The sequence below is a fragment of the Gorilla gorilla genome, chromosome 11, assembly GCF_029281585.2.
Source record: "Gorilla gorilla gorilla isolate KB3781 chromosome 11, NHGRI_mGorGor1-v2.1_pri, whole genome shotgun sequence".
NCBI lineage: Eukaryota > Metazoa > Chordata > Mammalia > Primates > Hominidae > Gorilla > Gorilla gorilla.
The window spans coordinates 125,525,146-125,669,324 of NC_073235.2; the positions used below are offsets into that span (position 1 = coordinate 125,525,146).

Consider the following 144,179-nt stretch of genomic DNA (forward strand, 5'->3'; position numbering starts at 1 on the left):
GATTACAAGTTGAAATGATAATATTTTGGACATCTTGAGTTGCACAAAATATATTACTAAAATTAATATCACTTGTTTTCTTTTCTTTCTTTCTTTTTCTTTTTTTTTTTTTTGGAGGCAGGGGTCTCCCTATGTTTCCGAGGCTGGTCTTGAACTCCTGGGCTCAAGCAATCCACCCACTTTGGCTTCCCAAAGTGCTCAGATTGCAGCATCATGCCCAACCCTTTTTACTTGTTAATGTGCTATCAGAACATTTTAAATTACATACTTATCTCCTATTCCGTCTCCAGGGAATGGTGCAGGTCTACAGCAATTGGCTAGCAATTCTCAAACTTTCTTGTGTCTATAAATCAACCCAAAAATCTTGTGAAAATGCAGATCTGGATCACATAGGCCTGGGTGGGGCCTGAGATTCTGCAGTTTTAATATGCTTCCAGATGATGCTAATGCTGCTGTTCCATGCAGCACACTTTGACTACCAAGGAACTAGAAGATTTATGAAGATTAAACGTGGATTGAAATATGTGATTAAGGGCTAGGCATGGTGGCTCACACCTGTAATCCCACCACTTTGGGAGGTTGAGGCACGCAGATCACTTGAGGCCAGGAGTTTGAGACCAGCCTGGCCAACATGGCAAAACCCCATCTCTACTAAAAATGCAAAAATTAGCTGCCCGTGGTGGTGCATGCCTGTAATCCCAGCTACTTGGGAGGCTGAGGCACAAGGAGAATTGCTCGAACCTGGGAGGCAGAGGTTGCAGTGAGCCGAGATGGTACCACTGTACTCTAGCTTGGGTGATAGAGTGAGACCCCGTATCAAAACAAACAAACAAACAAACAGAAAACTATCCCTCTGAAATATTAATAAGAAAAAACATATAAGAATAAACTCGTTGTAGAAAGAATAACAAACTGAAAATATTGCGAAGAAATCACTGAAGTATATGTAGCATGAGGATAGTTTTTCAGTTAAACTTTTAAGAAACAGTTTGATGTCTTGTGAGATATTTAAATGTTTAGCCAACATTGGTGTATGTACCCCTCTGAACATGTGCGTGTATGCACAGTTTTCATAGTTGAATTCAACAACTGTGTATTGGGAGAGACATTGTACCAATCACCACATTGGATGGATCTCAGGGATAAAGAAATGAAAGCGATGTGCTCCTTGTTCTCAAACAGCTTATCATTGTGTTACAGAAGGAAATAAACACAACGGACAGTAATACAGCACAAGAAGTACTAAGCTCAGGGTGGTGCCATCTGATATTTTGTTCCACTTCACCTTTCTACTGATAACTGTATTTTTCCTGTGGCGAATTCACACCTGCCTCCCCAGCTACATTCCCTCTCTGTTTTGGGGTGTGGATGGCTGAACTCCACCCTCCCTAGAATCCAGTGGTGGAGCAAGTGAGTTAGGCTGAGACAGACAGAAAGATTGAGTGAGGGCCGGGCGTGGTGGCTTATGCCTGTAATCCCAGCACTTTGGGAGGCCAAGGCAGGTGGATCACGAGGTCAGGAGATCGAGACCATCTTGGCCAACATGGTGAAATCCTGTCTCTACTAAAATAAAAAAAAAAAAATAGCTGGCCATGGTGGTGCGTGTCTATAGTCCCAGCTACTTGGGAGGCTGAGGTAGGGGAATCGCTTGAACCTGGGAAGGGGAGGTTGCAGTGAGCTGAGATTGTGCCACTGCACTCCAGCCTGGTGACAAAGTGAGACTCCATCTCAAAGAGAAAAAAAAAAAAAAAGATTGAGTGAGGAGGGACACATAATCTCTCAAAAGAAATAAGATTTCTGGGAAGAGACTCTGAATTTCCAGTGAGATAGGAGTCTGAAGGGGCTTCTAGCCATCTTTCTGACATGGGGACCTCAGGCAGGAGCAAACACCAACACCAAGGAAACCGATCTGTGGAACAGACAGACAAATCTGTTCTTTCTGATTTTTTTTTTTTGAGACAGAGTTTTGCCCTTGTTGCCCAAGCTGGAATACAATGGCACGATCTTGGCTCACTGCAACCTCTGCCTCCTGGGTTCAAGTGATTCTCCTGCCTCAGCCTCCTGAGTAGCTGGTTTCATGCGCGTCCGTGTGAAAAGACCACCCAACAGGCTTTGTGTGAGCAACACGGCTGTTTATTTCACCTGTGTGCAGGTGGGCTGAGTCCGAAAAGAGAGTCAGCAAAGGGTGGTGGATTATCATCAGTTCTTACAGGTTTTGGGATAGGCGGTGAAGTTAAGAGCAATGTTTTGCGGGCAGGGCTGGATCTCACAAAGTACATGCTCAAGGGTGGGTAGAATTACCAAGAACCTTCTTAAGGGTGAATGAGATTACAAAGTACCTTCTTAAGGGTGGGGGAGATTACAAAATACATCGATCAGTTAGGGTGGGGCAGGAACAAATCACAATTGTGGAATGTCATCAGGTAAGGCTGTTTTTACTTCTTTTGTGGATCTTCAGTTACTTCAGGCCATCTGGATGTATATGTGCAAGTCACAGGGGATGCGATGGCTTGGCTTGGGCTCAGAGGCCTGACAACTGGGATTACAGGAATGCGCCACCACGCCCGGCTAATTTTTTGTATTCTTATTAGAAACGGGGTTTCACCATGTTAGCCATGGCTGGTCTCGAACTCCTGACCTCAAGTGATCCACCCACCTCAGCCTCCCAAAGTGCTGGGATTACAGGCATGAGCCACCGTGCCCGGTCTCTCTTTCTGATATTTTTGATCCCAGTCTCGAGTGTTCCCTGAAGGCAGATATACTCCAGGGCTGTTTAATTTTGTAAGCCAATAAATTCCATTTGCTTAAGCAAGTCTAATTTACATTTTCTGTTCCTTGTAACCTAAGGAGACCTAACTGATAACGTTACCTAAACAACAGATAACTGATAACATAGCTAATAACTGAGAACATGATATCTAACCAATAGATAACTGATAACATAGCTAATAACTGAGAACACAATACCTAACCAATAGCATAAACAAAACAGAGAGAATGGGAGGAGTAATTTTGCATGGGAGCCTCACAGACCACTTGATATTTGAGTTCAATGCCTAATGGACCTGTAGATGATGAGACTGTATTCCTTGTTACATTTATGGATTCTGAAATAGGGCAGGATTCCTAAAAATGTCAGGCCCGGTCCACAGGATACAACAATATGTTCCTAATCTCTGGCAGAGGCTCTCGAAACCTGGAGGAATCTTGTTCGCACTATAAATATCAGCCACTTCCTCATTGGAGCTTAAATGTCACCTCTCCGATTTGTCTTCACTGACCTCCCCACCCAAAATTGTCTCTATTTCTTTTTCCCGAGTCATCTGTTTAAATGTCTGAAGAGCACTTTGATTCTGTAATTGTCTTTCAAAATAATATTGTTTGCCGGGCGCGGTGGCTCACGCCTGTAATCCCAGCACTTTGGGAGGCCGAGGTGGGCGGATCACGAGGTCAGGAGATAGAGACCATCTTGGCTAACACGGTGAAACCCCATCTCTACTAAAAATAAAAAAATCAGCCGGGAGTGGTGGCGGGAGCTTGCAGTCCCAGCTACTCAGCAGGCTGAGGCAGGAGAATGGCGTGAACCCGGGAGGCGGAGCTTGCAGTGAGCCGAGATCACGCCACTGCACTCCAGGCTCCGCGACAGTGCGAGACTCTGTCTCAAAAAATAATAATAATGTTTACTATTTTTATTTATTTATCATAATGATTTTATCTTAGAATATAAAATCCTTAAGGGTCAGAATCTCTTCAGTTTCCGTAAGTGCTATATCTGCAGTGTCTAGCATTCTTGTCTGGTGGCACTTACATTTTGTTGAATTGATGTTCAATTAATTAGAGCATTGAATCCAGGCTTGACTTCCAAATATTTTCATTGATATAGAGAAGCCACAGCAGTTCTAGAGAAAAGAGAAGTAAGTTCACTAAGGAACTTCAAAAGAAATTAATATGAATGATTTTGGAGACCACTCAGGAACCATTTATGTATTTCACAATTATGTAAAGGCTCTTTATTAGAAAAATGTAAAAAAAAAAAAAAAAAAGCAACTGCTCTGTATTGTCACAAACTTCTAAATCAAAGGGAGAAACAAAGAAGAGGACTTTCACTGGCCCTAAAGAAGAACTTGAACTATCTTCAGGTTCTGGGAAGTAGTATTTTCAGCCCCCAACATATTGTGCCTTTCTTCAGCTACCCTACCTTTATCAAGAGGGCAGAGACTGTTGGTTGCTTACCCGGTAACTCTTCTCCCCTTCATGGTTAGTAACAGAACCCTGATTTTATTTCAGATGCCATCGTGTGCTTCTAAGAGATTGTATGTTCCGGCTTCGTTAGTATGTGGTGATATTCTGATCAATGTGATATAAGATGAGGTGTTGTGTTGAAAAAAAAAAAACTCTTTAAAGGAATTACTAGGAATTGCATCTCTTTTGTATTGTCCTCTTCTTTCTTTCTGATGCCTGGAACACAGATGTGATGGCTAAAGCTCCAGCAGCCATTTTATGACTTTGGATATAGACATCAGATGCTAGTAAGTCACATACAGAGACTGGAAGAACAAAAAGAGAGAAGCATCTTGGGTTGGGTGCCTGCTGATTTCATGGAGTTTCCATACTGGCCCTAAATTACCAAGTTCCAGATTCCTTTTATGTAAAATAAAAATCCTTATGTGTTTTAGCTACTATTATTTTGCATTCTTAGTTACATACAACCAAACTTAATTCTAATGATCTTGCTTTTCTCTTTTTAATCAAATATATAAAATCTATATTATAAAAGATCTTAAGAAATAATAGAGAAACAGCTATTTTGGAGAGAAAATATTATTTCAGAAACTGCCTGAATTCAGGGTTCTTTACATATATACTTATAAAATAGAGAGGCCCAAATAAATGGATAAATTGCAGGGAAGCTTTAGTAAGTATAATATGAAAGATTTTATATGCAGAGTCTCATACATAGAACGGCAAACAAACAAGTCCAACAAAAGATTCAAGGCGACTTAGACCCTTTTAATATATTTTACAATTGTCAGGTCCTTGGTTAAAATCTGGGTATGCTATTTTATTCTCCAAATGATGAAAAGGGGAAAAGTGCACTAAAAATAATCAAAGGGATAGAAAATAGGTCATTTCGGAAAGACTTTTTTTCTAAAAAAAGATTTGTCTACAAACAAATGGAAAAACATTCTGTGCTCATGTGTTGGAAGAATCAATATTGTTAAAATGGCCATACTGCCCAAAGCAATCTACAGATTCAGTGCTATCACTATCAAACTACCAATGTCATTTTTCACAGAACTATAAAAAACTAGTCTAAAATTCATGTGGAACCAAAAAAGAGCCCAAATAACTAAAAGAATCCTAAACAAAACCAACAAAACCAACAAGGCTGAAAGCATCACTTTACCCAACTTCAAACTACACTACAAGGCTACAGTAATGAAACCATCATGATGCTGGTACAAAAAAAGACACACAGACCTATGGAACAGAATAGAGAACCCAAACATAAAGCCACACATCTATAATCATCTGATCTTTGACAAAGTTGGCAAAAATAAGCAATGGGGAAAGGACTCTCTAGTCACTAAATGGTGCTGGGACAGCTGGCCATCTATATGCAGAAAAATGAAGCTGGACCCCTACTTATCACCATAGGCAAAAATTAAGATAAATTAACAACTTAAATGTAAGACCTCAAACTATAAAAATCCTAGAAGAAAATCTAGGAAATAGCATTTTGAACATCAGTCTTGACAAACGATTTATGGCTAAGTCCTCTAATCAATTGCAACAAAAACAAAAATTAACAAGTGGGATCTAATTAAACCAAAAAGCATCTGCACAGTAAAAGAAACTATCAACAGAGTAAACAGACAACCTACAGAATGGGAGTACTTGCAAACTATGCATCCAACAAAGGTCTAACATTCAGAGTCTGTAAGGAACTTAAAAAAAATTACAAGCAAAAGACAAATAATCCCATTAAAAAGTGGGCAAAGTCTGTGAACAGACACTTCTCAAGAAAAGGCACACAAGTGGCCAACAAGCATATGAAAAAATGTTCATCATCACCAATCATTAGAGAAATGCAAATCAAAACCACAATGAAATACCATCTTATATCAGTCAGAATGACTACTAAAAAGTCAAAAAATAACAGATGCTGGCAGAGCTGCAGAATAAAGGGAAAGCTTTCATGCTGTTGGTGGGAAAGTAAATTAGTTCAGCCACTGTGGAAAGCAGTTTGGAGATTTCTCAAAGAACTAAAAATGGACATAAAGAAGAGAACAACAGACACTGAGGATTATAGGAGGTGTGAGGGAGAGGACAAGGGTTGAAAAACTACCTGTTGGTTGCTGTGCTGATTACCTGGGTGACAGGTGCAATTATACCCCAAACCTCAGCATTACGCAATATACCCTTGTAACAAACCTGAACGTGAATCTAAAATAAAAGTTAGAAAAAAAAGTTTTGTCTGGCTTGGAAAATAAAAGGGAGACAAAGTATTTCACGCATGTGAAGAGTTATTAAAGAACGCTAGTCAGTTTTTAATCACTAAAGTAGAACAGAATCAAACGACCTTAGGTTGAAGAAATTGCTTATTGATGGTGTTGACAAAATCTGGTGTGATTGAAGGTGGCAGAAGAATCTCAGTCCCTAGAGATCTTTATAAATCCTGGAGAAGATGTAGGAGACATCCCATTGTCATGTGTCTCCCCATGATCAACCATGAGCCTCACTCCTGAAGCTGAGAGCCTGTGTCTTCCTAGAAAGACAGAGTGATGTTTGGCCACAGAAACTCTTAGAATTCTTCTCCTGATTCTTTCTTTGAAATTCAGTCACTGGAAAATTCCTTGAAATATATTCCTGGCTGGGCGCGGTGGCTCACACCTGTAATCCCAGCACTTTAGGAGGCCGAGGCAGGCAGATCACCTGAGGTCTGGAGTTCGAGACCAGCCTGACCAACACGAAGAAACCCCGTCTCTACTAAAAATGCAAAATTATCAGGGCCTGGTGGCACATGCCTGCAATCCTAGCTACTTGGGAGGCTGAGGCAGGAGAATTGCTTGAACCCAGGAGGCGGAGGTTGCGGTGAGCCAAGATCGCGCCATTGCACTCCAGCCTGGGCAACAAGAGCAAAATTCCATCTCAAAAATATATATATATATATTCCAGTTTTTTAACATAAGGGGAAAAGGCAGCCACTGTTTTTTCATTTTTATTTTTTATTATTTTTGAGACAGAGTCTTGCTCTGTTGTGCAGGCTGGAGTGCAATGGCTTGATCTTGGCTCACTGCAACCTCTGCCTCCTGGGTTCAAGCAATTCTCCTGCCTCAGCCTCCCAAGTAGCTGGGATTACAGGCATGTGCCCCCAAGCCAGGATAATTTTTGTATTTTTAGTAGAGACAGGGTTTCACCATGTTGGACAGGCTGGTCTCAAACTCCTGATCTCAAATGTTACACCTGCCTCGACCTCCCAAAGTGCTGGCATTACAGGCATGAGCCACCGCATCCAGCCTAGCAGCCACTGTTGATTGTCTACTTGTAGCAGAGGTTTTGAGTGCCCTGCATACATCCCCTTAGTGTTCCCATGTCTAGGATGTGCTGTTGACACCTGTGACACCTCAGTGCCTCTACCAGTGCCTAAGCCAGTGATTTGTCCTTTCTGAGATAGATCTGTAACCTCGGTGTGAGTTTGCTTTTCCTGCCCACTGATCCTTGCCAGTACCACAATCCGAGGGCTCACAAAATGTCTGATTTGCCATCACAGAATCCTGCATAGCATCGTTCTGGGAGTGAGGGCCCACTTTATGGCAGAGGAGCAGCAATGAGCATGTGACAGTGGGACCTATGGGTCCTACCAAGTGCCTCATCACTGAGAAGTGTCACCAGATGGAACCCTTAGAGTCCCGTTAAAAACCCAGCAAAGGAGCCAGCTTGAGGATGATATTCTACTGGAGTGGGGTCTTGTCTTTCAAAATGTGGCATATATAGTACTTTGAACCAAAGGTCAAATGTTACTGTGTCCCCAGTAGCTAGAATACCCTCCCCAAACCCTAGTAGATAATCTATGATTGAGATAGATTTATCAGGGTAATTTCATTTGCCAGCGATTGATTTAGGGGAAATTAGTTGAGTGCATCCTGGAAAGATGTAGCTGTTCAATAAACCCATACTGACGTGTAAGGAGAAACTGCTTTTCTCTTCTGGCTTTAGATGTGTTGTGTAAGATAACATTTGGAGCAGTGGCAGCCATCTTATCACCATGAAGAGAGAGACAACATAGAGACTGAGAATGGTAGAGTGAGCAAAGAGACAGGAGGAGCTGGGTCTTTGATGACACCATTGAGCCTTTAAAGCAGCCCTGGGGCTGGGCACAGTGGCTCACACCTGTAATCGCAGCACTTTGGGAGGCTGAAGCGAGCTGATCACCTGAGGTCAACAGTTCAAGACCATCCTGGCCAACATGGCAAAACCTCATCTCTACGAAAAATACAAAAATCAGCTGGGCATGGTGGTGCATGCCTGCAGTCCCAGCTACTTGGGAGGCTGAGGCAGGAGAATTGCTTGAGCCCAGGTGGCGAAGGTTGCATTGAGCCAAGACTGTGCCACTGCATTCCAGCCTGGGAGATGGGAATAAACCCTGTCTCAAAACAAATAAACAAACAAACAAACAAACCCCCTCCCCTCCCCCCCAAAAAAACCAAAAAGCAGCCATGGAACTGTTTCCTCTGGACATTTTGTTAAGTGAAATAACAGATGGTTTTATTAAGCCACTTTTAGTCCAAAATGGGTAATTTCAGGTGATATTCATGGCAGATGTTGCTAGTTAGGCTTTCCCACATTTATCCCTTCCCATGGCTTCCTTTGTGCTGATAGTGCCTCATTTCCATTCCAGAAGCCCAAAATGCCTCTCTAACACTTTCCCAGCCTCCTTTACAGATAAGATATGGATGTGTGACTCAGTTCCCGTCAATGAGATTTGTGGAGGGGTCTGTTGTGAGCCTTCTGAGAAAGGATTTCCTCCTTAAAAAAAAGTGACATTTAGGGAACATGCCCTTATTCTTTGGCCAGATGCTGTTGTGTGTTCATGTGATACTTGAAACTGTGGCTGCCATCTGTGACTATGAGTGGACAGTCTAAGGATGAAACCAATATGCTGAGAATGACACAGTGAATGATAGGGAAAACCCAGGTCCTCAATGATATGCAGAGTCTTGAACTCACCTTGGACTTGCCCTGCCTCTTTAGTTCTTTTAATATGACACAATAAATGTCTTTTTTTTTTTTTTTTTTTTTTTTTGAGACAGGGTCTTGCTCTATCGCCCAGGCTGGAGTGCACTGGCACGATCATAGCTCGCTGTAGCATCGAACTCCTGGGCTCAAGCAACCCTCCTGCCTCAGCCTCCTAAGTGATTGGTACTACAGGCATGAGCCACCATGCCTGACTAATTTTTGTATTTTAAAATATTTATTTATTTATTTATTTATTTTGAGATGGAGTCTTGCTCTGTCACCAGGCTGGAGTGCAATGGCGCGATCTCGGCTCACTGCAACCTCCGCCTCCTACGTTCAAGCAATTCTCCTGCCTCAGCCTCCCAAGTAGCTGGGGACTATAGGCGTGCACCACCACGCCCAGCTAACTTTTGTATTTTTAGTAGAGACAGGGTTTCACCATGTTGGCCAGGATGGTCTCCATCTCTTGACCTTGTGATCCGCCCGCCTCGGCCTCCCAAAGTGCTAGGATTACAAGTGGGAGCCACTGTGCCTGGCCTATTTTTTTTTTAAAGATGGGGCTTCTCTGCATTGCCCAGGCTGGTCTTGAACTCCTAGCCTCAAGCAAACCTCCCACCTCAGCTTCCCAGAGTGTTGGGATTACAAGCATGCACCACTGCACCCAGACAATAAATGTCATTTTAAAAACTGTTTTTTGTTGAATGTTCTGCTTCTCAAAGCCAGAGTCATCTGAACTCAAACATGCAGTATCATATGCCACCTTAACTCCTGCCTTCTACCCCCAAAATTCACCAGAAGTGAAAGAACTGAAAGATTTCTGTTAAAATTTTAAACATCAGCTGGTCTTGGTATTGTACTGTAATGACTATGGAAAGTGCTCATAGTATTTTATTATATAGTCACAGACTATTTCTGCCACCCTTCACATGAAACAGATCATTAGGTATTCATGAGAATTATGAAGACATCTCTTCTCAATGTCCCTGTTATTTGGACAAATAACAAAACTATAAAAGGAACTGCTGTACTCCTATAGATGTTTTCATTCATTTGGACATAATAGTTTCTGAATTTAATTTTTATAAAAAGAAGGAAAATATAGCCAAATTCTATAATTCTCAAAAGCTGTCAATAAAAATATATTGAAAACTTTTCAAGAGAAAATCAATTATACACATGATTTTTTTAATTAAAAAATAAAAAATGTAGAAAGTAGAAATACTACAGGCGTACCTGGTTTTGTTGCACTTTGCTTTATTGTGTTTTTTACAAATTGGAGGTGTATTAGTTTGTTCTCACACTGCTAATAAAGATATACCCAAGACTGGGTAATTTATGAAGAAAAAGAGTTGGCCGGGCACGGTGGCTCACACCTGTAATCCCAGTACTTTGGGAGACTGAGGCAGGTGGATCACGAGGTCAGGAGTTCGAGACCAGTCTGACCAACATGATGAAACCCTGTCTCTACTAAAAATACAAAAATTACCTGGGTGTGGTGGCGTGCACCTGTAATCTCAGCTACTCAGAGGCTGAGGCAGGAAAATCGCTTGAGTCCTGGAGGCAGAGATTGCAGTGAGCCGAGATCACGTCCCAACCCCAGTCCCCAGCCTCTCCCTCTCCTTTGGCCTCCCTATCCCCTGAGACACAGGGATATTGAAATTAGGCCAGTTAATAACCCTACAATGGCCTCTAGGTGTTCAAATGAAAGGAAGAGTCACACGTCTCTCACTTTAAATCAAAAGCTAGAAATGATTATGCCTAGTGAGGAAAGCATGTTCAAAAGCCCAGACAGTCTGAAAGCTAGGCTTCTTGTGCCAGGCCGTTAGCCAAGGTGTGAATGCAAAGGAAAAGTTCTTGAGGAAAATTAAAATTGCTACTCTAGTGAATGCATAAGAAAGCTAATTAGCCTTCATGATGAGATGGAGACACTTTTAGTGGTCTGGGTATAAGATCTAACCAGCTATAACATTCTCTTAAACTGAAGTTTATTCCAGAGCAAGGCAGAGCTCTCTTGGATTCTGTGAAGGCTGAGAGAGATGAAGAAGTTGCAGAAGAAAAGTTTGATGCTAGCAGAGTTTGGTTAATGAGGTTTAAGAAAAGAAGCCATCTCTATAACATAAAAGAAGTGCGAGATGAAGCAGCGAGTGCTGATGCAGAAGCTGCAGCAAGTTATCTGGAAGATCCAGCTGGGATTGTTGATGAAGGTGGCTACGCTGAACAACGGATTTTCCAGGTAGACAAAACAATCTTATATTGCAAGAAGATGCCATCTAAGACTTTCATAGGTAGAGAGGAGAAGTCAATGCATGGCTTCAAAGCTTCAAAGGACAGGCTGACTTTCTTGTAAGTGGCTATTGCTGCTGGTGATTTTAAGTTGAAGCCAATGCTTATTTACTATTCTGAAAATCCTAGGGTCCTTAAGAATTACGCTAAATTTACTCTGCTTGTGCTCTATAAATGAAATAACAAAGCCTAGATGACAGCTCGTCTGTTTTCAGCATGGTTTATTGAACAGTTTCAGCACATTTTTGGGAGTATTGTTCAGAAGACGTGATTACTTTCAAAATATTATTACTATTGACAATGCACCTGGTCACTCAAGAAGTCTGATGAAGCTGTACAAGGAGATTAATGTTATTTTCACGCCTGCTAACACAACATTCATTCTGCAGCCCATGGATCAAGGAGTAGTTTTGATTTTCAAGTCATTTAAGAAATTTCATGGGGCTGTGGCTGCCATAGTGATTCCTCTGATAGACCTGGGCAAAGTAAATTGAAAACTTTATGGAAAGGATTCACCATTCTAGATCCCACTAAGGACATTCACAATTCATGGGAGGAGGTCAAAATATTGACATAACAGGAGTTTGGAAGAAGCTGATTCCAACCCTCATGTTTTACTTTGAAGGGTTTGAGACTTCAGTGGAGGAAATACCTGCAGATATGTTAGAAATAGCAAGAGAACTAGAATTAGAAGTGGAGACTGAAGATATGTCTGAATTGCTGTCTCGTGATAAAACTTGAACGGATGAAGAGTTGCTTCATATGGATAATCAAAGTGGTCTTTCGAGATGGAATCTCTTCCTGGTGTAGATGCTGTGAACATTGTTTAAATATCAAGAAAGGATGTAGAATATTACATAAACTTAGTGGATAAAGCACTGGCAAGGTTTGAGAGGATTTTTTTTATTTTTTATTTTTTTGAGATGGAGTCTCGCTTTGTTGCCCAGGCTGGAGGGCAGTGGCGCGATCTCAGCTCACTACAACCTCTGCCTCCCACATTCAAGCGATTCTGCCTCAGCCTCCTGAGTAGCTGGGACTCCAGGTGCGTGCCACCATGCCCAACTAATTTTTGTAGTTTTAGTAGAGACGGGGTTTCACTATGTTGGCGAGGCTGGTCTCGAACTCCTGACCTCGTGATCTGCCTGCCTTGGCCTCCCAAAGTGCTGGGATTACAGGCTTGAGCCATCGCACTCGGCGATTTGAGATAATTGACTCCAATTCTGAAAGAAGTTTAACAGTGGGTAAAATACTATGAAGCAGCATTGCATGCTACAGAGAAATTGTGAAAGGAAGAGTCAACCTATGGTGCAAACTTCATTGTTGTCTATTTTAAGGAATTGTTACAGCCATCCCCACCTTCAGCAACCATCACCTTGATCAGTTAGCAGCCATCAACCCTGAGGTGAGACCCTCCTCCAGCAAAAAAGATTACAACTTGCTGAAGACTCAGGTGATCGCCAGAATTTTTTTTGCAATAAAGTATTTTTAAATTAAGATATGTACATTGTTTTGTTAAATATAATGCTATTGCACGCTTTATAGTATGAACATAACTTTTTTTTTTTTTTTTTGAGATGCAGTTCACTCTTGTTGCCCAGGCTGGAGTGCAATGGCACGATCTCGGCTCACTGCAACCTTCGCCTCCCAGGTTCAAGCGATCTCCTGTCTCAGCCTCCGGAGTAGTTGGGATTACAGGCGCATGCCACCATGCCTGGCTAATTTTTGTATTTTTAGTAGAGACAGGGTTTCATCATATTGGTCAGGCTGGTCTCGAACTCCTGACCTCAGGTGATCCGCCTGCCTTGGCTTCCTAAAGTGCTGGGATTACAGGCGTGAGCCACCGCGCCCGGCGAACATAACTTTTATATTTACTGGGAAACCAAACAATTCATGTGACTCACTTAATTTTGATATTCCCTTTAAGTGTCAGTGGTCTGGAACCAAACCCGCAATATCTCTGAAGTATCTCTATGTATTTCTACTTAGCTTAAGCGTTAAACAGCAAACAAGATGAGAATTTAGAATTTTAATTCCCAGGACTATTTTCTTTTAAATATAAGTCCATATCCATAATATATATTCCATAATATAAAGATAATGAAGAAAGATATTGTTGGAATTTTTCTAGTCTGTTTTAGGCTTATGGATAGATAAAAAGGTGCAATATTAGTTTTCTTCTCTCGGAAGAAAACCAGTATTTTCCAGAGGATTTCATGGTTCTAGAAGTACTACTTCTAAAGCCTGCTTCTCTCTGCAGAGCTGCGAATGTCTTTTCAGATAAGAAATTCTGCATTCCATTTATCTTCAGGATGTATCCTTTGACAAGATTTCAACAGATTAATGAGCAACTGAACTGCCATATTTTGAAGTGGGAGAACAGTTTGCCTGAGTCAGGTATCCATCCCTTTAGGTTCTCAATTGGCCCTGGGCCCACGGTGAGTGAGCTCTCTTTGCTTGGTGCATCATCGCTCCACCTAGTTCAAGTTCTGGCGGCTTCCTGATTTTGATTCTCTTGGGAAATGAGGCCTGCTTTAGCCTGAGGCTGGCTCAGGAAGGCAACCTTTCACCTACTTAAGGAAAAGTTCACAGGCAAACTAAACAATATGTTGGGTTAAAAAAAAGAGACCAATCCTACTGGTACTGGATGAGTGAAAATCTTCTCTCTTATAGTACATGTAGTTGTACTACCTGCACTGGATGCTTGCTTTCTTATCCTTGTTTAGTGTCTAAAACGAGAAACAATGGCAAACTCCTTAAAATACAGAACCACTGTGGATTCCTAAGAACGTTCAAAAACAATAATTTGGAGTAAACTTTATTTTTTGAAAAGAAATAGCAAATTTGCATGGTGAGTGCATTTAGAGGAAAACGGGTTATATGCTAGGTCAAGTGAGGCCAAAACAAGAGAAATGATAATGGATAAGCTTTGAGTTTTTGAGGCTCTTCTTGCCCCAGGCAGTTCCAAAAGCCATTTTATTTGGCAGGATTTGACAGCAATTTCTGCAAGAACGGGATAACTAATCCAGTTAAAAACGAAAAAGGATATGCATACTATTTCATAATTTATATTGAAATTTATACATTACAGCAATAATTGTGCGTCTGTAATTTTTTTTTTTTTGGTGGGGGGGTGTTTTTTCCTGGAGGGACGGAGCTCCTGCAGACCCTATTGGGCTAGCCTCTCCTCCCACGTCGCTGCCGCAGATCCCCGCTCCCCTCCCCCACCCGCGGTCCGTCCCTCCTGGTCGACCCCGTTCCCGCCCCCGCCCCGCGCAGACGGCAGCCAGGTCCGGTCCGCGGCGGCTCCGCGGAATGACCCGTAGTAACCTCGCCCCGCCCCGGGCCGCCAGCGCCGCGCTCCCCGGCCCGAATTCGATAGGCCCAGCCCCGCACGCGCCACCGCTCGCGGGCCAATGGGCGGCAGCCTCTCTGCATATGCAACGAGTGCCGGCCGGGGGTGAGCGTCCCAGGCGGTTCCGCTCAACAGACGCTGCTGTGGCGGCGCCGGGCTGCGACACTGCAGTTGTCGACGCGGCCGGGGCCGGGACGAGGAGGCGTTGGACGGGGTCGCAGACGTTTGTCCCCTCGCATTGCGGCCCCGACAGCTGCGCCAGGATCCCCGGGCGGCGGCGCGAGGCGTGAACGCTCTGGGGCTCAGCCAGGCCTGCGCGGGCCCGAGGCCGGAGGAACCCGGACTCCGGCGTAGCGGTGAGTGCGGCGCGAGTTGTGGGAGCGGCGGGAGCCGGTTGGCGGCGCGGCCTCCGCGTGCGGTTCGGCTGGGCCCGAGGGGCGCCCCAGCCTCGGGGCCCGGGACCCTGTCGTCGGCGCCGCACCTGACCGCTGGGTGTGCGCGCGGGCGGCCCGCGGCACCAGGAGCAGCGGCGCGCAGGGTGGGAGGCGGCCCGCTGGGGTCCGGGAAGCGGCTGACGTGGGGCCTCGGCCCTGAGCCCACGCGAGCCGGGAGCTGCAGCGCGAACGGCGTGGGGCGGCGCTGACCAGGCAGGGAGGATGCACTGCGTGCCTCCCGGCGCTGTGGGGCGGGGTGGGGAGGCCAGCCCCTTGAATTAAGGGGGCTCTGCCGCGGCCCCAGCAGTGCGGTGTCGGTGGAAGGAGACTCAGCCCTGCGATTTCGGAAAACCCTTTTTGGCGGGGCGGGAGGGGCTGTTGCTGCGTGGGGTGAGAAGAAACTGGGTGCGTGAGGTGGGTCGACCTTGGTGATTGGTTCTGGGCACTATCGTGGTGGTGGGACTGGGATTAAGACTGACGTTTGGGGTTTGAGAGTTGCAGCTTTGCTTTTCCCCAAGTGCGTTTTAATCATATACGGTTGATAGGTTGGGTAACTCGGGGACTGCTTACTACCAGCAGTCCTGTGGGGTAGGTGTTATCAGGCTCGTTTCACAGATGAGGAGCCCGAGGCACAGGTTTTCAAATGGTTTTCGCAGGAAGTCTGATACTAGAAAGTGTGCTCTAAGCTGTTGTATAAAAGACCCCTCGAAAATGAAAAGGCTGGAGGAATGTCTTTAAAATTATATGGAAGCTAGAAAGGCAGTAGGCTTTGTGAACGAAATTATAGCTGAAAAGAATGACAAATAGCTGACATTTATTGAGCTTTTATTACATGCCACGCACTGTTCGGAGAGCTTTATGTACAGTGTCTTCACATTGTTAACAGTCCTCTGGGGTGGGGGTTATTCCCATTTTACAGCGGGAGAAACTGCAGATTGGACGAATTAGCTTGCCTCAGATCTCAGCTAGTAAGAAGCTGGGATTCAGACAGGCCTGTGTAAATCCAGAGCTCTGAAATCTAAGCACTATATTTTGCTGCCTCTCCTTGGTGGCTGGCTGAATAGTTTCCACAGTGGATTTTAGTCTGGGTGGCCAGGAGAGTTGTAGTTTGATGATACCTTCTTTCATGATCGTCAACCTATTTTGTTTCCCCAAATTAGTTCTGAGAGTTAAGGGTGCTGATGAGTTGCTCCTGAAAGTGTATTAGAAAGGTATTATAGGGGACAGGTGGTGTGACATGGGAATCTTTTGCACAGACTTGATTTTGTTTTCTGGCATTTTTCTGGGCAGTTCCTCACACTTGGGGATGAGTAAGCCTTCTCTTATAATTGTCGCATGCGTTTTCTCTCTAGACTTTTCCTGGTTTCTCTTTTGTATAAAAAGTATTGGTTTTGTAGGATGACATTGGGTGTGGGGCAGAGTGGTCCATTGGACCTAAGGGTCAAGGTGACAAGTCACCTCGTATCTTTGGATCTCAGTTACTGAATTTGTAAGGCTTTAGACTCAGTGACTTAAAGCTTACATATTCTGATGGTCTAAAATGTTCTCCTTGAAGGAAGAAAGGAAGAATGGGAGAAATGAAGGACGCACAAATTATAAGGGGAAAATCATCCTCTGTCTGGTTTGGGGTGAGAGTCAGATCTTAAAGTCTCGAGGTCTGTTTCATTTGCTTATGTGTTTCCCTGCTGTTTGGTTCCAGTTTCATTCCTCATTTGATTAATTGACTCACCTAGAGCCATTTAATTTTTGTGATATGTCAGGCACCTTATTAGGTGCTGGGAATACAGCAGTGAATACGGGGAAAAATAGACAAGAAGCAAATGGTCATACAAACGGATAGGTGGTTGCAAGTTTGATAGGTACGATGAAGGAAAAGTATTGTGTGAATGAGGATTATGAGCAAGATTGTGATGTAGATGGAAATCTAGTCTAGGGAGCTGTTTTTTGAGTTGATGTGGTGAGATTTTGCTAGAGGACAGTCTTGAAATCTGAGCCTGCAATTATGTACATAATGCAAGAGTTTGGGAAGTTGTCAGCAACAATAATTCTTTTCATTGCACAGTGTCTTTCATACTCAGAATGTCATCCCGGCTCTCATTGCAAGATACGAAAATGAGATAGGCAACTTTACAAGTTGTCATTCTGTCTGCCTTCAGGGTACTTAAAGCTTAAATAGTCCTCTAATACTTTCTCCCACTCAAGATGAACTGTAAGGGGGAGTAAGACTCTTTTATGTGAGATTTGGGCTTGAATATTGGATTTAGATTTTTTTTAGGAAAGCTAGGCCAAGGGTGATAGGCTTTTAAAACAAGGAGCATCATAATTACTCAAAAGTATCCATTGTAGCATACGCTTCACAGGGTCATTTAACTTAAAAATCTCATCATCTTAGGAGATCATTTTTTGATGGCTGGAGTGGGAAATATAGATTGTTAAAAATATATAAATGTCTCAGTTGAACATGTATGAAGCCAATACAAATAATACATTGCAGTATACTTACTTAATGGCCATCTGCATGCAAAACACCGTCCTATGGGTACCATGTGGAATAAATAAAAAAGATGAACTTGCCAAAGTTCCTGCTTTCAAAGAGATTTCAGTTAATGTATACTAATACTCAAATTTAAGGTTGTTTTTTTTTCAAAGTGCTAGCATATGTTGGCTCATTTGATCCTTTTAAGAGCCATATATGATAAACAGAAATACTGAGAAAATGGAGATAAAAAATTGTCAGGATATGGTGATAAATAGTAAATGGAGTGGGAGAAAGAGGTGCTAAGTGATACTAGGTTTCAGACCTATGCAACTAAAGAGGTATGTGTGCTATTCACTGAGCTGGGGCTTACTGGTAGAGAACTAGGTTCTGGATATGGGAAGAGCATGACTTTAGTTTTGGAAGTGTTCAGTTGGAGCTGCCTTTGAGGCCTTTATTGAGGTACTGTTCTGTGCTCAGAATTGGGGTGGCCATTTACCGTTTTGAAGCCCTCCATGTAGAGGCAAGAGCTCAAACCATGGGTATGGGTGAGATTGCCTGTGGGGAGGCTATAGAATAAGAAGAGGAGGCGGCCTGGGATGGAGCTGGGCAGAGGAGGTTGAGCTTGCCAATGAGACAAGAGTGGCCAGGAAGGTCAGAGGACAGCCAGAAACAGATGTTCCTGCAAGGCGATGAGTCAGTACTGTGGAATGCTCCTATGAGAGAAGAATTGAGAACCATCATTGGATTTAGCAACATGGAGGTCACTGGTGACCTTTAAAAGAGATGCTGATCTGCAGGTAGGGGTGGGATGGGGAGCAATGGGAGGTGAGGAAAACAGAGACAGAAACTGTTTCCAATAGGTTTGATTTCAGCATGTTTAAATGCTGATGGGAAGGCTCAGTGGAGAGGGAGTGGTTGAATATAGACTAGAAAAGGGTTTGTGCAGAGTTCCTAAAAGGATGGCGTTGGGATGGGACCCAAAGTACAACTGAGGCCTGTGTCTTTGCTGGGAGGAGGGGACACCTTCCACAGTAACAGAATACAGGCCTGTAACTTATGGAGTCCTAAGCAAATGCCAAAAATGTCAAGAACTGTTAAATTTCTAAAAATTAGCCCAATTTTAGTTGACTCATGACAGTCTTTTAGAAAACTTTGTCGCAAGAGCATTGTGTGATTGATTTAAAATGTGGCTCAGTCTTAATTTCATCCCTCAATAGAGTATATATTTTCATCTGACTTTTGATTGTAATTTATTTATTTTCTGAAAAAGGAGACATTGTAAATGTTAAATCCTGTGATGCCTTCCTTACATGTTTATTTTTGGTTTCATTAGAAAAAAGCTTTCAGACAGTTTCTGTTTTCCTAACATCATAGGTGCCTTAATTCTTTTAATTTAAAGTTTAGCTTCTGTTATTATTGGAATATGTTTACTTAACGTATTTTTGATGTTTCCCATTTTGAAGGATAAAGAATTGGATGATTCAGTAGTTTCAACTGATCTGCTAATTTTTGTTTAGAATTGAAGATACTTAAATAACCAACCTTTTGGATAAGTGGCCTCCAAATACAGCTTTCTGCTTGTTTGTGAAGGTATTTGTTATTAAGGATTCATTCATTCATGTATTTACTTAGTGTCTGTTTTGCAAGGTACTCGGAATTTGGAAATGATTGGGCGAGTTCCTGCTCTTAAGGAGCTCACAGTTCACCACAGGAAAGAGGTGTATGAACAAATTACAGCATGGTGCAAGAGAAGAAGATATATGAGCAAATATATTACAGGATGGTATAATCAGTGCAGCAGTGGAATCTGCTAGGAAATAGAGAAAAAGTGCAGAGCAGGCACAGAGTAGGGAAGGAAAAGGGGAGACTTCTCAGTGGAGATGATAGCTGAACTAGGTTTTCCAAGATGAACTGGAGTTTTCCCAGGTCAACAGGGAGCCAGGAAATAGAATGTTTTACCTTGATTTTGGATCCTCTGTGTGTGTGTGTGTGTGTGTATATATATACACAGATGTGTACGCATTGGAGATGTTATAACGCTACCAAAGAATATTGTTAGAAAAATTAAAAATTGCTTATCTTACTATCCTCACGTTGATTGCTGTAGCTGTGAAAAGCTGCACATTTTCCCCTGTCCTGTCATGGTCAACTTTTCTGCTCCTATTTGATGCAGAAAGTAACTGAACTTAATTATATTATTTGGATACAAAGCCTAGTTTTTGTTTTTCTAAATGAATGGTCTTTGGAATAAGGATAATAGCCAACACCTTTATAGTATACTGTGGCCAAATGCTGTTCTAATTTTTATCTCAGCCTTGCAAAATAGGTACTTTTTTTTTTTTTTTTTTGAGACGGAGTCTCGCTCTGTCCCCCTGGCTGGAGTGCAGTGGCACGATCTCGGCTCACTGTAAGCTCCGCTTCCTGGGTTCACGCCATTCTCCTGCCTCAGCCTCCTGAGTAGCTGGGACTACAGATGCCCGCCACCATGCCTGGCTAATTTTTTGTATTTTTAGTAGAGATGGGGTTTCACCATGTTAGCCAGGATGGTCTCGATCTTCTGACCTTGTGATCCGCCCGCCTCGCCCTCCCAAAGTGCTGGGATTACTGGTGTGAGCCACTGCGCCCCGACTGCAAAATAGGTTCTTTTATCATTCTAATTTTTACAGCTGAGGAAACTGAAGCACAGAGCAATTTAAGTGACTTGCACGATTGTGTGCTAAATGTGTGCTGGATTTCATCCCAGGCACTTTGGTTCCAGAGTCCCTGTTCTTAACCTGGGCGCTGCATCTCCTCTCTGGAGTGACAGTTTGAAGTTCTTATTAACCTTTGAAGGCATGATTGTATAGGGAAAGGAGCTGTGATGACATTTAGGGGCAGTTTTATGTCTGTTTTAATTACACAAAGTTGCTGCCCCAAATAAAACTGAAATCATAAGGAAATTGAGAGAATTTAACTAGAATTTTCTTTTTTTTTCTTTTTTTGAGACAGAATCTTGCTCTGTCACCTATGCTGGAGTGCAGTGGCGTGATCTCTGCTCACTGCAACCTCCGCCTCCCGGGTTCAAGCAATTCTCCTGCCGCAGCCTCCCGAGTAGCTGGAATTACAGGTACCTGCCACCACACTCGGCTAATTTTTGTATTTTTGGTAGAGATGGGGTTTCACCATGTTGGCCAGGCTGGTCTCTAACTCCTGACCTCGTGATCTGCCCATCTCAGCCTCCCAAAGTACTGGGATTGCAGATGTGAACCACCATGCCCGGCCTAGAATTTTCTTTTTGGACTTGAACATAATTCCTCAGGATGCTTTCCCCTTTAACCTTCCTTCACAGGAATTGTTATTGACTTTTTAGATTGGAATATAAAGGAATTTGGGATCCCATAGTCTGCTAATTCCATTTTCTTTTCCTGTCTTTTAACTAAAATATTGACACACTTTCTGTATGTTTGAAAAATATTTGATAAAATTTAATCCACTTAAAGAAACCCACTCCTTTCCCCCAAATCTTACAGCTAACCACTGCTCTGAATTTGGTGTTTATTATTCCTATGTATTTCTGTACAGCTTTATTACACGTGTGTTTCCTTAGACAGTGTATAGTAGTGTTTTGTGTATTCCTAAACTTTATATGGATGGTACTGCATATATTCTTGTTCAGCATACTGTTTATTTTACCCCCACTCAAAATCACTTATCAGTGTGGTTTCATGAATTGAGTTTCAACTCAGTTCATCAGTGTGGGTTCATGTAGATTTAGGTCATTTATTTTTACTGTGACAAGTTAGTACATTTTAGGTCTATACCATATTTATTTCCCCTTTGCTCTCTTGATAGACTTTTAGGCTGTTTCCATTTTTTTTGTTATTACCAACATTATTACCGTTAAGTATTATTGAACACAAGTCTTTGTTTTAATTTTTGACACTGTAGTTAACCTGTGCTCCTTTTTCTCTGTTCTTCACATTTTTGTCTTGGCCTTCCTCTAATCGTTTCATTATTTGAGCTAAGGTACCATTCTTTGTCCATTATACTTAACAGTACAAAACTGTAATGGGCACTTTTCCTCTAAGGCTCTTTTTAGTAATCTTTACTTTAGTTAACTTTCTTTGCTTTTTTTTTAAAATAAAAATATCTTAAAATATAGAAATATCTTGAACATATTTTACAGATATATATTATTTTACTTGTAATTCTGTGCATGACTGTAGGGATAATTCACGTGTACCCTTTCTCTTGGGAAACGCTTCTGTGCTGATGTACGTTTGATTTAGCTAATTCTGTATTTTAGTGTTTGTTTCCTTTAAATATTTTCCTCTAAATGTAGTGCACTTTTTTCATTGCAGTTTGGTGGGTAGGAACATGAGCTCAGAGTTAAGATTGCTTGGATTGGAATCCGGGCTCTACTTTTTAGCTGTGTGTCTTTGGGCAGCGTATTTAATTTCTATGTCTCAATTTCTTCATCTGTAAAATGGAGATAATAGAAATCTACCCATAGATTGTTGTGAGATTCAAATGAGGTGAGTGTCTGGCATAGTCATTACTCAATACATATTAGCTATTTTTATTAGTTTTATTTCTTATTAGAGTATGCAGTATTTTCTAAGCCTACTCAGTTTGTGGTGTTGCCTTCTTTTTTGAAGCAGCATTTTAACAGACATCTATGCCTCAAGGAAATGTGTGATGTTTTATAACTGTTAGTGGAGATTGGGAAGAGATACTGTAAACTGTAGCAAACCATAAGTTGAGGTACATTAACTAGATTGTTATATTTTAATATCAATAATTTAGGATTTGGTTGGGCATGGTGGTTTATGCCTTTAATCCCAGCACTCTGGGAGGCCGAGGAGGGCGGATCACCTGAGGTCAGGAGTTTGAGTCCAGCCTGGCCAATGTGGCAAAATCCTGTCTCTACTAAAAATACAAATTAGCTGGGTGTGGTAGCGGGTGCCTGTAATCCCAGCTACTTGGGAGGCTGAGACAGGAGAATTGCTTGAACCTGGGAAGTGGAGGTTGCAGTGAGCCAAGATCATGCCATTGCACTCCAGCCTGGGCAAGAGAGGGAGACGCTGTCTCAAAAAAAAGAAAAATAGGATTTATCGTGTTTCAATTTTTTTGAAATACGTATAAAGCACATTGAAAGTGAGTTGACATGGTGAAATTCTTAGATAATTACCAAGGGTCTACTCTTGTTAGTTTTAAATACCTTTTGTAATATGACCCTGATAATGATTCAGATGGTGTTTCTAAGTATATTATCCTATGTCATCAACCTTGTGTTGTTCAGTGGAGAAGGAACCATTGCCATCCGTGTATGTAAAGCTTGATAGGTAAATTTGAGCGAGTGACTTAACCTTTCTCAGCCTTCCATTTCAATTTCTGTAACATAAAGATTTCAATTCTTACCTCACAAGGTTATCATGACTTATGTTAGTTGCTTCCTTCATCTCTCTGGCTCCCCGTCTTCTCTTGTAACTTCCTTTTTTTCTGTTTTCCCTATGTATATTCTTTCTTCCTCTTTGTCCCTTCTCTGCCCTTCACAAGTAGTTTTTTGGTAAATGGTAACAAGACATTCTGAACCAGTGTGTGAGTGAACCCATTATATTAATAAAGATACACATTATTTAAAGGAGAATAGGAAATGTTAATTCTGTAAGGACAAGAGGTTTTAGGCCATACGAAGTTACAGAGGAGATGTTGTAAATGTTAAATGAGCAGTATAAAGGACAGAGAGGTCATGTTTTGCCAGAGTAGCCAGGGAGTGGTCAGCTGAGCAAAATGAGACTAATGTTAGATTTGAAGAAAGATTTGTGAGGAAGGTATTCACATAGGATGTCCAGGGGGCAGTGGGGTTTGGAAGATTGGCAAATAAAACTGAGCCATCAACTGCTTGGGAGGACTCAGGAAGCTGTGAGGATAAATCACATCCCATGGGGAAGAAAGGAACATGGACTTGGAGGACAAAAACAATTAAGACCTAGCATAACCTCTTTATTTATTGATTAAACTCTGAAAGTAGTTGTTGAATGAATTAAACCTTCTAGGAATAGAAAGGGAGAACTAGCAGCTAGCAAATGAAGAGAATTGAGTGGCTCTGAGTTGTTGCAGGAGGAGCTTTGAAGGTCTGGCCCGAGTTGTTTGTAACCCTGCCGTTGAGACTGGTGGTGTGGCATTGTCTGTGCCATTTAGTCTGACTGGACTTCTGGGTTTTTTTTTTTTTGGTCTGTAATCCTTTCTTGCTTTTGGGGGGTGGAGAGGGATCTGCTTCATCACTGTTCTTTTTACCTCCTTTTCCCCCTCCTTTACTTGACTTAGGATTTTTGTTACCTGTGCCATATTTATTTCTTAGGTGTCTTTGACTTTATCAGTTAGCTTTGTGCATTTCCCCATGTATTCATTGATGTGTTTACTACCTGGAATTTAATGGGGTGTTTGCATGAGTGTCTTCCTCTTTTGACATCTCAATAAGCAAGATTCTCATGGAAACCATCTCAGAGGCAGTGGACAGTAAATAGATGGAGTGAAAGATGAGGCAGAACTGTTTCTCTGCATTCTATATTGAGATGTACAATTGTTTAACAAATAATTGCAAAAGAAAATGAGTGCCATAAGAGAGTGCCCTAAGGGGTCAGCGGATGGGTAGAGAAGTTCAGGCTGGGGCTAGGGCCAGTGGAGGTTTGGGTATCAGAGAATGCCTAATCAATTTAGATGCTAAGAGATAACCAGGCTTTGAATGTATGCAGAAGAATAAAGGACATTCCAGGTAGAGCTAACAGGGCAAAATGAGCAAAGGCAGAGAAGACAGGTAAGGGAGACAAAGAAGTGGATGGAATTGATTTGTTTGTAGTGTGTGAAGTGGAGAGTTGGAAGGTGAGAGTTGAAGAGTAAGCTGACTTCAAGTTGTGGAGAGTCTTAAGTACTTGGCAAACGAGTTTGGAATTGTTTTTTTATTCCTTCTTTTTTTTCCTGTTTTGGACAATGAGGAGGGAATTGAGATTCTTGAAGAGAGGATTGATGTGAAATACGGGTTATAAGGGAGTGGCAATGTCACACTGGCAACATGGATGAAGGATGCATTGATGGAGGAGGGGGAGAGGGGACTAGAGACAGAGGAATAGTTAAGGATACAGTTGAATTCTGCCAGGCGACAGGAGTAAGGACCTGAACTGATAAAGTAACACATGAGAGAGGGCAGGAGGCAGGGGATGACAGAGGAAGCAGAACCATCAGGACTTGGCAACTGACTGGATCTTTGCAGGGCAAGGGAAGGGAATATTACCAAATGCTTTTTAAGTTTTGAGTAAGTTCTAGAAATGGGAAGATTCAGCTTTCCATTTGAGTTGGGAAAGGTGAAAAGCAGAGTGACAGTAGAAGATGTGGAAAGGAGAATTCAGTTAAAAAAATTTATTTTTAAAAATGCGAAGTGGGATAGCTGGGATCTACTCAAAGAAAGCCAGATGAGGGGTCATCTGGGTAGGCGATGGTGAGTGGCGGAGAGTGAACAAAGTTCTGGGCTTAGATGTTTATAGAACGAGGTGAGAAGTCAGTGAAAGATGTGTAAAGTGCTTATCACTGGGGGCCCAGTAGGCATTGTCTAGGGAGGCCTCAGCTAAGGCTGGGTCTCACAAACATGTGGCATTGGTCCTGGCTGTGTAACTCTCCAGCTGGCAGCCTTGGGAGTAGGAGTGAAGAAAATGCAGTGAATCTGCAGGGAGCTGTTGTGTTTTAGAGCTCTAGGATAGCAAGTGCTCGGGAGTCCTCCAGGAAGGACATGGTTGTCACAGAAACATTGGTTCCTGGGACTAGGCTTTCAGGGGACAAGAGAAGCCACAAGGGAGTTGGTGGCCAAGATGGAGTGGGAGAGCAGGTCTAGTGGGTGAGGGGTTGTGGGGTTACTAACAGCCTATTCTCATTCTGTTAATTTTTAAGGCTTGAATTAGTTTTCTAATGATAGGAGCCTTGTTGCTTTGGGACAACAGATGTGAATGTTATTATTATTATTTTTGCTTCTCTGCTTTATCTGTGGCATTACTGCTCTTGTGGCATTCCCCCCAACCCCCGACTCCCTTGTTTTTGGTGAACATAATAGTCACCATAAAAAAGATGTATAATTCTAGGGAGAAACTTAAGTAGGGCAAATGCTCAACAGGGAAAAGTTCACAATTTAGAATACAGGTGTGCCTAAGGTTATAAAATAGATAATAGTACTAAGACAATTAATTTTTTGTTTTTTTTTGAGATGGAGTTTCACTCTTGTTGCTCAGGCTGGAGTGCAGTGGCACGATCTTGGCTCACTGCAATCTCCGTCTCCTGGGTTCAAGTGATTCTCCTGCCTCAGCCTCTCGAGTAGCTGGGATTACAGGTGCCCACCACCACGCCTGGCTAATTTTTTGTATTTTTAGTAGAGACAGGGTTTTACCATGTTGGCCAGGCTGGTCTTGAACTCCTGACCTCAGGTGATCCTCCTGCCTCGGTCTTCCAAACTGCTGGGATTACAGGTGCGCCCGGCCGACAGTTACATATTTTTTATAGAAAGAAAGTAAAAGTATCTTAGGAAAATTTAAATAAATTATTATTATTAACATCTGTCATCCATCCATCTGTTCGTCTATCCATGTGATGGATGCTCCCACCAGGTACTTCGCTAGTGGACACCAAGGATAGAATGATGGATAAGACAAATATGGCCCTTCCCTGGTGCATAGAGTGGGAAGATGAACATTAAGCAGTTCCACAGTAATTATTTAATTACAGTTGCAGTAGGTCCTGTGAAGGCAAAGTTGTGGGATGCCAAGGGTGGGGAACCAGAGTAGGCTGTCTTGAGAGGCCTCTCTGAGGAAGTGGCATCCAACTGATCTAGGAGAAGGGGGATGGTGGTGGGGCAGTGGGGCGGTGTGGTGGTGGGGCAACTGGGCCGCCTTCTAGGCAGAGGCTTGAAGCAATGTGGGGTGGGGTGGGATGGTGACTTGGCTTTGGGGAAAATCCACAAGAAGGGCAGGAGTTTGTGCAGAGGTCCTCTGAGATGAAGCTGGATGCAAAAAATAAATGGGCCACAGCATGCATGAGACAGGAGTAAAAATAAAGCCGTCTCTTACAAGCCATCCATTGAGAGTAGACTGGGAAGATTAGGGAACTTGGAGGCTTGACTGTGCCAACTAGTTAGCAATATCTGTATCAAGTCAGTATGCTTCTTTGGTCCTCAGTTACTACAAAAAGTTTAAATTTTATTATTACAAAATTTGCAAAGTTACATCCATTGAGAGTAGACTGGGAAGATTAGGGAACTTGGAGGCTTGACTGTGCCAACTAGTTAGCAATATCTGTATCAAGTCAGTATGCTTCTTTGGTCCTCAGTTACTACAAAAAGTTTAAATTTTATTATTACAAAATTTGCAAACAGTTAACTTTTTATGATTTGAATTTTATGATTAGCAATGTTACAGTTTACCAAAATTATCTTCAGCAGTATTAAAACATCTATAAATATATATAGCAATATACCTGATCATATATTATGTTGATTTTGGTATTGTTCGCCTGTTAAGGCCAATGGGAAACTTTTCAGCTAGATTGGATATTATTTCATAATTCCATAGAGTTGTATGTTTTGAACAGAAATATTTTTAGTGTCTTCTCTAAGTTTACTATTCAATTTCTTGTTTAAAAGATCATAAATTGACCTAGTGTTTCAGGCATGTCAATACTGTTGCTATATAAATTTGTAGAAATTATAATGAATTTATATATTTGCTTTAAGTTTTTCTTCTAAGAATGTGTGTTTGATGAGAAAGTTTGGAAAATACGTAAAAGCATAAATTCTACATTCTAGATATAGCCAGTGCTGAGGTGCTTTCGGTCCTGATACCTGTTTGTGTGTATGTTAACAAAAGTGGAAATATATTGTGTGTAAATATTTAACCTACTTCTCATTTATCATATGAGCAATTCCCATGTTATTGAATGTTTTTGAAAATATTTTTAGTGGTTGTATAATAATCTACTATATGTACATAATGTACTTTACCATTTCCCAATTATTAGATTTGCATATTTTCATTACCCATTATTATAAATAGCAAATGGAAATTCTCAAGTAAATTTGTTTTTCTTCATTAAATATTCACAGAAGTGGAATTGTTTGGTCAAAAGGTATGAAAAATTTAAAGGCTCTTAATAAAAATTACAATTGCTTCCCAGAGAGGTTGTACTTATATCTGTGCCCTTTAGTTTGAGTGTGTCTTTCCATTGCACCTGTACTTGGATTTATTTTTTTATTTTTATTTTTTTTTGAGACGGAGTCTCTCTGTCACCCAGGCTGGAGTGCAGTGATGTGATCTTGGCTCACTGCAACCTCATCTCGCGGATTCAAGTGATTCTCAATGCCTCAGCCTCCCGAGTAGCTGGGATTACAGGTGCGTGCCACCACACCCGGCTCATTTTTTTGTATTTTTAGTAGAGACCAGGCTTCACTATGTTGGCCAGACTGGTCTTGAATTTCTGACCTCAGGTGATCCGTCTGCCTCGGTCTCCCAAGGTGCTGGGATTACAGGCATGAGCCACAAAGTGCTGGGATTACAGGCGTGAGCCACTGCGCCTGGCCTTGTACTTGCATTTATATATTGAAAACCAGAAGAGAGATGTTGTTTCATATGAATAATATTTTGTATAATTAAAAAAAATTTCTTGGCTGGGCGCAGTGGCTAACGTCTATAATCCCAGGACTTCGGGAGGCTGAGGAGGAAGGATCGCTTGCACCCAGGAGTTTGAGACCAGCCTGGGCAGTATAGGGAGACTTGGTCTCTTTAAAAATAATAAAAAATACTAACTGAGTTGGGTGCTGTGGTTCCAGCTGCTTGGGAGGATTATTTGAGCCTGGGAGTTCAAGGCCGCAGTGAAAACTGTGATCAAGCCGCTGCACTCCAACCTGCGACAGAGCAAGAGACCCTGTCTGGAAAAAAAAAAAAAATTAGCAACCCGAGTATTTATTTTAGTTAAACCAGTCTTAATCTAGACCTGATTTAAATAAAAAGCAATAATTTTGCTTGTTGGATATATCCTGCTGAAGGATTTGGAGAATAGAAATTTTATAGATTTACAGTTTTTAAATTACATTGGCTCACTATTGTAATCCCAGTACTCAGGAGGCAGAGATGGGAGGATTGCTTGAGGCCAGGAGTTTTGAGACAGCCTGGGCAACATAGTGATAACCTGTCTCTACCAACAAAAAAAGAGATCTAAAAGTAAAAATAGAATTGAAGAATTAAAAATCTTCATTTATGTGAAAATTTGAATGGAGAGGTGAAGTTAGGAATAATTGTAAAAATTTAGCTTTTGATTTACTTTTTTTTGCATTATGTATAACCTGCTAATGTTAAAGATAATATATACAAAGTGATCAGAACAGTGCCTGGCACGTATTAAATGCTCAGTAAATGTACCTATTTTTATTGTTACTTTAAAAATGTCTCCTTCCAGCTCTCTGAGGATTAGCTCATATAATACAGTGTCTCTCAAAGTTTTTATCACTGATGAAACTTTATCACTGATCTTATCACTGATAAAATCAAGAAGATTGGGGACGGAAGGAATGGGATTTTTGTTTTTGAGTAAAAACCTTTGGAGTGGTGGGTTGGAGGGAGGAACCTCATATCTATTCGTCATGATTCAGATCAGGATAATAATGAGTTGATCTGTATAGTGCCAGTTGAAATCTTGATTTTTATTCAATGAAATAAAAAAATTCATTGGTTTGGCTTTTCACTGATTGATTTATATCCCATTCTGTATTCCTTTTGGTTCCTGGAAAAGAATAGGAATAATTTCTGTAAATTTGACCTTATTGGTATTAACTTTCATATGGCAATTTTAGAAAGAAGTGCATATGGAAGATGACTTATTGGTGAGGCTTCTTTCCTCTTTAATTGCATTACGTTATAGCGCAGAAATGATCACATCTGTGAACCTAGATGGCCTTAGTGATTGCTGCTTGACTGGTTGTTGAATGAGCTGATATTGACCAGAGTTTCTACCCCTCCTCCCCTCCCCTTTTGGGTTGTCCAGTTCAGTGTCATAAGCACAGACATAATTCCTTAGCTTATTGCTGGGGTTTTTTTTTGATGATGTTTCTTTTTGTTTTTCCCTGTTTTAAAATTTTATTCATAAAATCAAAATTTATTGAACATATACTTGGTAATACTTTGTAGGTTTCTTGGGATTCATATTTCAAAGATGCATCATTAGAGTGTTTACCTCATTGAAGTAGATAGTAAAACAGTAAACATACAATCCATAGTTAAAAGTGCCAATGTAGATGTATGTTCAAAGTGTTTTGGGTTCTTAGAGGACTGCAAGTAGATATTAGAAGACTTCATAAAAGAGGTGACATTTGAGCTAGAGTTTGGACTGTTTCACCAGTATAAAAGTATTGGGATTAATAAGCAGGGGAAGGAGCAATAGTGTGTGATTTGTAAATCATAGGAGCAGCTTTGATTCTGGTACCCATTCCCTACCCTCATGTGGGATAGCTTTTCTCAACAGATGTTTGAGCAAGAGCTAGTTATTGCTTTATGGTTTTGTTTGTTTGTTTGTTTTTTTGTTTTTTTTGAGACAGAATCTCAGTCCTAGGCTGAAGTGCCATGGCACAATCATGACTCACTGCAGCCTCAACTTCCCCAGCTCAAGTGATCCTCCCACCTCAGCCTCCCAAGTAGCTGGGACTACAGGCGTGTGCCACCATGGCCAGCCAATTAAAAACTTTTTTTTTGTAGACACTAGATCTATTTTGTCCAGGCTGGTCTTGAACGCCTGGACTCAGGCATTCCTCCTGCCTCAGCCACGCAAACTGTTGGGATTACAGGCATGAGCAACCATACCTGGCCCTACTTAACGACTTTAAAATATTTTCTTTATGCTTATTTAAATTATAGAATATAAAATAGTATTTATAAAAGTATACATTTATTCATACCCGCTATGTATCACATACTCTGCTAGATTCTAGGAAAGCAGAGAAAAAAAAAAGTCCTTGCTTCAAGAAGCTCACAGTCTGTTGTGGGGAGACAGAAAAGCAAAGTTAAAATACAGTTGTAATAAGTTACGTTAATGGTATGCCTGAAGTGTTTTGGAAGCTCATCGGAAGGACATCTAACCCAGCCTTGATGGAGGAGGGGAGATAAACGATGGAGGTAAAAATAGACGGAGAGAGTTCATTCAAAATCTATATTCCTTTACTTCTGGATAGAGCATAGTTTTTCTGAGTTAGGAGGGGATTGGAGATGGGACCCAGGGGACATACCAAGCATAAAGGCATGGGACAAGAACACACATGGGGAATGCTTGGGGAACTGAAAGGGTGTGTTACAGGATAAGTCAATTAACAGTACAGATCAGGCGGGGGAGGCCTGATAGATTGAGAAAGATGGTGGAGAGCTCAAGAGGATTGGAGTTCTGGATGAGGTCAAAGGATTGAAGTGAAAGAGTTGGTGGAATAGGACTGGTTATGGTAAGAGTAGTTTTGGAGTTTTGTACTTGAGAGATGGTTTTGTACTTAGATTGTTTAGAGGGTGTTTTTTAAAAGTTAGTTTTGTGATTTTCCTTGTAATGAAGAGGTAGAGCAGATGATAGCCCAGATGGAAAGTTCCATGAGGGCAGGATCGGTTGAATACTCAGGGCCTGTTTATGTAAATCTGAACTTCGGTATTGAGAATGAAAAGCATAGCACATTCGTAGATTTACTTTTTTGGTGAGAAACATCTATATTGGCATTTGTTGTTTTTATTAGATACTAACTACAGTGACAGCTACATATACACTTATACCTTTATAAATACCTAGTTCGGAAATGATTTTGTAAGCATGTAACAGTTTCTGTTCTTTGCATTGATGTTTCTGGGGAGAATGGTGGACATAGTGTAAAACTGGCATATGTAATGCCTATATATTATATACTACATCATGTGTTAGATTACGTGCTAGAAATTTGGATGGAACACTACCCAGAATCGTGAGTCACTATTTGGGAATTGCCCTTGATGCATAGATAATTTACCCGTAGATAATTGGGAGCTGTGTATTTAAGTTAATAAAATTTCTTTGTATTATATGATGGCAGAGTACAGGCATGTTAACTATAGGTGATCACAGTTTTTGTTTCTTGTTATTAATTTCAAATAGCTTTATGAAATAATTATATTTGCTGTCTTTCTTAGATAAGTCAAGAACATAATGTGTTTCTTTTGAGCTCCTTCAGGGAGAGTAAGTTTAATTTATTCTTCCACTAGAAAGAAAGATACTGTGCTTTATTCACTGCTGCACACCCAGTGCCCAGCGTATAGGAGATACTCAACATTTGTTGAATGAATGAATCAGTCTCTGCATCCGTGCCACCTAGCACAGTAATGGACGTGAGATATTGAGTAAGCATTTATTAAATTGAGTTGAAAGATTTGAATATATTACCAGAAAATTTTTGGAAGGCCAAAAATCTCACATCAGAATGACCAGTATATACTTATTACTGGAAGCTCAGGAATTCCTGAAGAATAGCTTTTCTGTTGATAAATATGTACTAACTGGTTGAGTAATATATGCTAATGTAATTTAAAAAATTATGTGATTATGAAGGCAGGAAAGTGATGGATTGTTTCAGGCCAGGCCCACTGCTTGCTGTACTTTAATGTCATTGCTGCTTGTCGCCTTCTCTGCAGCCTTGTTGACACTCCTGACAACAAGTGTTTGTCTTTGGCTTCTAGGGCACTGTTTCCTGTTCCTTTACCTTTCTTGTTGGTTCTTCTGGCATCTGCCCTTAATCCTTTATCCTACAATTGAATATACTGTTTCTGAGGAATTCTGTGTTCTATGAATAGAGTTAGTGGTGACTGTGACCTCTGCATCTTCAGCTGTTTGGAGCCCCAGCCCTGTATTTCTCACAATATACTGAATCTCTCTTCTGGTCTTTCCCACAAACTTAACATCCAGCCCTATATTCATGCGCTCATATTTGTGTCTGTTCTTCTTGTATTCCTCATTACATGCCACCATTCTTTCATTCTGGAAATGTAGACTTTAATTTTCAGAGCCCTTACTCTATACATCCTACCTGACAGGTCCTACTAATTTTACCTCAGAGAAGCCTCTACAGTTGGTCCTGTTTCTTCTGTGTCTACTGCCTTAAATTCTGCACTTCATCACTTGGGCTGTGGTAATAATCACATACCTGGAATCCCTTTCAGTTTATTTTCTGTGTTGACCCAAATAATCATTCTTAAAAAAAAAACAAAAAAAACAAAACACACATTTAGGACTGGGAACGGTGACTCACACCTGTAATTTCGGCACTTTGGGAGGCCAAGGCGGGTGGATCACCTGAGGTCAGGAGTTCAAGACCATCCTGGTCAACATGGGTGAAACCCTGTCTCTACAAAAAATACCAAAATTAGCCGGGCGTGGTGGCGGGCGCTTGTAATCCCAGCTACGTGGGAGGCTGAGGCAGGAGAATTGCTGGAACCCAGGAGGTGGAGATTGCAGTGAGCCTAGATGGTGCCACTATACTCCAGCCTGGGGGACAGAGCGAGACTGTCTCAAAAAAATAAAATAAAATAAAAAACAAATTTAGTTAAATGCTTTACTTGAAAACCGATCTCATCCTATCTACGACATTTTCATTGCTAACTCCCCCCATATATTTCCTGTGTTCCAGCGATCTCAGGCTATTTGTGATTACTCACTGTATGCTCACCCATGCCTCCCTGTTAGGCAGGAGTGAAGGAGGAATAAGAGCCTGGAGGGATTTATTCAGCTTTGTCTGTGGGTAATTATACTCATCCTGCATCTTGGAAGATGAGTTCATTTTGACAGTCCTCTTAGCTGCTTCTGTCTCTCTCCAATTCCATACCCCATTCCAAGTTTTGGACAGAAGAGTATGATTGGACCAACACATTCATGTTTTTGATACAGGTTTCACTGGTCACAGGTCTGCTGGATACCTGTGGATGCACACATTTGCCGTAGTCTGCGGTGTTGGAGATGGGGACAGAACAGTATCACATATGTGAAACAGAGCCAGTGCTTCCCTTCCCAGCAGTCGTAGGCCAGGCAGTGTGGACTGTGGGTTGACATCACTGGAGACTGTTTCAGAATCAGAATAAAGACCAATAATAAACCTTTTTTTTTTCTATTTATGGAATATGGGAGCTGTGGAAGAGAGGTATTACTAGGCTGGTTGTTTGCTTCAGGGATCTGCTTCTCATCTTTCCAGGACTTAATTCACCTACTACCTCAGTTAAAATTTTTCTTTGATGCTGTGCAACTTACTGAATAAGTTTTTACCTGCTGATTTGCGATGTCGCTATTGCCATATACAAAAGTCCCATGACTATTTCTGGTTTTAAAATTCTGTATTAAAACAATTCATGTTTTGATATGGAATAGGGCAAATATGCATTAAATATGCTGTTTCTCAAAGTTTTTTCTTCTAGATAAATGTTAGAATTAATATATCACATAAGCATACAAAACAAACACATAAGAAAAATCCTAGTAGGATTTTCATTGGGATTGCATTTGGTTTATGGGTTAATTTTGGCAGAATTACATTTATCCTTTCTACTCAGGAGCAAGTCTGTCTTTTCATATATTCAGGGTTTTTTTGTGTGTGTCTTATCAGTAGCATTTTACATACACAGACACCCATATGTAAATATGAATGTTATATTACATGAAGTATTTTAAACTTGCGTTTGCTATTGTGACTGTATTTCCGTTTCAATTTCTAACTGGTGATTAATAGTATATAAAAAAACTGTCAATTTTTGGCCGGGCGTGGTGGCTCATGCCTGTAATCCCAGCACTTTGGGAGGCCGAGGTGGGCGGATCACGAGGTCAGGAGATCAAGACCATCCTGGCTAACACGGTGAAACCCTGTCTCTACTAAAAATAAAAAAAAAATTAGCCAGGCGTGGTGGTGGGCGCCTGGAGTCCCAGCTACTCAGGAGGCTGAGACAGGAGAATGGCGTGAACCCGGGAGGCGGAGCTTGCAGTGAGCAGAGTTCACGCCACTGCACTCCAGCCTGGGTGACAGAGCGAGACTCTTGTCTCCAAAAAAAAAAAAAAAAAAACTGTCTATTTTTGTTGTTTACTTGGTATCGAAGTATTTTTGTGAATTCTCCCTCTGGTTGGATATTTTTCAAATGATTCCTTCAGATTTTCTTGTCAGACAGGCACTTATCTGCACACAATAATGACTCTGTCTTTTTCAGTATTCATAACTGTCGTTTATTTTTTCATTGCATTGGCTAAAGTGCAGTGCTGTTCAGAAGACATGCATTGAGAGCCGTAAATGTAAGCCATATATGTAGTTTTACATTTCTAGTAGGCAATTGATTTCAATACATTTTGTTTAATGTAATATATCCAAAATCTTATTTCAGTGTATATGTTCAATATAAAATTTATTAATTAACTATTTTACGTTCTTTTTTTACTACTAGGTCTTTGGAATCCCATGTGTATTTTACACTTAGATCACATCTCAGTTTGGACTAGCCATGTTTCAGGTGTGCAGTGGCACTTGTGGTTACCGCATTGGACAGCATAGAGTTAGAGCCTTCTTGATGTATAATAATTATGATCATAGTTGACCTTGTTGTCCCTTACTTGGATGGAAGTTGCTTTTCAGTATGATGTTTAATGTTGATTTCTAATAAATATACTGTTTTTAAGTTTAAGCAATTTTGTTTCTGAATAAGATGTTCCTTTAAAACTTAGTAATTGATATTCACTCCCCGCCCCACCCCTGAGATGGAGTTTCACTCTTGTCGCCCAGGCTGGAGTGCAATGGTGCGATCTTGGTTTACTGCAACCTCCGCTTCCCGGGTTCAAGCGATTCTCTTGCCTCACTCTCCTAAGTAGCTGGGATTACAGGCATGCGCCACCACCCCTAGCTAATTTTGTATTTTCAGTAGAGATGGGGTTTCACCATGTTGGCTAGGCTGGTCATGAACTCCTGACCTCAGGTGGTCCACCTGCCCAAAGTGCTGGGATTATAGGTGTGAGCCATTGCACCGTGCCGGCCTCACTTTTCTTAAATACTTAAGAAAATATATGGTGATGCTCACACCTTTCCCCTCCTACTTAGCCTGTTAAATATAGAGAATGGTAGTAATAAAGAATTCTCATGGTGAAGCATCTTTGCACTCAGAGTAAACAAACCATGCTTGGTTATGGTGTATCATTCTTTTAACTCAACTGGATTAGATGTGCTGACATTTTAGGATTTTTTCCCTCATATTCTTTAAAGAGATTGTCCTATGTGGTATGTCAGGTTTTGGAATCAGCATTATATTAGCTCTTGTAAACTAGGTAACAAAACTTCAGATCATTCTGGCTTAACAAAATTGTTTTAAAACTTAAAGGAATATATGCACATAATTGAGGACTTTTTAAAGTAATTTCTTAGCAAAATGTATTTGTGGAATGTAAATTTTCTAAGTCCTTGCAAGTCTGAAAATTTCTTTATTCTACTTGCAATTGATTGGGAAATTAGCTGAGAGTAGAATTCTAGGTTAAAACTTTCCCTTAAAACTTTTAAGGCCTTCTTCATAGTTGCCTGCCTTCCTGTGTTTCTGAGACATCTGATGCCATTATGATTCTTACTCCTTTATAACAGCGGTCTCCAAGCTTTTTGGCAGCGGGGACCCAGTTTTGTGGAAGACAGTTTTTCCATGGACGGGGGTCGAGGAGGCAGCGGGGTGGGGGATAGTTTTGGGATGAAACTGCTCCACCTCAGGTCATCAGGCATTAGATTCTCATAAGGAGCGGACAATCTAGAACGCTTGCATGCGCAATTCCTGCTCCTGTGAGAATCTGATGCAGCTGCTGTTCTGACAGGAGGCAGAGCTCAGGCGGTAATACTTGCTCACCTGCTGTTGCGTACCTGCTGTCAGGTCTGTGGCCTGGGGGTTGAGAATTCCTGCCTTACAGGAAGGGTGACCATATATCCTGATTTGTCTGGAATACCTCCAGATCACTGTTTTTTTTTTTTTTTTTTTTTTTTTTTTTGAAGACAGAGTCTCGCTCTGTCGCCCAGGCTGGCTGGAGTGCAGTGGCATGATCTTGGCTTACTGCAAGCTCTGCCTCCTGGCTTCAAGTGATTCTGCTGCCTCAGCCTCCTGAGTAGCTGGGATTACAGGCAGGTGCCACCATGCCTGCCTAATTTTTGGTATTTTTAGTAGCAATGGGGTTTCACTGTGTTAGCCAGGATGGGCTCGATCTCCTGACCTTGTGATCTGCCTGCCTTGGCTTTCCAAAGTGCTGGGATTACAGGCATGAGCCACCACACCCGGCCCAAATCACACTTTTTAATAGTACCTCCTTTTATTCTGATATGTATCCTTTGTTGATCAGTTATAGAATCACCTTATTTGTAGGTGGTTTGCTTTCTGTTTTTTTTTTTTTTTTCCTTTTTTTGAGACGGAAGTTTTGCTCTTTTTGCCCAGGCTGGAGTATAGTGGCAGGATCTTGGCTCACTGCAACCTCCCCCTCCCGGGTTCAAGTGATTCTACTGTGTCAGTCAGCCTCTCTAGTAGCTGGGATTACAGACGTGCACCACTATGCCTGGCTAATTTTGTATTTTTACTAGAGATGGGTTTCTCCTTATTGGTCATGCTGGTCTCGAACTCCCGACCTCAGGTGATCTGCCTGCCTCGGCCTCCCAAAGTGCTGGCGTGAGCCAGCACGCCCAGCCAGCCTTTTGTTTTTTTAGGAAGATTTGAGGATATTCTTATACTCTGCGCTTTGAGAATTTACGTGGCTCTGTCTAGAAGTCAGTTATTTTTTCCCTCATTCATCTGCCCAGTCCTTTCAAACCGAAGACTAGTATTTATCAGCTCTGGGATATTATATTGCAGAGTGCTTTAGGAATTTCTGCTTGCAAAATGCTTCAGGAATTTTTGCCTCTTTGTTCTTTTTTTCTTTTTATTTCTGGAACTCCTTGTAATGGAACTTGAATCTCTTGGATTAATTTAACACCTTATTTTTTAAAATGAGAATTAAATTTTCTATATTCTACCCCTTGCTTTTGCTCTTCTTTATCTGGAAAAGAGTCTCCACCTCATTTTCTGACACTTGTATTGACTCCTTAATTTCAGCTGCTATTAATTTCAAAGAGCTTTTTCTTATTTTTATTCATTCTGTTAATGTATAGCATCGCATTCTTGTTTCATAGATGGCAATAGCCTCTCTCATGCCTTTGAGAATATTACATAGACATATTCTAAAATTTCCCACATTTCCTACATTGTCTGTTTCCACTGAGGCACCTTTTGTCTGCTGTTTGTCTCTTTCTTTGATAGTGATGGTTTTTCACAAATATCTGGTGATTAAGAACTTTATCTTCTGTCTGGATTTTGAATTTTTAAATGGTTTTCCTGTTTCTAGTTTCTTTTTCCACAAATAAATTCTCAACATTTGGCACCAGGTTTAATATTATGAAACAGATCCGAGTATGTCATCCCCCTGCTAATAAAAGTTAGAAGACTTTTAAGAGATCTGGGTAATGTTTCAACCACTTAGGGCAGCAAACATTCACAGTGGCAGTGAGGCATTTGTCTTCTAGGGCCACTGCAACAAATCACCACAGACTGGGAGGCTTAAAACAACAGAAATTTATTCTATTAATGTTAATAGAGACCAGAAGTTCAAATCAGTGTTACTGGGTTGAAATCAAAGTATCAGCAGAGCTTTGAAGGCCCCAGGGAAGAACCTGTTCCTTGCCTCTTTCAGCTTCTAGTGGCTGCTGGCATTCCCTATTATCAGTCCAATCTTTCAGGCCAGCATCTTCAAATCTCTCTGCTCCATCTTCACGTCACCATCTCCTTCATGTGTGTCCAATCTCCTTCTGCCTCTCTATAAGGACATTTGTGAGGGCATTTAGGGACCACTGGGTAATCTAGGGTCTTTTTCCAAATAAGGTAACATTTGTAGAACCTAGGGATTAGGGCCTGATACCCTTGAGGTCCTTTATTCAGCTTACTACAACTACTTAGAGTCTTCTGAAATTTCTTTTCTTGTATAGTTTCCTTCGCGTTTACAAATAATTGTTATTACTGCCTGCAGTTATTGTCTGCATGAACAAAAATACATGGATCAACTCAGTTTATAGTGATTTCCTTGACCTTGTCTTCTCCATCCTAGACAAAAGGCTGCAATTGCCTGTTTTCCTAATGCAGCTGATGCACTTCTCATAGTTTTTGCCATGTTAAAGTGATTTGTCAGGCTCTACCACTGACTAGGAATTTTCTTTTTTTTCAGTACTATCGTGTCATTCTTAGAATGCAAAGTGTCAGGTCTGGAGCTGAGTAAGGCATTTAATAAATATTTGTTGAAGAGATTTTTAACATTTATTGAGGACCAATTACATACCTAGTAGGACCTGTCACCTTGGGCCATTTAATAAAGCAGGGTAAAGTAAGCATGGCACATAAGTTTCCCCAGGGCATATTTCTCAAAAGGGATTGCTGGGTCATAGGAGTCTACATTTTCAGCTTTTGCTAGATGCTGCCAAATTGCTCTCTTAACTGGCTGTACTTCCGTAAGAGTGCCAAGATCTATCTTGTTTGCCATATCCTTGCCAACACTTGTGAATTTTTTTCATTAAAAAAATTTTAATGTAGGAAATGATACTGTTTTAATTTGTATTTCCTTGATAATTAATGAGGTTAACCATTTTTAATAGGTAATAAACAATGTGGAATTTTCTGTTAATATACATAGCCTGCTTTCTCCTGTTGCTCTTTTTTATTTATAGAAATTCTACAAATATGGATATGAATTATATATAGCACTGTTCTCTTTTACATGTGAGGAAACTGGCACAAGAAATTATTAATAACAAGATTTCTAAGTTATTTCCCCCCTGGATGAATAGATGCATGACCTTGTCTGGAGTCATAGCTAATAAGAAACAGCAGGGATTTTGAACCCAGTAGTATCTGAGTTTAAGGTCTGTCCTTTTTTTTTTGAGACAGAGTCTTGCTCTGTCACCCAGGCTGGAGTGCAGTGGCATGATCTCGGCTCAACGCAACCTCTGCCTCCTGGGTTCAAGTGATTCTCCTGCCTCAGCCTCCAGAGTAGCTGGGACTATATGTGCACGCCACCACACCTGGCTAATTTTTGTAATTTTAGTGGAGATGGGGTTTCATCTTGTTGGTCAGGCTGGTCTTGAACTCCTGACCTCAGGTGATCCACCCGTGTCAGCCTCCCAAAGTGTTGGGATTACAGGTGTGAGCCACCATGCCTGACTTTAAAAAAAAAAAAAGTTTATTTATTATTTTACTTTAAGTTCTGGGATACATGTGCAGAACGTGCAGGTTTACATGTATACATAGGTACACACGTGGCATGTTGGTTTGCTGCACCTTTCAACCCATCATCTAAGTTTTAAGCCCCACATGCATTAGGTATTTGTCCTAATGTTCTCCCTCCCCTTACCCCACCCACCTACAGGCCCAAGTGTATGATGTTCCCCTCCCTATATTCATGTGTTCTCATTCTTCAACTCCCACTTATGAGTGAGAGAACGTGTGGTGTTTCTTTTCTGTTCCTGTGTTAGTTTGCTGAGAATGGTGGCTTCCAGCTTCATCCATGTCCCTGCAAAGGACATGAACTCATTCTTTTTTATGGCTGCAAGGTCTGTCCGTTTTTACAAAAATTAATAATGAATTAAAAGTTAATGAAGCAGTGGTATGTTGAATTAAGTGATTCAAAAAAACTTAGCTTTTAGCTCTACTTGTTAATATATTCTTAAAAATAACTATATAATGACTGCTAACCTATTTGCTTCGCAGGTGATAGAGAAAATCATTGAAAAAATTTGAAAGGGTTTTTTAAAAACAATGTATTAATATCACCACATATACATCTTAATACTTATTCTTTATCATCATCGTGAGTAAATGAACACAGCCTTTATAGTATACTTTTTGAGTTTTGGAAATACCTTATTTTTTATAATAGAGTTTATTTTTTAGAGCAGTTTTAGGTGTACAGCAAAATTGAGAGGAAGGTGCAGAGATTTCTCATATACCCCTTCCCCTACACAGGCATAGCCTCCCTCTTTATCAACATCCCCCTACCTCCCTGGAGTGCTACATTGGTTATAACTGATGAACCTACATTGACACATCATTATCACCCAGAGTCCATAGTTTACATTAGGGTTCACTCTTAGTATTGTACCCTCCGCAGGTTTTAACAAATATATGATGACGTGTATCTACCGTTATAATACATACAGAATAGCTTTACTGCCCTAAAAGTCCTTTTGTGCTCTGCCTATTCATCCCCCTCTGTGCTCTAACCTCTGGCAACCATGGATCCTTTTACCATCTCCATAGCTTTGCCTTTTCCAGAATGTCATATAGTTGGAATCATACAGTACATAGCATTTTCAGACTATCTTCTTTCACTTCGTAATATGCATTTAAGTTTCCTTCATGTCTTGTCATGGCTTTGATGGCTCATTTCTTTTCAACACTGACTCATTTTCCATTGTCTGGATGTACCACAGTTTATATATCCATTACTTTGTTGAAGGATATGTTGATTGCTTCCAGCTTTTGGCAATTATGAATCAAACTGCTATGGACATGCATATACAGGTGTTTTTGTAGACATGTTTTCAACTCTTTTGGGTAAATACCAAGCACTGTGGTTGCTGGATCATATATTTGGAGTATGTTTAGTTTTATATGACACTGTCAAACTTCCATAGTGGCTGTACCATTTTTCATTCCCGCCAGCAATGAATGAGAGTTGCTCCACATCCTTGCAAGCATTGGGTGGTGTTAGTGTTTTGGGTTTTGGGCATTCTTACTGGTGTGTAGTGTGTGTACTATATGTTTTTGAAGAAAGGTTACATGATAAAAATTTTGTTTGCTAGTGTGATAGGTTGGTGTTTCCAGAAAAACTCACCAGAAACTTTTCATGTGAGGTTTAGAAGTAAAATACTTCCAGGAAAAAGTTGGCATTCGGCTCTGATTAACTAGACTATGAGTAGTAATGCTTGTCTTTTTTGTGTTTGTTTTGACAGGTTTTGACACAAGGGCGCCTATCTTCAAAGCACCTAGTACCTCCTACCATTGTCAACTGGTAAAATATTTAATTTTTTATTACAATGGATTTATTTGTTATAAAATAAATATTAAGTTAAAACCAATTATGGCTAAACTGACCAAAAAATTGTAATTCTCATTTTATGATTATATATAGAAGATAGTTTTATACTTACTTTAATTCTGTATAAATCAATTGGGACATTAAACCATGTCATTGAGCAATATTGTCTATCTTCCTTTCCTTAACTTGAATTTCACTAAGTATCTGCAAGGGATTTGAACTCAGTGGCCTCTTTATTTTGGATAGTTTAGCATGAATTAGACCATTTTAATATGTGATGGTCATTTAAAATTTGTATGAATGTTACTGTAAATTTCTAACTGGCCATTTTAGTAGAGATTGTAGTTTCAAGGGCTTTTTGTCAACCCATAGAAGGTTCTGCATGGTTATTACAGTTGTCATGGGGCATAAGAAATATAGCACAATTTTATTCTTTCTGTGTCATCTGAAGTGAATTAGAGTTTATGAAATTTTAGGGCAAAAATTTAAGGACGAAGGTTTTTAGCATTCTGTGAAATGAAAAAATTGAGTAGGACTGCTATAGGGAATAGTCTATGTTGGTAAAGTGCTTTGATGATGACGTAAAGGCAGTAAGCATTTTATCCATTAGAATCATGATAGTTGACATCCTCCTTTTCAGAATCTCATTTCGAAGTCTTTTTTCATATCAGTTGAATTTATTAATCTTAACATTTTTAACTGATTTTAAAAGGAAATCACACAAGTAATATGTTTATTATTAAAAACCGTAAGCAATGTAGGAGCATCTAAGTAAACAGGAAACTCCTATGTTACCCTGGTTCTTTTGCTAGGGATTATCCCTTATTTTCATAGAGTGTATCTTTCCAGACGCTTTGTTTGCGACGCTTTGTTTGCGTATCCAAGATTGCCATCTTTTAATGAAGTAGATGTGATGGAAAAAGGAATATACTTTGTCCACTTTAATAGTACGCCTCACTTTGTTTTAGACATGTGTGTGCCTACGTCTCTTTGAGGGATATACGTGATCAAATTAAGAGTGCTTTTGAAGTGACTAGGTAAACCCATTGTAACACAGTACTCCTCTACAAATTTCTTTTAGTAGTTAATGGGTTATGGGAACTCCAAACTTTGAGTTCTTAGCTAAGAATGCATCAAGAGAGTTTAGCAGATTTACAATAAAATTGAAATTGCAGAGATAATTATGGCATATTAAATGATAGATTTTAAATAGGAAGACATTTATAGAAATGACTGTAATTACTGTTGAGGATCAGCTAGGTTTGCGTAGGTGAAGAAGTGGTTTTGGAGCTTCAGTGCATTTACGTGTGCTCAGTAGGGTACTTAGGATATTTGAGGAGGGAAAAGGCCGTCAGAAACTGATGTGGGAGGGTGGTGCACAGGAAGAAGTACTATGGTACAGTGACAAAGATAACTTTGTCATAATTTTGCCTAAAAAGAGAAATAAGACTCGTAATCATGTTATATAGGTTAACTGTGCGATGAAGTAAAGGGAATGTCATGAACTACTTGGAAAACCCAGTGTCTTGAATCCCAAAACTTAGAACTCAACCTTTTCACGTTTGGGAATTGCTTATGTTCAGAAGTCCCATGATTTAAGAGATAATGTAAATTCACATTTGTACATGTCCTTTGTGCGATTGTCGGATTGAAACATTTTAAACTTCTTAAGAAATGTGGCGAAGCAAATTTGGATTTGTATGTGAAAGTGACCTAGATGAGAAGTATGGAAGGAGACGGAGACAGCAGCAAGTTTGCTCCTCCCTTGGTTTCAGAGGAAAATGTTTTTTAAGAGCTGGGCTAGATATTTCTCATAGCTACTTAAGGTGGATTCCTTTTTTCTGTGTGTTCTGTTTTTAAGTGTAATCTGGTTTTTGAGCACTTGCAGAAAAGCTGCAGACGCCAGGGAATGACATAGCAGAGAATGGAGGTGAGAGGGAGGACAACTGGTGATCTTAGTTGCTTTGATTTTGAAATGTGTTGTTCAGGAATAGCTTTTCTTAGTGGTAAAATAATTGGGAATTTGTAGGAAGAAGAAAATATGTTGTAAAGAATTTAAAGATAAAAAAGCAAGTAATATTTGAATACAACACAAGACTATTGACTAAAGGAAGTAATTGGATGTTTAAACCTTATTTTTAGCTACTTAACCTTTACATAGTACAAATGAAGGCAATATGTTAATTGTGATGCAGGTTATTTATTCTGTATACTTCCACAACATACTTATAAGTTCTAATTATATGTTATTTGCCTTTTCTTAACTTTGTTTTTTTAGCTGGTCCATGCAAACTACGGATAAGAAACTGGGCTTTTGGGGGTGGGAAGGGGAATGGAGGAAGAGAAAAGGAAACATCTAAGTAATCTTACTGAATGATATATAAATCGTTGAAATTAAAGAAAATATATTCTGGGTAGACTTAGCTTGCAAAATTATTTTAAGCTATTGTAGCTCTTATAAATGGAATAAGCATTTTAAAATCATCTTGAAAATCTTCAGAACCTTTAATTCTTTTACATTCTCAAAGGTTAAACATAACCGGAAGAGCTGTCTTCTCTCAAATATGCATACTTTGTTCATTATATGTACTTTTGCTAACTTTTTTTTTTGTATGTTTGTAACTGTTGTATTTTTCCTCTGGCCTTTGAATTTTCTTTAATGTAATTTTTTATTTCACCCTGGGGGAAAGAGAGGTAGGTAGATTTGTTTGTTTGTTTGTTTATTTTTGAGACAGAGTCTTGGTCTGTGGCCCAGGCTGAGGTGCAGTGGCGCAATCTTGGCTCACTGCAACCTCTGCCTCCCGGACTCCGGTGATTCTTGTGCCTCAGCCTCCCGAGTAGCTGGGATTACAGGTGCGTACCACCACACCTGGCTAATTTTTATATTTTTTAATAGAGATGGGGTTTCTCCATGTTGGCCAGGCTGACCTTGAACTCCTGGCCTCAAGTGATCTGCCCACTTCAGCCTCCCAAAGTGTTGGGATTACAGGTGTGAGCCATTGTACCTGGCCGAAAAGAGGTATATTTAAAAGTGAATTTGTTACTTCAACTAACACAACCTTCACTTAAAAATTAGGCTGTCTGTTCACTCTCCTTAGTACAGGTTCATGTAATGCCAAATGTAGTACGTAGCTGGATTGAGTTGGAATTATGAAGATCCTCAAATATTCATGAGCCAGGTTGATGTCATTAAGTAATCCAGTAGTTCATGTTCTCCTGAAATACTTATATAGCTGGCTTTCTCATTAATCATTTTGTAGGAAATGATTGGAATAAATAAAGAGTAGTACTGAAAAGAGTAAAGAATCCTATTCAGTATTGTCTTAATCAATTTTGGGAACCCTAGGCATCAGTAGAATATAGTCTTAAAATCGATCTAGTTGAACTGCATCAATATTAATGGTGAACAAATTAAGATTTAGTGACCTGCTCAAGATCTCTTAGTAATTGGCAGCAGAGCTCAGTCTAGTCTAGTGTATGTGTTTATGCACATATGCATGTGTGTATATGTATTTAAAATCCCTGTTGTGTATCTAACTGAAAAAGATATATATTCCCTTGCCTGATTTCTGTTTCCTGTTGATTTTTATCTAGAAGAGGGATAAAAGCTGTTTTTTAAAGAAATAGTGGGTCTTGATCAGTTTTGGGGAAATTGAGGGGACTGTATTTATAGTTTAGGGAGAGTACTCAAGAGTCCTACTGGTATTTCCACTATCATACTAATAGGACTGAAACAGTTTTAAAATTACACTGGATAACTGAAACTTAAAAAGTTGGCTTTGTTAAACTGCTTTTTCATGTAGATATATTCATGGGAAAGACTTGCTATAATAAATGTTCCTCCCTCCCTCCTTTCCAATGTATATCTTTAATGCCAACATTTCATTTTCTGAGGTTAAAATAAATTAGGCTTAATAGTTTTCTTAAAAATAAAATACCAAATTATTATTTCCTCATAAAACTTCCTAGTTGTAAAGTGGAACTTTATCTAATCCAGATAGTAATATGACTAAACCTTCTAATAATGTTTTTAATTGATTTCCTGTCCAGAATCTTTTCGACAATTTTATTTTTGTATTAAGGAGGTTCTTGCATGGATTAATGATCTCGATTTCAGCCCTGTAGTCATTGCGATGTCATACATTGCAACTGTGTGGGCATAGTTGAAATCTTTGAAGTTGTTGAAAGATTGTGTTAGTATTTGAGGATTTGGAGAGGAAAAATTCTTTGTCTTTACTGAATACATAAGAACCACTGTATTACACATAATAAGTAAGTCTGTGTGTTGTTGATATTTGTAAGAATTTAAAATAACTTTCCTACCTTTAGGTCTGCTTTTTTCGGGAGGGAGGCAGCAGGATATATAGTAAGTAAATGTTTTAAACCCATTCTCTTGAACTAGGTATCTAGGTATGTATTTTTATTATGTGTTTAGCTTTGGATGCCTGAGAAGCAAACATGTTTGTGAGAACCAGGGTGCCCCTCTAAAAAGAAACTCTTTCCTGATAGTAAATAATAGTCTCTGGTTGCACTTTCCATTATAACTCTGAGAGATTAATTCTGGGTAGGAAATAGTTCTTTCTGCCCTTCTTGACCCTGGTTTCCTATTTCATAATACATGATTTGCGTCATTCATCTGGGACTCTTAAGTCTCTGTAGAGTGTGTATGACTGTCACCTAACTTTTGTGGAAAGGAGACTCTCAAAAGTAGTGTATTAAAGGATACTTTTTTCTCCCCAACAATAAGGTATTAACCATAGAATTTATTAAGAGAGTGTGGGGTCATTAAAAAGTTTGGACATGACTTGGAGAGACATGTAGGTTAATATCCTACCTTACCTGCTAGCTGTAAGTGCCTTTTGGGCACAATCTATTTGAAATTGGGTTTTGTGAGAATTAAATGAGGTAATATAAAAAGTTCCCTTCACTGTGCTTGTTTGCCTGCACTCAGAATTGTTTCCCATTTATTGCAAGCTTGGTGAAAAATTCCAGCCACATTTCATACTAGCAAATACGGATTCCTTGATATCCAGCATTGTGCAAGCCACTCATTTATATACTTCATTAGAGATAAAATGCTAAGCCATATTATTATTATTGTTATTTGCAGATATGAACCGTTGTATAGTATTGGTGCCTGAGTGTGGTAGGCTGAAAGAAAAATACAGAGGAGGAAATCAGATTGAGTGGTGGGCAGGATTAACCGAGAAGTAAATTGTGGCATATCAAGATGCACCGTCTGCAGTATTTTCTCCTTTTCTGTCCTCTCTTCCCCCTGTCCTCATCCTCTGCTGCCTTTGACTTTGTGGGAGCATTTCTAAGTGTTGGGCCTCTCTGCCTGCTCTGCAAGTTGAGTTTTCAGATTCCTTTTCATGATGGTGGTGGATGTGAGGGGCGTAAAATGTCTGCTTGCTCTATTAGTAGGGTGTGAATATAATACCATTGTTGACTTCTTCCCTCCTGTAGACATTGTACATGTCTTAGATTCTGAGAGTGACTCCTGTTTTCTTTGTTCAGTCCATGAGTTTTGTGGAGGTTAATTTCACAGGTCTGCCAATTTTGGGTTGAGTTACCATGTTGTATCTCTCTTGTGCCTAAGAGATTCTTGAAACCCCAGATCTAAACAGGTAGAACCATTTGATACATTAGTCTGAAAGTGATCCCTGTGGCAACCTACTTTTTCCCTGTTTTTCTCTTAGGAAAACACGTCATCTCTGATAGAAGATTTTCTTCCTTCTCTCTTTTCTTTTCTCTTTTTCTTCCTTCTCTCTTCTATTCTTTTCTCTCCTTCCCCTTCCCCCGCTTTCCGCCTCCTTTCCCTATCCTTCCCTTCCCTCCTCTCCCCATCCCTCCTCTGTCTCTTCTCACCTCACAGGGTTGTTTTTTCTCACAGGGTTTCTTTCTTTCTGACTTTGTCTTTTCACAAAGTCTTGCTCTGTTGCTCAGGCTGGAGTGCTTTGGTGTGATCACAGCACACCACAACCTCAACCTCTGGGCTGGAGAGATCCTCCCACCTCAGCCCTCCATTGTAGCTGGGACTACAGTCATGAGCCACCGCTCCTGGCAAGAAGCTTTCATATGAGCATTTGTAGCAATTTTTGTTTTGAAAAATTGGGAGTTATTACAGGGCATTTGACTATGATATTAATACTATTCTTTAATAGCAATTTTTAACATAAAATTTTATTTTAACATCCACTTCATACCTTTTGGAAGTATATCATTTGAAAGTGATTTCCTGGCTGATGGTTAAGCTCCATTACTTTACTTACATTTGTTTCATAACACAAGATCTGAATAACACAAAATCCTGTCTGGTCTCCTTTTCCTCCCATCTTTCCAAGTGACCTGTGTTCTTCCTCTCAAATAACAGAGGTCATACAGAGAAGAGATCTTCCTTGTGCTTGGTCATTCTGATTTAAAACAATTGCTAATTAAAATATAAGATGTAAATAACTCTTTGATCTAATGCAACTGACCATTGGCATAGAACATTTTAAAAACACATTTCAAGTGTTTGAACCTAGCTATTTATCACACAATTTTATATTTCAAGATTTTGTTGCTCATCTTTATTGTATAAGTAGTAATAGGTCATTTTCTTTTAATGCTGTTAAACTTAATTCATCTTGTTATTGTAATTAGCAGTTTTGAGAGTTTAGTGAAGTTGGGAGTTGTTAAATTCTTCATGGTGAAAGATTAATGGACTTAGACCTGCATTTAAGTATTCAGGGATAATTTCTTAAAAACCTTGACTTGCCTATATCTTTTTCTATAGTCAGGCATGAAGCCAGGCATGCCCGTGTATACATTCTTCTCAGTTGGCAAGGTATCATAGAAGTTCTTCTAGGTCAATACATGTACATGTAGCTTACTTTTAATGGCTGCATAATAGTCTGTTCAATGGGTATATATGTTTTTCAGGCATTCTTTGATTAATGAATCTTTAGATCGTTTTCTATTTTTGGTTTTTTGCCACTGAAACAGTACTGCCATGTCTCCCAGGTGTGTGTGTGTGTGTCCAAGTTTTATCTTCAGACTATATTACTACTAGTTGCAGTTAACTACTCATCCCCAAATCTGTAAATATGTCTTCCCGTGACCCTGACACTACTCTGTCGTGATTCTTAGTGATTTCAATATCCTTCTAACACTGTGGTCTTATTATTTCATACTCCAGCCTGCCTTTGCTATTCCTTTTCCATGACCATTCATTCTGCCACTCTCCTAGATGACTATTTTATACTTTCTCCTTAATTTTCTAATACCTTCCTTTCTGCTTCCCTCATATCCAATGATTTTGCTTCTTATTACTCTGAGAAAATAGAAGCACCCAGAAGAAAATCTTCTGCAAGCTCCTATTCCTGCACATCTGTGTCCCTGTTTCTTCCACCCTCTCTCCTCCTCCAGGGTGTGGCTCTCTTCTGCATAATACTTTCCTCTGCTGGTTCATAGCCATCAGTCTGCAGACAAGCTCTACTATTTATGTTAAAAACAAAAGAACCCCTTTTGTCCTGGCCTGTTACCATTACTTTGTTCTTTAGAGCTCTTTCTACTTACTGTCTTTCTGCCCTTTCTTGAACCCTCTTCATTTGAGCTTTGGTCCTTAACACTTAAGCTCTTTTCAAGTTTAAGGTCAGTGGAGACCTTCACATTATCAAATCCAGTGTTTAACTCCCAGGCTTCCTCTTTTATTTCCTCTTTTTTGGCTTCCCTGTTCATACTCTGTGCTCATTTTCCTTGTGTTGCTTGACTTTTATTTTAATTTATAGGCGCTCTTTGTATATTTTGTCAGCATTTTTTCCTGGACACTTGTTTTCCTTTTGATTCTTTTAGAGTTGTGTTTCGTCATACAGAAATGTTAACTCCTCTGGATTTTGTAGGAAAATAACTCTATAAGAATCAACGAGAATTTTGAAAAACGTGGGTAGTGAAGGTCTTACCAGATATTTAAAGCAGTAGTTCTCAAGCATTCGTGTACAAAAACCTGCATGGTTGCATTTTAAAAATGAATCTGTCACAGGAGTTTTCAATTTTTAGGTATTGGGGCAGTAAGGAACATAGGGAGGCATATCTGAGGAATCTTCATTTTAAATGACCTCTAAGGTAATTCTGATATGATTGGTCCATGGGCCACATTTAAGAAACATTGCACTTTGGGAGGCCGAGGCGGGCGGATCACGAGGTAGGAGATCGAGACCATCCTGGCTAACACAGTGAAACCCTGTCTCTACTAAAGATACAAAAACAAAATTAGCCGGGCGCAGTGGCGGGCGCCTGTAGTCCCAGCTACTCAGGAGGCTGAGGCAGGAGAATGGCGTGAACCCGGGAGGCGGAGCTTGCAGTGAGCCGAGATTGCGCCACTGCACTCCAGCCTGGGCAAAAGAGTGAGACTCTGTCTCAAAAAACAAAAACAAACAAACGAAAACAAAACAAAAAAACATTGCTGTAAATTTATATTTGGTATAAAGGGGTATTAGCAAAGTAGTAGGCAAATACATGGCAGGAACAGAATGGTGTTTAGAAACACATCCAAGTGTGAATGAGAAATTATTAATGAAGAGGACATTTTGTCTATTTGAGAAAAGAGTGGTTTATTTAAAAATGATTTAGGCAGTTTATCTGAGAGGTAAGAATTTAGCTTTCACCGTCATACAATATAGAAAAATAAACTCTGTTGAATTAAAGATCTAGATGTAAAAATTAGGTAAACACTGGAAAAAATACAGGAGACCAATAGTTTAACCTTTGGATAGCTGAGGCCTTTTAAAATTAGATTGGAAACCTAGAAGCTATGAAAGAAAAATTGACAGATTTAGCTGTTCAAGTTTACTTTTACTTTTGAAAGATAATGTTCTGTCTAACACGGTGAAATCCCATCTCTACTAAAAAATACAAAAATTAGCTGGGCGTGGTGGCGGGCGACTGTTGTCCCAGCTACTCAGGAGGCTGAGGCAGGAGAATCGTTTGAACCTGGGAGGCGGAGCTTGCAGTGAGCCGAGATCGCATCACTGCTCTCCAGCCAGGCAACGGACGGGACTCTCTCTCAAAAAAGAATAAAAAAATAAATAAATAAAAAGAGAAAGATAATGCTACAGGACAGGGGTCCTGATCTAGACCTGAAGGGAAGGTTCTCGGATCTTGCGCAAGAAAGAATTCAGGGCGAGTCCATAGTGTAAAATAGAGGCAAGTTTATTAAGAACATAAAGTGGCGCAAGAACAGCTACTCCGTAGACAGAGTAGGATACTCCTGAAAGTAAGAGGAGGAACGCGCCATCCTGGGTACAGTGCTGGTATACATGGGAAGATGTGCTCTGCTACAGGGTTTGTGATAAAGGAATAATTTTCTTAATTACTATATTAAGATAACATTGCAAAAATCAATGTTATCTTTAAAGCAAAATTAGGAATGCCTTTGTTCTCCAGATATCGGGATATCTGGACACTTCCAAGTCTGGATCTGTTTTTTAAACATTATTAATTTGTTCCCTTAACTGGAAACACCCAGAGGCTCGGAATGCCTAATTTTCTGGGAATGCAGCCCGGCAAGTCCCAGCCTCATTTTCCTAGCCCTCACCAAAGACGGAGTCGCTCTGGTTCAAACGCCTCTGACAGTAATATTCTAAGGTGTAGCAACGTAAAGTATCTATGACTAGTTCTAAAGATTTTTTAGAGCCACCTAGCAAATAAGATGCGGTTGTCCAAATTTGTTACTTTACTTAATTTATCTAGAACATTTTAGAAAAATTAAATGGCTTAACTGAATGTGGCTGGTATCACTAGGCTGCATTTGACGCCCTTGAATACTTGCTCTGTGGCTCTCCCCTCCCTTGGCTTTTGCAACACTGTCGTCTCCAGTTTCTCCTTTATTGGTTTCCTCAGTGGTACTTTCTCCTTCTCGGCCCCGTGGATTGGTTTCTTTTCAAAGTTTTCTGTCCTTGAGCTTGATCTTGTAGATTTCCTATGTGTTCTGTTTGGGCATTCTCATCCTTCTCTTTATGGCTCCAAAATGTGTGCCTCTAGCTCTGGCCTCTCTTAAGTTTCACAGTTTATGTATATTTGGATGACTTACAGGAATCTTAAACCCGTATTTTCAAGACTGTATTTATTTTCCTTCTACCAACCATCCAACCACTGACCACCTATTTTACTTCTTGTATTTCTGTCTTGGTGGAAGGCACCAAGATCATTTTCTCTCCTTGTATTGTTACAGCTCTAATTCATGACTTAATTCTATATTGTATTCAGATACAGAATTCATTGTTGGGAAGGACTGGGGGAACAGCTGTAACATTTGCCACCCTCAGAAGCTGCTGGTCCTGTGTCACACCACCTTAGCCTCTTGATCGAGGAAGGTAAAGAATTACTTTCACTGATTTTTATCTAATTTCTTTGCCTTTTGTTTCTGCTGCCTTCACATTGTCTTCTACATATAGTTATTTTCTAAACCTGCATTTGTGTACATTAGAATGCAAACTAAGTTCTTTTCAAAGGGCACAACAGTTCAACTTCATTTCCTCCCGGCCCTGCTCTTCTGGTTTATTTTTTGTTGCTTGAACAAAAGACAAACTTTTTGGTGCTTGGTCAATCTGTGTGGTGCCATAACTTCTAAAGCTCCATCCCTACTCCCACTCCCCTACACCATCTTCACTTGTCCTCAGCCTTTTAAGTTCACAAAAAATTGCCATTTGATCCAAGAAGATTTCTCAGAAAATGCCAGAACTAGTCTCTACCTTTTACTGTATTCTTCCTGAAGCACCATTAATACTTGATTAATACTTACCTTTAGGTTGTATGATCCATTTGAGTTAACTTTTTGTATGGTGTAAGGAAGGGTTACAACTTTTGCTTGTTAGTTATTTCAGTACCATTTGTTGAAAAGACTGTTCTTTCCCCATTAAATTTTCTCACCACCCCGTTGAAATTCAGTTGTCCATAATATAAGGATTTATTTCTGGATTCTTAAATTGACTCCATTGATCTATTTGTCTGTCCTTTTGCCAGTACCACACCGTCTTAATTACTTTTCCTTTGTAGTAAATTTTAAAATTAAGACATATAAGTCATCCAAGTTTGTTCTTCTTTTTCAAGATTGTTCGGCTGTTCTGGGTGCTTTTAATATCCATGTGAATTTTAAAATCAGCTTACTTATTTCTGTCTAAAAGCCAGCTTTTATACAGCTGAGATCTTTTTTAAGCTAACCTTAGATTTAAGGAACTAGTTATTTAGGTCCAAAAGAAAATGCCAGGCATGGTGGCTCACGCCTGTAATCCCAGCACTTTGGGAGGCCGAGGTGGGCGGATCACAAGGTCAAGAGATCGAGACCATCCTGGCCAACATGGTGAAACTCCATCTTTACTAAAAATACAAAAATTAGCTGGGCGTGATGGAGCATGCCTGTAGTCTCAGCTACTCGGGAGGCTGAGGCAGGAGAATCACTTGAACCCGGAGGCGAAGGTTGTAGTGAGCCGAGATCGCGCCACTGCACTCCAGCCTGGGTGACCGAGACTCGGTCTCAAAAAAAAAAAAAAAAAAAAAATTGAACTCAAATATTGTTGAGGTAGCAAATATTCTGTCATCTGAAACCTCAGTGGTAAACACAATACCCAAATTTAACATATTTTTGCTACTTGTTAAATACATGCGTGTAAATATATTCACTTAAGTAAACTAAGTGGACAAAATTAGATAAGTCTTTTTTCATATCCAACTTATTTAACTTGATACACTTTCCAGCTTTCAACATAATTGCAAATTTTTATAATCTTGTAAGATAATGTTACGTAATTCAACTTGTCAGTATTATTCTAGTGCTATTAGCTATATTAATTACATAAGGACATTGGTGTAAGGGGACTCAAAAATTCACAGGTTTTGGTAGAAAATGAGAACTAGACAGTGATTTCATCACTATAAAGTTAGTTGTTACTTAGCGTCCCCTAAGGCTAATGTATGGCAGATCCCTGTAGCCATAAATTGCATTCTGGGCTTTAAGGGATTAAAATATAATTCAAATCCTTCAATAAAATCATACCATTCACACCATTACCTTTGAAAATAAATACTTGGAATTCTAGTACATACCTTAGATCTTGTTTGTACATGCCATTCAATTTATTATAATGCTTTTAAAAAGATATTGATGCAGGATTCTTGCTCCTTAGTTCAGCTAAATCCAGGTTCTTGTCTCATGACCAGAAGAAAATTAGGCATGTGGACACATTGAAGGATGAGGAGGGCGGAATTTATTAAGCAAAAGGAAAGCTCAGCAAAGAGAGGGGTCCTGCAGGCAGGTTTCTACCTCACAAATTGAATACCAGGGCCACCACACAGGAGCTGAAGAGTGCAGACTTCTCCTCTGCATAAGGCACAAATTCCTGGCGGCTCCACCCTAGGGCATTATTCAGAAAGAATCAGTCAGGAAACGGTGGGCAAACTGAGATGGACTTTCTCCCTCTGGGTCACGGGTTTCAACCTGGACCAGCAGTGTAGTCTTTCAGCCTTCAGGTTGCTTTAGGCTTGAAGGTGAGGTTTCACCGGGGACTCTACCCTATCTGCCTAGGTATTTGTCTGCCTCCAGCCCTATCAATATGGTACTACAAATAGAAGGAAGAAAAAAAAGTCAAATCACACCTTAGGAAATTACAGCCTAGTAGCATCAGTAAAAATGGTACTGTTAGTCATGGCATGAAATACACGTAAAATCGAAGGTTGATTTTCTTTCTTTATTTTTTTTTTTGAGATGAGGTCTGGCTTCGTGGCCCAGGCTGGAGTGCAGTGGCATGATCTCAACTTATCGCACTTTTCATCTCCTGGTCTCAAGTCATCCTCCCACTTCATTCTGCCTCTTGAGTAGCTGGTACTACAAGTGTGTGCCACCATACCTGGCTAACTTTTGTAGTTTTTGTAGAGACAGGGCTTCGTCATGTTTCCCAGGCTGGTCTCAAACTTCTGAGCTCAAGTGATCTATTTGTCCTGGCCTCCCAAAGTCCTGGGATTACAGTTGTGAGCCACCATGCTGGCCTGTTTTTCAATTATTGATGCTTTCAAGTTGGAAAGTGCATTGTGAAACACTCAAAGATGTTGCTGGGATTATTGAGTTCTTTTGATACTATATAAATAAATGACAGAGTAACACCATAGTTATATGACTGGAACTCAAGAAATATTAAATGATAGGATTGAAAAGCGTTATATGAGTCATTTGTCCAGAATTTGTAAAATTTTTTTCTGTATTCCAATGGAATAAATTTAAACTATGTATATTCTCTGAAATAGTCTTCCAATTTGCCCAACATGCTTGCTCTCCTGGCTAGATATTAGCAAAAAATTAACAAAACAGTCTTTTCCCCTGTTACTGTGTGGTAAAGATGTAAAACGCTTTTTGCCAGCAGGGCTGCCCTCTACTGGACTATTTAAGGTATTCAGTGAGCAGGTCAATATGACTATTTTACAAGAAGGTAACACGGTGGGTATAAATGTAAACATCCCATATCCCAAACAAACTGAAGTTCCCTGAATAGGTTAAAAAAAAAAAGCCCTTTAATAAACTTCTACTATTAAAACAATTATAGTCGGCTGGGCGCGGTGGCTCACGCCTGTAATCCCAGCACTTTGGGAGGCCGAGGCGGGCGGATCACCTGAGGTCAGGAGTTCGAGACCAGCCTCAACATGGAGAAACCCCGTATCTACTAAAAATACAAAATTAGCCGGGCATGGTGGTGCATGCCTGTAATCCCAGCTACTCGGGAGTCTGAGGCAGGAGAATTGCTTGAACCTGGGAGGCGGAAGTTGCAGTGAGCCGAGATCGTGCCATTGCACTCAAGCCTGGGCAACAAGAGCGAAACTCCATCTCAAAAACAAAACAAAACAAAACAAAACAAAAACAATTATGGTCATTTTGAGAACTGGTAGTGAAGTTTATACGGTCTTAGTCTCCATTTCAACCTTGGAGGCAGATCTGTGGCAATGAGAATAGTAATGTATAGGAACGGTGGGTCTGCTCTGATGTCAGTCTTTTATGATGATTTGTATGTTAATACAAATCACGTTTTTGTGAGTCCATTCATGCTGTGGATGTTTTCTTAGGCATTAACATAGGTCATAGTGGACACATACTGAATAGGTCATATCTGTTAAGGCTCTTGCTACAAAGCATCAAAACTTTTCAGAGCTATTTCCTCTGTGAAAATTCATTTTAAGTAGCAAGTTGTTTTTTTCTGTGGTTCATTCCCATGCCTGAGATTTGCAGTAATGTAGAACTAGTTTACCATCACTGCTGAAACACTCATAGAAGGTTCCAAATTCCTGGTCCAGGGAAAGAGCAAAAGCCTGACTCACATAAATAAACAACTGAGGTTGCAAGTTTAAGGAACTTTTTTGATGAAGTCAAGGAGTCTTTGGATGGTTCGAGTTCACTTTACTGCCTGCTTCTTTGTTTGCATAATAGGAACATGTCCCACAGCCTTTAGTAGGATGTCAGATTTTTCTTGATGTTGCCAGCAGGATCCTGTGTCCCAGGAAACTACAGTGGAATAAGGGGGGTCTGAAGTGCCTGTTTTGGGGAGACCTCTAGAGTAAGTCCTTTGCTGCCAGCAGCAGTTAAGGGAGGTAGCTGTGACATGGTCTTCAGCTTCTGCCATCTTGTTAGGTCCCAGGTGAGATTTTGAAAAGGATTGTTCAGGGGTGCTAAGAGCTCAAACAGGCCTGCCTCAGCCTCACGATGAGCCACTGCATCTGGCTAATTTTTTTATATATATTTTTTGAGACAGGGTCTTGCTTTGTTGCCCAAGCTGGAGTGCAGTGGCAGGATCACAGCTCATTGCAGCCTCTATCTCCCTAGGCTGAAGTGATCCTCCCATCTCAGTCTCCCGAGTAGGAGGGACTACAAGTGTGCACCACCACACCCTGCTAATTTTTCTCTTTTTTGTAGAGATGAGGTTTTACTGTATTGCCCAGGCTGGTCTTGAACTGCTGGGCTCAAGCAATCCGCCTGCCTTGGCCTCCCAAAGTGCTGGGATTACAGGCATGAGCCACCATGTCTGGCCATGATATTATTTTTAATTCAAAAACAAATATGCAAAATTAAATTTTAGTGAGAACTTAGTTGGATAACATCTTCTGGGTTATTAGGGTATGTTTATTCTTTGCAACTCTGATGTTCTAGGTGTAGCAAGACTGTTTGTTTTCATTTGGCCATTTTCCTGTACAGAAAGCTTTAATGTCTCCCCAAGACCTTTATGGCAAAAACCAAATTCCCTCGACCAGTCTTTGGATTACTACACAATACATTGTCAAAGAAAATAGCCTGGAATAGTGAACAGAGCCTGGGGCTCAGTTGGGAGTCCTGACTTCTCACCAGCTGTGCATGAGCAAATTTGGAGGTGTTCCTTAACTTGTAAAATCGATTTGGATTTTTAGTATTTTAAGCATGATTTCCTTTAGTTCTTTTTTTTTTTTTTTCCAGAGTGCTAGAATTCAGTCTTTTAGTTCATTGAACATATTTATAATAGCTGCTTTGATGTCTTGTCTACTAAGTCTGACATCTGGGCCTTCAAGGACAATTTCTGCTGCCTGCTTTTCCCTTCTTTCTATGTGTCATACTTTCCTGTTTATTTGCATGCCTCATGATTTTGTGTTGTAAACTGGGCATTTTAGATAGTATTTTGTAGCAACTCGGAATACTGATTTTCCCTCCCCTCTTCCAGGGCTGCTGCTTGTTGTGTTGTTTCCTTATTTGTTAACTGACTTGGCTGAGCTATTACACTGAGGTTTGTTTATTCTGCACAGTGTACCCTCTGATGTTTCTCAAGAGGGCACACTTGGGCACGCACATAGTCACCCTGGACTGCCCTTCTTGAGAGATGATAGCCGATTTTCGGCAGGGCTTTCTTTAACTCTCAGATCTCCTTGTTAAGCTTCTGCTTTCATTGGTATCACCACTCAGCAACTATTCTTCACTAATTGCTAACTGATTGCTTTATTGTTTTGGACAAAGCTCTGGGCCATAAATTTCCCCGCTTGTGATCCAGTTAAATTAAGATGCCCTTTGTATAGGGGTTGTGTTTGATGGCAGTCTTTGAGGCTTGTCATGTCAAGAAGGAGGATTCTTAGGTATCTCTTTCCCTGGTTCTCTGTGAAACTTCTACAGTAGTTGGTTAGTCTTTCACTTGCTGCTGTCACAGAACTACCAGCCTCATTTTTTTTTTTTTTTTTAGGTGGAATCTTGCTCTGTTGCCGGGCTGGAGTGCCGTGGCGCGATCTCTGCTCACTGCAATCTCCGCCTCCCAGGTTCAAGCCATTCTCCTGCCTCAGCCTCCCGAGTAGCTGGGACTACAGGCGTGTACCATCACGCCCAGCTAATTTTTGTATTTTTAGTAGAGACGGGGTTTCACCGTGTTGGCCAGGATGGTCTCGATCTCCTGATTTTGTGTTCTGTCCTCCTTGGCCTCCCAAAGTACTGGGCAGCCTCATCATAATTGCTTACCACCAATGTCTGTGTTGTTTTTGACAGTGCCATTAGGCATGAACTTTTCCATTCTTTGTTGTGAATATAGTCGGTCTTAGAAATTTCTAAGGGGCTCTGTGTTCTTACAGCCTGCTTCTCCAGCCTGTGCAGAACCTTTGTGCCGTTGTTCTGGAGCTGGGGCTGGGGACAGCAGCTTGATTTTCTTATAGTTACATCTGTTCTGTGAGTGGTCTACTAGGCCATCAATGTACCCATCAGTCTTCTCTGTTTGGAGCTTCTTGGCCTGCATGGAACCTCTGCTTTACAAGAGGTGAGGCAAAGATGATCTGTGCTTGGTGTCCTTGGCCTGATGCACCTGGGGTAGAGCTTCTGCACTAAGAATGGGGACTGGATGAAAGAGAAAGGATTCTTCAGTTCTCTCATCTCTCTACACTTGCCTGGAATAGAATTTCTGCAACACAGAGCTAGAGGTAGGAGGTGAAAAATGCTGGCTGCTTGCGTCACTTGGGAATAAATCGTAGTCCTGGATTTGGAGCTGGGTAGGGTTAACTAGTTACTAGTTCGCTTCAATTTTGTTTCTTCAAGAATGATGGCCGGATGTGGTGGCTAACACCTGTAATCCCGTCACTTTGGGAGGCTCAGGTGGGAGAATTGCTTGAAGCCAGGAGTTTGAGACCAGCTGGGGCAGCATCATGAGAGCCTGTCTCTACAAAAAAGATTTTGAAAAATTAGCTGAATGTGGTCACACATGCCTGTAGTCCCAACTGTTTGGGAGGCTGAGGAGAGAGAATCGCTTGAGTCCAAGAGTTTGAGGCTGCAGTGAGCTATAATCTTGTACTGTACTCTATCCTGGGTGAGATCCTGTCTTTAAAAAAAAAGGTATTATTACCCACCTGCCACACAATGGCTGTTCCCCTCTGCCCGGAGTGCTCTTTCTTACCCAAATAGGCACATGATACGCTCTCTCTTCCTTATGAGTCTCTGTTCAGATATCACTTAGCTCTCGCACCTCTCCAACGTTGCCCCAGTCACTTTCTGTTTTCCTTACCTGGGTTTATTTTCCTCATAACATTTATCACCACCTGGCACGTACACATGCATGCACGCATACATACATATTTGCTTGTCTACCTCTCCCAGTGAACGTGTAGGTTGCACGAGAGCGGGAACGTAGGCCGTTTTGTTTACTGTTACTTTCGCAGTGCTTAGAACGATATCTAACATAGTGGATTTTCAGTAAATCTGATGAATGCAAAGTACAGAATGACCAAAGTATACTGCTTTCTTGCGTCATAGTTTAACCTAACTTGAAAACTATCTGTAGAGCCATTGTGGAAAATGAATTTTTTGTGTTTGCAAACTCCAGTTGCTTGTTGCTGACTAGAGTGAGAATGGGGCTCACAGGGAAGGAATGTGGTGATTATTTGGCAGTGCCTGCTGGGGCTGTGAGAGAGGATGGATGTGTCGTATTTGTAAAGTACTTGCCATCCCTAATGCAGTGAGATGCTAAAGCACAGGAAATGGGTAAATTTTTGGTTTTCCCCCAACCCTCTTTCTCACTTGCTCCCTTTTTACTACTGGGAAATGTTTGTGGATACTTAAGGTTTTGGTTGGAACAGCCGCCTGTTTACAGTATGATGTGGAAACTTTTCTTGTAGTTCCGTTGTTAATAGATATTGTACAAATGAGTCTCTTAGAAATATCAAGACATTGTAGGGGACCGGTATGGTAACTCCTGCCTGATAGAAAAAAAAAAAGTCTTCATTTGCCGATGTAACTTTTCTTTGAATTATTTTAAAATGGTTTTGAACTAACGCCTTTCTTTTTCTTCTTTCTAGATTCTGGCTGAAGTCTGTTAATTCTACTTTTTGAGTACTTATGAATAACCACGTGTCTTCAAAACCATCTACCATGAAGCTAAAACATACCATCAACCCTATTCTTTTATATTTTATACATTTTCTAATATCACTTTATACTATTTTAACATACATTCCATTTTATTTTTTCTCCGAGTCAAGACAAGAAAAATCAAACCGAATTAAAGCAAAGCCTGTAAATTCAAAACCTGATTCTGCATACAGATCTGTTAATAGTTTGGATGGTTTGGCTTCAGTATTATACCCTGGATGTGATACTTTAGATAAAGTTTTTACATATGCAAAAAACAAATTTAAGAACAAAAGACTCTTGGGAACACGTGAAGTTTTAAATGAGGAAGATGAAGTACAACCAAATGGAAAAATTTTTAAAAAGGTAAGATGATCTTTCATTGCCTTTGAATTCTTTCTGAATAAAATATCCTGTTAGAAATGAAGTAAAGGGCAAGCACAGCCTGCCTCCATTAGAATTCGCTGTTGAAGGAGAAGCAGTGTAGGAAGGGGGCTAGACTGCCTTCTAATTTCTTCCTGTACTTACCAGCACTGATATGTTCTGAGTTTTCTGAAGGACATCGCGACCCAGTGGTGTGGAGCTCTTCCCCAGTGTCTACTAGGGTTTGGAATGTCTAGGGCAGTTTTGAGTATGAAACCATACTCCCTGTCTCTAGAGCAGCTGGGTGCTGGAAATGGCTCCAGGTTTTGGGGTGGGACCTGCTGTGTTAAATGTGGCTTAGATGTGGGTTGCAGTGAGCTTCATGTCTTTGTACTTTGGCTGTGGCAGTTGCATGGTTCTTAAAACATTTCTTTTCGGAAATATGGAGAAACCTGCCATTGTTGATTTGAAACAACGGGCAAGATGTTCTTAGAGGCAGTGTAACAGCGATTAAGAGCCTGGACTCCAGACCCAGACTATAGGTCTGAATCTTGGCTTTGCCACTTACTGGCTTTCTGACCCTGGAAAAGTAGGTTAACTAATTTGCCTCAGTTTCTTTTTCTGTAATATGAAGATAATGATCATTACTGACACTCAAGAGCCAAGCTGTTCTAAGAGCTTTACATATATCGTCTTAAGACTCACAGTTACCCTATGAGTTAGTTGTTATTATTTTCACTTTACAGATGACAGCACTGAGGCACAGATAGTTGAGGTAACCTACCCCAGGGACACTGCAGCTAGGGAAGCTGGGACTGGAATCCAGGCCTTCTGGCTCCGGAACTCATACCCTCCATTCTTCACTGATCACAGCTTTCATGCTTGTGAGGATTGAGTGTGTGTGTATATATCTGCAATGTGCTTAGAACAGTTTGTGGCACTTAATGTAAATGCTCTAGCTTTTATTATTACATTACTATTATCTTGAGATTTCAATGAGGAAAATTATAGTAGAAAATTCAATGAGGAAAATTAGATCATGGAATAGTGTGCTTCACTGGTAGTATAGAAATGGCGTGAGAATGCTGTTTATGAACTTGGATATGTGACTTCCTTATGAGCAGTTCTTGAAACTCTGGTGAGTTAAAAATTGAAGATAAAGTATTTTTTAGAGGGGGTACAGTGAAGTGATGTGTAGTTGGTTGATAATTTGGTTAGGTAATAGGTTTAATATCTTTTAACCATTTCCAGCTACCTTGATCCCCAACTGGCTTTTTTTCCTGTCACAAGGAAACCATCAGCTCTTGAAGGAGGGTCCAAATAACTGCAACTATGGAATGAAAAACTCAGAGCTCCTCTTTTACTGGAGGGCCAGAGGGATGTTGCTTAACCTCCTCTATATATGGCCCATTAATTTTGCCACTTAAACAAATTTCATACATCATTTTCCTCAAAACATGAAGGAGATGCCAAGCAAGTTGATGTCAGTAATTCCTAGAAACTAAAAACATTTTAACTCGACAACAGAATCTGTAAATTTCCTCACGTTTAAATAGAGTAGTTGTGTATCTTGTTTTATCTGAAACCATCCTGATTTATACTTGTTGCTGTGACATTAATAGTGCCCCCTTACAGTCTCAAAAGTGCCCTAGTTTGGATGGTTAGGTGGTCACCTTATTTTTAAGGCATATTCCCTATTTCTTTTGCAGACTTAGAAAAAACTGAATTTTTTTCTATTTAAGATCTTGCTGAAGTTAATAGCACATTTCTAGAAATTGAAATCATGAGTTAAGCATGTTTGATTTTTCTTTTCTAGCCTATGGATTGTAATTTCCAAAACGTTTTATCATAATGAAGTTTGCTTTTGTCATATTTACATATTTAGCACTGCCTTTTTTTTTTTTTTTTTTTTTTTGAGATGGGGTTTCACTCTTGTTGCCCAGGCTGGAGTGCAATGGTGCCATCTCAGCTCACCGCAACGTCCGCCTCCTGGGCTCAAGTGATTCTCCTGGCTCAGCCTCCCGAGTAGTTGGGATTACAGGCATGTGCCACCACGTCCGGCTAATTTTGTATTTTTAGTAGAGACAGGGTTTCTCCATGTTGGTCAGGCTGGTCTCGAACTCCCAGCCTCAGGTGATCCGCCCACCTTGGCCTCCCAAAGTGCTGGGATTACAGGCATGAGCCACAGCACCCAACCAGCACAGCTTTTTATGGCACTCTGTTCTTGAGTCTGTTTTTGAGAAATCGGGTAGTTATGAGAAGGTACTGAAAGCAGTACATTTTTATGTGCAAAAGTTTCCTACTTTTCTATCTGCTTATAGATTCATTTTTTTGTCTTTGATATGCTATTTGAATTCAAAGGTTGGATTCTCTTTTAGTCTAAGCATATATACAGAAGTCTTATTTTTCAGGAAGCTTAGTTTTTCTCCGGTATCCCACACGTATTTTATTCATTTTAATGTGGCTAGTATTGTCTTTCAGTCGTCATTCGGTATGTCCAGCTGCAAACTAGTTCTCAATTGTGTAAAAAGAAGAAAAGCTTATGTGGTGAATATGAAATTTCTTCCTAATTCGTGTATCAGTATAACTGGACAAAATAAAATCCTAGAGCTATGATAGTTGTTTCCTAAATGTGCGTGTGTAACTGTATGTGGTGCTTTCCTGCTTGTCTTAACCATAGTGCCTTTGTATTCAATGATTATTCAACAAAGTATGAAGTATTTGAACTCATAAAAGTTAGGAGGTGAGACAGACTGTTTTTTTAGCAACTTTTTCTGTCTATAGTTCATTACTGTGAAGTTTTATTTAGTTAGTAAAGGAGGTTTTGAATTTCTATATGTCAGAAGATCTGCCTACTAGCATTTGCTATGAAATTGGCATTTGTGGTTCATCAAACTTTGTTCAGAAGGCTGTGTCTAGACTGTGTCTTGGCAACATGTTATAGTTTTCTTTAGGTTCATTGGGAAAGTAGAATTAATTTTTGGATTTCGCATATAGCAAATGAAACAAGTACTTTCTCTTGGCCATACTCAAGAAGAAAGTGTGCAGTGCCGCTGGTTAGCTGAGGCTTTAGTTTCTGTTCATTCTGTGTTGCAGCTGTGGCAGTGATCTGCAGACTGCAGAGTGGGTATCTCAGCTGCATGTTAAACATGCTAGGCCTTTTTTGTTTTCCCCTCTCTTGGTTTCTTGTTACACCCATTGCATTGCATCAGTAGCAGCATCTGCCTAGGATGTTGAAAAGGGGAACTTTCACAACTGGTGGGTTAAGCTGTACTTTCTGCCATTAGTGCCTGCTAGCTGATCAAGCTCAGTGAAGTGTGTCTTCATTAAACAGTTTCCATATTTGAAGATAATCTTCAACTGGAAAAGAAAACGAATGTTGTAGCAATATTTAAAATATTTTTTGAGGAAGACTTTTGGGGATTAACCCCAGAATGTTGTATCTGATATGGTTGAAGGAAAGATGCACAAGCCTTATTTCAAATTAATGAACTTTGAAGCTTTGTTTCCATCTTATCCCAACAGTCTATTTTGAGGTCCTGAGGGGAGGATGAGTGGACGAAAAAAGGCAGTGGCGATGACCCTGCTCTCGTTGTGTCCAAGGTAGAGTAGCCACCAGCTTCACTACGATCAGATTCTTCCTGGGAGGACAGAAAAACAAAAGGCACTTGGTTGCTTGGCAGGCCTTTTCAGGATCCTTTTAAGTTTCATATGGTTTTATAAAACTGTAGCAGAGTTAAGAGCTGGAACCTGTGTCAGCATCACCTGATTCCAGTGTTCCCAGCAGTAAATGCATTGCACTAACGTCGTCTTGAAATGAACAGTGAAATGATTTCAGGACAACTTTAAAATACATGTATACCTGAAATAGAACAAAGCTGCAAAGACTAAAAATAGAAACAGCAAAGAGTACAAGCTGGCTCATATACTTTGTGAGCTATCAGAAACACTTGATTTTTTCTTAGGTATTTTACAAAAATAAGAAGAGAATGAGGGATTATGTAATAATGGTGCTTAGAGAAGACTTCACTATGACATTCCTTCTAAATTGATCCAAAAAGATAATAGAAACACTCATTTATGTCCTTGTAAGTTGACTTAGCTTTCTTTTCCTCTTTCTTAATGCTGTCTTTTGTGTTATTTCTTAGTCACTTTTTTTACCCTGTTTGTGTATGTGTATAAAACTTATTTTCTGATTTATTAGGACATTTGCATCATGCTATATGTAACAAATTATGGTCAGTCTCTTGGCTGGGATTTGTGGGTTGGTTATTATATTACTCTTCTCTTAGTTTCCCCTTCCAAACTGTCCCTCTCCTTCCATCCTATTTATTAAAGGCACTGCTGCATACCAAATTGTTGAAGCCAGAAAATCAGGGGTGTCTGATTTACATTTCTTACAGCCTCCCCCGCCTTTTTTTTTAGCAGGCCTCCTTGCTTCCACACTTGCCCCCAACTGTAATTCACTCACACACAGCATAAAAATGATTTTTCACAATTGTTAATCAGGCCACCTTACTCACCTGTTTAATAAGACCCGGACTTCTTTCTACAGTGCAGTTGAAGCATTGTGATTTTATGCTTAATCTCTGGAATGAGTTTGCCTGGGTTCATATTCTAGTCCCATTACTTATTAGTTACATGATTTTGAACAAGTTATATTTACTCTACATCTCCATATTCTCATTGTAAAATAGGGATAATAATAGTAACAGTTTTTTACAGGTTTGGTAAGAGTTTAATAAGTTAACACTTGCCGTGTCCTTAGCATGTAGTAAGCACTAATAAAGGTTAGTTACCCTCATTATCATTATCATGATTATTACAACTATCCAGATCTCTTGAATATTTTTACTCTGTGGCTCCCCTCAGAATAATTTTTTCATAGTGATCTTCAGTTGCAGAGAGAATGGTTAAATGAAGCCAGGTGTACTTTACTGAAGAAGACAGGAACATGTGTAATTTTGAAATATTTCTAAATAGTGAAAGTAAAACAAGTCCTAGTGCTTAAAGAGGTTTTCAGTAGGAGACAAGATTACCACCTGTAAGTAGAGAGAAGGAAGGGTGGAAGGTGTGTGTGTGTGTGTGTGTGTGTGTGTGTGTATTTTGAGACAGGGTCTCACTCTTGCCCAGGCTGGAGTGTAGTGGTATGATCATAGCTCTCTGCAGCCTTGAGTTCCTGGGGTCGGGTGATCCTTTTGCCTCAGCCTCTTAGGTAGCTGGGACAACAGGCATGTACTGCACATCTGGCTAATTTTTACACTTTTTTAGACATGGGGTCTTGCTGTGTTGCCCAGGCTGGTCTCGAATTCCTGGCCTCAAATGAGTTGCCTGTCTCAGCCTTCCAAAGTGTTGAGATTACAGGCATGAGCCAGTGCACCTGCCCAGAGGAGGCTATTTGAATAGAGAGAAGGTTTCAGAGGTATTTCAGAGGGTGAGAAAACGAATAGACCAGGGATATATGATAGGATTGCTTCAGGGTGTTGAGGTCCTGGATTTAATAAGATTGGCTGTTCTGCATGCAGCAGTGTTCAATGATATTGGCAAGGAATAAATAGTTTAATCTTGTCTTGGGCTAGCCATAGGGACAAAGTTAGGATTAGAAACTTTTCCAGCGCAAATCAGATAAAATATAGAGTGGGTAGTGTCCTCTAAATGAAATATTTATGAAAAACGTAATTACTAGATGATTCAGTGGTTTAAAGAATTAAAATCATGAGATTCAGATTTCGTTTTATATTTTATTTTTTACATATGTGGAAATCTTACGCTCATTTGATTCCTTTGCCACATGGTGGCATCATTGCATGAGTTTACATATTTAGATTATATATCAAACACCTCTTCAGAACACACATAGTCTTTGAAATTTATAAATCCTGTCACTTACATATTAGAATCTGGAAGGTAGTGCATTCTTAACCTTTAGAGTGTAAAATTCTTAATAATTATAATCCAGTTCCTGCACATTTTGGCCAAGTCGTCATCTGTCTTCTCACCCTCACAGAGCTCCTTTTGAAGTCATTGGAGCTCCCTGTGCTGAGCATTTCATGGGGGTAAAGAGCAAGGTGAGAGTTTGGGACCAGTAAAGTAAATAAGTACCATCTTAAATGCAGTTGCTTTATCCATCAAAATAAAAATTTATTTCTTAAATGCGTAATTGCATGGGACACTAGATGGCAGCGTTTATCCTTTTCCGTTTTTATCTTTATCCAACCTCTTCTAGAAATTTCTTAAATGTTTACATTTATAAAATGAACATGGTCAGATGATTTTAAGGTGTTTGAGATGTATATTACTGACACAGCCATGTTTGGGAATTAATTACCTATATATTTTTGCAGAGAGAGGAGCTTTTTATACAGTCTGTATGTAATTAGGGATTTATGGTTTTGTCTAACTTGAGGAAAATTTCTAAAGACAATATGTTAAAAAACTTTAAAAGGGAGTTTTTACTAATGCATATTTGGTATTACCAGCACTTACGATAAACGGATAAAATATTGAAAGCCTGGCGGTGCCAGTAAGCATTTAAGGCTTGAACAGAGGGACTTTGAATAGTATAACTAGTCCACCTGGTTGTGTAAACAGAAACTTGTTTACTTTGCTTTTGCTTATCCAGAGTTTGATATGGCAATTCAAGTTCAGCAATCATAAAGATTTCTGTTAGCTTGGATAGAGAAAGTTTCTGTGAATCATATTATACCGTCTGATACTGACATTTAGGAATTCCTAAATAGAGAGAAATTAAAATTTTGGCATCTGCGGTACTTGGTACTAGGCTAAATATTAACACCTACATCATTTAAATAGATGAAATTTATAAGTAGATTATTAGTATATGACCATTTGGCCAGGCAGTTGACCTTTACGAGCCTATCAAACTCTCAATATTTTTGAAAACCAAAAATAAAGCCAAAACCCCCCCAGTTACAATATAAGATTTGAGTTGTTATAGAAGACGTCACAAAATAGCTAATTTTTAAAATAGATTTTTCACTCAAACTCAGTTTCTAGCTTTTTATTAAAAAAATAATTCTATGCAAACGTAACTTTCTGGTTCATCATAACATTTGGACGATATTCTGGTTTCTTTCTGTAAATTATAATTTTGATTACATTAAAATATTTTTTTTTGTTTTATCAGGTTATTCTTGGACAGTATAATTGGCTCTCCTATGAAGATGTCTTTGTTCGAGCCTTTAATTTTGGAAATGGATTACAGATGTTGGGTCAGAAACCAAAGACCAACATCGCCATCTTCTGTGAGACCAGGGCCGAGTGGATGATAGCTGCACAGGCGTGTTTTATGTATAATTTTCAGCGTATGTAGACTTTCTTATCTTCTGGAAGAATGAACTTACAGATATTTATTGAAATACTTTACTCTGAAGAGGTTAAAATTCTGATGTTAATTTTCACCCAGTGTCCAGTTAGTGGAGAACTCTGTTATGACTTGGAATTTTTGGTTTATTTTGGAAAATAAATCAATTATATGAAAAATTGTACCAATCAATGTTGCAGTGAGGCTTGAACCTCTTCATGGGAGACTTTCAGGTCTTGAGAGCTAGACCTTCACTTAGGGGCCATTGTTCCAATACCATTTCTCAGGAATCCTCTTTAGAAGTTACTGTCATTTTGTTTTGTCACCTCTATCAGTAACAACAGTTGACCTCCGAAACACTTCCATACTGAAACCTGGTGAACTTCAAGGTGCAGGTTAAACAATAGAGTTTTCATATTGTAATTATTTGAGTGGTAATTGTGGTGGCTCAGTCTGTGAGATAGTTCTGGAAGCATAAGTTCAGAGGTCTCGGTGCCAAAATGTGACAGTAATTTGTGGATGTTTAGTCTCATCCTTCAGATGAAACAGAAAATACACTTTCACCAGATTTCTTGCTGTAAATTCCTCCACCTTTTCTTTTTCTTATTTTTGAGATGGAGTCTCACTCTGTCGCAAGGCTGGAATGCAGTGGCACAATCTCAGGTTACTGCAGCCTCTGCCTCCTGGGTTCAAGCAATTCTCCTGCCTTAGCCTCTCGAGTAGCTGGGACTGCAGGCGCATGCCGCCATGCCTGGCTAATTTTTTGTATTTTTAGTAGAGATGGGGTTTCACCATGTTGGCCAGGATGGTCTTGATCTCCTGACCTTGTGATCCGCCCACCTCGGCCTCCCAAAGTGCTGGGAATATAAACGTGAGCCACAGTGCTAGGCCTCCTACACCTTTTCTTTTAAACAAACCTTCCATTTTTGTTGTCACAGGTTTGGATTTACATTGTTTCTTTTGAGGAGCTTTAAAAGAATTATTTTCAAAGTCATTTTGTATTTTTTTTTTGAGTTAGGCAGAAAGTAAATAAAAATCTACATTATTCATGTTATGTAATTTCAGCATTTCTGAGAATGTTTGTCTTTAGATATTTTTGCTTGAGAATAAACGGTACTGCCACTTGTTTGTGCTCTTTTCTTGACATACACCGTAAATCTGACATTCAGTGTGTCATCCTATTTGTATATGTTCTTTTTCACATTGTAAAGCCAAGTGGCCAACAATTAAGAATTTGAAGTCTTAGAAATCAGTTATAATTCCTTCACAATGTGGTAGTCCCAGAGTAACATCTGTAAGTGAAACAAAATAAAAATTTAAATATCTTCATCTTTAAAAATTGGAAATCTTGGGGCATTTAGGGGAGGATGAGTAGGTGTAATGTTGATTAGTATGGTAAGATAACTTTAAAAAACATAACACTTAGAGACTATGGATTTAACAGTTTAGGGCTCCTAATGCTTTTTTATGATTCGTCTCCACATTCAGAGACTTTACATTTGTAGTTAAATGTTTGAATATTTGACTGGCTGCTGCTTTTCCTTTTAGTTGTTACGTTATATGCTACTCTAGGAGGTCCAGCCATTGTTCATGCATTAAATGAAACAGAGGTGACCAACATCATTACTAGTAAAGAACTCTTACAAACAAAGTTGAAGGTGAGGACTCTAGTTACTTTCTAACTGTCTGATACTTTAGAATTTTCAGTGTCATGAGCCCTATTATTGATACTTAGTTCTTTTATGACTTTTAAGTCCTTAATCTTTGTGGACTTTTATGAATATCATACTTTATTTTTTCCTTTAGAAAATAAAAAGTAGATTTTGTATATATTCATGTATAAGTAATCCAGAGTTATAAATTGTTAAGATGCCTATGTTTAAATTGAAGAAATTACGACTACTTTTTCTCTTACTGTGCTCATCTATTTTCTAGTTTACTTTTAGTAAATTTGTAATTTTGAAGGGTTATATTTTAAACTAGTAATTTTTATTTTACTTCTGAAGCATTAAGTAATTACAAGTTTTCAGAATTGTTTGAAAGTTAAAAAGGGAGACTTTTAATGATATTACAGTAAAAAGAGGTTTCTTTGGTCTCTAGACAACTCCCAGAAATATCTGGGCTATTCTATATGGGGGAAGGAGGAGAAAATTCACATGTAAACTTGTTCCAAAAGAAAATTTTGAACAAGTTTACGTGTGAATTTTCTCCTCCTTCCCCCATATATTTTTATGTAGTCTCTTGAAAATATGAGGGGCTTCTGGTTTCTCTACAGTTTAGGCAACCTGTGTTTACATGCCCATTTTGTAAGGCAGTACCCTTCTTGATCAGGGTTTTACCAAAGGCCAAGGGTACACACAGTGAATCTAAAGCTATAAAATAATAATTTAAATTCAGACCAATACTTAACCATCTGTAAAAAGTGATATTATGCCAGTGTACCCTTTCTTCTTTCTTTTTTGAGGCAGGAAATTACTTAATGATTCACCGAATATGGTAAACTACTTTTCTTATTCGCTAAGCTGCTTGAAAAATAATGAACGTGATGAATGTTGGTGTATTTCTAGGATATAGTTTCTTTGGTCCCACGCCTGCGGCACATCATCACTGTTGATGGAAAGCCACCAACCTGGTCCGAGTTCCCCAAGGGCATCATTGTGCATACCATGGCTGCAGTGGAGGCCCTGGGAGCCAAGGCCAGCATGGGTATGTTACACTTTTCTAATTCCTTACCTGTGCTTTCTGGTGACCACATTCTCCAGAATTATGCCAAAGTTTTGATTCTGAGGTTAGCTCAAATGACACATCAGTTAGGAAAACAGGTCCCTCTAGGTATACTTTCATCTCGTCTTTAAAGAAAGTTTTAAGGAAAAATATAAACATTAATTATTAATGTTTTAAAAGTATTTATTTGAAATTTAAAATATTTTACATTCAGTTTTTTTTCATTTCCTTTTTATGGTGATAGTTTTGGGTGGTTTAAAGTTAGTTTATAAATAATGACATTAATCTTGTCCTATGTGAATTACCTGTAAGTGTTAACAGAGTGGCTAAACCTGGAGGCCTCCTTTTACTCCGTGTTCCAGTTCTTCCCTTTCCTGAGGTGAAAACCTTACCCTCCAACTAGCACACCTAGGCATGGTGACTCTACAAGTTCCTATTCTCAAAAAAGCGTCAGAAAATGTTAGCTAGTGTACTAGTGTTTAGAGATACTGCAAAAGCTGCTGGGATGCTGGGACTGCATTTCCTCTGTAGTTGGAAACCTAGTAATTAGATGTAAGCATTCACTCAGCTCAAATTTTAGGCACCTGGAATTTGAGTGGTAGTGGGATATTTAGATGCAGATATATTGTGGACAGTGGTGTGTAAAAGTCTAGTACTCGAGTTATGTTTGGACTTAGAGATTTGGAAGCTAGAAGCAGTTAGGTTTTAATTATAGCTGTGGGAGTAGGGGGTGAGGTCACCAACAGGGAATGGTGGCCTCAGAGGCTACTAAGGACTAGTCAGAGAGGAAAGAAGAAAATATCTAGTAGTATGTGGTTCCTGGAAGCCAAGGGAAAGGAGATCTTGGTGAGTCATCAGCAGGATCAGGGGCTGCATGCAGAGGTCAGATGACACAGGGATTGTAATTTCCAAGAAGTGGTGGTGTTGGAGAAGGGTGCTGTGGATTGAAGGAGTGAAGGGCTGGTTTGGAAGTAAAGACTTCCAAGTGTAAACATTATTTAAGAAGTGTATCTTGACTGACAGGAGAGGAAGGATATTCTATTGGGAGTACGTTTAAATAATTTTTTCACACTCATTTAGAAGTCCACATGTAGAGTAGTTCTGGGAGTGGTTCAGACATATCAGCAATGCCAACCATGACCTATTTCTCTTTGTTCTTCTGCTGTGCCACCTCTATAGCTTCTTAGCTGTTGTCCTTAGGCTGGTACTCTTCTGATTTCAAATGGTTCACATCGTGTTTTAATGCAGGACTCTGAGTGTAACCAAGTTAGTCACCACTGTGAAGCAGTGAATGGTTTTTAGCAAACACCTAGATACTCTAGTCCAAAGCTACCTTTATTTCTTAGTTGAATTACTGGGATAATCTTGTCTCCCTGATACCTTTTTTCCCCTTGTAAAGTTAGCCACCCAGCAGCCAAAGTGATCTTTTTTTTCACAGATAGTAACATACTCCTGTTCAAAACAACATTGCTTTACATCCAGAACGTAATCCAGAGTTCTTCCCGTGGCCTTTGAGGTCCTATGTGTGGTCCCTGATAGCCACTTTACCATTGTTTCTTGCCACTCTTCCTCTTGCTCACTCTGTTCCAGCCACACTCCTTGCTGGTCTTTAGATATGCTGAGCACATTCCTACCTTTGGGTCTTTGCATTTGCTTATTTCCTTCTAATTAGAACACTCTTCTCCCAGTTCCAGGGTTTCCGTGGCTCCCTTCTTCACTTTATTCAGGCCTTTGCTAAACGAAACTCTACAGAGACGCTCTCCAGGCTTTTCCATCCAAATAGCATCTATTGTCATCTTCTCACCTTGTCTTGCTTCGGTTTTCTTCATAGGTTAATCTGTTTGTATATCTCAATAGAATATATCTCCCATACATGCAGGGACTTGATCTATTTTGTTGATCTCAGTATAACTAATATTTGTTGAATTGAGTTAAATTAACTCAATTTGATTGAGTTATTTATTTGATGATAATGAAAAGAAATTGTTGATACAGCTGAATCTCATAAAAGTGTATGTGTGTGTTTTTTTCTCTTCAATGCAGAAAACCAACCTCATAGCAAACCATTGCCCTCAGATATTGCAGTAATCATGTACACAAGTGGATCCACAGGACTTCCAAAGGGAGTCATGATCTCACATAGTAACATTATTGCTGGTATAACTGGGATGGCAGAAAGGATTCCAGAACTGGGGTATGTCATAGTAAAGTAACATTGAGTAGTTAAGTATTTATGTCTGTTATAATGTTAGCATTTGTGTCATTTTATTAATATATGGCTAAATTAGTCCTTCTGAATCTGTTTGTAGTAGGCATTTCCTTAAAAAATAAAAAAGGACATTAAAATTAATGACAAAATAGTTATAGTTGTGAGGTTGAAAATACATAGATATATTTTAAAAAGTACAGAACTTAAATTTTTCTAGTTGTAAATCCTTTAAGTTGTTTTAATCAGCTTGTATTTGCTGCTGTAGTTTTTTTAATATCTAAATACAATTCAGGTGAACAGGTAACTTAATTTATTCACTAAGTATTTGTTGAGCTTCAGTATTCGGTCTCTGATTTTTCTTGTTAATACAAACTCCAGTGGTAGCAGCGGAAGGTAGAGTGGAGTGGGAAAGAGACTGATGGAGGAAACCAGATGGAAGTTTGAGGGACTGTCAAGGAAACATTGCCAGAGATGCAGTTGGTATTGTGATGACCAATAGGGTACAGTGGTTGGATATTTTTGATGCTTTTATGCACAGAAATTACAAACATACACGCACACACACACTCACGTAATTGCTATGGTATTGAACTTGGGGATGGAGGAATGTCTCTTACGTATGCATACATTTCAGAAAAAATTAAGTGCAACAGTTTTCTTACAGGTTTGCCTCAGTTACCTTCTATATTTTGGTTATGGGGGCAGCTCTTGAAGTATATACAAATACTTACACATTTTCTGTATATTAAGATCTAATTTATTACGTAATCCAATTCCCACAACAAGAGTCTTATCTGTAAAATTTCTGGCAGATAGTTGTGGATTCTACTTTAACTCTTCTGGTTGGCAACCCACTAGATGTAAAGACCATTTCCTCCTTGGATGATTTCTTCTGTTCTTCAAAAGAACCCTGTATTATTATTTGTTTAAGCCACTGTTTCTTGTGCCTCAGTACTTTGCTTCAGCAACGCTTATAATTCCTGGGTGCTTTTAAGTAGGATGGGAAACAGCATTCCTTCCTGCGAGTGTGCGCCTCCTTGCTTTTAGGTTGAGCTGTAATTCTTTTTCCCTCCCATCCCCAGCATCTGTCTATCCTCTGTTTTCACCTCTCTCTCTCTCTCTCTCTCTCTCTCTCTCTCTCTCTCTCTCTCTCTCTCTCACAAACACACACACACTTGACCAGCAAATTGATGCCCTGGGGCCCTTCCATGTGCCTTCAAGCTTGCTCCCATTATAGGGCACTTTTGGCATAGACGGCACCTGACTTTTGTTTCTGACGTCTCCCTTTTCTTTTAGAGAGGAAGATGTCTACATTGGATATTTGCCTCTGGCCCATGTTCTAGAATTAAGTGCTGAGCTTGTCTGTCTTTCTCACGGATGCCGCATTGGTTACTCTTCACCACAGACTTTAGCAGATCAGGTAAGTTCAATGTCTGTGACTTGAAATACTAAAGAATCATAGTGAATTGTAATGCATTTTTTTCAGTCAGTATGACAGTATATTGTGAGAGCGATGGTTCGTTTTAAAATGAGCTTTAGCCTTTTAAGTGCTTCTTAGACTATAAGTACATTAAAATAATTTATAATAGGCTTTTTGATCTAAGAATACCATTGAATTTTAAAAATAAGGATCACTTTATATGGATCACTTTTTCTTATTTCGTAGTCTTCAAAAATTAAAAAAGGAAGCAAAGGGGATACATCCATGTTGAAACCAACACTGATGGCAGCAGTTCCGGTAAGAAGTGACCCTTATTTAATATTGAGTATTAAAGAAGTATCACCCGCTACAAAGCATTAGTGCTAGTGAAAAATATATTGTTGACAAGGTAGTTTATGTAGGATTTATTCCTTATTGATTATGAATATTGCCTTAGGCGCTATGGGATTTCTTCAGTCTTGTTTTAGCTGGCTTTTTTATTTACTAAGCACTCAACTTAATTTCAGCTTCTGTGTGTAATTATCAACTCGTTGCCTAAATACCTTTTTGTTAAAATAAAAATTATTTTCATGATATCTGTTTGTGAATTCATTGACACTTGAAGCCTATTGAGAGCTAGGAGGCAAAGTGTGAGATCACCTCCTTTTAAGCAAGCTATATAGTTACCTCCTGAGTCCTCAGGGAAAGTCTGGCCTAAACACCAAACAGAGTGACAGAGAAGCTGGTGCAGCTTTGAATGACTTAAGAGGGGCTGTTCATCCATACATAATATAGGGGCCTGGGAATAAGACAAGGGAAATGGGGCAGCAGTGATTTTCTGGCTCCTTATAACATAGGCTGAGTTTGTTTGGAAATGATGGGAATTATTGTCGGGTACCTAAATGCTTACGTCAAGAATAATTACATAGTTACTTCAAAGTCAAATATAAATAATCAGTAGTTTCGTAGTTTCTTTCTGTAATTATAGTTTCTTTAGTATCCAACTTAAATTCTTAGTTCACTTAAAAATGACGTATAATTTAAAGTTGTGGAGGAAACATTATTTTAAGTCATTAAAGTATACTTCACAGTAATGGACCTAGCAAGCAAAATGCAGCGCAGACAAGGAAAACTTCCTGGTGCAGTATCGAAAGACAAATAGCCAAACAAAAACCCCCAAACGTTGCATGGTCTTCTTGTGAGCAAAGAATGTGGTACTGTATATTTTTATAGGATAAAGTTAGGACATTTTGAAAAACCATTTCAGACGGTTGTTTGTTTATTTTGTGAGTAGGTTTTAGTTCAGAATTAGTAAGATAAGCAAAGCAATATTAAGAATATCTTACAATTTATATGAGTATCTAGATATATTTCTGCTTTTAAAAATTATTTTTGTGGAAACTTTATTTTTAAACTAATTGTGGTTCGATTTTAAAAGTTTGATCTTGATAGGATACATTTTTTTGAAAAATTCACAAAAGGTTTTTTCCTTCTTGCTGAATCACATCCACAGTTGAAGAATACTTCTTTTAAAATGCCTTAATATTGCTAGAAATATTAATCTGATGCTAAGTGAATATGTAAGGCAGCTGTTATTATTAACTATGTTAAACTCATTTTTATACATTTAGGAAATCATGGATCGGATCTACAAAAATGTCATGAATAAAGTCAGTGAAATGAGTAGTTTTCAACGTAATTTGTTTATTCTGGCCTATAATTACAAAATGGAACAGATTTCAAAAGGACGTAATACTCCACTGTGCGATAGGTAAGTAAACTCTCTACCTCCTTCTTTCTCCTCTTGATAATTTAATCATTTAGTTCACATTAATAGCCCAATTAATTGAGATAGCTATAAGAAAGAAATATATTTCGTAAAGTCAAGAGAACTCTTTAAAAAAATCCGTCCCGGGCCGGGCGCGGTGGCTCATGCCTGTAATCCCAGCACTTTGGGAGGCCGAGGCAGGTGGATCACGAGGTCAGGAGATCGAGACCATCCTGGCTAACACAGTGAAACCCCGTCTCTACTAAAAACACAAAAAGAAATTAGCGGGGCTTGGTGGCGGGCGCCTGTAATCCCAGCTACTCAGGAGGCTGAGGCAGGAGAATGGTGCGAACCCAGGAGGCGGAGCTTGCAGTGAGCCGAGATTGCGCCACTGCATGATCTGTCTGCCTGGGCAACAGAGCGAGAATCCGTCTCAAAAAAAAAAAAAAAAAAAAAAAATCCATCCTGGCTGAACACGGTGGCTCACTTCTGTAATCCCAGTGCTTTGGGAGGCCAAGGCGGGCAGATCATCTGAGGTCAGGAATTCAAGACCAGCCTGGCCAACGTGACAAAACCACATCTCTACTAAAATTACAAAAATTAGCCAGAGTGGTGGCATGTGCCTGTAGTCTCAGCTGTTAGGGAGGCTGAAGCAGGAGAATTGCTTGAACTCACTCGGGAGGCAGAGGTTGCAGTGAGCCGAGATCGCGCCACTGCACTCCAGCCTGGGCGACAGAGTGTGAGACTCTTGTCTCAAAAAAAAAAAAAAATCCATCTTGACATGGGAGGATTGCTTGAGGCCAGGAGTTCAAGACCAGCCTGGGCAACATAGCAAGATTCCTTCTCTGCTTAGTTGGGCATGGTGTCATATATCTGTAATCCCAGCTACTTCAGGGACTGAAGTGGGAGGATTGTTTGGGCCTGGGAGCAATGACTGCACCACTGCACACCACCCTGGGTGAAAGTGAGACTCTGTCTCTTTAAAAGACAAGCAAACAAAAAACCTTTGTAATAGTATGAGCAGTTTAAAAAACCTGCAATGTCATTAAAAGTGTGTTTTCACTTAAGATTTTGCTATTTGTGAGTTTATATTTTCTGTGAACACTTAGGTAGTTTTAATTATTTTGAGAAATAGTTTCTCTTTTGCTTTTATATTTATTTCAGTATGAATATAATTAAATGTTTTGTATTTAAGGCTTTAAATGATCAGTTTTGTTCCAACCTGTATTTGTGTAGTGTTAATAGAGTACATAGATTTATGATTTGATCATAAAATAGCTTAGAAGTTAGAAAATGGAAGTATGACATTCAAAGTATTTTTTATGGTAATATTAATATAGTTTTCAGATGCTTCACATAATTTAGAACTTTGTAAGTTTTTTTTCCTGCCTTACGTTAGTTATTTCTTCAGTGAGTTGTAAAGTTGGCCGTCTGTATCGACAGGTTCCACATCTTTAGATTCAACCAACCGTGGATCAAAAATATTCTGGGGAAAAAACAATAAAATATAACAATGTAACAGTGGAAAAGAAAATACAGTATAACAACTATTTACAATGAATTTATATTGTATTAGGTATTGTAAGTAATCTACAGATAATTTAAAGTATTTTGGAGGATGTGTGTAGGCTTTATGCAAATACTATGCCATTTTATATAAGGGACTTAGGCATCTGAGGGTTTTGGTATCCAGAGGACTGGATGCCAAGGGGTAACTGTAAAAGCTGATTTGAAAAGTCTGTTAATACCATTTTAAAAAAATTGTTGCCGTGTAGTCTTCACCTTTTGCAAAGATTTTTTTTTTAAGTACTATTTCTCCTTTTTGATCAAGGCAGTATGCAGTCTTTGTATTAGTGTATTTTCAGAAACATCAATTAGATGTTTAACTTGTTTCCTTTTTTAAATGCTTCACAGATAATTTACTAGATTATTTTTAACAAACACTTCAAAGCTTGAATTAGTGAAACTTTAAAAACAGATTGTTGTATACAAATTATACACATTTCTAATAAAGTAAATTAAAGCAAAAATTAATTTGATTTTAATACATTTCATAAAGATGATAGAATTGTTCAGTATTAATATATGATAAATATTTTATGTAAATAATGATATAAAAGTGGCCATAAGCAAGGGTTTTCCTGTCACTATACAAAACTAAACCTGACAATTCAAATTCGAATATTACTTGAAAAGCTCTTAAGAGGAAATCATAAATTCTTTACCTTGTTGAACTTCAAAAAATTAACATTGGGGGCTCAAGAGAATTTCCAAATTGGCTGTGTGACCTTGGATAAGTAACTTAATCTCAAAATCTCTCATATCAAAACTGGGGGATTAGTTTAAGTGATTTGGAAAATCCCATTCAGTTTTAAAATCCTGTGGTTCTCTAATTTTTTTCTTTAGCTTTGTTTTCCGGAAAGTTCGAAGCTTGCTAGGGGGAAATATTCGTCTCCTGTTGTGTGGTGGCGCTCCACTTTCTGCAACCACGCAGCGATTCATGAACATCTGTTTCTGCTGTCCTGTTGGTCAGGGATACGGACTCACTGAATCTGCTGGGGCTGGAACAATTTCCGAAGGTAGTGTTCTCCATGGTCAGAGGCTGGAGTGTGATGCCAGACGTTTTTTTGGGGTATGGGATATTTTCTGCAAATATATAGGAGAAGAGTAGTAAGGTGTTTGTGAGGCAGAATAATGGTGGATTCCAAGTACTATGATCATTGATATCAATTTTTAGAATGTATTAGATGCATCTAGAGTCAATAATTTATCTGGAGAAGTTTTTATATCAAACTCTGATAGGTAATATTAAAAACCACTTAGCATTTTGGAAAAGAAACGTTAGTAACAAACACTGACTGTTTTGTGTACATTTATTTTCTCACATCAGTGATTAAATTTCTTTTTATGTAGAAAACTTAAGGTGCTTTTGTTTATTTGTGTAGGTAAGTATATTAAGGCTCAGGTTCAGAAATGTTTATGAGGATTTCTCTAAGTGTTAGAGAAGGAACTAGGTTCTGGTCTAGGGAATATTATTACCAGAGTTTATCATGTGGTTGTGTTTGAGGAGGAGATCTACCAACTAATCAGCAGTTCTGAGGTGAATCACATAGGGCCTCATGCGTCCCTTTTATGGGAGAAAGTTATTTTGCTTTCCGGTACAGGATACAGCTGTGCTTCTCCTACTTTGTATTTGCTATATACGGATAGATACAAAACCTCATAACTGATTTTTCCCTATTTATTTTGAGTGGCTCTGTATACCATTTTCATGTATTACTTCATTTTTCTGTTTTCCAGTTATGTTCTCTGTTTTTGTATATTTTTGGAAGCTAGTTCTAAGTCATGTTTTGTAGGAAATAAGCAATCTTAAATACATGCATAGGGGATTTCTTTCTTCTGAGGATCCTTAATTTCTTCTATTTTTAAGATTCAAATTGAATGATTAATCAGTAACAGTTTATGTTTTAAATAAAAGTCTTTAAAATGTTAAATATCAGCCTTTCATTTCTGATATTTGGTCTTTGAAGAGGAAACATAATGCAATAGTAATTCATAATAGTGGAGGGTTCTTTCCTCACATCGTTGAAAGCCACCAGTCTTATTCTTCAGTCTGGCTCTTGAGCTATTGCTGTATTAATCTTAAATAGGGTGTGATAGCATAAGCTGATGGAAGCCTGCAGAGATCTCACTTTGAAATGGTGATGCATTACATGGGAACAGATTAGAGAGGTGTTTTGTACTGCACATCGGTGAGGCCTAATAAGAAAGTAGAATAGACGTAAACCATTGTTTTCATCATCTTTTAAGACAGGGATTTCATACTCAAGAACCAGGCAGCTACCTATTTAAATGAGTCAAGTGGGCCCTAATGTAAGACAATGTGATGGGTAAGGATTGATTCTGAGGGAACAGGAGCAGGCATGCCCTCTCTAACAGAGGCCGTCAGTTCTGCTGTACCTGAAATGTGGGCCCATTGTTGCTGGCGATTCCACACTTACATCTAAAATTTCCTGATTTTTTAAGAATGACAATAACTAATTTTTTTAAAAAAATTAAAAAATAAAACCTCAATGTAGGCCAAAAAATACGACTCTACAGGCCTCACGGCCTGTGCTTCACCAATATGTGACTTCTGCTTTAAGGAATAGCTGGGGATATCTCAGCCTTAGGATAAATAATCATTTTTGGTAATTTAGAAAAATGAAGCAATGTATTAGCTACTGTTCTCAAATACCCTTTTTTTCATTTAATTCCTAGTGTGGGACTACAATACTGGCAGAGTGGGAGCACCATTAGTTTGCTGTGAAATCAAATTAAAAAACTGGGAGGAAGGTAATAAACTATTTTAACCACAGAGCATTAATTTTTAAAGTATTAAACTTGAAAATTAGTGCTTCACTTTCTTGCTTTAGAATGTAAACACCCATAAGTGCTCGTTTTTGTCCTTTGTGATAGACGTGTTTTATCTCGAACTATATGAATGCATTTATTTTTCTTGTTTCAAAGATGTTTCTGAAGAACTATAATTGTTTTCATTTTACTTATTACGTAGATGCAAGTAAGAATTATGGCAAAACCTTGAGAAATGTACTAGTAAGTGAATAATGTCAATAAATTAGGAGTGATCATAACTTTATTTTGCAGAAGTAAAACTATAAAATTTATTTTATGAAATTGTGGATTTTTAAATGATTTTTTTTCTTTTTTTCTGAGGGCTTCAACCTTGTATTATTAGAAGGAAATTTTCACTGCAATTCCATAAGAGTCTGTTTATTCTCATGCCATTTAAAATAATGGTCACTTAAAAATTTATTTGATCCTGTTAAAATATACAAATTATCTGTGTTTTATTGGGATGCGCCTTTCCTCTACATCAAGTAAAGATAAAGATTCTGGCCTGGCGCGGTGGCTCACTCCTGTAATCCCAGCACTTTGGGAGGCCAAGACGGGCGGATCATGGGGTCAGGAGTTCGAGACCAGCCTGACCAACATGGTGAAACCGTCTCTACTAAAAATACAAAAATTAGCCAGGCGTGGTGGTGCGTGCCTGTAATTCCAGCTACTCGGGAGGCTGAGGCAGGAGAATCACTTGAACCCGGGAGGTGGAGGTTGCAGTGAGCCGAGATTGCACCACTGCACGCTAGCCTGGGTGACAGAGCGAAACTCTCGTCTCCAAAATAAATAAATAAAGAAAGAAAGATTCTAAGGCTTGGATGTCTTTTAGCTGTCTTTAGCAGAATTAGTGGGAGTATTTAATAAATTTAGGCTTGGAGTCATTTTGAAATTATCTATAAGAATAAATCTTAATATGTAGTAACACTTTTTTTTTTGGACACGGAGTTTTGCTCTTGTTGCCCAGGCTGGAGTGCAGTGTCAATGGTTTTGGCTCACTGCAACCTCCACCTCCTGGATTCAAGCGATTCTCCTGCCTCAGCCTCCCTAATAGCTGGGATTTCAGGTGTGTGCCACCATGCCCGACTAATTTTTTGTATTTTTAGTAGAGGTGGGGTTTCACCATGTTGGCCAGGCTGGCCTCAAACTCCTGACCTCAGGCGATCCACCCTCCTTGGCCTCCCAAAGTGTTGTGAATACAGACATGAGCCACTGGCCCAGCAGTAACTCATTCTTATATAGGGATTTGTTCTATTAATTGCGTGACTTAATACTTCTATCAGTTTATCAATATGATATTTAAGATGCTGCAGAATCTTTCAAATAATTTGTCTCTTGTATTTATAATTTTATACAACAAATGGAAGATGTTGGGTTTTAGAGTTTAATTTTTTTCTTAGAATAGAAGTTTGAAAACATAAATACTTATGGTTTAGCAACTGAGATTTTGTGCCTACTGTTAAATTGATAAACTTTGTTCATTCATAGTGTCTGCCTTTTTTCCTTTGGGAAGTTCTAATTGGATTAAAATAAGATGACTGTTTAGAAACTAATAGTTTCAAATTTTCATGTGTTGTATTTAACTCAACTATTAACTCAATTATTATTTTATTAGGTGGATACTTTAATACTGATAAACCACACCCCAGGGGTGAAATTCTTATTGGGGGCCAAAGTGTGACAATGGGGTACTACAAAAATGAAGCAAAAACAAAAGCTGATTTCTTTGAAGATGAAAATGGACAAAGGTGGCTCTGTACTGGGGATATTGGAGAGTTTGAACCCGATGGATGCTTAAAGATTATTGGTAAGTCATCTAATATTTTTTTGAAAATGAATGTTTCTGAAATAGTTTACACAAGAAGTACAGTATATTTGGAGGAGGCGTTGAATAATATAAATCTTTATGTAATCTTATTTTGGGTTGTTGCATCACTCCTGGAATATAAAATATTACGGACTGTGGAATTTATGAGGCCTGACATGTTATGAGTTCTCAAAGATGGTTCAGCAGCAGTGGTATTTTAAATTACTCTTAGATAACCTTTAGTCATTCTTTCCTGCCTGTGTTTCTGACATCTAGAGATTAGTGGATAGAGCTCTCACAGTCTGAACTGCACCCTTGCCTTGCCCAGGAGAACAAAGGAAAGCCAGGCAGCTCAAGTACTATGACTCATATGGGTTGAAAAATACCTTATTCTGCTTCTCCTTTTAGGTTCTTTTTTTTAAAAGTTAATGGCATTTCAGTTAGCCGTGTGTGGTGTCTTTGTCGGGCACCTGTAATCCCAGCTACTTGGGAGGCCGAGGCAGGAGAATGGCATGAACCCAGGAGGCGGAGCTTGCAGCAAGCGGAGATCGTGACACTGCATTCCAACCTGGGCGACAGAGCAAGACTCTGTCTAAAAAAAAAAAAAAATGTTAATGGCATTTCTATCCCTGTCTTGCTAACTAGAAACCTGGGAGGAGACTCAAGACTGTTCTCTTCAGTCAGCTTCCCATGCCTATTTTATATCCCACTAGTTTATTTTATGAGCTATGTCTCAAAATCATACTCTTCTCTCTTTGTCTCTCTTACTTGATCATTGGTCAGGCCTGTACCTTCTGCCACCCTCTCCCAATAATTTCTCTGTTGCCATGCTTACCCCTTAAACACACCGTCTCACTGCCACCATGTAATTAGTAAACATGGATCTTACTGGCCACAACCATTTAATGTCTCCTAGAAACTCAGTTCAGGGTGCCCCTGTTAACATTGTTCCCCTCTTCACCTTCATCGTCAGTTGTTTTCCTCCTCCTCCTTGATGCAGCTGAAATTAGAGCTGATGTTCTTCTGGCTTTTGCCAGTGTTGTTGCACCAGACCTCTCACTTTTCCCTTAGGACTCGGCTCAAGCAGCTGAGCATAGTGACTCAGGCCTGTAATCCCAGCTACTCGGGAGGCTGAGGTGGGAGTATCACAGGAGCCCAGGAGGCCGTGATTGTGCCACTGCACTCCAGTATGAGCAACAGAGTGAGACCCTGTCTCAAAATCTCAAAACCAACCAACCAACCAACCCTCAGCTCAGGCCTCACTTGCAAGAATTTTTTCCGAATCCCCAGGTTGGAGAGAGTCTTAACACTTAGCGCTACCATTGTAGTACCAATGTATTGAAGTAATACGTTTTTTGCATTATGCATGTCTCCAGATAGGTTGTGAACTTGCAGATGGCATTGAATATCTTCTTCACCTGCCTGGTACTAATGGATACCAGGAATAAACCTGTTCAGAAGAACATACTTGAAGCCCTGCTAATGGAGTCCATGAAGTAGACGTTAATTGTTTTTCTTTCTTTCTTTTTTTGAGATGTAGTCTTGCTCTGTCGCCCAGGCTGGAGTGCAGTGGCACCATCTCAGCTCACTGCAACCTCTGCCTCCTGGGTTCACGCAGTTCTCCTGCCTCAGCCTCCTGAGTAGCTGGGATTACAGGTGTGTGCCACCACGCCCAGCTAGTTTTTGTATTTTTAGTAGAGATGGGGTTTCACCATGTTGGCCAGGCTGGTCTCGAACTCCTGACCTCAAGTGATGTGCCCGCCTCGGCCTCCCGAAGTGCTGGGATTATAGGCATGAGCCACTGCACCTGGCCTGTTTTTCTTTTAAAAGCATGTATTTAACAGTACAAAAATTAGGGCCTAATTTTAATATGTGCTTTTAATTTCAGCATAACCATTAATGCTTAATTTTGCAAAGTTTTAAATAATTTGATAGCAAATTACTTAGAGAATGGTCAGTATTTATATATGTATTAAATGTTATTAATATTATTACTCATTGTTTTCCCCTCTCCACCTTTCTTTGTTTTGCAGATCGTAAAAAGGACCTTGTAAAACTACAGGCAGGAGAATATGTTTCTCTTGGGAAAGTAGAGGCAGCTTTGAAGAATCTTCCACTAGTAGATAACATTTGTGCATATGCAAACAGGTAAGAACGTGGAATTCATGCTACTTTTACTTAAAACATTTGATGTCCATAGACATTTCCTACCTGTATGGACCTTCTTTGTAAAAATGTTCCAAGAACTCTTCCTATCTGTTACTTGTGGGAATGGCCTCCTTCTCATTACAGCCATTAGCTGACTCTTTTCCTTGTAAGGCTTCCCCTGATCTTTCTCTCTGTCCCTGTTTTCTGCTTTACGTCTCACTGCAGTGTCCCATGTAGGGAGGTGAAGAAAATAAAACCTTCCTTCCTGCTGCCTTGGTACCCCTACCTACCTGTCCCTCAGCAGGGGAAGCTTCACAGAACTACTCCAGAGGAATGGGGAGTAAAGAAGTGGCAGTGAGGAGTGTGCTGCTTACTTACTCCCGCTCTATACTTGAGCCTGCTCGGCACTCCAGGCAGGTCTTGGGGCTCCTATGTAAGCTTTGTTAAGCTGCAGCCTAAACACACAGCCTCCCCACCTCATGATGATGAAGAGGCAGTTGGGAACCTGTCTACGACAGTTGACATGAATTATTATGGGAAAATAAAATCTGTTATCAGAAAAACTAATTTAGAAACAGATGTTGGGGGTACAGCCCAAGTTAGAAATGAATTGCATTTATTTATAAATGATTCTGGTCTTTAGCCATTTAGTATTTCCTTTAGTGATGATACAGATCTGGATTTATTCATGTGATAGTAACCAGAAGCATCTTCTTCCTGATGTTACTGTTTTATGGCCTTCAAAAAAGTATCTGCCTTCGTTGGGCATAGTCACAGTTCCTCTATCAATACAAATTCTCATGGTAACAAAAGAAAAAAAAGAATATATTCACATCATTTTGATTCGTTGCTGAATTTTTAAGATAGTTTTTAATTTGTGTTAAATTTTAGTTTTTTAAAACACGTGCTATGAAATACTGATAGGGTTTAAAGGTGAATATTCTAATATTTGTAACTTTCTTTTAAAATGTGTACATGGCAGTATTCATAACAGTTTTTCATAGTTGAAATTCGTCATGAAATGTCAGATTGAAGTTTATTTAGCAACAAACTCTGCCAAAGCATTGGAAAATATTATGAATCAAACAGTAAAACTGGCGGTTGCATGAAATGGGTATGCCAGTGCCAAGTATGGCACATGCATTTTAAAAAAAATGAGGAGTTATTTACTGCTTGTCACTGTAATAATAACTGCAGTCAACACAGTTTACCATTTTGTTCCTTATCTGTTATCCTTTCTATATTTCAGTTATCATTCTTATGTCATTGGATTTGTTGTGCCAAATCAAAAGGAACTAACTGAACTAGCTCGAAAGAAAGGACTTAAAGGGACTTGGGAGGAGCTGTGTAACAGTTGTGAAATGGAAAATGAGGTACTTAAAGTGCTTTCCGAAGCTGCTATTTCAGGTGAGTATTCGGTTAAACTGATACTAAAAACTGAGACGGGAAGAGAGTACTTACATGCATTCAACCTGTTTTAAGGTTTAGGGTTCATCACTTTCTGCTCAGAAACCATTTCTACCTTAGTATATGGAAGAGTAAACTTATCAGTCCCCCATTCAAGCCTTGCTACACAAATTAACCACTCCCACCAAACTGATGTACATGTATCTTGAATGTTCTTGAATGTTCTTGAATGTTCTTGTCTCTGCAGCCTTTGCTTTCTGGGTTGACCCTTTCTCTTATGTCAGCTGTTCTTCAAGGCCTTGCTCAGTTTTCTGGCCACACTAGCCAATAGTGATCAGGCCAAAACTACTTTTGAAACTTTATACAGTGTTAGAGTACTGGTAGTTGGTTGTACTAATAGTTTCATAACCATTTTTGGTGGGGTGAGGCGTGCCCAAGACTAGTTTAATATTGTTGGTCTAATAAAAACTCTGTGTCTTTTGAGTTGTTGTGTCAAGCATAAAACAAGCGTGAATTATTTTTTATTTTTTATTTTATTTATTTTTTTTAAGAGACAGGGTCTCTTCTGTTGCCCAAACCAGAATGCAGTGGCACAGTCATAGCTTACTGCAGCCTTGAACTCCCAGGCTCAAGCGATTCTTCCCTTCAGCCTCCGAAGTAGCCGGGACTACCAGTGCATGTCACTATGCCTAGCTAATTAAAAAAAAATTTTTTTGTTGTTTTGTTTTGTTGTTGAGATGAGGCCTCACTATGTTGGCCAGGCCGGTCTTGAACTCCTAGGCTGCAGCGATCCTCCCAACTTAGCTTCCTGAGTACCTGGGACTACAAGCGTGTGTCACCATGCCAGGCTCCAACATTTACTTTTTAGTCTCTTCACATTTCAGTAATGTCAGATTCCACACAGTCTTTTAAGTCAGCCCTGTGGTACATGCCTTATTGATTTTGCTCATAGTGTATATTCCTTTGGAAACCACTCCTGAAATATTTTTAATCTTTGAAGACTGAAACCTTGTGTATTATTTCTATGTTTACTTTTACAAGTTAGAGTTAATACATCTTTTTTTACTCCCAAGGCACTTTATGTCTTTAGTTTTGCATATTTCTTTCTTTTATTGTAGTAAAAATCTCATAACATTCAATTTACTATCTTAACGTTTTAAGTGTACAATTCAGTAGTAAGTGTATTTACATTATTGCACAACTGATCTTTAGAACTATTTCATCTTGCAAAACTGAGACATTATACCCATTACACTAATTCCCCTACCCTCTCTCCCCCTTTCCTCCACCTTTTTACTTTATGATTCTAAAATTTTGATTACTTGAGGTACTTCATACATGTGGAATCATACGGTATTTATTCTTTTGTGACTGTCTTATTTAGTGTAGTGTATCTTCAGGGTTTATTCATATTGTACCATGTGACAGGATTTTTCTTTTTTAGGGTGCGTAATACTCCATTGTATGTATATTGCACATTTTCTTTATCCATTCATCTGTGTTTGGACATATGGGTTGCTTCTACCTCTTGGGTATTGTGAATAATGCTGTGATGAACATAGATGTGCAAATATGGCTTTGAGATTCTGCTTTGAATTATTTTGGATATATACCCAGAAATGAGATTGTTAGATCCTATGTCAGTTATTAATACTATATTTAATATTTTCAGGAAACTCCATACTGTGTTCCTTAATGACTATTGATTTACATTCCCACCAACGGTATTAAGGGTTTCCATTTCTCCACATCCTCACCAACATTTGTATATTTTTTTCTAATATCCATTCTAACAGATGTGAAGTGATATCTCATTGTGGTTTTGATTTGCATTTCTCTTTTTATTAGTTACGTTGGGCATCTTATATATACTTGTTGGCCATTTACATATCTTCTGCAGAAAATTGTCGATTCAAGTCCTTGGCCCATTTTAAAATCAGGATTCCGCACCACGCCCCGCCCCCCTCCCCCCACCATAGTTAAGTTGTACAAGTTTCTTACAAATTCTGAACATGTATTAGTCTGTTCTCACACTGCTATAAAGACATACCTGAGACTGGGTAATTTATAAAGGAAAGAGGTTTAATTGACTCACAGTTCTGCATGGCTCGGGGAGGCCTCAGAAAACTTACTGTACAATTGTGGCAGAAGGGGAGAGAGAGAAGCAAAGGCACATCTTACATGGTGGCAGGCAAGAGGGCAAATGAAGAGAGAGAGAGAAAACGAAGGGGGAAGAGCCCCTAAAACCGTCAGATCTTGTGAGATCTCACTCACCATCACGAGAACAACATGGGGAAACCGCACCCATGATCCAGTCACTTCCCACCAGGTTCCGCCCTTGACATGTCGGGATTATGGGGAATATAATTTGAGATGAGATTTGGGTGGGGACCCAGAACTAAACCTTATCAGGACATTGCATTTATTTGTGTCTTTTAAAATTTCTTTTAGCAACATTTTGTAGTTTTCAGGGTTACAAGTCTTTCACCTCCTTGGTTAGGTTTATTCCTAAGTATTTCCTCCTTTTTGATGCTACATTAAATGGTATTGTTTTCTTAATTTCTTTTTCAGAACAGTTATTGTTAGTGTATAGACATGCAATTGATTTTTCATGTTGATTTTTTTTATCCTGCAACTTTGCTGGAATCTTTATTAGTTATAAAGGTTGTGTGTGTGTCTTTAGAGTTTTCTACATATAACTTTTCTTATTGATCTTCTGATTGTTCTATTCATAAATGAAAGTGGAGTATTGAAGTCTCCTACTATTATTGTATTGCTTTCTATTTCCTCCCCTAGTTATGTCAGTGTTTGCTTCATATATTTAGAAACACTCAGGTTACGCGTATATTTGTAATTGTTATATCATCCTGGAGAATTGACTCTTTTATCATTATATTGTAATTAATGTCCTTCTTTGTCTATTGTGACAATTTTTGTCTTAAAGTCTGTTTTATTTAAGTATGGCCATCCCCTTTAGGTTCTTATTTTCATGGAATGTCTATTTCCATCCTTCACTTTAGGTTACGCATGCCCTTAGATCTAATGTGTGTTTCTTGTGGATGGCATATACTTGAGTCTTGTTTTATATTCAGTTGGTCAATCTGTATCTTTTAATTGGGCATTTAATCAGCATTTACACTTCAGGTAATTATTGATATGAAAGACTTTTCATACCTATTTCCATTTTGTTAACTATTTTCTGTATATCTTGTAGCTTTTCCTCTCTTGCTGCCTTCTTTTGTTTTGTTGATTTTTTTGTGTGTATAATTACATTCTTCGATTCCCTTGTCTTTTATCTTTGTGTATGTTCTATAGACATTTTCTTTGTGGTTGTCAATACAGTTATATAAAACATCTTAAAATTATTAACAGTCTATTTTAGTTTGATAACAGCTTAATCTTCCGTCTCATATAAAAACTTGACTCCTTTGTAACTCTGCTCCTCCCTCAAAAAAGACCTTTTTATTGTGTAGTCATTAATATAGATTCATAATTACTTTTTATGTCTTTGTTTTTTTAAATTCTATAGAGATTTAAATGTGACTTATACACCTATATCAAATTACTTTCAGAATTCTATATTTGCCTATGTATTTACCTTTACCAAGGAGTATTGTAGTTTCTTATGGTTTTGTGTTACTGTTTGTTTTCATTTTGCTTTAACTTGAAGTACTCCTATCATTATTTTTTGTAGGACTGGTCTAGTGGTGATAAACCCCCTCTACTGTTGTTTATCAAGGAGTCTTAATTTTTCCCTTATTTTCGAAGGACAGGTTTAGGTTACAGTATTCTTGGTTGACAATTTTTTTTTCTTTCAGTATTTTGAATACTACTATTTTCTAACCTGCCAGCTTTCTGCTGATAAATGATAGTTCAATGAGAGCTTCCTTTTATGTGATGAGTCATTTTTCTCTTGCTGCTTTCAAGATTTTTTGTGACTTTTGACAGCTTGATTACGAGTGTGTTTTGGTGTAGTTCTCTTCCTAGTGGAGTGTTTTGAGCTGCTTGAATTTATACTCCCATTTCTCTTCTCAGATACAGGAAGGTTTTGGCCATGATTTCTTCACATAGGCTTTCTGCTCCTTTCTTCTTTTTCTGAACTCCTATAATGAGCGTTTTTCCACTTGATGGTGTCCCATTCATTCCTTAGGTTCTCTTCATTTTTACGTTTTTCCTCTCTTAGTAATTTCAGAAGTCCTGTCTTGGAGTTCATAGATTCTTTTTTCTACCTGGTCAAGTCGCTGTCGATCCTCTAGTGAATTTTTCAATCCATTTATTGTATTTGGTTCCAGAATTTCTATTTGGTTCTTCATTTTAAAAAAATTTCTTTCATTTATACTTTCATTTTGTTCATGCCTTGTTTTCTTGTTTTTTTTCAGGTGTCTGTCTACTCTCTTGTAATTCATTGAGCATTCTTATGACAGTTATTTCGAATTTGGTAATTCATCTATCTCCATGTCTTTCTGGGGTTTATTTCTAGAGATTTAATTTGATCTTTTGATAGCCTGTGTTTTTCTGTTTCTTTGTGTGTCTTTATTTTTGTTGGGATGTCAGCATTTGAAAAATCAGCTACCTTTCTCTGTCTTACAGTCTGCTTTTGTATTGAGAGGACTTTGTCCAGTCAGCCCTACTACGGATTCTAGAGCCAGCCATCTTAAGCCTTTTCCGAGGCTGTGTCCTTTTTGAGTTTGTGGGGTACAGTCTAATTGAAGAGGTTTGCTGGTTTCTCCTCAGGAGCGCCCTCTGGTGTCTGTCTGTGATATTGTGGCCTCACTGGTGCTGTAGTTGGCCATGGTACTGGAGCTCTACCTAGTGTCTGTGATACTGCAGCCTCTGGTGCATGTTAATCTTTGTTCTTGACAGCTCCCAACCTGGTGCCCTGTTCCTGTTATTTAGATTCAGGAAAGACAGAAGCAAGTTCCTTGCACCCCAGAAGTCAGAATATTGGATGTGTGTTCCGCTCCTTCTCTTAGGGATTTCTTCCCTGTTACTTTGTACTGTACTGAGGGGAGGGTCTCTGGCAAGCGAATGCCTTGCATTTTTCTACCAGCCTTTGATGCGGTTGGTTTCCTTCTGTCCCGGAGTGTAGGAACTTCTTAAGTGGTTTCTGAGTTTCTTACACAGGCAATAAATAGGCCCATATAGCATTGTTAAATCCATGTTTCTGTAGGGGAAGGAGGGACTGCGTTTTCCTATATTGTCATCTTGCTGACATCACTCCTTAACACATTTCTTTGATGTATCATATGGCTAGCTGTTTACCCATTTCCCTTTGTTAGATTGCATGCCACTTGAAAGCAGAAACTTGTCATTTTTTGCATTTTTAAAAGAATGTTTAGTAAAGCACTTTACATGTAGTAATAGTTTTTTAATATTTGTTGAACGAATGCTTAGAAAAATAAGTCAGTCCTACTGACGACATACGGTTTTTCAAAACTACATCTGCCCCTTAATCTCCTTTAAGTGCTTTCCTTTCTTCCCTTCCTTTCTCCCTTCATTTGCTGCTATCATGAATCTCCTTAGTATTAGGCAATATGTTAGTAACACAATAGTGAGCAAGCATTCTGTATCCACATAGCTTGTAGGGAATATCCTGGTTCAATGACATAATTTGTCTTAAACTTTATTATTTTTTAATTTCTGAAGTAAATGTGCTCTGCATAATAAATTCAAGGAAAACAAACAGGTATAAAGGAAAAGGTGAATGTCCCCATTTCCTTTCTCCTGGATACCAGGCTCTAGAGGTGTGGAGTTTATAGCTTGGTATGTATCCTTCTCCTCACATCTAGGTGCATATAAGTTTATGCAGCCTGTGCTGGAACTTGTCTTTTTTTTTTTTTTTTTAACCTAACAATAGGCATTTATGCAGCATATAATGAAGTTTCAGTCAGTGACAGACTGCATATATGACAGTGGTCACATAAGATTATGATGTATTTTTACTGCCTTTTCTATGTTTAGATACGCTTAAATACACAAATACTTAACTATTGTGTTACAATTACCTATGGTATTCAGTACAATAACGTGCTGTGCGGGTGTGTAGCCTAGGAGCCATAGGCTAGATAATGCAGCCTAGATGTATATAGTAGGCTATACCGTCGACATTCGTGTAAGATACACTATGATGTTCCCATGATGGCAAAACTGCCAAGTGTGATGCATTTCTCAGAACATATCCCTGTCATTAAGAGATGCGTGACTATATTGGATACCCTATTAGATACCTGTCTAAATGTAATTTTTTTTTTTAAATGAGGTGGGGTTTCGCTCTGTTGCCCAGGCTGGAGTGCAGTAGCACGATCATAGCTCACTGCATCTTCAGATCTCCTGGGCTCAAGTCATCCTCCCACCTCAGCCTCCTGAGTAACTGGTACTACAAGCATATGCCACTATACCCAGCTCATATTTTTTATTTCTATTAAAAATTTTTTTTAAGTTACTTATTTTAGAGACAAGGTCTCGCTATGTTACCGAGGCTGGCCTTGAATTCCTGGCCTCAAGCGATCCTCCTGCCTGAGCTTTCAGAGTTACTGGGATTACAGGCATGAGCCATCATGCCTGGCTCTAACTCGTTTTCAATGACAGAATGTATATTCTATTTTGTTCCTGTATCATATTTTATTTAACTCATTTTCCTCTTGATGGGGACTTGTTACATAGTTTATTGTTTTACTTATGTTTGTATTTTGAGGAATAGATTCTTTAGAAGTGACATTCATGGTTCACTTGTTGGTTGCGCATTTTGATGGATACTCAAAAAGTGGGGAAGTTACACCATTTGCTAAGAATTTTTTTTTTTTTTTTGATCATCTTAGCAAGTCTGGAAAAGTTTGAAATTCCAGTAAAAATTCGTTTGAGTCCTGAACCGTGGACCCCTGAAACTGGTCTGGTGACAGATGCCTTCAAGCTGAAACGCAAAGAGCTTAAAACACATTACCAGGCGGACATTGAGCGAATGTATGGAAGAAAATAATTATTCTCTTCTGGCATCAGTTTGCTACAGTGAGCTCAGATCAAATAGGAAAATACTTGAAATGCATGTCTCAAGCTGCAAGGCAAACTCCATTCCTCATATTAAACTATTACTTCTCATGACGTCACCATTTTTAACTGACAGGATTAGTAAAACATTAAGACAGCAAACTTGTGTCTGTCTCTTCTTTCATTTTCCCTGCCACCAACTTACTTTACCACCTATGACTGTACTTGTCAGTATGAGATTTTTTCTGAATCATATTGGGGAAGCAGTGATTTTAAAACCTCAAGTTTTTAAACATGATTTATATGTTCTGTATAATGTTCAGTTTGTAACTTTTTAAAAGTTTGGATGTATAGAGGGATAAATAGGAAATATAAGAATTGGTTATTTGGGGGCTTTTTTACTTACTGTATTTAAAAATACAAGGGTATTGATATGAAATTATGTAAATTTCAAATGCTTATGAATCAAATCATTGTTGAACAAAAGATTTGTTGCTGTATAATTATTGTCTTGTATGCATTTGAGAGAAATAAATATACCCGTACTTATGTTTTAAGAAATTGAGATCTTGTGAATATATGCCTGTCAGTGTCTTCTTTATATATTTATTTTTTATTAGAAAAAATGAAGTTCGGTTGGTGATGCATGAAACAAAATAGCAAGAGAGGGTTATAGTTTAATAGTAAGGGAGATAACACAGCATGTGTAGCACCAGTTGATAATTGGTCTCTAGTAGCTTACTGTCAAAATGTTCAATGAAGTCTTCTATTCATCTGTTGAAACTAGGAAAATACCCAAACTTAAATGGAAGAATTCTGAAAGAGAGGATAGAATTTAAAAAACAAGAGTATATAAAGTTATTCTTTGAATATTTCATTGACTATATGTACATTGAATTATCTATATTTGTAAACAAATTAGTCATGGAAAATTATTCTATCCCAAAGTCTCCTTTTAGTCTAGATAATCATTATTTCACTTTAAAATTAGTGTTTTTCATAGTTTGCACTGATGCGTGTATGGATGTGTGTGAGTCAGTGGTAGCTTATTTAAAAAGCACCTTATCCTTTCTCCCATAACCTTTGTACACTAAAAAATGAAGTAATTTAGAATGCATTTGATGATAGCATTCTAAGACACATGAGAATTTAGCTTTATAACCACGTGAGTTAAGATTTAATTCATAGGTTTTGATGTCATTGTTGAAGTTATTTGTAATTCAGAAACATTGCTTGTGTGATACATAGTAAGTCTCTTCATTTATTACTGCTTGTCTGTTCTTTCTGGATTATCAAAAGCAATAGTGCACCAATTAAGATGTGCTCAAATCAGGACTTAAATCATAGGCACCACATTTTTCATGTCAGACTAGTTACTTTGTTGATTCTCAGTTACTGTAGGCATCAAAAGGCAAAAAAAAAAAAAAAAACCCGAAAAAAAAAAAAGATGAACCTAGGTCTGTGTAAAGTAAGGGGAGTGTTAGGAGCAGCCAGGACTGTGTAGTGTGTGTTTGGTTGCATCACAAACATCGAATGTGGAGACATTGCAATACAGTGTTTTTTGTTTTCAACTTTTCTTGTATTCTTGTATAATTTGTATTATGTTTTGAATGCTTTTCTCTTTTCATAATTAAATATTAATGTTTGGGATAACTGCCAAGAAGAAGTAAAAATATTAAATGGAACTTCTATATGAGGATGCTGTGATCTAAAAATTAAATCTCGGTGGGCGGAGAGAATTTGTTTCTGATGCCTTGTCTTTAGAATAATTGTTTGCTTTCAGATGATTAAAAAAAGGAGATTGTATCTAGGAAAAAAGTGTGAATGCTTCAAAGGAGAGATACTGATAATTGTGACTTGAAATAGTGTCAGATGAATTATATAGCTGATCACTGATGGAACCATCTAATGAGGCAGGCTTAAACTCTGTCTAGTTTCGTTTGTTTTCTCATATGAAGTTTATAATTCCTTTCAGTCCTAAAATGTCAGATGCCAGGTGTCAAATGCCACAGTAGAATGTGAAATTAAGTAGAGTCCCCTTTTAAACAAATTTCTCTGTAAGCAAAACTATCTTCAGTGACTTAAAAAATAATATCCTCTAAAATTACCCTTTCAAGAGGAAAAAATTGTTCAATGAAAAAACCACTCAATTATGACTCATATAAGAAATACTGGTTTAACCAGGAGATATTTGGGGAGCAAAATTTTAAGGAATTTCAAATTGCTAAATCTAATACAAATATTTGACAATAAGATACAGATCTAAAAGAATGGTTCTTAAGAACTATTGTTTACTGAGAATAGACTAAGCTCTATGAAGAATTCGTAAACATTACATGTTCCAGTAAGTTTAGCAACTTAGAGCCAAGACTGGTGGCCACCTCCATTTATTTCCCCACTGCTCCTCCACTGACATACTTCTTAGCAGAAACTTCATGAAAAAGTTTTTGCTGACACAGAACAAACCTGAAAGTAGTATCTACTTTCTAAATACTACTTTGCTTTTCAGTAGTGGATTTGATATTTATAATGTTCTCTAAAGCTTGCAACTTTTCCAGCAACGTTTAAAAACAGATTAACCTGGAATAACTTACTTGTTTGCTGCTAAAATACTCAAGATTTTGCCATTTTTAAACAACTAGTCCCTGTGATACAACTTTGAAAAAATTTTTAAAAATCTCTGATGTGTGGGCTCCTTTTTTTCCATAAAAATTATGTACATCTGTGATGTTTTACAGGGGGATCCACTTTTAAACAGTGTACATATTGGACCACACTGAAATGTCATATATCCTTTCTCTACTTAAAATTGGTTATTTACTGTGAGTTCATTTCCTATGTGTTCTTGGTTGTTGCTGTTTTCTGCCTGAAGACGTGTATCATAAAGAGCTACATGGTATGGACTATTTATTTGTAATTTGACATACAGTTTGAAGAATAAAGATCTATAAAAGTTGAAGTTTCTGATATTAAAGCTCTTAATATATTGGCTTTTTTTTTGGTTTTGGTTTTTAAGAAAAGCTGTTCCCATAAAAGTGAAACTTTAATTGACATTCCTGAAATACTTGTTGAAGAAGGAGTTTGGGGAATTTTCCATCCTGACCTAACAACCTAACCAAAGGAAAACTTTTTATTCTAGAAATTCTGTTAATAATCTATTTCCTAGCCTTTTTATATTCTAACTTTCCCCAACCCTTCCCAAATTCCTCCTTTCCATTCCTCCTTTTTGGTTCTGACTGCCCAGAAGATATACTGTCAGCATTTTAAATTCCAAAATATTCATACAGCATAAAATCTTGAATAGAGATGGTAAATTAAAATTTGGTATCAAAATTAATGGGGTAGAATCTACAATGTGGCAGAAATATCTAAACTTTGTGCCAAGATTTAATCCAATAATTGTGGGAAGAAGAGTTGTATCATGCTGTATTTCAGAAACTAACCTCCCTCACCCACCCCATCTTTGACTGCCAGTCAATATTTGTGGGTATATGTAACTTTATCATAGCATACTTTTGTCTCTGTGTGTAATCCTGTAACAAAACCAGTTAAAGGTTTCTTTACATAAACATTTGGCATCTTTGTGTGTTTTGCATTAACTTAGACAGTTGTGCCTAATTTCATTAACTTTGCTCAGGTTATTCTTTTAAACATTGGTAACAATATTTCTACCACACCAAATATGCAAATGATTTTAGGATGACGCTGGTCTATAGTGTCATGGAATGGTTTTTATGGCATAACATGAAACCGGTTATATGCAGATCTATAGTCTGATTTATGTAATAACATTATCTTCAGTCTGATAAAATCTGCCTCTGATTTCCTCCTAATTAGTTGGTCCACATGCAAGCATATAGTCTGCAAGGGCCTGTCCATTTCAGAATCGCCTCTGTAAACCAGATGCCTTAACATGGTGCATGCATGGCCCCCAGAGGAGGTGTTCGGTAACTGGTTTTGAGTGAATTTGAAGTGTTAACGAAATTATTATAACAGTGCATACGTATCCTCTAATGTTACATGCCTATTTCTGGTTTGGATTTTCCAAAATGCTTTTCAGCAAACCCTTCCCCATTAGTGTCTTTATTTAGTGATTTTGAATTATGTTCCCTTTGGTGGGATTCATTCAAAAGCAACTTCCTGCATTTGGTGATTTTTTTCTTAGATTCATTCTCATTTGTTTGTGAAGAAAGGTGGTTCTGTGTGGGTTTTTTGTTATTCTATAAAAAAGTGACTTTTCTGCATGGATTACTTTTATAGAAACAAGGTTTGTCTCCCATATGAATATTTTGATGCTGAAAGTTTTTCCATGTTAGTGCACTTACAGTTTTTCTCTCTGGAATGTACCCTCTCATGTTGAGAAAGCGAAGAGCTATAGCTACAGGTTTTCCCACACCGTCTGCCTTTGTAGGTTTCTTCCCAGTGTGAGTTCTTTCGTGTTTAATCAAGGCGAGCTACAAGGGAAAAATTCTCCACATTGACCACATTTGTGGAGTTTCTCCAGTATTAATTCTTTACTGGTTACTAAACGACGCTTTTTGCTTAAGATTTCCCCTCCTTCTTTATATTCGTAGGTTTTTGGTTTTTTAACTTATATGAACTCTCACATGTTGAATAAGGGAGGAGCAGTCTTTAGAGATTTTAGATACTTTATGTTCACAGGATTTCTTGCCTGTATGATTTTTCTTATGTTGATTAAGGCAGTAGTTCTCAAACTTTCTGGTTTCAGGACCTCTTTATGTTCTGAAGTAAATTATTGAGAACTCCAGAATGTTTGTTTATGTGGCTTATATCTATCAGTATTTCTTTGTAAAGGGTTTGTATTTTATCATGAAACATGTAGAAGTAAATCATTCACTTTGATTTTTCTTCATGACCATAATCATATTAAGAATACAAAAGGTATAAGAGAGTGGCACAGGATAAGGGTTCATTAGGAGGGCTGTATGTATGCCTTCCCCACCCCTGACTCCCAAGAAAAAAGATCATAGCTGTCAGAAGAACATAGCTTTGCAAGATTTGTTCTGTGGTATAGGCAAAATTCCACATTTTTCCTCAAAATAGAAATGAAAAACATAACTATGTTGTCCAAATAATTTGATGCCCCAACTTTCAAAATGTTTATGTATAGAAGCCTATAGCTCCAACGCGCTGCCTAGCCCTGCCACTTTGTCAACCCCATGGCCATATTCTGGGCCCTGTTATCGCTCAGAAGGCCCTTGTCGGGAATCTGGGAAGAGGAGGATGTTGAAGACTTAAAAGTCCTAATGCCTTTAATGGGGGCCTGGAAGGATGGGGCTTCAGGCCTGGCGGGAAAGGAATGGTGTTGTGTGGGAAGGTGCTCACATATAAAACATCCAGCTCTAACAACCCAGCAATGTGCTGTCCTCAAAGCTCCCAACCCCGCTGTGAGTCACTCACCCCGTCTGAGGACCTCCATGAGCGGCCAGGGCACAGTCCCTTATTCTGCTAGATGCTCTGCCTGCCCTGTATAATACCTCTCTGCTCAGCCTTAGCACTAACGCCATCCTCACTCCAGTCCTCTCTTGGTTTGAATGTTTTGGATGTCTTGAGAGCATTGGGGCAAGAACTCCGAGAATTTTTTTTCTGTTTTCTTTTCTTTCTTTTTTTTTTTTTTGAGACAGTGTCTCACTCTGTGGCCGAGGCTGGAGTACAGTGGTACGATCTCAGCTCACTACAACCTCCATCTCCCGGTTCAAGTGATTCTCCTGCCTCAGCCTCCTGAGTAGCTGGGATTACAGGCACCCGCCATCACACCCAGCTAATGTTATATTTTTAGTAGAGACGGGATTTCACCATGTTAGCTAGTCTGGTCTCGAACTCTGGACCTCAGGTGATCCACCCGCCTTGGCCTCCCAAAGTGCTGGGATTACAGGCGTGAGCCACCGCTCCCGGCCTTAGAATTCTTTTAAACGTTTCCGCAAATGTAAGAAAAGATGGCTATTTGGTAGCCATGGTCAAAAATAGCCACCCAAATCTGTTTTTACCCTGTTCAGCAGATCAGCAGCTCACCTCTTGTAGGAAAGTGAGATGCGCCAGAGGCTTAAAAAAGTTCCTATGGTTTGCCCACTAATTCCGCATCTAGGAATCTGTCCTTAGAAAATACTCAAGAGACGCGGGTTGAGATTTCTTCAGGAAGACCTTCATTGTGAAGTTGTTTATAGCAATCCATCAATTGGAAACAAGTGCACTAAAGTAAGGTATCAGGTAAATATTAGACACTATCCACTTGATCATAGAGGCACAAAAAATGTTCATACAGCTTTTTATATTGTGAAGAGGACTTCATACTATGAATTTTATGGGGGAAGAAAGTAGGAATCAAAATTTAGTAGGCACTTTATGTCATAATGTGTGTGTGTGTGTGTTGTGTGTATTTTTCATAGAGAAAAGTCTAGAAAGAAATGTGCCATCATTGGCCAAAAATTGTAATTGACATTTTTCTCTTCATACTTTCAAAATTCTTTACATTGGCTTTACTTACTCCTACAATAAAAAGTCAAGCTTGTGTAAAGAAGCCTAGCTTAAAATATGGACCATAAGCTTTAAAATTTTTTATCTTAGCAAAATTATCAATTGTTAAGAAAAAATATTTGAAGCTATCTTAAGTGTTCTAGTAAAGAAGAAACTAGAAACCCTTTTATTTTCTAATCCCATTCATATTTATATATTTTTTGAAAGCTCCCTTCAACTATACCCTTGTTTATCAATCTTGTTCTGTTTGTTCCAGCTTTATAACATGATATATGGGTATCTGTGCCTGTCTTCTGTATGTGCATTTTTTTTCTGGTAATTCTGCCCATGTTCTGCATATCTTTATTTTCATGTTCTTAATCCTTTTATTTACTGCTTCATGACTCAATTTTAATTTTTCTGTAACTGAATTATGTAGGACCTTGGCCCCTAAATAGCTCTTTTCAAGAAGATTTTCTTCTTGTGTGTCCAATAGATTTGCTATGCCCTTTCTCCTCCTCCTGTGAAATGTAAAACTTTATTAGTATCAATATCTGATATAGTTTGGTTGTGTCCCCACCCAAATCTCATCTTGAATTGTATCTCCTACAATTCCCACATGTTGTGGAAGGGACCTGGTGGGAGATCATTGAATCATGGGGGCAGTTCCCCCATACTGTTATCGTGATAGTGAATAAGTCTCACGAGATCTGATGATTTATAAGGGGTTTCCCCTTTCGCTTGGCTCTCATTCTCTCTTGCCTGCCACCATATAAGACGTGCCTTTTGCCTTCCACCATGATTGTGAGGCCTCCCTACCCATGTGGAACTGAGAGTCCATGAAACTTATTTTTCTTTGTAAATTACCCAGTCTCCAGTATGTCTTTATCAGCAGCGTGAAAATGGACTAATACAATATCATATTGTATATTTTTCTGTAGATCATTTTAAAAAGAGGAGATGATTTGCTAATTTTTAAAAACAGCTCCTATAAGAAAAGGGAAATTCAGAAAGATGCTTTTCTTCTATCTTTTCCCTGAAAGTTGCCCAGTTCTTCTTTGCCTTTTGGTTGTTTTATTGGCTGCTTCTAGCTCTGGGTCTGGTGTCAGTGTTGACCTGTGATCCCTCATCAGGGCCGGTGCTGAGACCTGTGGATGATTGCACCAGACGTCCTTTGCAGACCAGGCTTGAGGCTCCCTGCTTTTGTGATTTTTTTAAAGCTTATTTGGAATGTTAGACAAACAGGTGTAAAAATACCATATTAGTTTTTGAAAGATTTGCTTATTTAGCATAACATGAATTTATGCTCATTATAAAATTTCTAGTAATTTGGAGATATAGACTAAAAATGGAAATCCTCCCTATATACACAGGGTTTTTAGAAAACATATAATGAATTAAATTTTGTCTCTCCTCCCAAACGTATATGTTGAAGTCCTGATCTCTAGTACCTCAGAATGTCAGTAAATTTGGAGATAGGGCCTTGAATAAGGTGATTAAGTTAATATGAGGTCATTAGTGTGGCCCCTAATCAAATATGACTAGAGTCCTTGCACAAGGAGATTAGGACACAGATCTCCACAGAGTGAAGAGTGTGGGATGCCAACCCAAAAAGAGAGGTCTCAAAAGATACCAGCCCTGCTGACACCTTGATCTTGTCCTTCTAGCCACCAGAATTGTGAGAAAGTAAATTTCTGTTGCTTAAACCACCCAGTCTGTGGTTTTGTTATGGCAGCCCTAGCACACTAATACAGACCGCAGTTAGATCCTGGTCTAGATTCTATAACTTGCCTTTTTTATTGTGAGCATACATTGGACATCTTCCTATGTCAGTACGTATATAATGGACCTGATTCATAAATAACGTTGTTAACGGTGAGGCAATATTCCACAGAATGGGTGTATCACAATGTAAACCATTCTGTCATTGTTAGGCACTTAGGTTATTCCAGTTTTTACCATTAGAATCAGTGTGACAACACAAAGCTTTTACTCCCTTTTTTGTGCTTAAGAGGAAGCTCATCTACAGGACAGCTTTCTAACAGAGGAATGGCTAGGTAGATCAAACCTTAGCAGTTTTATAAACTATCCAGTTGCTATTTGGTTTTGAGTGTGTGTGTGTGTGTGTGTGTGTATGTACATATATATCTCCTGACTTCTCAGATAAATTTAAATTCCTGAGGAATGGGTGTTTTAGTGATTCTTTGTATCCTCCAAGTCTAGTGTCATATGACTTTCTTCTAAGAGATTCTGAGTGAATGTTGGGTATACTATCGTTTTCATTAATTAGCCTTTTATCATCAATTAGCTAAAATGCGGGAAAGAAGGGGAAACATGATGGTGTGTAGTGTGACCCAGGCAGGTCCCATCCCTCTGAGCCTTTGTAGACACTGTGTTAGTTTTCTTTTCTCCCTCTTTTTTCTTTTTGAAATAGGGTCTTGCTTTGTCACCCAGATCATGGCTCAAGCAATCCTTCTGCCTCAGTGTCCCAAGTAGCTGCGACTACAGGAGCGAACTGCCACATCTGGCTTATTTATTAATTAACTAATTAATTAATTTAATTATTTGTAGAGAAAGGGTCTCACTATGCTGCCCAGACTGGTTTCAAACTCCTGGCCTCAAGTAATCTTCCCGCCTCCACCTCCTAAAGTGCTTGGATTACAGGCATGAGCCACCGCACCCGGCCCTGTGTTAGGTTTTTTTTTTTGTCATGTGTCTCTTTTTTCCACCTCCTTCCTTCCTCCTTTCCCTCCCTGCTAATAAACAATAATTTCATATGCCTTTTGAGTCATTTGAGAAATTGTTTTGTTCTACCTTCCGGGAATATGCTAATAATGGGTAAAATAAAAATGGGCAGGAATTTGATGTAAAATCCGAAGGCAGATTTGTGTTTGTATATCTCATCTTCTCTCCTCTGCGGCATTTACAGGAAGCAGCAGGGCTGCGTGGGTGATGGATGTTGCTGTCTGTGACCGTCTGCCGCCCATTCCTCTTCTTTGAGTCACCAGCCTATGGGCTGTTCACCATGCAGCTGATGTTCACCAGCTCTGTAGCTTCCATCTCCCCAAAGTGGCACGGACACAGAGCCTTGCTCATACACAGTGATGGGAATCTGGTGCAGTAGAAAACAAAATTTTCTTATTTTTCCCCCACCCCAAACCCTGGCAATACAGTTTTCCCAGGTAGAGACGATGAAGAACACAGACTCATAGCAGTCACCTGTGTGTCTGTGATGTCGAGGCTGACAATTAGATATGATTACAGATATGTGAAAAAAGGACAGTTTTTTTATTGTAGTACTGGTAACAAGAATTCCTTTTTGAATTTTTTAATTGGGATCTCCTGTTTTTCCCCCTCCGAGTCCTTCCTGCTTTTTCTTTGCTTTTAAGGATACAGAAAGATGATCACTTTTATTGGAAAAACCTGTTGAGAAGCTACGCTTGCGAGACATTAGCAATCCTCATGCTTGTGAGTTCCGGAACATTATACAGGGCATGGTGGCTCATACCTGTCATCTCAGTACTTCGGGACGCTATGGCAGGAGGATCTCTTCAGCCTAGGAGTTCAAGACCAGCCTGGGCAACATAGGGAGACCCCAGCTCTACAAAAAAAAAAAAAAAAAAAAAAAAGCCAGATGTGATGGTGCACACCTGTGGTCCACTAGGGAGGCTGAGGTGGGAGGATTGCTTGAGCCCAGGAGGTTGAGGCTACAGTGAGCTGTGATCGTGCCACTGCACTCCAGCCTAGGCAACAGAGAGAGACCCCTGTTTCCAAAAAAACAAACAAACAAAAAAAAACAGAACAACAGGACACAACAGTTAACTCAGAATTTGCCAAATATTTGATACATGTTACCTCCATAAATCCGCATGACAGTGACACAAAAATGGGTGTCCTTATTCATGCTGTTTTACAGATTAGGCAGCTGGGGCTTACAGCAGTTAAAAGAGTAAGTGACAGCTAGGTTGGAACCTTGTCTGTCTGAAGCTCACTGCACACTAGTTTGATGTGGTCTGGTCCCCCGACTCCAGCCTTTTGACTAATGCTGCCAGACCTTCTTGAGCCATCCTGTTGGTCTTGGCTTGTTGACTCCAAACCCCTCAACCCCACCTCAGCACCTTGCTGACCCATGATGCTTTACTGTATTCTGCCCACCTGGTCTCCAGTTCCAAGCATGGCACTGACCATCCGCCCTGAGCAGTTAATAAAACAACATTTGGCTGCTGGCTTGCCACCTGCCTGGCACTGTGCCAGGTGCCTTGTGTAGCACCAAGTATAAATGGACATACTAGATATGTGCAAACATAAAGACTGCTGTATCCTTAGAATGGAGTTCTGTTAACTTTGGCTTAGAGTAGGCAACATAATTATTCTGTTCTTGAGACTTCAGTCATTCTGGCTATTTCTAGTTTGGGTTGCATATTAAAATTGAGGCCACATTTTATGATTAAATTTTCCATCTAAGGATTTTTTCTTTTTTAAAATAGCTTTGGCCAGGCGCGGTGGCTCACGTCTGTAATCCCAGCACTTTGGGAGGCCGAGGCGAGTGGATCACGAGGTCAGGAGATCGAGACCATCCTGGCTAACACGGTGAAATCCCGTCTCTACTAAAAATACAAAAAATTAGCCGGGCATGGTGGCAGGCACCTGTAGTCCCAGCTACTCGGGAGGCTGAGGCAGGAGAATGGCGTGAACCTGGGAGGCGAGCTTGCAGTGAGCTGAGATCACGCCACTGCACTCCAGCTTGGGCGACAGAGTGAGACTCCGTCTCAAAAAAAAAAAGATAGCTTTATTGAGGTATAATTTACATACCATAAAATTCAATCATTTTAAAAGTGTATAATTCAATGATTTTTAGTAAATTATAGAGTTGGACAATCATCACTACAGCCCAATTTTAGAACAAGTTCCTCACCTCACAGCAATGCCTCATGCCCATTTATGGTTATTCTGGGGGCTTTATTTGCTCCCTCCTGGCCCCTGGCCCTGGACTTTTAAATAACTTCACAGGGAAGGGGCAGGATTCGCACTGTAGACCCTCTGGCTTTTCCTTGTTCCCTCTCCCTGTGGTATCATTTCCAGCTGGTGTGGGACATCATTGCTAATAGCCTGGATGTTGGTTCTTTAAAAAAAAATTTACTTTAAGTTCTGGGATACATGTGCAGGACATGCAGGTTTGTTACATAGGTAAACGTGTGCTATGGTGGTTTGCTGCACCTATCCGTCACCTAGGTATGAAGCTCCCAATGCATTAGCTATTTTTTCTGATGCTCTTCCTCTCCTCGCCACACTGACAGCCTCTGGTGTGTGTTGTTCCCCTCCCTGTGTCCCTGTGTTCTCATTGTTCACCTTCCACTTATGAATGAGAATATGTAGTGTTTGGTTTTCTGTTCCTGTGTTAGCTAGCTAAGGATGATGGCTTTCAGCTTCATACATGACCTTGCAAAGGTCATGATCTCATTCCTTTATATGGCTGCAGAGTATTCCGTGGTGTATTTGTACCACATTTTCTTTAATGCATGTTGGTTCTCTCAATCTCTCACGATGTTCGATGCTGGCTCCTTCAGGTGAACTCAGACAAATGCAGCCTGTCACCTGGTGACTTCCCCCACAGCCTCCTGCTGTGGGGCATCTATGGGAGCATGATACCCACCGTAGTCCCAACAGGATTTCTACCCAGCCTTTCTTTGGGTCCCTTTCACTTTGATGGGGAGGTTCTAGGGGAGCAAAAGCATACTGCCATGCCCTTAGCTACCTCTGGCATGTCCTTAGCTACCTCTGGCAGCCTTCTCTGGGCCCATGTTTGCCCAGACACCTCCCCACCTCCATGCCCATGCCCATGCCTACCTCTGCACTGGGGAAATGGTGGTCGCAGTGGTGCTGCTTCCAGGGATTCTCCTGGGTCAAGAGGCTGCACTGTCATCTTTCCAGTGTCTCTGGAGTGGCTTGCTGGTTGGTCCAGCTGTTATCAAATTGCTAGTGAGGTGTAAGTGCACCCTCCCACCTTACCCCAAGAGATGAGTCCAGGGTCAACATGCTAAGCTCCCTAGATCCCTCCTTTCTGCCCACTTTTTTTTTTTTTTTAATTTGCAAAAGTTGTCAAAGCAGATCTGCCTCTTATGGATTGTAGTGTGAACTGAGATCCTTACTCCAGGAACTGGGCTCCTGGAACTGAGCCTTGTAGAATATAGACTGCTGTCGCCAAGTGCTTTGTCCACAGTAATCCCTCCTCCTTCTGTTTGGGTCCTTCGCATATCAGCGTTACAAGTCCGTGTTCAACCCTAGGTTTGCGGAAAATTGAGGCTCAGAGATGTTAAGGAGACTTGGCATGGCCACAGAGCAGACATACACACAAACTCGTCTTACTCCTGACTTGGGAGGAGCAAGGAACAAAGAAGAAAGCAGCAACAATCTATTTGCCAACAGCAGGGAAAGAGATGAAAATGATGGTACAGTCCTATGATGTTTTATGCAATCATGAAAATTCACCTGTTTAAAAATATTTGAGTATCTGTAGCAGTTAGAAGTCGTGGACTAAAGGGAACTTAGAAGCATGCTGAGTAAAACATTAAGGACAGCATGAGCTGTGTACGATGCATGCATTGCACAGAGCTATGTGCATTACAGGAGCGCATACAAACGAGGAGAATGGGATGAAGGGAATGAAGGTAAAAAGTACTGTTGCTAAGTACAAATATAACACACACAAACATGTCATTCACTGGGGAATATGACTGACTCAACCCTCTCCACCTTTAAAAAATTTTAATAGCAAGAGCAATGCTTATAATATTCCAAAACTAGGAGCATATAAAAGTGTGTAAAGCACGATCCGATCCTATCCTAATTTTATGAAAAGGCACATATAAGTGTGTACACAAATATAATGAAAACTAGCCTATCATCTTCTGGTTTACAGCTTTCAGCATTTCCCACATTTTCTTGAATGAATTTCCTTCTATGTTTTTTGAATAGAAAAGTAGCAAACTTTAATGGCAAAGGGGGTGTTAGTCTGGCAACTTCCCCCCCGAAACTGTAATTACTGTGTTGTAAGTTCCTTTTTTGTAAGGGACACCAGTCTCCCTGGACTGGTGTTTAATACAGTTTGAACTCTAATAACCAGCCACAATTCTGTGCCACCTTCAGAATTCCTGAGCTAACATTTTTTATTGGCTTCTTTAAAATAATTTTATATTTTGAAATAATTTCAGACTTACAGGAAAGTTGCAAAGATAGTATAAGAATTCCAGTATGCCCCTTCATCCAAATCCTTCAAATGTTAACATTTTACCATACTTGCTTTATCATTCTCTCATTTTTTTTTCAGAACCATTTGAGAGTAAGTTGTAGACATGATACTCCTTTACTCCTAAATATTTTAGAGTGTATATCCTAAAAACAATGACATTATCTTATATGGCCTCCTGCTGTGGGGCATCTATGGGAGCATGATACCCACCACAGTCCCAACAGGATTTCTTTCTTCTTTGCTTTATTCTGTCTGTCCATCCTTCTATCCCTCCTAAAACCTTGAGTTCATGCTGGTGCCTCCAATACTAACCCAGCAACACAAGGTTCATTCTAGCCTTCCTTCTTTCCGTGTCCGTAACACTCTTCAACAGTTATAAACCTGGCTCTGTATCTGGCTCTGTTTTTTGGTATCTATTAACCACCTTCACCTCCCCCACAATCCCCACTCCCCTTCCCAGCCTCTCATAAACATCTTTCTATTCTCTCTGTCCATGAGTTCAATTGATTTTATTTTTGGATCCTACAAATAAGTGAGAACACACCTTGTTTTTAAATAGGAAGAATCAATATCATAATGATATCAGGTATCCTTATTTTATAAATGTAATATCCATTCCAGCAAGCATTTTTATGTAGCTAGAGATATTAATACTGAAATTTATATAGAAAAGCAAACATGCAAGAATGACCATTAAACACTGGAAAAGAAAACACTGAAAATGAAATTCTATAAGGAAGGACTATCCCTACCAGACATTGGAACATACTATAAAGGTTCCATAATTAAAACAGTGTGGTAATGGTGCATGAGTGGATAAACTAATGAAGTGGAATAGAAAGTCCAGAAATAGACCCAAATACATATGGAAATTTAGCATATAACAAAGCAGCATCTCAAATCACTAGGGCAAAATTTACCTTTTAGTAAACAGTACTTGCATATCTAATTAGCCACTTAGATTAAGAGAAAATTAAATCTATACTTTAGACCACATACTGAAATAAATTCAAAATGGATTAGGAATCTAATCTATTAATAGGTCTCCACCCCCAGGCTACACCCATTCTCAGGCCTTCCGACTCTGAATACATCATTGGCTTTCCTGGTTCTCCAGGCTGTAGGTGGCATAGTGTACGATCTCTCAGCCTCCATAAGTGTGAGCCAGTTCCCATAATCAATCACGTATAATCTCCTATTGGTTCTGTTTCTCTGGAGAACCCTGGCTGGTACCATGACTTCCAGGAGGTGAGTAGTAATGAGGGTTAAAGGGTGGGGGTGGGAGCAGGGTGAGGAGTTTAGGGGAAGGACAACCCCTCAGTGTTTCAGAGGGCTGATTTCCTATCCCGCTTTCTCACTCCTTCTTGGCAACAGAACCCCAAACTCACTCAGTCAGCAGTGGATTCAGCTAAAGAACTGCAATCTAGATGTAACTTTACCTGGGTGTGATAATGAGACTAAATTTTGGTAAAAGAGAAATAAGTGGAATCATTATATGGTACTTTAGATCCTTCTCCTTCACCACTTTGCTACTACCTGGAATTGGGATGTAATGGCTGGACCTCTAGAGGCCATTTTGGGCCACAAGGTGACTTTGAGAATGGAAGCCATGCATCAGGATGGCTGCATTAGCAAGACAGAAAGAGCCTGTGTCCTTAATTATCAAGGAGCCCCATACCAAGCCAAGACTGCCTGCCACTGGACATTTTTACATGAGATAAAAAACAAACTTTTAACTTGTTTATGTTACTATTTCTTGGAGTTTCCAGTCACATGCAGCCAATCAAAATTCTAATGGAGTTTTGGTTTCTTCATCTGTAAAGTGATAGTATTTTACCTCACTGAGTTATCAGGATTAAATGAAATAGTTCATGTAAAAAAAGGCTGCATGGAGTAGGCACATTAAAAAAGTCTCCCATGATTTTGTGAGGTTTGAATGAGCTCTGTATTTGAGTGCCCTTTGCAAGTTGTCAACGGAAGGCCAACATTTTCATCTGTGCTTTGCACCTGTTCTCTTTCTTCTTTCTCAACTCTTCTGTGATCAATTATCCTTTCATTTCTTGAATAGCTTACCTCTCTCTTTCAACTTGACTCCTCATGTTGATTTTAAACATTTGTGAGTTGTTCCCATTAAATCAAAACTGTCCCTTTTCCCCTCCAGCTGTGATTTTGTCTTTCTCCTATTCTTCAAAGTCAAACTTTTCAAAATAATGTTTTCTTATCTGATGTATCAGACAGTGTTGGCTGTCCACCCAGACCTTTGAATCCCTGCTTTGTGTGTGTGCCTGCCCCCCTTCAGCGTGCTTTTGCTTCTAACACCCAGCACTATGGCTTCATGAGGACTGCCTTTGGGCTATGAGAACCACTCAGCTCCCACCTCCACCCTCCACAGATCCAGAAGGCCTTGGAATATATTCTAGGTAATTTCAGTACATTCCAGAAGTTCCTAGAATTTACTCAGGGTGACTCAGGGGCAATGCTTGAAAGCCACGCTCCCTCGCCTCAGGCTGGAACAACTGACACCCCAGAGCTCCCCAGTGGGATCCAGGATCCGGCTGAAGCCACACTCTGCTGGCGTTTCCTGAGATTGCACCTTGGTTGGCCTCCTTCTCTTGTCTTCTTTGTTCTCCTTTCCCTCCCCTGACTGGCATTTTCTTGGGGCATTTTAATCAATCACTTGCACTTGAATGTCCCAGTCTGCATCTGAAAAACCTAACCCAAGACACCTAATCTCCATCTCCTCCCCTCTTATTCACTCTCCAGCCCAACACAATTTGGCTTCTGGGCCCATCACTCCAGGGAAGCAGCTCTTTCAGACAGCCCCCAAAACACGATGTCACTGAATCCAGTGCACACCGTTTAGTTCTGTCTTCCTTGACTTCACAGCACCATTCAATGCCACAGATCCATGGTTCTTGAAGCCCAGGTGTTCCCTGATGACGTCTCTGGCTTTCCCCTACATTTCGTGGCCTTTCTTCAGCTTGTCCTCTTCTATCCAGCCATTGAAACAGAGTGAGTTCTTTAGGCTCAGTCCTCTTTTCCTAGGTGGTCTCACCCAATCTCAGAGCTTCATTGCTACATGAAGGTTACCCACACATGTCTGTTGCAGCGCTTTCTCTATTTGCTAAACATCTTTGCTTGAATGTCTCAAAAGTACCTCCAAGCTAAATTCATAATAACCCTGTGCACAGAAGCAAGCTTGGTCCTCTTGCACTCTGCTCTAATGTGGTGAGTGTAGCACTTCTCCATCTGGCTAGAACCTGGGAGTCATGCTGGACTTCCCCCTCACCCTCGTGCACGTAGCCAACCAAGCACCAACTCCTGTGTCTTGTGCCTTCTGAGTCTCTCTCGAGTGATTCACTTTTCTCTACCACCACCTCCACTCGTGCCTTCTGTCATTGATAACCACGTTGATGGTAAAAATAGCCTCTTCACTGGCCTTTCTGCATTCATTTCTGTATTCCTCTAATTTTTTCCCACATGACTGCCAGGCTGATCTTTCCAAAACATAAATTTAATTACATCTTAAAAAATAACTTGCTGAGATATAATTCACATACCACACAATTCATCCATTTAAAGCATAAAATTCATGCTTTTTAATATATTCACAGAGTTGTGCAAACATCACCACAATCTAATTTTAAGACTATTTCCATCATCCCAAAAAGAAACCCTGTACTCGTTAGCAGTCACCTCCTGTTCCCCCACACCCCATTCCTGGGCAACCACGAATCTACTTTCTGTCTCTATGGATTTGCCTATTCTGGACATTTCACATAAATATAATCATATAATACATAGTCTTTGGTGACTAGATTCTTTCACTTACTATGTTTTCAAAGTTTATCTATGTTGAACAAGTGTTAGTACTTCATTTTTTTGGCTGAATAATATTTTATTGCATGGATATATCACATTTTGTTTATCCATTAATCACTTGATGGACATTTGGGCTGTTTCTCCTTTTCAGCTGTTCTGAATAATGCTTCTGAGAGGTTCACATATAAGAGTTTTTATTATTTTTTTTGAGATGGAGTCTTGCTCTGTTGCCCAGGCTAGAGTGCAGTGGCACTATCTCAGCTCACTGCAACCTCTGCCTCTGGGGTTCAAGCAATTCTTGTGCTTCAGCCTCTTGAATAGCTGAGATTACAGGTATGTGCCACCACGCCTGGCTAATTTTTGTATTTTTAGTAGAGACGGGGTTTTACCATGTTGGCCAGACTGGTCTCGAACTCCTGACATCAAGGATCTGCCCACGTCAGCCTTCCAAAGTGCTGGGATTACAGGCATGAGCCACTGTGCCTGGCCTCACATATAAGAGTTTTTGAGCGTAGATGTGTTTTCATTTCTCTCAGATATATACCTAGCAATGGAATTACTTGACCATATGCTAATTATATTATATTCTTTTACAAGCTTTTCAATGGCATTTCATGGCTGTTATGATGAATTCAGTCTCCTTTTTATTGGTGCCTAAGTTTCCATATGGTCTGACCCTCACCTGCCTCGCTGCTGGTGTGGTCCTTGGATAGACTGTGCCATTTTTTTTGTTGATGTCTGTGTCATATTTTGGCTGGAACAATCTCAAATATTAATCTAAATCAACCTTAATCATTTACTGATTTCTATTTCTATGACATATCTATCATATATTACATGATTAGTCCAATCTTACTGTCACACTGTGATATGGTTTGTTTGTGTCCCCACCCAAATCTCAACTTGAATTTTATGTCCCAGAACTCCCAAGTGTTGTGGCAGTGACCCAGGGGGAGGTAATTGAATCATGGGGGCCAGTCTTTCTCATCCTATTCTTGTGATAGTGAGTAAGTCTCATGAGATCTGATGGGTTTATCAGGGGCTTCTGCTTTTGCTGCTTCTTCATTTTTCTCTTGCCGCCGCCATGTAAGAAGTCACCTCCTGCCATGATTTTGAGGCCTCCCCAGCTATGTGGAACTGTAGGTCCAAGTAAACTTCTTTTTCTTCCCAGTCTCAGGTATGTCTTTATCAGCAGCATGAAAACAGACTAATACAGTAAATTGGTACCAGTAGAGTGGGCTGTTGCTGAAAAGATACCCGAAAATATGGAAGCCACTTTGGAATTGGGTAACAGGCAGAGGTTGGAACAGTTTGGAGGGCTCAGAAGAAGACAGGAAAATGTGGGAAAGTTTGGAACTTCCTAGAGACTTGTTGAATGGCTTTGTCCAAAATGCTGATAGCAATGTGGACAATAAGGTCCAGGCTGAGGTAGTCTCAGATGGAGATGAGGAACTTGTTGGGAACTGGAGTATATGTGACCCTTGTTATGTTTTAGCAAAGAGACTGGTGGCATTTTGCTCCTGCCCTAGAGATTTGTGGAACTTTGAACTTGTGAAAGATGATTTAGGGTATCTGTTGGAAGAAATTTCTAAGCAGCAAAGCATGCAAGAGGTGACTTGAGTTCTATTAAAGGCATTCAATTTTATTAGGGAAGCAGATGAAAACTTGCAGCCTGAATATGGAATAGAAAAGAAAATTCCATTTTCTAGGGAGGAATTCAAGCCGGCTGCAGAAATTTGCATAAGTAGCAAGGAGCCTAATGTTAATCCCCAAGACCATGGGGAAAATATCTCCAGGCCATATCAGAGACCTTTGAGACAGCCCCTCCATTCACAGGCCCAGAGGCCCAAGAGGAAAAAGTGGTTTCGTGGGGCCTCATGCTGTGTGCAGCCTAGGGACTTGGTGCTCTGTGTCCCAGCTGCTCCAGCCATGGCTGTAAGGGGCCTACGTACAGCTCAGTTAGCAGCTTCCACGTGGTGTTGAGCCTGAGAGTGCACAGGAATCAAGAATTGAGGTTTGGGAACCTCCACCTAGATTTCAGAGGATGTATAGAAATGCCTGGATGCCCAGGCAAAAGTTTGCTGCAGGTGTGGGGCCCTCATGGAGAATCTCTGCTAGGACAGTGCGGAAGAGAAATGTGGGGTCGCAGCCCCCACACAGAGTCCCTACTGGGGCACTGCTTAGTGGAGCTGTGAGAAGAGGGCCACATTCTCCAGACCCCAGAATCGTAGATCCACCGACAGCTTGCGCCATCCACTTGGAAAAGCTGCAGACACTCAACACCAGCTTGTGAAAGCAGCTGGGAGGGAGGCTATACCCTGCAAAGCCACAGGGACGGAGCTGCCCAAGACCATGGGAACCCACCTCTTGTATCAGTGTGACCTGGATGTGAGACCTAGAGTCAAAGGAGATCATTTTGGAGCTTTAAAATTTGACTGCCCCGCTGGATTTCAGACTTGCATATGCCCTGTAACCCCCTTGTTTTGGCCAATTTCTCCCATTTGGAATGGCTGTATTTACCCAATACCTGTACCCCCATTGTATCCAGGAAGTAACTAGCTTGCTTTTGATTTTACAGGCTCATAGGTGGAAGGGACTTGCCTTGTCTCAGGTGAGACTTTGGACTGTGGACTTTTGGGTTAATGCTGAAATGAGTTAAGACTTTGGGGGACTGCTGAGAAGGCATGATTGGTTTTGAAATGTGACAACATGAGATTTGGAGGGGCCATGGGTGGAATGACATGGTTTGGCTGTGTCCCCACCCAAATCTCAACTTGAATTGTATCTCCTAGAATTCCCACGTGTTGCAGGAAGGACCCAGAGGGAGGTAATTGAATCATGGGGGCCGGTCTTTCCCGTGCTATTGTCGTGATAGTGAATAAGTCTCATGAGATCTGGTAGGTTTACCAGGGGTTTCCACTTTTGCTTCTTCTTCATTTTCTCTTACCATGTAAGAAGTGCCTTTCACCTCCTGTCATGATTTTTGAGCCCTCCCCAGCCACGTGGAACTGCAAGTCCAATTAAACCTCTGTTTCTTCCGGGTTGGGTGTATGTCTTTATCAGCACCATGAAAACGGACTAATACAGACAGATTTCTATTTCCTCTTTTTGCTCCAGGACTTTGGGCCACAGTGGGCTTTTTTTCATCCCGTCTTCACTAAACTGTAGGTCTGGAAAGTTCTCTCTGGGCGTTAAAATTTTTTCAGTTAAAATATGACATAGATATCAACAAAGAAATGGCACAGCCTATCCAAAGACCATACCAGCAACTGAATAAAATTTCACTGGTGGCAGGTAACTTCTCAACAGTGGATGAGGTCAGGAGGCTTATTGGAAAGTGAACTCACCAGGGATGAGAATGTTATTTCTCATGGAGCAAGGAACCCCAAGGTCTGCCACCAAACTAAATTACTCTAGGGTAAAATGATGCGTATTTCTTAGGGTCAGAAGCTCATAGCTTGGTTTTGTGACAGGACACCTCCACTGGCTTCCTGTCTAATCCCTGCATGTGCCTCAGAGGGATTAGAATGTAAAGTGAGTGTATTTAATTAGAATATAAAGTGAGTGTCTCCTCCCTTCCCCTAAACTCTGAAACAAGAACATTTTACAAAGAGGATGCTTCTTTGTAATTCCCCCAGTGGGTTTTAAGGAATAAGGAGATAAACAGCTGCACTGAGAGCAAAGTTCTGGCTACCTTCTGAACGCTGAGGCTTCCTTCTTGCAGTTCTCTAAACTCCAGGACAGGAAATTTCTGCAAGATAGGCTGTGGAGCAATAATGCTAACTCCTAAAGGAGCCCCTGGGTCATCCTCAAGATCTCTTGCAGACCAGAGGAACCTTTCCAGACTCTGGGAGCAGCTTGAGTCTTGTCTCGGAGCTGCTTCACAAGGCCAGATACACATTCTGTGGGGCCGCTGTGCCTGAGCACCGTGGTCACTAAGGAGTAAGTCTCCTCATCACATCACACGTGGGCCTCTGAGTCAGTCTGTTTTCATGCTGCTGATAAAGACATACCTGTGCTGGGCGCGGTGGCTCACACCTGTAATGCTAGCACTTGGGAGGGCCAAGGCGGGCAGATCACCTGAGGCCGGGAGTTCGAGACCAGCCTGACCAACGTGGAGAAACCCCATCTCTACTAAACATACAAAATTAGCCGGGCATGGTGGCACATGCCTGTAATCCCAGCTACTCAGGAGGCTGAAGCAGGAGACTCACTTGAACCTGGGAGGCGGAGGTTGTGGTGAGCTGAGATTGTGCCGTTGCACTCCAGCCTGGGAAACAAGAGTGAAACTCTGTCAAAAAAAAAAAAAAAAAAAAAAAAAAAAAAAAAAAAAGACGTACTCAGGACTGGGTAATTCATACAGAAAAAGAGGTTTAATGGACTGACAGTTCCACATGGCTGGGGAGGCCTCACAATCATGATGGAAGGTGAAAGGCACGTCTTAACATGTGGCAGGTAAGAGAGGCTGAGAGCCAAGTGACAGGGGAAACCCCTTATAAAACCATCAGATCTCATGAGATTTATTCATTACCATGAGAGCAGTATGGGGGAAACCACCCCCATGATTCAATTATCTCCCACCGGGTCCTTCCCACAACATGAAGGAATTATGGGAGCTACAATTCAGGATGAGATTTGGGTGGCGACACAGCCAAACTATAGCAGCCTCTGAGGGCTAATCTCCTCCCATTCCTTCTCCTTCCCCTGTTTCAAGCTTGCTCTTACTTTTCCCCTATCTGTCTCAGTCTGGGGTCATCAGAAGCAGACCTTAAGATGAGGGTGTGTGGGTGACAGGTGGAGGATGCACTCCCAGGTCCCCAGGAGGGAATGGTAGGAGCAGCAGAACACCGGGAGGCCAAGTGTGAGAGTGGTTCTCCCATGTCCACAGAAGGAAGCTCCCACTGAATCCTGCAGGGGGCTGTGGAAGGGAAGAGATGCTCTAGCCAAGGCCCAGGAGTGGGCTGTTACATCCCTGTCCCCATCCATTGTGGGTCAAGGGCCTGAGGGGGTTGGTAGCTCAGAGCTTCTCCATTTCCACTCCCTGCACCTGGGCCAAACCTGCCCCAGGAGCCCCGGCCTCTGAAGAAGAGCCACAGGTGCTGGCGTAAGCACAGGAAACAAAAGTACAGGAAAGAAGGTGGGAAACACAAAAACGGTAAAAAGGGACCCAAGGGGAGGAGCACGGACAATGTCCCCTTACCCTGCTAGGGTGTGCATTACAAGTAAAGGTCAAGGCCAAAGACTTCATGTGCATTCCCAGCACATTGCTGAAGCATGCTTGAATTCTCGTTCTTTCATTCCACTGCCAGCTCCCATGGGCAGATCCAGCTCCTTTGTGTAGGAGCCATAGTCACAGCTTCAGAGGTCTCTTTCCCTCCCGACTGCTCCAACTGCTGTCAGCTTTATCCTCTTCAAACACCACCTTCACTGTGTCATTTTCTTTTCAGAAGTCTCCTATGGCTTTTCATTGCTTTAATGATACAGTTAGAAATCCTGGCCAGGTGTGGTGGCTCATGTATGTAATCTCAGCACTTTGGGAGGCTGAGGCAGGAGGATCCCTCAAGGCCAGGAGTTCAAGACCACCCTTGGCAACATAGTGAGACCCCTGTTTCTACAAAAAAAAAAAATTAGTCAGGCATGGTGGCACATGCCTGCAGTCCCAGCTACATGGGAGGCTAAGGTGGAAGGATTGCCTGAGCCTCAGAGGTTGAGGCTGCAGTGAGCCATAATCTTGCCACTGTAATCCAGTCTGAATAACAAAACAAGACTGTGTCATATGAAAAAAAGGAACTCCTTTACTTAATATTTTAGGCCCCTGAAAATCTACCCTCAACTTACCTTTCTAGTCATAGAGTCCTCTTTTTAATTGTGAGAACTCTCATCCCTGGTGAGATTTATGAATGAGGGACTTAGAGCCTGGGGTCATCATAGGTGTGAATTCTACTCTAGAATCAACCACCGTGTGACATGAATGCATTGCCTCTCTCTCCTAGGCTGAGTGTCCTGAGCTATACATGAGAGCTGTGAGATGGTTGTGAGGATTCCATTGGGTGCAGCATTAAAGGGGCTTAGAACAATGTCTGAAGATGCCAATGCTAGAGAAATGGTGGTTGAATCTGAATCTAGGCAGCTTCTGTAGGCATAACTCATGCTCTTTCTGGTCTGAATTCTTTGCTTGCTGGGCTTTGTATCTTGAGACCTCTCTTTCTTCCCACTGGTCAGAATCTTGCACATCCTTCAGGGCTGGGCTGAAAACTTCCCTCCTCTGTGCCGACTTTTCTGACTACCTGAATCCTCAGTGATCAGTCCCACCTCTCAGTTCTTACTGTCTTCTGTTATGTCTTTGATAATTTCTTCCTCTCTCTCTGTCTCTTCTGGTTTCTCTTTTTTTGTATTAGTTCTATTACTCAGATACTGGATCCACAGATTGGTCTTCTAGGTCTCTTATTTTTTTCTATTATCTTTTGTATCTCTTATTTTGAGATCTGTTTTTTGGGAAGTCATCTGGATTTTATTCTCCAACCTTGTAATGAATTTTCCTATTTTTGCAGTCATTAAAAAATTTCCAATAGCTCTTTTTTTTTGGTATCTGATTTTTCCTCTTGATATAGCATCTTATTTTTGTTTCATGGGTCTAATTTCTAATTAGAGGATTTTATTTTGTGTTCTATAGCTTAACTTTGTTTTGGTTGGAGTCATTTAAAAAACTTGTCTCTATTCTGAAATAACTGCACAGTCTTCATCCTTGTTCATTTAAGTCGAAGTGCGAGGCAATGAAAAATCATGCATGTGAACAAGATCTGTCAGGTAGATGGTTTTGCGTCTGGGAGATTGAGGACATCCTAAATGCCAGAATGCAGAGATGTTTCCAGTGGGGCTATCAATTTGTTTCAAGGAGGACTCTTTGATGCTTAGACTGGGGAGTAAGGTGGGGTAGGCCAGGGAGATGTCTGGTTTCTAGTGTGCTGAGAGAGTGCAGTGGGACAGGGCAGCCCATGTCCATACCTTCATTTCACTGCCTTCATTATTCTGTTTCTGAGTGCTGAAACCTATCAGAGTCTGGCACGGTAGATGGGCGTGTCGCCTCCCATAAAGACTCTAGGCCATGGTTCCTCTGATCTACTTCATCTGTTTTCATCCATCTTCTAGTCATTTGTTGAATTTCTATTCAGTGACAGCCCTTCTTTTACTTTCTTTATCATTGTGCATTAAATCCTTTTGAATTGTCTTGCTGTCATTTTAAAGAGAACCTAGCTGAAGATGGAGTTAAACAGCCTTCCATTTAGAGCTGGAATTCCCCTGTTCTATCTTATTTAATGAGCCATTCAAATCAAGATAGTTTTCTGTTGATGGGACTGGCTTTTCAAAAAGGCACAACTAGATTATAATCCAGAATGGGGAGGAAATAATGCCTTATTTTTTGTTTTGTGGAGGCTAGCCCAGTATCTTTTATTTGGTAGGTGCTCAATTAATGTCTATCAATTGAGTTTGCTTTAATATTTAAGCTCTACCATTTTTTTTGTTTCACATTTTTGTCTGCTCTCACAAATGTGATTTCTCTTAGAACAGACTCAAACATCTGGAGAGCCATTTGTATCTCCATTTTTATGCCCTTTTATATTTTCAGTCTTGACTATGCACTTCTACAGGATTTGAAAGAAATGAGAAAATACAGTAAGCACCCCATGTGGAGAGATTCATATTCCATAACTTGTCTTCAAAGTTATAGTCCTCTTGACTCACTTTACTTGCATGTAAAAACATAACTTGGGCATTTTATTATCCCTTATTGCTTGCTTCTCATTTTGTTGCTGTTCTATAGGGAAAGTAGGTTGTTTCCTCTTGTAATTTCCAGAGTTCTTTGAGTTAAGGGGTGATTTTTCCTCCCTTCCCCATGGCTGTGAACATGTGGATGTGCACACTTGCACGTGTCCCTCACCCCCGTGCATATCCCAGTATACTCTGGACATTTTTCTCTTCAAAAGAAAACCAAGTTTCTGATTTCAGGTCATCCAAATAGATACCATCAAGCAGAGCACCGTGACATGGTTCTTAAGTCCCATAGGTCACGTTTTTGGTAAATAGCTGTGTCCTGTAACTGTCATTCTCGTCATGTCCAGCTTACTCACCAGTGAATGCATGACATTTTCTTGGCCTTGGAATGTTCCATCTCAATTAAAACTAGAGGGGAAAAAAGCCATTCTTCATACTGTAAATATGAGAAGAGTACATCATGGAGACTTTTCTCATCAAACTGTAGAGGAAGAGCCTGCCCTGCTGGGGCCTCCTGGGAGAGATACCTGGTTCAGGATGGAACCAGCTCAGGAGGACTGGAAGAGTCCTTTTAGTTTGTATTGTATATTGAGAAAATTTATCGTAATGTCTTTTCCTTTTGTACTGCCGTAGTCAATAAAACTATATAATTAATTAATTCACACCTATTCAACACATGTTTCGCACAGAGTAAAATTTAGCAAAATACGCAATACAATAAACATAGAATTAGACAACATAATAGAAGGGATATATATATATATATATATTCCTTCTACAAATATAAATTGTAATATATATTTAAATTGTTTTATATATATATATATATATATATATATATATATATATATATATATATGGCTAAGAAAGACATAACTTTGAATAGTAACCCAGTACCATTTTCTATCTATCTATCTATCTATCTATCTATCTATCTATCTATCTATCATTTATCATCTATTCTATCATTGTGATAAATATACATAACATAAAGTTTACCATTTTAACCTTTCTTTTGAGTGTACAATTTAGTGGCAGTAAATACATTCTCAATGTTATGCAATCATTGCCACTATCCGTTTCAAGAACTTTGGCATCACCCCAAACTGAAACTCCACACCCGTTAAACACTAACTCACCATTCCTCCCTCCCCACAGCTCCTAGTAGCCTCTATTCTACTTCTCATCTCCATTAATTTGCCTGTTCTAGGTACCTCAGTGGAATAATGCAATATTTGTCCTTTTGTGTTTGGCTTATTTCGTTTAGCATACACACTTTGAAGGTTTATCCATGTTGTAGCTTACATCAGAATTTCATTCCTCTTTAAGGCCTAAAAATAATACATTTTCTGGGTGCTGTGGCTCATACCTATATTCCCGGTACTTTGGGAGGCCGAGGCAGGAGGATCACTTGAGCCCAAGACTTTGAGATCAGCCTGGCAACATAGAGAGACCCCATCTCTACAAAAAAGTTTTGAAAATTAGCCAGGCATAGTGGTGTGTTCCTGTGGTTCCAGTTATTCGGGAGGCTGAGGCAGGAGGATCACTTGAGCCCGGGAAGTTGATGCTGCAGTGAGCCATGATTGTACCATTGCAGTCCCACCTGGGTGACAGAGCAAGACCCTGTCTCAAAAACAAAACAAAACATTGTATGTTTATCCCACATTTTGTATATTCATTCATCTGTCCATTGGTATTTGGGTTATTTCTACCTCTGGGTTATTGTGAATATGATGTTATGAACATTAGTGTACTAATATCTGTTGGAGTTTGTGCTTTCACTCTTAAGTATGTATTCAGAAGTGAAATTACTGGATCGTATGGTAGTTTTATGTTTAACTTTTTGAGGAAACACCCAACTGTTTTTCACAGCATCAGCACACCATTTTACAGATCAGGAAAATGAGGTTCAGAGAGGTTAAACTACTAGCTCAGGATCACATAGCTGGCCTCTAATGAGGATTATTAAATTTAGGTTTGTAAACAGCCTTCCATTTAGAGCTGGAATTCCCCTGTTCTATCCTATTTAATGAGCCATTCAAATCAAGATAGCTTTCTGTTGATGAGACTGGCTTTTCAAAAAGGCACAACTAGATTATAATCCAGAATAGGGAGGAAATAATGCTTTATTTTTTTGTTTTGTGGCTGGATAGTGTGTTCCATAAATGGGCTTTCAATAAATCTTTATTCTCTTCCCTTCCCCTCCTGATGCTAATTCATACATACTGGTCTAAAGTTTAAATTTACTTATGAGTCCACACTCTTTCTTCCATTTTCTTAACATATTACAAAAGCAAACAATCTCCTTGATCTTGGCTAAAATGATTCTAGAACTTTCTCACACCTCAGAAGTGCATGCTTCTTTCAAACAAATCATGCGCTGGTTACAAATCATGGCTCTTTGTCCACCGTCTTTCCCCAGGCAAGCTTGGGTGGCTGTAGTTAATATAGTTCGAGGGTCTTGAGGTAGTGGAATTGCTGTACGAACCCTTGGAGTGTAGAATTTTCACAATGAAGATGGATCTGGCCCTTTTCCCCTCTTCAATCCCAAACACACAGGATGGAATCAGTGAGTTGACACTATGCATGGGTAGGCCGAGTAGGAGGGAAATTGTAAGGTGTGTGCAGTGGAATTTGGAGGGTCAGGTGGCCTTTCTTGTCCCAGACCTGCCTTCCCCACTAGGTGACTAGCGGCCTTTGTCTGCCCTCATTCTCCACCTCCTGCCTGTAGGTTGGCTGTTGGTCATTCGGGTCGGTATGACTGGACATTAGTGCTCCTCTCCCAGGAGTGTTTACATCTAAAACCTGAGTTCTGACAGTGGAATAAAAGGCATATTACAGAGGGCCCACCGGACTTGGGGGTGGTGTGCCGGCCTCACATGGTGCTGCTGAAATCATGTCTCCTAGGACAGCCCCTTTAGATACTGAAGACTCATCTTACCTGCACAGTTTCCTGATTCAGAGAGTGAACTAGATGCTGCTGCTAAGGGAGAGACACTCTGGGAGAAGCCAAACTGCAAGGAGCCTTCAGTTCTCTCCTTACTGGGCCAGGAGGAGGAATTTTTTTTTTTTTTTTTTAACTGAAAAAGGGAATTACCAGCTTAAAACACAACCAAGAAGCCTTTAGCATTGAGGACTGGTGAGGAGAGGAGGTATTCATTTTGGTGTGGGGAGGAGACATCAGTAAGCGTTTCTTTCTCGTGTACACACACACACACACACACACACACACGCACGCACGCACGCGCACACACACACACACACACACACACACACGCTGGGACATAAAAGACGTGTTTCAGTAGGTGTCATTCCCAAGCTGTCCACAAGATGGTGCAGAAACCCTGCTCACAGTCTGTCCTCCAAGGGCACCACCTCTGGAGTGATTTGCAGCCTCTGCCAGGCTGCTGGTAAATTGAGGTTTGGAGAGCAGCATGAAGCTTTCACCGCGGTGAAGATACCTTTGACATTTTCGGGATTCTGATTGTAAATTCAATTAAAAATCGATTGGGTTCCAGTAAACAAAACGAAATGACAAATGTGTACAAAAGCTCCTTGTGCAGGGCTTAGCCTGGAAGAGAGATAGAGGTCATATAGGAAGGCGTGGAAGGAGACCTGGGTAAGCTGCTGTGGGTGATACGACACCTCCTGTTCCTGGGGAATCTCGAAGTCTGCGGGGGGTTCAGCTGTGCATCACTGGGCATTTACCGTGGATGGCACTCGTCTGCATGCTGTGGAGACAGTCATACGGAAGAGTCCCGGTCTTTAGAGAGCTTGAATCTGTCAAAAACTCATACCAGAAAAATAATGAGTGTGCCAGATGGTGGTCAGCACTATGGGAAAGATATTACAGCCGACCACTGGAGGTGCAGGGTTTCACTTTTAAATAGCGTGGCATCGGAGACCTCTCGGAGCCAGTGACATTTCAATAAGACCTGAAGGATTGATGGTGTGAGCCACGGGAGTTTTAGGGGAAGATCATTCTAGGCAGTGGGCACAGCAAAGGCAATGGTCCTGGGGTCGGGAGGTGCCTGGAGGAGGCAGGGAGGACCCAGGAGGCTGATGTGGCTGCTAGGGCAGGTGAAGGGGCAGGGCAGGATATGAGTCAGAGAGATTCTAATGGGGGAAAAGCCGGAGATTTCGAAGCTGAGTGATCACACAAGACCTTGCAGCATAGTATAAGGACTTTCGACTTTACTTTGGAAATTGCTGGAAGCCATTGAGCGTTCTGAATAGAGGCGTGGCATGATCTGCCTTGCATTTTGTAAGGATCACTCCGGCTCTTGCATTGAGAAGGTCCTACAGGCAGGAGCCGAAAGACCAGTTAGGAGAGAGCTGCCATGTCTGGGTGAGAGATGGTGGTGACCAGGGCCAAAGGGAATGACAGTGGAAGTGAAGAGAAGTGGTCAGATTTAGGATATCTTTGGAGCCAATAGAGTTGATGGTAGATTGAATGAAAATTTGAGACGCAGAGAGGGGTCACGGATGACTTTGAGGTTATTTCCCTGAGCAATTGGGCAGATGGAATGGCAATTAACTGAGATAATTTGGAAGGGCAGGTTATTGGGGGAAAGATCAGGAGATCAGTTTGGGATATGCTGAGTGCGGGATGCCTTTCAGATGTCCAAATGGAGATGTTCAGATCTATGAACCTAGAATTCAGGGGCAGGGTCCAGTCAGATATAAATCTGGGAGTAGCAGGTCTGAAGATGATATTTAGAGGCATAATCTGGAGTGACAATGGGTAGACAAGAGATAAAGCCCAACACTAGTGTGCTCCAATGTTTAGAGTTTGGGGAGGTGTGGAGGAGTCAGCAGAGGTAACTGAAGAGGGTGGACCAGTGAGGTCGGAGAAAACTCAAGGCCGAAGAATGTGGTGTCCTGGAAGCCAAGTAGGTAAAAGGCTGAGGAGGAGGGAGACGTCTACATGTCAGCACGGCCAATGTTTGGGGCTGGATAATCCTTTGCTGTCAAAGGCTGCCCTGTGCATTATAGGCTGTTTAGCAGCATCTTTGTCTTCTTCCCACTGGATACCAGTAGTACTTCCCTCCCTACTGTGTCAACTAAAAGTGTCTCCAGACGCTGAGTGCCACAAATCCCCAAAGGACAAAATCTTTTCTGATTGAGAGCACTGTTCTAACTCAAGAAGTGGAGAACTAAATTCTAGCACAGGAAGCTCTCTCTTAACCCAGGGCAGAGGAAGCTACTGGAGAGGCTGACATGTTTGAGTTGAACTTTGAAGGTTGGGTAGTGTATTGACAGAGAGTAGCTGGGGTTGAGTGCGGAAGGCAGCTCAGCCTGGGAAAAGTTCCTGATGCTTGACAATGTCCCTGCACAGAGAACCAGCATCACTTTTTGAAGCCACGGAAATAGCGATATCATTTTTACCATCTCTTGCTTTAGGCACAAGCATGGTTTCCATGACCTCTGTCTTCCCAACAAAGGAAAGGAGGTTAAATGAATTTTTTTTTCTAAAATATAATTTAGGGAGATTTAGGCACGACCATACATGTCACACTATTTAAAAAATGTTATTAGAAAAAGAAAAAAAACTGCACCCCTGCCCTCCTCAGCTCTCCCACCTCCTACCCCTGGCATCTTTCCAAATTATAAATGAGAAGCTTGTCTTTCCCTCAGGTTCCATATACGAGACCAAATTGTTTTTTTCCATCATTGGAATATAAATTATTGCTTTGTTTAAATTTGATTAAAAATCTCTCCCTTCCTTTCAACACACGCACAGTCACGTACACACACGCACACGCACACACACACACACAGAGAACTGAAATACAACTTTGGTTTTTTAAAAATTTATTTTAAGCATCTACTCCATGCTCATTAGGAGTTTTACTGAGCACTTTTCGGAGCAATTCTTTTTCTGGACATTTAGCCAATATGTCCAGGTGATGCACTCATGTTGCATATATAAGAATCTCAACAGAAAAAGTATTCAGGGTGAGAAGGGGTAAATTGGGTTTCACTTTGAGAGGGGGGAGGTTTAGATATGACTCAAGGCCAGTTTAAGTGGAAAGTGTCAGGACTTTGGAAGAAAGGAAAGACTTTTGCAGCAGAGGAGAAGGGAAACTCCTGGGTAAATAGGAGGGACTGGCTATCAGCGTTATGTTATCTTCTTGAAACTTGCTGGGCAAACTTCCTAATGGCAAGTTATAAGGAAATGCATTAATTAATGAACATGACATTCAGATGCAGACTCTGTAAATCTGGGCATGAAAATGGCCTGTTTCAGGGGTTCCCAAGACTGGCCCCTCATCATAATCATCAGGGATGCTCAAAAGGATGGAACCCTCCCCTAAAGATTCTGGATGTATCCACGTGGGGTAAGCTCAAGGCATCTGTAAGTTGTAGAAGTTTCCCAGGTGCTGCATATTAGTCCTGGACTCCACATTGCCATTTGGGAATTATTTGCCTAATTTTAACAGAAATGAAGGAGCTTCGGGTCTTAGCCAAGAAAGAGATTCTGTAACTTTGTGAACCTGATTTCCCTTTTTTTTTTTTTTTTGAGATGGAGTCTCACTCTGTTGCCAAGACTGGAATGCAATGGTGCGATCTTGGCTCACTCCAATCTCCACCTCCTGGGTTCAAGTGATTCTCCTGCCTCAGCCTTCCAAGTAGCTGGGATTACATGCATGCACCAACACACCCAGCTAATTTTTGTATTTTTAGTAGAGACAGGGTTTCACCACGTTGGCCACGCTGATCTCAAACTCCTGATCTTGTGATCTGCCTGCCTTGGCCTCCCAAAGTGCTGGGATTACAGACGAGAGCCACCGCACCTGCCCCCCCTTTTTTTTAAGTCAACAATTTGGTGGCTAAATGAAGATGGTAAGATCTGAGCAGATATGTAGTTCAGAAAATAAATTTTTGACTTTTTATTGTAAGGAGACTTGAGTTGAGCATGTGGCAAACTTCTCCTTTCCTGTTTTCATCCCTCCTCTTCGTCTTGGCAGTGAACCCTATCATCCAGCACTATTTGTGCTTTGGTCCGTGATGCTCTGGCCAATGACCTGGTGTGTAGGTCAGAGCCAGTAAGTGAGACTCTGCTTGTGCCAGTAATTTATATACACTGATATGTGTTTGCCATTCATATGAAGTGATAGTGACATCATGCCTTTCCTCTTTTGACCTCTCTTGAAGAAATGCCCACTTCTCCTAGTGTCCTCTTCAAAATGTCTCTGGTAAGTAGGGCTGGATAACCCTATTCATCAGGGATGGGAAAAGCCAAGAGTTTCCCAAAGAATGGCCACCAATATTCTGGTAACAAACCAGCACCAATCCAAGAGATCCTTCTATGCTAGCAATGGAAAGAACAAGACAAGTGGAGGACCCCTCTTCAAAGATCATGGCTTGCTTTGGAACCATAAACCTACAACGACATGTGATATTTAAAAAGAGGTCCTTTTTAAATCTTAATGGCCTCCTGACAGGTCCTCAGTAGCCTCGGTCACAGAGCTGTCTTCTAAGCATGTAGGTTGAAATCTGTATATATGACCAGCTCATTTGGTATCTTTCTCTATCAACAGGAATCTCTTCTCTCCTTGGATGAAGTAATGAGACATGGTTTATACTCTGTAAAGACAGATGGCTAAGTTGTAAGACATTTTCACAGGCTGCTAATAAATATAATGATAATATTAGCTGATGTCTGTTAGCACTTCATCAGGAAGTAGGCACTACATGAAGCCTTTGCATGCAATATCTCATTTAATTTCCTCAACAATCATATGAAGTGGGTACTGTCATTATTATCATTTTACAGATGAGTAAACTGGAGGCTCAGAGGGGTTAAGAAGCTTGCTTGAGACTGGTAAGGGGCAGATCTAGGAGTCAGACAAGGTCTGTTTGACTCTGAGTTCATGTTCTTAAAAACGTCTTTGCTTTGCTGTCCTGTATGAGCTTTTGACACATTTGTTGCACAGTAAAAACAATGGGGTCCACATGCATTCTGATCACTGTGGATTCCTGCACATCTTACCAAGAACACCTGTCTGTACTTCAAGACTGCTGACCTTAACATGTCTGTTGCTGGGGAGGGGGAGGAGGAAGAACGCAAGAGGATACAATTCTTCCTTCTGCTTTACTGCATCACCCAGATCCCCACATAAAGGATCTATTGAAGAATAAAATAACCCGTCTTATTTTTCATCATCTAATCACCCCAGGAAATCAAGTTAAAGATTAAATCCTGAACGCACCAATGTTATTAGACATCACCATCGAGGGCTTTAGCCCATTAGGTAATATCAAGCTCCTGACAGGTCACTGACTTCTTAATTGGCAGCTTGTGACTCGTAGCTAAAGAAGGGAAGAAAAGCTCTATGATCCTGCAATGTCCTAATTGCCAATTGAGTTTCTCTCAGAGGGCATGCTCTGTGTATTTTGAAAAACCTCATACTGCCACCTGCAATTTCATGATCACCCAGGAAACTTTCAAATATCTTCAAAGATGTTACTTTCCTGTAGGTGTTATTTCCACTAATGAGACCAGAGGGCAAGGCGACCTTGTCTTCCTCCTTCTGAAACTTTGTCTTCATCCTTCACTGTCTGCTATTTACTGCCAAAGGGCTGTCTTTACCTAGTCCCTATTTCTCTGAAATTCTTCTTGAATTTTAAACACTTTATTTTTACCTTTTTCAGAGAAGCAGCAATGCCTCTGGCTCAAAGACGATGCATTTGGGTACAACTGGCTGCCTGCAGGGTGAACCTCACCCTTCAGGCCTCGTCACAGCAGAGGAGTGGCTCAGGCACCAGGGCCCAGGCGCCGGGCACACCTGCTACATTCCTCCAACTGTGAGTAGCCACGGGGGAGTTGGGGGCACACAAGATGAAAAGAACATTTTTTTTTTTTTTTTGAGACAAGGTCTTGCTCTGTCACTTAGGCTGGAGTGCAGTGGTGCAATCACGGCTCACTGCAGCCTGGACCTCCTGGGCTCACACGATCCTCCAACCTTAGCCACCTGAATAGCTGGGACCACAGACATGTGCCACAGTGCCCAGCTAATTTTTGTATTTTTTGTAGAGACAGGGTTTTGCCATGTTGTCCAGGCTGGTCTTGAACTCCTGACCTCAGGTGATCCACCTACCTTGGCCTCCCAAAGTGCTGGGATTACAGGTGTGAGCCACCGTGCCTGGCCAAAAGACCTGCTTTCTGTCTTCAGAGTGTTTACAGTCTAATGTGGAGGAAAATAAAAGTCTATAAAATAAGCACAGTATAAGAAAAAATGTAACAGATTTCTTAAGAAATATCTTCACCAAAGTGTTATAGAAATTAGGAGGAGAAAATGGTATTTTCATACAAGCCATGTCAGATGCATTGCAGAAGCCCCCTGCTTTCAAAACTCTTCTCCAGCACAGTATAAATACACTATTAAGCCTAAACCAACCTGATTCTAATTTTTCCCTACAAATGAATGTGTGTTTAACAGCCCAGGTTGTTCCACTTAACGGCAGGTGTTACCCAGTATTGCCTCTGCTTCATTCCGTTCCTTTCTTCTCTGCATTTGGCTTGGTGCCCCTGAAGGTCACTCTGTTGTCCAGCTAAAGATGGTGAATGTTCCCTCTCCAGGCAGAAGCAGGCCATTGGGTGAGTATTTCTGAAGGGCTCGGAACATTGTTCCAGAGGGTCCCCAGATTGCTCTGGATTCTGACAGTGGTACCTGGACATGATACTCAAGTTTCCTTGAATGGAGACGTGATGCTTCTCCAGCAAGTGTTAAAGTTACCCAGATACTTCTGAAACTTGTGAAAAGATATGGCTTTTTCATGTTTGTTATTTTCACTAATGAGACCGGAAGGTCTTTCCCCTCTATCACCCTGTCTCCATCCTTCTTTATCTATGTCAACATGAAATAATCAAAAGGATCAGAATCCAGTATTCAAGAGTTTATTCAAGTGAAAAGCTGGGAATAACCATTTAGAAGACACAAACTCCAGAAAAATGAGTTCAGTCCTCCAAAATTAAAAGTTACCTTCCTGCTTATATTGGCAGAAAACAAAGAAGCTTGATAGGATTATAATATTTTCTATACAGGGCTTGTTGGTGATTTACAACAATTTAATTCATTATAGTTTGTTTTCTTTTCCACAGGGCTTGTTTTCATTTTCTTTCCAATTTAAAAGAATGTATTCAACATTCCATCTTTAGAAAATGTGATAACCATCAAGTCTTTGCATGAGAAAGGTAAGAGGGAAGTTAATCTATAATGAAGATCAACTGTGAAGAGGGAAGGGGTCGTCCCTGCCTCCCTTTAGTCATTTACATTTTAAAAAACAATGCAGGTAAGGAAGAAGTCTAATCTATAATGAGAGAAACAACAGTTACACCTGCCCGGGTTACAGATGCCTCTCACATGACTCAGGCACTATAGTCATATTTCTTTAAAACTCAAAATAATTTGGAGTCCCCACAGCCTAGATTTTATTTTCACATCTGCAAGTCATTGAGAACTACTCCTGTCTCCTTGTCCCTCCCTATACCATTTCCTCCCCCTTCTCTGAGTTCTTTTTCCCAGTCTCCTTTGCTGGGCACCTCACAGCCCCCACTCATACTTACATGCTGAAGTCATCCAGGATTTGCTTCCAGATTCATTGCTTCTATTTCTGAACCCACCTGTTCCTTTTAACCATTTGCCTGGTTTAATTCCCATTGCCTTTCCCCTTGTATGTAAAAATTGAAGTATGACTTACTTGCCTTAAAGTGCACACTTCTTAAATATATATGTGATGAATTTTTACCTATATGTACACCTATGTAGCTGCCAGTTAAACCAAGGTTAGAGAATTTCCAGCTTCCAGAAATGCTCCTGCATGACCATCTCAGCCAGTACCCCACAACGAAGCCTCGAGTCTGACCTCCACCATCATAGGTTAATTTTGTTTACTTTTGGACTTCATATAAATGGAATCATACCGTGTGTACTCTTCTGTCTTTAATTTGTTTCATTGAACATTATGTCTATGAGATTCACACATGTATCAGTAGCTTATTCTTCTTACTTGGAGTGATTTCAGATGCTCGCTACTGATAGCATTGTCTCATGAGCATGAGGCAGTGGGGGAAGAGGAAAATTACAGATAAAAATATAAATAACACCAAATCTGCTGACTATAACGGTTTGAGAATTCCAAGGGAGTTTGAGAATTTTGAGACTGTCTCAGGCAGTGAGTCTTTGGTGGTTAAAGTAAAGCCAGAACTGTTTCCAGCCACATGACCCTTTGAGTCCAATGGTACTTTAGAGTTACGGGAAGTTGTTTACCTGGGAGACGATAATGTCCACATCTCAGTGTCCAGTGCCCTGGTGTTGAACACCTGGACACCTAGACTAGTACTTTCTATTTTGAGCAAAGATGGGACCTCGTGCTCCTGAGACCTTTAAATTTTTGTGAGGAGCCAGTGGATATGTCAGTGCACCAGGCATTGAGACTACATGAATACTATGTCTTGCAAATGTATTTATTGCCACTTTTGTGGTCTGCATAGATGCTCTTCTGATTAATAAATATAAAAGTACTAGATGTATCATCGACTCCATTGTTTTCTGCCATTTAGATAGCTTTTTAAAAAATGAAGCAAAAGGAAAAGTATGATGACATTCATGTAGAAGTGCTTTGGAAATTTTCTGGTATTAAGATATGTTCTTTCATACTTAGAAAGGTTAGAAATCATCTCGGTTTATTGTACCCAGAAAGCGTTTAGGGCTCAAAATGTGCTCGTTGAATGTTGAACAAACAAGGAAATGGGGCTCCTGGGAGAGTAAGTGACTAGACAAAGGTCTCACTGCAGTTAATGGAAAAACTGCACAGGAAGGCAGGTCTCATGGCATCAAGAAAGTCTAAATTTTTACCCCTAAGGTTTTGCATAGATAACGGCTCCTGGGAACCATCTTCTACCCTCCTTGTGTGTCTGGGTCTTTCTAATTAGGCTTTCTCCCTTGTGTACCAAATTCTCCCACAAATCACTAAAGATTTTATAGGCCTTAAATTGAAAACAAGATGATATCATTTTGTCATAGTGCACAAGTTAGTAATAAAATAGTGTGATTGCTTTTTAGTGATTTGATTTGAGAAGTTTGTAGTTATTTGTGCCCAGACAGGTTAACCAGTAACTGCTTAGCCACGTTGTCTGCATTCAGTTCACTCTTTAGAAGGAGCAGCCTTTGACTAACCTCTCCCCATTTCCCCCATCTCCAGCCTCTGGCGGCCACTCTTCCACTTTATTTCTATGAGTTTGACTTTTTTAGATTCCACATAGAAGCAAGATCATACCGTATTTGTCTTTCTCTGTCTGACTTATTTCACTTGGCATCATGTCTTCCAGGTTCATCCAAGTTGTCGCAAATGGCAAGATTTGCTTCTTTTTGGCTAAATAATATACAATTATATATATACACACACACAAACACACATATACATGTATTTCACAATTTCTTTATGTATTCATGTCAATGGACACTTATGGTGGTTATACCTTGGTTATTGTGAACAGTACTCCAATGAATAACGGAGTGCAGCTATCTCTTTGAGCTATTGATTTCATTCTTTCTCAACACCACACACACACACACACACACACACACACACACACACACACACACACACACACTGGTAAGTAGATGAGGTGATGGATGTATGAACAAAATTGACTGTGGTCATTTTTTCACAATATATACATATATCAAATCCTAATATTGTACATCTTAAACTGATAGAGTTTTGTCAGTTAGTTATACCTCAATAAAGCTGGAGAAAATAAATAAAAGGAACATCCTGCTGGCTGTCTCCGTGGGACAGCCTGGCCCAGCAGAGCCACTCTCCAGACACTGCACATGCGTGTGTCCCTGTAAGAAGCCGCTGCTGTTCCTTCCTGAACAGTGAAGCTGGTCCCTGTGAGATGTTGCTATCCTTGGGGGAATACCTCAAGTGCCTTCTGCAATGTTCAAAGGCTTCTGCGACAACCTCCAACCCACCTCTAGCCCTCCAAAGATTGTGCTGGACTCTGCCTGGAAGGGTGAGTGAGGTGCCCATTTTTTCTCTTGCCCAAAGACCCTCCCCTTCTTCCATGTGTGCCTGAAGCTGTCTTGAGGCACCAGAGAGCCCCTGTCCGTTTTTTACTCATTTCTGCTAAGCCTGTGTTCACAGAGCGAGGTAAACCCCGCTGGAGAAATAGAATCTGCTTTCAGCTTCATCTGCAGAACTAGGTCACTTTAGTCTTTTGCTAACCAGATTACCAATAAAAATTGCCTGGAAAAAGATGGAGAATGAGGTTCAAAAATGAAAACAAACAAAATGAAACAACATTAAGACAAAAGATAAATCTGTGATAATTTCTTGAGTATAACATGTTTCTATTTCTGCTTCTGTGGTTCAGATATTAAAGACTTAAAGTAAATCTCTTTGTTGTAAGATTAAAGAGAATTCCCCATATTAAATAAAATTAAAAGCTTGGATTAAAGGAAGCAACACTATCAGCTAGTTTCTTCCATTGGTTGCATCATCGACATCTTTGAACCCCAGGATTTAAGATGGAGCAACTTCCAAAAACTCTTGTCCTTTCAAGCCATTTCTGAGGTGACACTGAGGCTACTGGGGAATCTGTTTGGCCAGTGGAGGGCACTTCAGTCTCTTGCTCTGCGTGTAATCACTTTGCTTTTCACACATGACCTGGCAGAGCTGATGCAACTCTAGTGCCTCACACAAACAGTTCCATTTGCAACCTACTGGATTGTGTCATTCATCTCTTTTTGCTCTTGCATTTCCTTCTAATATTGAAGGTAGACTTGCTGGCTTGGAAACCTGACATCTGTGCTTTGAAGTCTAGGAGGATGAAAAAGTCTTGAAGCCAGGACAAGATGGCCCGCAAAGGGATCAGGTTTTATTCTGACCAAAATAAAGACTTTTTAAAGACTTTTGAAGCCTTGTTTATGCTATCAGGGCTCCAATTTAAAAGATGTCACTGTCAGTAGATGTCTTCTGATTTTGAGAAGCACACGTGATGAGTTCTGGGTCACTCACCTTCCCACGGCGTCCTCGGTGTTCCCAGCCTCACTGTTGCTCTCAGCCAGCCTCAACCAAAACCACTTCCTCTGGAAGCCTGCCCCTTCCCCCACTCCCATTTGCGAGTCTTCCCAGCTGCCCTTTTCTAGTGCTTCAACCACGGTCCCCCACCTGCCTCTCCCTCTACCTGCTCCCTTAATAGCTCCACCTTGCCCCTCCTCTTAAGGGTGAGCAGTAGCTACAGGTAGAGAAATACTTAACGTCATGCTTTTATTTTTGGACTCCCCAGTAGACCTGAGTGCTTTATTCAAGGAGGACATCAGCATTGATTTTCCCTCTCAGCAAAGTGCTTTAAAGGTGAAAGTGCCTTTTCACAGAGCTGGGGCCACCTTGCATCATAGCCTTGGAGCCATTTCTGTGTGGCAGAGAGAAGGCTACCCCCTCCTTCCCCACTTCCCGTCTCCACTGACAGCCTTCTCTTTGAAGCTGATGTGTGCATCTGACTTTCTGCAACCCTGAACTTTCAGCATTGTGTTTTTCGGCTAGCCATTCTACAGCTTGATCATCTGAATGCAGATATGCATAGAGGTTCTGCTCGTGACCATGTGACCCACCTTTGTATCCTGCAAGAGCAATGGGATTGGTGTGGAGGGTGAGAGCTGGAGCTCTGGAGTCAATATGCCTAGAGGGAATTGTGGATTACTATCATGTAATCTTCAGCAAGCTAATTAATGGCTCTGTGCCTTAGTTTCCTCCTCTGCAAAATGAAGGTAGTAACGGAAGCTACTCATGGGATCATTAAAAGAATTCTATGAGACAGTACTTATTATAAATTTAAAGTGGTTTGTGACATATAGTAAATGGTCAAAAAATGTTAGCTAGTAGTCAAAATAGAAGTAGGGTGAGATTTAATTACATTTATAAAAATCACTTAAGCCTGCAAATGCCCAGTGCACCTGAGGGAGTGACAGAATCATCGTTGTCCAAATCTAGTTCCTACTTGTCCCAAGCAAGAAAATGTCAGGGCCAACAGCTCCGTCCTTCCTTCCTCCATCTGTGAGGTAGCAATGTGAATGCCTCTCTTCCTTTTTCTCTAGGTACCCATAGTAGGAGAGACAATGTATTCTACACCAGGACTTCTAAAATGTTCATGTGCATAGAACTCACTTGGAAATCTTAGACAAATATGGATTCTGATTTAGTAGTTCTGGGCTGGGGCCTGAGAGTCTACATTTCTTTTCTTTCTTTTCTTTTTTTCTTTTTGAGATGGAGTTTTGCTCATTTTTCCCAGGCTGGATTGCAATGGCATGATCTCAGCTCACTGCAACCTCTGCCTCCGTAGTTCAAGTGATTCTCTTACCTCAGCCTCCCAAGTAGCTGGGATTACAGGCATGCACCACCACGCCAGGCTAATTTTTTGTATTTTTAGTACAGATGGGGTTTCACCATGTTGGTCAGCTGGTCTTGAACTTCAGACCTCAGGTGATCCACCCGCCTCGGCCTCCTAAAGTGCTGGTATTACAGGCGTGAGCCACCATGCCTGGCTGAGATTCTGCATTTCTTTCAAGGTCACAAGTGCTGCTGTTGCTTCTGGTCTGGGCACCACATTTTGAGTAGCAAAGATCTATACGATGATCTGACCTGGAGGCAGGAGCCCATCTGGGTGAATATTAGGTGGAAAAGAACACCAGGAGTGGCTCAGCTGCTAGGGCTCAGAATGGTGTTTCAGGCTCCTGTGTGGTTATACCCCAGAAATGCAAATGGACTCTTACTAAAAGGTTCTGAAATGGCCACAAATATTTGAAAACCCTGAGGCCAAGGCCGTCTTATTTTGGGCTCAGTCTTTATGTATTTTTATTTTAAATATTTATTTTATAGATCTATCTATCTATGTATCTAGCTATCTAGCTAGCTAGCTATATCTGTGGTCCCCTACCCAGAGATGGACTCAGTACACAAGGGCCATTTTCCACACCCCTGATTGCAGTCACAACCAATTAGCAGGACCCAAGGACCCATTCCCTAGTCCCTATATATATGTACACACACACGCACACACACTCACACACACACTTTTTTTTCAAGAGAATCATAGTAAACTTTAAAAAGGGACTCAAACATGCATTTTGAAAGCAAAGGTAGTCACAGTAAATGCAGTATATTTTTGAAAAAATGATTCAGATATACATTTTAAAAGAAAAGTCACAATATTTTCAGCATTTTAAAGTTTTAGGAGTACATGACATAAAGTTCTTGTGACTCTGGAGCCCTACTTTCCTCCTTATCCTCCCTTCTGTGTATGTACAAATCACACATTCATATCCATATTTCATTTGGCTAAAATGATAAGTTTCTAAGCTTGTAATTCTTCACTGTTATTGTAAGGGGAACTTGAGGGAGGTGGTCAAAGTGAGGGGCAGGGAAGGAGCCCTTCCCGGTGAGCAGCAGCAAACTACCACTGGAGCAAGGTCAAGACTGTCTTGATTTGCAGCTAGTTCCATCAGCCCAGAGTTTTTCAGAGCACACCAGCAGCTCTGAAGTTTCCTATCCTGTGTTTTAATGTGGTTTTTTGAGATTTAATTTTGATGAATCAGATCCTCAGGGGCATACATTTTTATATTCTAGGCTAAAGCTGCCACAGGGAGGGAAACGTAGGGATTCTTTTTTAGATTAAGTGGTATCTGTCATTTGCAGATACTCATCTTTGCAGATGCCCATCTTTGATGGCACTTTTTATGTAGGTAAGTTTTGTGGTCCATGGGTCTCTGGTTCATAGTACATGGCTGACTCAGAAGAGAGACTCTATCCACAAAGGTGTAATCACTTGACAGCCTCTTTGTGCCTGCTGCACAGACAAAACCAATTCACTGAGACCACAGTATTGCAGTAAAGAAAGAGTTTAATTAATGCTAGGCTAAACACATGGAAGATGGAGTTATTACTCAAATCAGTCTTCCCAAAGGCTTGGAGGTTAGGCTTTTTCAAGGCAGGGGACTAGGGAATGGGTCCACATGATTGGTTGGGGATGCAGTCATAGGGTGTGGAAAATGGTCCGTGTGCTGAGTATGCCTCTGGGTAGGTTTAGGGGGTGCAGAAGATCAGTTGAGTCATAAGCCATGAGTCTAGGTGGGATTACTGAGTTTCCAGAATGCAAAGGTCTGAAAAGCATCTCAAAAGACCAATCTCAGGTTCTATAATAGTAATGTTATCTATAGGAACAATTGGAGAAGCCAAAAATCTTGTAACCTCTGGCCACATGACTCCTAAGCGGTAGGAGGTTATAGAAACTATATCTACATTTTAGTGGAGTTCAGGCTCCTCCCATAATCCTAATCTCATGGCCTTTCACCAGGTTTTTGCACTGAGCAAGGGAAGAATTAGTTTTAGGGAGGAACTGTTCTCATCCTTGCTTCCAAGTTAAACTATAAACTAAATTCCTCCCATGGTTAGCTTGGCCTATGCCCAGGAATAAGCAAAGACAGTCAGCCTGTGAGGCTAGAAGCAAAATGGAGTCAGCCCTGTTAGACTTCTCTCACTGTCATAATCTTTACAAAAGAGGTTTCAAGGTTGCCAGGAGAGTTTCACAGGACCTGGTCCGTTTGGATGTAAGACACCTCTTTCTTCAGACTTCCTCCATGTGGACCCATTCTGCTGCTGGACTGGGTATGTTGATGTGAAATTTGCTGTTGACCTGGCAGTCTACATTCATGCTGCAGAAGGACAGTCGTAGCAATGTATTTCCTGAGTATTGGAAGAAACAGCCAAAAACGAATTGACTTCACCTTGAGATGAACCCCATACCCTTGAACCTGTAGACGTATATTCATGAAAACAAATGGAAGGACTTTGGGCACTTGACCTCTATTTTGTTACAATTTATATTATTAGCAGCAGAGATTTAGGCCAGGAGACTGGATTCTTGTTTGTGACCTTGATAGAACGTATTAACTTTATTTATGTTGTAATGTCAATGATTCTTTGACTTTAGGAGAAGGAAGTCCACTTCCTTGAATGTAAGTTATACATTTTATTTTATTTTTCTGTCAACTGGGAGAAGTCCACCGCTCTACTAGGCTGATAAGCTCTTACCATATGTACATGTCTTTCCTTTTATATGTTTAAATCTTTGAATTTTATAGAATACTAAGAATTGAAACTTTATGCACTTTTGAACCTTTGAAACCTTTCTTTCTGCTAGGACCATATGACACTTAAATATATCTAAATTATATCTTATTAGATTTTGAATATTTTATATGGCTCTGTCTGATTTGATGCCAGAACTCATTGGGTAATTCTACTATTATTCTCCTGGGAGTTAAAAACTGCTTTTTATTTATATTCACTCTTCCTAATCTTCGTCAGTACACAAATGTGATTGAATAACAAGGCTCAACAGAAATACGTGAAAGTATTTCACTCTCTTTTAAAATGTTTTATGTTAACTATTTTTCATTTTGTGTACAACAAATATTTTTCTAAAAACTTTGGTTCTCAGACCCTTTGAGAATCTGACAGGCTGTAGATTCTCTTTCTAGAAAAATACACACACATATAAGACATTTTGTCCCGGCTCTTAATTATTGGTTATTACTGGGTTATATTAAATTCTTTATCTGCACTTCACTTTTTGTGGTATTGCTGTCTTCCTATTTTTTCTTATATTTTCTCATTTATTTGTTCTTTCTTTTAATCAATTTCCTTTCTTTCAATTTAATATCTAAGTACTATAACACAGCTATGAGCGCATTGCTATAGGCACATAAAATATTGAACAACGAGCTTCCTCTTTGGGATCAGAGAATATTGCCAAGAGGCAGGAGGAACTTTGAGCTGGAAATTGAGAAATGAGCTCAAGTTTCCAAGGCAGAGTAGATAGAGGAAAAGATGTGGCCCTCCACTCCAGCCAGGGTGAAAGAGAAAGACTGTTTAAAAAAAAATTAGATGAAACAGCACATACTAGGGCAATAAAGTGTGGAAAAGTTTGTGAAAGTCCAGTGAGAAGGGGCAATGGCAGTACAGGGGACCAGGGCTGTGGTTGGTGTGCTGGAGAAAAGAGCAAGTGTCAGCAAGAATGAGCATAAGGAGACCTCTTGCTCTATATTTAAGTTCCAACATCATGAACACAGTGAGTGTTTCTGTTCCTTGGTCTGGGGGTTTAGCAGTCCCTGAAGTATCCCATTTGAAGCCAAGAATAGCCTCAATCAATAATAGTATCTTTATTTCTAAATATACAACTTAAACCTTTTGAAAGAATAATTGGTGTTCAATTCTGATTTAGTTAGTTTGGGTGGTCATGACAAAGTATCTTAGACTGGGTAATTCATAAACAATAGAAATGTATTGCTCACAATTCTGGAGGCTGGAAAGTTCAAGAGCAAGGCATCAGCAGATTCAGTGTCTGCTTAGGGCCTGTCCTCATGGCTAGTGCTTTCTATGTGTCCTCTCAGGGCAGAGGGGATGAATAGGCTCCCTCAAGGCTTTTTTTATGAGGGTGCTGTATTAGTCCATTTTCACCCTGCTGATAAAGACATACCTGAGACTGAGAAATGTACAAAAGAAAGAAGTTTAATGGACTTACAGTTCCACATGGCTAGTGGGGGGGAGCGGGGTTCACAATCATGGTGGAAGGCAAGGAGGAGCAAGTCATGTCTTACATGGATGACAGCAGGCAAAGAGAGAGAGAGAACTCATGCAGGGAAGCTCCTCTTTATAAGACAATCAGATCTTGTGAGACTTATTCACTATCACAAGAACAGCAGGGGAAAGGCTTCCCCCCTTATTCAGTTATCTCCCACAAAGTCCCTCCCACAACACATTGGAATTGGGTGGTGACACAGCCAAACCATATCATTCTGCTTCTGGCCCCTTACAGATCTCATGTCCTCACATTTCAAAACCAATCATGTGGCCAGACACAGTGGCTCATGCCTGTAATCCTAGCACTTTGGGAAGCTGAGGTGGGTGGATCACGAGGTCAGGAGTTTGAGACCAGCCTGACCGATGTGGTGAAACCCCATCCCTACTAAAAAATACAAAAATTAGCTGGGTGTGGTGGTGTGCACCTGTAGTCCCAGCTACTAGGGAGGCTGAGGCAGAATAATTGCTGGAACCGAGCAGGCAGAGGTTGCAGTGAGCCGAGAGCATGCCACTGCACTCCAGCCTGGGCAACAGAGCGAGACTCTGCCTAAAAAAAAAAAAAGAAAAAAAAAACAACAGAAATCAAAACCAATCATGTGTCTTTTTTTTTTTTTTTTTTTTTTTTTATTGATCATTCTTGGGTGTTTCTCGCAGAGGGGGATTTGGCAGGGTTACAGGACAATAGTGGAGGGAAGGTCAGCAGATCAGCAAGTGAACAAAGTTCTCTGGTTTTCCTAGGCAGAGGACCCTGCGGCCTTCCGCAGTGTTTGTGTCCCTGGGTACTTGAGATTAGGGAGTGGTGATGGCTCTTAACGAGCATGCTGCCTTCAAGCATCTGTTTAACAAAGCACATCTTGCACCGCCCTTAATCCATTCAACCCTGAGTGGATACAGCACATGTTTCAGAGAGCACAGGGTTGGGGGTAGGGTCACAGATCAACAGGATCCCAAGGCAGAAGAATTTTTTCTTAGTACAGAACAAAATGAAAAGTCTCCCATGTCTACCTCTTTCTACACAGACACGGCAACCATCCGATTTCTCAATCTTTTCCCCACCTTTCCCCCCTTTCCATTCCACAAAACCGCCATTGTCATCATGGCCCGTTCTCAACGAGCTGTTGGGTACACCTCCAAGACGGGGTGGTGGCCGGGCAGAGGTGCCCCTCACCTCCCGGACGGGGCGGCTGGCCGGGCAGGGGGCTGACCCCCCCCACCTCCCTCCTGGACGGGGCGGCTGGCCGGGCAGAGGGGCTCCTCACTTCCCAGTAGGGGCGGCTGGGCAGAGGCGCCCCTCACCTCCCGGATGGGGCGGCTGGCCAGGCGGGGGGCCGAACCCCCACCTCCCTCCCAGACAGGGCGGCAAGCTGGGCGGTGGGCTGACCCCCCCACCTCCCTCCCGGACAGGGCGGCAGGCTGGGCGGTGGGCTGACCCCCCCACCTCCCTCCCGGACGGGGCAGCTGGCCGGGCTGAGGGGCTCCTCACTTCCCAGTAGGGGCAGCCGGGCAGAGGCGCCCCTCACCTCCCGGATGGGGCGGCTGGCCGGGCGGGGGGCTGACCCCCCCACCTCCCTCCCGGACGGAGCGGCTGGCCGGGCAGAGGGGCTCCTCACTTCCCAGTAGGGGCGGCCGGGCAGAGGTGCCCCTCACCTCCCGGACGGGGCGGCTGGCCAGGCGGGGGGCTAACCCCCCCACCTCCCTCCTGGATGGGGCGGCTGGCCGGGCGGGGGGCTGACCCCCCCACCTCCCTCCCGGACAGGGCGGCTGGCCGGGCGGGGGGCTGACCCCCCCACCTCCCTCCCAGATGGAGCGGCTGGCCGGGCAGAGGGGCTCCTCACTTCTCAGTAGGGGCGGCCGGGCAGAGGTGCCCCTCACCTCCCGGAAGGGGCGGCTGGCCAGGCGGGGGGCTAACCCCCCCACCTCCCTCCCGGACGGGGCGGCTGGCCGGGAGGGGGGCTGGCCCCCCCACCTCCCTCCCGGACGGAGCGGCTGGCCGGGCAGAGGGGCTCCTCACTTCCCAGTAGGGGCGGCCGGGCAGAGGCACCCCTCACCTCTCAGACCGGGTGGCCGGCCAGGCGGGGGGCCGAACCCCCACCTCCCTCCCGGACAGGGCGGCATGCTGGGCGGTGGGCTAACCCCCCAACCTCCCTCCCGGACGGGGCGGCTGCCGGGTGGAGATGCTCCTCACTTCCCAGACGGGGTGGCTGCTGGGCGGAGGGGCTCCTCACTTCTCGGGCGGGGCGGCTGCCAGGCGGAGGGGCTCCTCACTTCTCAGACGGGGCGGTTGCCAGGCAGAGGGTCTCCTCACTTCTCAGACGGGGCGGCCGGGCAGAGACGCTCCTCACATCCCGGATGGGGCGGCAGGGCAGAGGTGCTCCCCACATCTCAGACGATGGGCGGCCGGGCAGAGACGCTCCTCACTTCCCAGATGTGATGGCGGCCGGGAAGAGGCGCTCCTTGTTTCCTAGATGGGATGGCGGCCGGGCAGAGACGCTCCTCACTTTCCAGACTGGGCAGCCAGGCAGAGGGGCTCCTCACATCCCGGACGATGTGTGGCCAGGCGGAGACGCTCCTCACTTCCCAGACGGGGCGGCAGCCGGGCAGAGGCTGCAATCTCGGCACTTTGGGAGGCCAAGGCAGGCGGCTGGGAGGTGGTTGTAGCGGGCCGAGATCACGCCACTGCACTCCAGCCTGGGCACCATTGAGCACCGAGTGAACGAGACTCCATCTGCAATCCCGGCACCTCGGGAGGCCGAGGCTGGCCGATCACTCGCGGTTAGGAGCTGGGGACCAGCCCGGCCAACACAGCGAAACCCCGTCTCCACCAAAAAAATACGAAAACCAGTCAGGCGGGGCGGCACGCGCCTGCAATCGCAGGCACTCGGCAGGCCGAGGCAGGAGAATCAGGCAGGGAGGTTGCAGTGAGCTGAGATGGCAGCAGTACCACTGTCCAGCTTCGGCTCGGCATCAGAGGGAGACCGTGGAAAGAGGGGAGGGGGAGAGGGGAGAAGGGAGAGGGGAGAGGGGAGAGGGGAGAGGGAGAGGGAGAGGGAGACGGAGAGGGAGAGGGAGAGGGAGAGGGAGAGCGAGCCTGACCCAATCATGTGTCTTAACTCATTTCAGCATTAACTCAAAAGTGCACAGTCCAATGTCTCATCTGATACAAGGCAAGTCCCTTCCACCTATGAGCCTGTAAAATCAAAAGCAAGTTAGTTACTTCCCAGATACAATGGGATACAGGCATTGGGTAAATATAGCCATTCCAAATGGGAGAAATTGGCCAAAACAAAGGTACTACAGGCCCCATGCAAGTCTGAAATCCAGCAGGGCAGTCAAATCTTAAAGCTCCAAAATGATCTCCTTTGACTCCATGTTTCACCTCGAGGTCACACTTATACAAGTGGTGAGTTCCCATGATATTGGGCAGCTTCACCCCTGTGGCTTTGCAGGGTATAGCCTCCCTCTTGGCTGCTTTCATGGGCTGGCGTTGAGTGCCTGTGGCTTTTCCAGGTGGACGGTGCAAGCTGTCAGTGGATCTACGATTCTGGGGTCTGGAGGATGGTGGCCCTCTTCTCACAGCTCCACTATGTGATGCCCCAGTAGGGACTCTGTGTGGGGGCTCTGACCCCACATTTCCCTTCCGCACTGTCCTAGCAGAGGTTCTCCATGAGGGCCCCGCCCCTGCAGCAAACTTCTGCCTGAGCATCCAGGCATTTCCATACATCCTCTGAAATTTAGGTGATGGTTCCCAAACCCCAATTCTTGACTTCTGTGTACTGGGAGGCTCAACACCACATGGAAGGTGCAATGACTTGAGGCTTGCACCCTCTGAAGCCATGGCCTGAGCTCTACATTGCCTCCTTTCAGCAACTGCTGGAGCAGCTGGGATGCAGGGCACCAAGTCCCTAGGCTGCACACAGCACAGGGAGCCTTGGCCCAGACCACAAAACCACTTTTTCCTCCTAGACCTCCAAGTCTGTGATGGGACCTTTGAGTCTGCCTCAAAGGTCTCTGACATGCCCTTGAGACGTTTTCCCCATTGTCTTGTGGGTTAACATTCAACTCCTTGTTACTTATGCAAATTTTCTGCAGCTGGCTTGGATTTCTCCTCAGAAAATGGAATTTTCTTTTCTATCACATGTCAGGCTGCAAATTTTCTGAACTTGTATGCTCTGCTTCCTGTATAAAACTGAATGCCTTTAACAGCATGCAAGTCACCTCTTGAATGCTTTGCTGCTTAGAAATTTCTTCCACCAGATACCCTAAATCATCTCTCTCAAGTTCAAAGTTCCACAGATCTCTAGAGCAGGGGCAAAATGCCACCAGTCTCTTTGCTAAAACACAACAAGAGTCATCTTTGCTCCTGTTCCCAACAAGTACCTCAACTCCGTCTGAGACCACTTCAGCCCAGATTTCACTGTCCATATCATTATCAGCATTGGTCAAAGTCATTCAATAAGTCTCTAGGAAGTTCCAAACTTTCCCACAGTTTTCTATGTTATTCTGAGCTCTTCACATTGTTCCAACCTCTGCCTATTACCCAGGTCCAAATTCGCTTCCACATTTTCAGGTATTTACAGCAGTGCCCCGCTCTACTGGTACCAATTTACTGGATTAATCCATTTTCATGCTGCTGATAAAGACATACCCGAGATTGGGCAATTTACAAAAAAGAGGTTTAATGGACGTACAGTTCCATGTGTCTGTGGCGGGGGGTCACAATCATGGCAGAAGGCAAGAAGGAGCAAGTCATGACTTACACAGATGGCAGCAGGCAAAGACAGAGAGAGAGAACTCGTGCAGGGAAGCTCCTCTTTATAAAACAATCAGATCTCATGAGACTTACTACCATCAGAACAGCATGGGAAAGACTTCCCCCCATGATTCAATTATCTCCCACTGGGTCCCTCCCATGACACATGGGAATTCAAGATGAGATTTGGGTGGGGACACAGCCAAACCATATTGGGTGCTAATCCCATTCATGAAGGCAGAACGCTAATGAACTAATTACCTTCCAAAGGCTCTATCATCACCTTGGAGGTTAAGTTTCAACATATGAATTCTGGGGGGACGCAAACATTCAGAGCATAGCAAATTTAATTTATGGTAGTTAAAGGTCTGCTCTCATATTCTAAATGGGTTGTCATTGTCATCATTATCATCATCATGATAACAATCATGTCAACAATGATAACCACCACCACCACTCACTTTGGGTGGAAGAGCTTAGGTTAGGTTCAGGATAAGGTAATTTTTAATAAAGATAAGCCCAAAACACACATAATCCTTGCCTTAAGATGCAGACATTCTCTTCCCTGATTCCACATTACAATATTAGGCAGGAAAAAATATTACCTTAGGAACGGAGTGATAAATAATACAAAGCCGTCTTTTCCAAACCCACATCACTGCCTTTGTTCAGACCCTCCCGATCTCTTGCTTGACTTTGTAGTACCTTCCTCACTAGTTTCCCCACCTCTGGTCTAACCCCAGTTGCATTATCCCTGGTACTGTAGCCAGAAGGATATTTTTATTTATTTATTTATTTTTTAGATGGAGTCTTGCTCTGTCATCTAGGCTGGAGTGCAGTGGTGCAATCTTGGCTCACTGAAACCTCTGCCTCCTGGGTTCAAACAATTCTCCGGTTTCAGCCTCCTAAGTAGCTGGGATTACAGGTGTGTGCCACGATGCGTGGCTAATTTTTGTATTTTTAGTAGAGAAGGGGTTTCACCATGTTGGCCATGCTGGTCTCGAACTCCTGACCTCAAGTGATGTGCCTGACTCAGCCTCCCAAAATCTTGGGATTACAAGTGTGAGCCACCTCACCCAGCCCGTAGGGATCTTTCTAATATGCAAATCTGATCATGATGCGTCCTAATCTAAACCACTTAAATTTCTCTTATTTTCATGCAACAATGTCCAAACCACTAAATAAAGAACGTAGAGATCATAGGATGCACCATGCCCTGACTTTTTTCTGCTTGGGTAGTCTCATCTCTAATACTGCTACCGAACGCAGTTCCCTGAATACATAAGCTAGTCTTCATCTTCACATTTTTTAAGTTGACTTTCCTTTAGCCTCATAAACTCTTTCCTTTTTTTCTTGGTCTGGCTAGAGAATCATTATTCATCCTTTAAGAGCCAGCTCAAATGTTGTTTCTTCCAAGAAGCCTTCTTTGATATCTCTAGAGACAATTAAGAGGTTATTTCACCATATTCCCATAATGCCTTGCTTCTATCTGTATAAAAATCTTAAGACCAGAACAAATTATTAGAACACTGGGAGGCCTAGGATAGTGGAGTTTGTGCTTAGTTCACCTTAATATCTTCTCCACAAGGCTGAGTACA

At 40.6% G+C, this 144,179-nt stretch overlaps 1 protein-coding gene and 1 long non-coding RNA gene across 11 annotated transcripts; both read left to right on the forward strand.

Annotated features, from left to right (window-relative positions):
• Window positions 1-14,348: 14,348 nt before the first annotated feature.
• ACSL3 (acyl-CoA synthetase long chain family member 3) lies at window positions 14,349-93,421 on the forward strand. 10 transcript variants are annotated; one of them, XM_055380563.2, is made up of 19 exons: window positions 14,957-15,231; window positions 20,777-20,894; window positions 41,868-41,926; window positions 46,283-46,319; window positions 52,202-52,308; window positions 60,260-60,677; window positions 67,822-67,999; window positions 69,547-69,656; window positions 70,566-70,704; window positions 72,766-72,916; window positions 74,228-74,351; window positions 74,598-74,669; window positions 75,983-76,122; window positions 78,526-78,698; window positions 80,380-80,454; window positions 82,130-82,321; window positions 84,355-84,469; window positions 85,719-85,876; window positions 92,695-93,421. In XM_055380563.2, the coding sequence occupies exons 6-19, from the start codon at window positions 60,300-60,302 to the stop codon at window positions 92,850-92,852; spliced, it is 2,163 nt and encodes a 720-aa protein (XP_055236538.1). In that variant the 5' UTR covers window positions 14,957-15,231; window positions 20,777-20,894; window positions 41,868-41,926; window positions 46,283-46,319; window positions 52,202-52,308; window positions 60,260-60,299; the 3' UTR covers window positions 92,853-93,421. The 10 variants fall into 10 exon arrangements, with proteins under 10 accessions (XP_030864460.1, XP_030864459.1, XP_055236533.1 ...); XM_055380561.2 differs by lacking the exon at window positions 46,283-46,319; XM_063695430.1 differs by lacking the exon at window positions 20,777-20,894 and having other exon boundaries at window positions 58,171-60,677.
• Window positions 93,422-126,839: 33,418 nt separating this feature from the next.
• On the forward strand, window positions 126,840-136,807 carry LOC129532182 (uncharacterized). Its single transcript, XR_008677827.2, has 3 exons — window positions 126,840-126,989; window positions 127,625-127,782; window positions 128,287-136,807. It is a non-coding gene; the product is annotated as an uncharacterized lncRNA (long non-coding RNA).
• Window positions 136,808-144,179: the final 7,372 nt, after the last annotated feature.

What these genes read in the sequence shown, in the direction of transcription:
- ACSL3 (XM_031008600.3), top strand. Translation starts at nt 60,300, where the DNA reads ATGAATAACCACGTGTCTTCAAAACCATCTACCATGAAGCTAAAACAT. An exon ending in GAAAGGATTCCAGAACTGGG is followed by an intron (nt 72,917 to 74,227) that starts GTATGTCATAGT and finishes CTTTTCTTTTAG; the next exon opens with AGAGGAAGATGTCTACATTG. An exon ending in CACAGACTTTAGCAGATCAG is followed by an intron (nt 74,352 to 74,597) that starts GTAAGTTCAATG and finishes CTTATTTCGTAG; the next exon opens with TCTTCAAAAATTAAAAAAGG.